Genomic DNA, 142,010 nt, shown 5'->3' with positions numbered 1-142,010 from the left:
TTTTCTTTTTTTCTTTTTTTCTTTTTGATTAACAGAGTCGGACAGCAAAATGCCTCCAAAAATACCTTCATTTACTGTGACCTTTCATCCAAGGCGTTTTCAGTGCCCGTCTTGGTTAATCCAAAATGCTCGCCTCGGAAAAGATTTTACATAGTAGTGGATGCCATGTGCTGCCTCTAAGTCTATCCTAATCTCTAACCGAGTTATGAGGCCCAAACAAAGAAAACCGTTTGTGGATGACTTTGAGGCCCAAACCATCAAACTCCCTAGAAAAGTGTATCATCTATGCCTCCTCCATGATCTCGACACGTGTCACCATCGTGCTTGACCACTCAATCACCAAGTCCTCTAGAGCCTCTATTTTGACTTGGTCAACATGGTCCTCTCCTCTACATGTACTCTTACATGTCGATATCCTCAAGTTTTAGACACCCACATCAGTCCTCTGGCTCCTTGGTCCCTCGATCCAAGTCCTACGTCTGTCGTTCACCGCTCCCAGTCAAAGGACCAAAAGTCAAAGAAAAGCTAAACTAGGTCATTTGAAATGAGCAAAACTTGGTCCCCAATGATATGGGCTACGACTCGACGTAACCAAGCAGAACACACCTAGTCCTCAAGAAGAGATAGAAAGGGCTCAACACCATTAGCTAAGTATCAGAGCAAAGGTTGCTAAACAAAGTTGTCAAAACCAAAGCATCCCTCCAGAAAAGGTACAGGCACAACATAACTAGCAAAACAGCCTCAAATGCAACTTCCCTGAAAAACTATTCTCTCACTTGTCAACGAAGTATTTGCTATTTCTCCCCCTTATTGATACATGCGCACATCAAACACACACCAAAATGCCAAAAACTACTATAACATCCGTGGGATGTAGAATGCTAGAGCTTCAAAAGTAGATCATTCAAAATGAAAGTATGTTCTAATTAACTGATACTAGTATGTGAGTATAGCAATAAATCCATGTGCTAGCAAATGCTCAAACTGATCATATGATACACATGTGAATTGCAAAGCATTTTGAGCATATTTTAGTCTTGAGAAAGTGTTCACCACAAAATTAGCACTTATCATATGCAAGCTTAAGATCAAACAAGTGCTACTAAACCTATGCAGGGTGAACTACCTCAAGCAAGTGTCAATCAACATACCAAATAGTATTTGCATTTATGTCTCCAAGTTTATAGTAAATAGTATTTACATTTATTCTCTGAATAAATTTATTATGACAAAATATTCTATGACTACTCTATTTGTACTTATTTTGTACCATTAATGGTTGATATTTTTTCCTTTTGTCCAGCTCAATTAATTGCGCTTAGTGCTGAGCGCTGACCAGTTGTTGTTGTTGTTGTTGTTGTTGTTGTTGTTGTTGTTGTTGTTGTTGTTGTTGTTGTTGTTGTTTGTCCATGCTAACCATGCATTTAACTTCTCTCGTTACATAAGTCAGCTCGCTTGCAATAGTAGATCCAGCACTTGGATTAGACTAAACTTGAGACTTGAGAGAGATCAGCTGGATTTTTCAGTTCGCGACACTTGGTGTTAGTGTTTGGATCTATGGGCTAAAGTTTAATGCGTCACATTGTACATTCGTATGCTAACTAGGAGGACTAAACATGAGCTAATTAAAAACCTAATTCGCAGGACTAATTAGCAAGATGAATATAATTCTAATTAATCCATTATTATCAAATATTTACTGTAGCACCTCATTGTCAAATCATGAACTAATTAGTTTTAATGAATTCGTCTCGTAAATCGTAATTAAATTAGCCTCAATCTGTGCAATCAGTTATATAATTAGCCTATGTTTAATACTCCTAATTGATATAAGATTAGATGTGACGACAGAGCTAGCCCCGTGGAAACTTGTTCAAGTTTGTGAAAAGTTATGACCAAAGAATTAAGAAACGTACACCCTGTCCTCACTAAAGGTTAACACTAAGCTATTCGGCTAATGGTTTCTGCAGTTCTTGCTGATGTTCACATTGATTTGTTGTGAGAGAAAAACATTATTTCATGACTGAAAAGTAGTACTGATTCTAGCTGACAAGTGATTTATCTATGATTATGTGCAAATGGATACTATGCTGCAGTCGTAGAGGCACAGAGCACACAACAACCACAAGCAGAACACTTGTATAAATAAACACGCACGGTTCCGTCGATCGGTGCACCCGGCCACGACTCGAACCCAGCGCTAGGCGCTAGCCACGAGTGTATATACTATACGTGGGCACGACGATGGCACTCACGGAGACGAAGGAGAGTAACCAGCAGGACCTGCTCCAAGCTCACGACGAGCTCTGGCACCAGTCCCTGAGCTACCTCAAATCGCTCGCTCTCGCCGTGGCCCTGGACCTCCGCATCCCCGACGCGATCCACCGCCACGGCGGCGGCGCCACCCTCCCCCAGATCCTCGCCGAGACGGCCCTCCATCCATGCAAGCTTCGCGCCCTACGCCGCCTCATGCGCGTGCTCACCGTCTCGGGCACCTTCAGCGTCGCCGTCGCCGACGCCGCGCCGGACGACGACGACGAAGCTGCCGCAGTCGTCGTCTACAGGCTGACGGCAGCCTCCCGGTTCCTCGTCGTCGGCGACGACGAGGTGAGCTCGGCAACACTGGCTCCGTTTATGAGCGTGGTGCTCCACCCCATCAGCGTCTCCCCGCACGCCATGGGCATCTGCGCGTGGTTCCGGCAGGAGCACCACGAGCCGTCGGCGTTTGGCCTGGCGTTCAGCCAAGTCCCAAGGATCTGGGAACATGCTGACGACGCCAACGCCATACTGAACAAAGGGCTCGCTGCACAGAGCCGCTTCCTGATGCCAGTCGTGCTCAGGGAGTGCGGCGAGGTGTTTCGTGGGATCGACTCGTTGGTCGACGTTGGCGGTGGCCATGGCGGCGCCGCCACCGCCATCGCCGCTGCCTTCCCGCATCTCAAGTGCAGCGTGCTTGACCTCCCGCACGTCGCCGCCGGTGCTCCATCCGATACCAACGTGCACTTCATCGCTGGCGATATGTTTCAGAGTATTCCTGACTGCTGTTTTCCTCAAGGTATGTACATCTGATCCACAGTGACGGAGCTAGAAATTATACATAGGGAGGCGGTCGAAGAGTTTCCACTCATAGAATAATTCAGTGGCGAAGCCAGAAGATGTTAGGAGCCCGGACAATTCTCATTAAGTAAAAATATTTAATTATAAAATTACAGAATTCTATATAAATATAAAGAAAATTCCTTTTACATCTTGGCGAGGAGCCCGGCCGGCCGCCCGGGGTGGCCGGGCGGTGGCTCCGCCAGTGGAATAATTGAGTGTAGCTTATTTACTTGGATCTTTACACCGAGGATAGGCTCTTATTTTTCTGAATTTATCCACTATTTGACGGTTTTAACTTTGCATGCTGATTTTCCCATGGTAGACGACCATATCTGTCAACAATGAAGCCAGGAGTTATTCATAATAAAGAGCTCATCCGAAGATAAAATGCAAATCTATGTGATTTTATTATCCAGAAGTCATCAAACAATATATAATAAACGTTTTTATTATATATTTCTAATATAGATTATTGAATTATATTACATTATTAAAAATGTTTGTTATGATGTTAGCAGGGGCCATGGCCCGTGCCAGCCCCGTGGCTTCGCTAATGCTGACCTGTTAGTTCGTTATTGCTCACTTCATTCTTCACGGTATTTGTGGTTTGATGAGAGATTAATATCAAAGTCAAACTTGAAAATTTTGGTCATTGATCTCTTTTTTCTTATGATGTGATGATTACCTCTATGGATGTGCCAGACAACTTTACATGACTGGGGTGACGATGAGTGTGTCAAGATATTGAAGAACTGCATGCAAGCAATATCTCCATGGGATGCAGGAGGGAAGGTAATAATCATAGACATGGTAGTTGGACATGATGAGAAGTCAAACATAAAGCATCTAGAGACACAAGTTATGTTTGATCTGTTTATCATGATGGTCAATGGGGTTGAGCGTGATGAGCAAGAGTGGAAAAAGATTTTCATGGAAGCTGGATTCAAAGACTATAAAATTCTACCCGTTGTTGGCACCCTATCAGTCATCGAGGTCTATCCATGAATATTTGGTGTGAACTGGCTTCCATCAACTAAGACCGTGAAGCTACTAATATGGACTCTACCATGGGCCTTTATTATTATGATCCAATGTGGACTATACTACGAGGCAGGAGCCATTACTTTGAGTTTGTAATAAGCCGAGTAACTTGTTTTGTTACTGTGGCACAATGGTCCTAATTACATGTGATATGAAAATATATAAGATATATGCTATGTATATGCAGACACTGTTTTAAGTATGAACCAGGACTTATAAACATATACAATTTGGATGTTTATTTAACAAGATACGACCTCAGTTCAAAATTATAGGGTGTCTTTTATAGGGCTTCTCAACATACTTTTTGGCTTTCTAAAAATCCAAAACCCGAGCACCTACTGGATCAACCTTTTCTTTTATCAAAAACAACTTTCGCATAGTTTCACTCTTCACATCAGCCGCGAGAGGTGCTTTGACCATCTGTAAGACTGTGACTTTGTATGAAACCTACCTGCCACTTGTTACATTACATACCAGATTGTTTTTTTACTCCCAATCCTCCTTCCCCACTATGAGAATAGGCGAGTGGATGCTCTATCCGCTTGAAAAAAAAAGTCATGCTCCTGTGCGACGGTAGCGGTGCGGCTCCTAGCCAGCTGAAAGAGCATCTAGGCCCTTAAGAGATTTCGGTGATTAATGACATTGTTGGTTACTATGACTAACGTGTGTTTTGCAGAGGCAAAGTCATAGGTAAGGTCATGGTAAATAAGTACTCGATGGACAGGGACGTACATGCCAACTTAATAGTGGAAATCGTTTCGGTTTTCAAAGGATGGATGGACATCGTCGAGACTAGACTAGGTCTAAGTGCCATATGGTGAAGAAGGGCACTTAGAGTAGTTTAGGACTTTGTTCTCTTTTGACCGTACTATTAAGAGGGGCTTTGATCTAGTAGCTTGACTTAGGCAAGGCTTTAGGTTTAGGTGTGGTGCACACTTGGTAAACCTAGCACTAGGCAGCTCAGAGATAGTCCTTAGATCGAGAGGAACAAACTTCGTGTTGGAGCGTTCACGTTTCGACGAAGTTTGGGTGCCCAAAGGGGCACCGGACGCTGCACCGGACGCTCTGTGAGTGCGTCCGGTGAGGTCCTTAGTCGTTGGAACAGGTTGGTGCTTAGGGTTAGGCACCGGACGCTGGCACCGGACGCACCGGGCAGCGTCCGGTCCCTTACCCAGGGAGCTTGTAAAGTTCCCCAGAGCACCGGACGCTAGCACCGGACGCACAGGGTAGCGTCCGGTCCCATGCGCAGGGAGCATGTAAGTTTTCCCTTAGCACCGGACGCTGCACCGGACGCTGAGAGTTAGCGTCCGGTGACCTGTCAGAGCGAAGTACAGTTAGCCGTTATGCAGCACCGGACGCTCGGTGCAGTGCGTCCGGTGCAACATAATGTGCGTCCGGTGACCCCGTTTTCAGTGGAAAACGGTTGGCCGACCTTTGGACTTCGTGGATAGTATTTATACTTCTCCACCTCGTCCATGAGAGGTCTCTTGCCCATTTGAACATCAGAGAAACTTGTTGTGGAGCAAGAGAGTTGCAAGAGCCTAGAGAGGATTGAGATTGGAGTGATTTCTTGTGAGAATCCTTCTCTAGTGAGTTCCAAGAGTCAAGTGTGCATCCACCACTCTCTAGTGCCTTGTTTGGGTCAAGTGAGAGTTCTTTGCTTGTTACTCTTGGTGATCGCCATCACCTAGACGGTTCGGTGGTGATTGGAGACACGAAGATCACCCGAAGTTCGTGTGGGTGGCTCGTGTCAAGCTTGTGAGCGGTTTTGGGCGATTCACCGCGACGGAGTGTCGAAGAATCAGCCCGTAAAGAGCACTTGGTCCTTGCGCGGACCAAGGGGGAGCAAGACCCTTGCGCGGGTGCTCCAACGAGGACTAGTGGAGAGTGGCGACTCTCCGATACCTCGGCAAAACATCGCCGAGCATTTTCTTCCACTACTCCTTTACTTTCTAGCATTTACTTTGTGCTTTTACATTCTTAGAACTGCCATGCTAGAATAGGATTGGAACTAGGTTGCAAAACTTTTTATTCGGTAGCTCTCTAAGTCTCACTAGGCACAAGGGGTTGAATTGGAGCTCATAGGTTGCTTAAATTTTTAGAGAAGCCCAATTCACCCCCCCTCTTGGGCATCTTGATCCTTTCAATTGGTATCAGAGCCTAGTGCTCATTATTTAGGCTTCACCGCCTAGAGAAAGATGTCTAACGGGGATGGACCGCCACCCATGTTTGATGGGGATGACTTCCCGTATTGGAAAATACGGATGGAGTCATACCTAGAGGCATGCGATACAAAGTGCCTAAAAGCCGCGACCGAAGGGTTTGCCCCTCCGGAAAGAGCCACCGCTCTTACTCCACAAGAGCAAGAAAATGAGAAGTGGAATGCAAAGGCCAAAAACCACATCTTTAGAGGTCTTTGCAAAGAGGTGTTCAACCGTGTTCGGAGTCACAAAACCGCCAATGAACTTTGGAAGGAACTTTGTGCGCTCCATGAGGGAACTAAGAGTGAACGCGAGGAACGGTATCACCTAGTGATGAACAAGCTCAATACTTTTGAAATGCTCCCTAAAGAAAATGCTAATGAAATGTATTCTCGCTTGAATGTCATTGTAGAGGAGCTAAATGGACTCGGGCTTACACAAATGAGTACGGCGGATGTAGCAAGGAAGATACTATGTGTGCTTCCCATTGAGAAATATGGGCACATAGTAACCGTGCTTCATCAAGGCGATCTTTCCACCGCTACACCAACCACCATATTGGGAAAGATCAATGCTCATGAGATGTACATGCACATGAATCCTCAAGATGGCTCCTCATCGGCCAAGAAAGAAAAGAAGGACTTGGCTCTCAAAGCTTCTCACAAGAGCAAAGCCAAGAAGAGTGAAGTTGAGTCATCAACTTCAAGTGATGATGATGCATCTATTGCCCTCATGGTGAGAAGGACCACAAAAATGTTGAAGAAGCTCAACAAGAATGGAGTTAACTTTGACTCCAAGAAGAAGAAGTTCTTCACAAGTAGCAAGAGGAAGCCCATCTCCGAGATGGATTGCTACAATTGTGGTGAGCTTGGTCATCTTGCTCATCAATGTCCAAAGCCCAAGAAAGACAAGTACAAGAAGAAGAACAAAGAGCAAGATGACTCAAGTGATGACGAGAAAAATGACAAGAAGCAATACAAGAAGAAAGGTGGCAAGAAGAAGGAGCACTACAAGAAAAAGAATGGCAAGGCTTATATTGTTGGTGATTGGCTCACCGACATTGAAAGCTCAAGTGGTGATTCATCCGGCAATGAAAGTGATGATGAGAAGGTTGCCGCCATTGCCATTGATGCTCCATCACCATCATCTTCACCACCATCTACATCCTCTACACATCTATGCCTTATGGCTAAGGGTGACCGGAAGGTACAAAGTGAGGATGAAAGTAGTGAGAGTGATAGTGAATATGAATCACCTTCTTATGATGAACTTGTAAAATTGCTTAACAAATACACAAAAGTCATAAGAAAGACTAGATGTGAAAATGAAAAGCTTGAACTTGAAAATGAGACACTTCTAGCAAAGCTTAACCCTAGTGATGAGCTTAGAGAACAAAATGAGATCATGACCACTAAGCTCAAGGAGCTCAAACTCTCTCTAAAAGAGCTCAAAGAAAAACATGATAAACTTGAGAGTGTTCATGATGAGCTTATCACTAGATATAGAGCAATGAAAGAAGAACTAACAACTTTAAAAGCAAACTATGACAACCTAGAGATTGCTTATGAACTTGCAATTGATGAAACACATGTTGCTACTAACAATGTTGCTAAGCTTGATGTAGCCACATCTTGTGATGACTTACTTGTGGAGAGCACAAGCAAATGTGTTGATTGCAAGGGCAAGAAAGTGGTAGTGGCCGAGAACTATGAGGACACTATCAAGCTCAAGGATGAAATTGTCATGCTCAAGAAAGAGTTGCAAGATCAAGCCAAGCACAAGACAATTGTGATTGAGTCACTTGATCAAGACAAGAAGCTTGCATATGAGAACAAGTTACTCAAGGAAGAAAATCAATATCTTAAGCTTGGTTTGATGTATGACAAGCAAGAAGAAGATGAGACATTCATTTTGGATGAGTTAGCTAGCAACAATGACCCAATCATCAAGAAGCTAACCCAAGAGAACAACAAGCTCAAGAAAGAGAAGGAACATCTAACCATGGGGTTAGCAAAGTTCACTAAAGGGAAGGACCTTCAAAGTGAGCTTTTCATGAACACCGTCATGAAGATGGACAAAAGTGGGATTGGCTATAAGGCTCATCAAACAAAGCTCATCAAATCTCTAGCCACTCATGATCAAGCAAGCAAGCCAAAACCAAAGAGATGTTTTGAGTGTGGTCAAGAAGGACACTTTGCTCATGAGTGCAAGGCACCACTACCACCACCCTTGCCCAAGCATGCAAGACCATTTGCCTTCAATGCTCACTACATTGTAAGGAAAGACAAGAGTGGCAAGGTCAAGGTTAGCTTCATGGGGCCACCAAACAAGCAAAGGCCAAAGAAGATTTGGGTACCAAAGCAACTAGTTGAGAAGGTCAAGGGCCCTAAGCAAATGTGGGTCCCTAAATCTCAAGCTTGATCTCTTGTGTGTAGGTGAACTACAAGACCGGTGGATCACATTGGGTAATTGATAGTGGTTGCACTCAACATATGACCGGAGATCCCCGGATGTTCACCTCCCTTGATGAAGATGTTGACAACCAAGAGAAGATCACATTTGGTGACAATTCAAAAGGGAAAGTCAAGGGTCTAGGAAAAGTTGCTATATCAAATGACAACTCCATCACCAATGTGCTCTATGTGCAATCTTTGAGTTTCAACTTGCTCTCGGTTGGACAACTTTGTGATCTTGGATTTGAATGCCTATTCAAGAAGAAGGAAGTAATTGTGACCAAGGAAGATGACAATGAAGTGATATTCAAAGGCTTCCGACACAACAACTTATATGTAGTTGATTTCTCATCAAATGAAGTTGATGTCAAAACTTGCTTATTCACCAAAACTTCGCTTGGGTGGTTGTGGCATAGAAGGTTAGCACATGTTGGAATGGGCACACTCAAGAAGTTGATGAAGAAAGAATTGATTAGAGGCTTGAAGGATGTGACATTTGAGAAGGACAAGCTTTGTAGTGCATGTCAAGCGGGCAAACAAGTTGCAAATACTCATCCAACCAAAGCCTATCTCTCTACTTCAAGAGTGCTTGAGCTACTTCACATGGATTTGTTCGGACCAACCACATATGCTAGTCTTGGAGGCAACAAATATTGCTTGGTCATAGTTGATGATTACTCACGGTACACTTGGACATTCTTCTTGCAAGACAAGGCCGAAGTTGCATCAATATTCAAGAAATTTGCAAAGAATGCCCAAAATCAATTTGATGTAAAGATCAAGAAAATTAGAAGTGACAATGGCAAAGAGTTTGACAACACCAACATTGAAGAGTATTGTGATGAAGTGGGAATCAAGCATGAGTTCTCCTCAACATACACACCACAACAAAATGGGGTTGTAGAAAGAAAGAACCGGACATTGATCACCTTGGCAAGAACAATGCTAGATGAGTACAACACTTCGGAGAAGATGTGGGCCGAGGCAATCAACACCGCATGCTATGCATCAAACCGGCTCTTTCCTCACAAGTTCCTAGAGAAGACACCTTATGAGTTGCTAAATGGGAAGAAGCCCGATGTCTCATTCTTTAGAGTGTTTGGATGCAAGTGCTACATATACAAGAAGCGCCAACACTTGGGAAAATTCCAAAGAAGATGTGATATCGGCTACTTGGTTGGCTATTCATCAAAGTCCAAAGCATATAGAGTTTTCAACCATGCCACAAAGATGGTTGAAGAAACATTTGATGTTGAATTTGATGAAACTAATGGCTCCCAAGGAGCAAGTGATAATCTTGGTGATGTAGGTGGTGAACCATTGAGGGATGCCATGAAGAACATGCCGGTGGGAGACATCAAGCCAAAAGAAGATGATGATGATGTACAAATCATTGAGCGACCATCCACCTCACAAGGTCCACAAGATGAAGACAAGGATGTGAGAGATGCTCATGAAGACACCCAAGTCACTCATGAGCAATCGGTGGCACAAGCACAAGATGTTGATGCCCCCCAACCAACTCCTCAAGTGGCACCGAGAAGAACATCACATCTCCTCCAAGATCACTCTCAAGATCTCATCATCGGGAGTCCATCACGTGGTGTAACTGCTCGTTCTAGACATGCTTTATTTATTGAACATCACGCTTTTGTGTCTCTTGAAGATGAACCAAAGACTATAGAGGAAGCTCTTCGTGATGCGGATTGGATCATGGCCATGCAAGAGGAGTTAAATAACTTCACTCGCAACCAAGTATGGACACTTGAAGAGCGACCCAAAGATGCAAGAGTGATTGGAACAAAGTGGGTCTTCCGCAACAAGAAGGATGATCAAGGCAAAGTGGTGCGCAACAAGGCAAGACTTGTGGCAAAAGGCTTTTCACAAGTGGAAGGTCTTGACTTCGGTGAAACCTTTGCACCGGTGGCAAGACTTGAAGCAATCCGTATCCTACTTGCATATGCATCTAGTCATGATATCAAATTATTTCAAATGGATGTGAAAAGTGCTTTTTTAAATGGCTATATTAATGAGCTTGTCTATGTTGAGCAACCCCCCGGTTTTGAAGACCCTAGGTACCCCAAGCATGTCTACCGGTTGTCCAAGGCTCTCTATGGTCTCAAGCAAGCTCCTAGAGCTTGGTATGAGAGACTTAGGGACTTCCTCATTGAGAAGGGCTTCAAGATTGGGAAAGTTGACACAACACTCTTCACCAAGAAAATGAATGGGGAAATCTTCATTTGCCAAGTTTATGTTGATGATATTATTTTTGGCTCTACTAATGAAGATTTTTGCAAGGAATTTGGTGATTTGATGTCCAAGGAGTTTGAGATGTCCATGATTGGCGAGCTATCCTTCTTCCTAGGATTTCAAGTCAAGCAAATGAAGGAAGGGGTCTTTATCTCTCAAGAGAAGTATACTCAAGATCTTCTCAAGAGATTCAAGATGATGGATTGCAAGCCAATCAAGACTCCCATGGCATCAAATGGGCATCTCGACTTGGATGAGGGAGGTAACCCTATTGACAAGACTCTCTATCGTTCCATGATAGGAAGTCTACTCTACCTCACCGCATCTAGGCCCGATATAATGTTTAGTGTGTGTATGTGTGCTAGGTATCAAGCAATGCCTAAGGAATCTCACTTGATTGCGGTCAAGAGAATTCTTAGGTATCTAAAATACACACCTTGCCTAGGCTTGTGGTATCCCAAAGGTGCAAGATTCCAACTTGTAGGCTATTCCGATTCGGATTATGCCGGGTGCCGGATTGATAGAAAAAGCACATCCGGAGGGTGCCATTTCCTAGGTAGATCTCTTGTCTCTTGGATGTCAAAGAAACAAAATAGTGTTGCCTTATCAACGGCCGAGGCGGAATACATAGCCGCCGGTGCTTGTTGTGCACAAATACTCTATATGAAACAAACTTTGCTAGACTATGGAGTAGTGCTAGACAAAGTACCCTTGTTGTGTGACAACGAAAGTGCCGTAAAACTTGCAAACAACCCGGTTCAACACACCCGCACAAAACATATTGACATCCGCCACCACTTTCTTAGGGACCACGTTGCTAAAGGTGACATAACCCTAGAGAATGTGGGAACGGAAAATCAATTAGCGGATATCTTCACAAAACCCCTAGATGAAGCTAGGTTTTGTATGTTGAGAAATGAACTTAATGTGCTTGACATGTCTAACTTTACTAAAAGATAAAAAGTTGTGTGTTGAAACTTGTAAATAATTTTTGCTTTGCATATCATGCATGCTAAAACTAAAAATTCAACTTGCATGTAGGGCTTGTCTAACATGGTTAAGATAACCCCCTTGAGTGTGTGAAAAAGCTTAACCTTGGATCAAACTTGACAAGCATTAGTTTACTTTCAAGAATTGCACTACAACTCATTTCATATGCATTCTTGTTAGTTGATCTTTTCTTTTCGGTTATTTATTGAGCATCCGCTGTGTTCGTCCATAGATAGGGGGAGCATTCCAAGCTCATTATGATTCAAGCCCCTAGCTTTATGGCCATACGATGCTCCTTGGTGATTTTCTCGAACTATTTTCTTAAAAAAATCTACTAAGCCTATGGCTAATTATTTGTGAAGACTTGAGGGTTTGAGAGATGTCACTCATACCAGTTCCATTTGGTGTTTAGTTGTGTGCTTTTGAAGATGGAACTTGGTTGGGTCAAAGTCGGGCGTGGAGCTTAGTTGAAAAAGTGCTCAGAGGAGCACCGGACGATGCACCGGACGCTGCATCTGAGCGTCCGGTGAAGTGCGTCCGGTGCTCACCAGGCGTCACCTGAAGCACCGGACGCTAAAGCCAGCGTCCGGTGCCCATCGTCCGGTGCGATGCCAAAATGCAAACCTCTCTGCGCGTGAGTCCGGTGGTCACCGGACGCGTCCGGTGCAACATAAAGAGCGTCCGGTGACCCCGCGGCGGGCGGATATAACCCGCGCCCAGGGGTTTCTCGCGGGCGGTTCTCTTCCTCTCCGTTCTTTGGCCGCGCCCGCGTCCTCGCCCTGCCCTAGCGCCGCCGCTGCCGTCGATTCCCGGCCCTCCGCGGCGCCCTTGGATTTCCCTCGCGCCAGATCCACTAAGGGAATCCCCCCTTTCCCTCTCCTTGCCAGTGCTCTTCTCTCCTCGAAGAGTTAGGGTTTGGGGTAAGATTTTAGGACCTCGCCCTCAAAGTGTTTGTTTTATCGTATGAATAGATTAGATTGTTGTTTTCAACAGCGATTTGATTTGTTCTATCTCTATAGCACCTTGAGGAGTGGCTTGGAGGTCTCCGGAAGTTTCCGATCGTGTCATCTCTTTCGGAACGCGTCCCGTCTTCGGATCGTAAGCCTTCGAGCCCTAATCTTATCCTTTCTTGGGATCCATAGGTTTATCTCATCTCTAGTGGGTATATTTACTTATATAGACCTTTTCTTGTCAATTCTCTGCAGTACATTATTCTCCATTGCCGGTCAGTTGCTTGTCGGACACTTGAGTTGCTATGGCTCGCACCAAGAACGTCAGTGGACCGACAGCTGGCTCAGGAGGTTCCCCAGGAGGTGATGGTGGAGGTGATCCTCCCCGTCGCTTCTCAGCGGCAGAGAAAGGCAAAGGAAAGAAGCTGGCCACCAAGAAGCGGAAGGCCAGTGATAGAGATGCAGAGGTCGCAGAGGCAGTTGCAGCAGCAGCTGAGGCAGCCGAGAGGGGTGGTCGTTCTGGTTCTCTGAGGATCAGGGATGATCTCACGCCACGTCAGAGGCGTGCAGTGCTTGAGGCAGAGGCTTTCCATGGATCCCCTCCAGGAACCGTGACGATTGGAGGACAGAGGGTTAGACTTGTGGTTAGGGATCCGGCTCAGGAGAGTACGGACACAGAGACAGAGACCCAGGCAGAGGGTCCAGCAGAGGGACAGGAGCAGGAGCTGCCACTGAGGAGGTCGACGCGTGCTCGTACTCAGGCCACTTCCCGGACTGGTACGCAGGGACAGTCTGCCCCCACAGCTCGACCCACTCCGGCTAGAGGCACTCCAGCTTCCCGCCAGAGGCCAGTCAGGGTTCACAGGGATCTCACCCTTGTGTCAGCCAGAGAGATCCAGCAGCTGCGGTTCGTTCCCTTTCCGACTTGGTTTCCAGCTGCCAGGGATCCCAGAGCCGGTGCCCGCTTCTACACCATAGTCCAGGAGGATATTCACGAGGCATTGGTTCGCTCTCAGTCACAGTTTAGAGAGCACAGGGTGATTGACCTGGAGATTCTCGGGAACGTGGTAGGGGCAGATATCCGTCAGTATTTTACTTACCTCCATGGTCTCCCAGCACTGCTAGCGCTTCCAGGTACTTATTGCGAGCAGTGGGTCAGAGAGTTCTATGCGTCAGTGTGGATTTCTCCAGATCACACCTATATCCACTACGCACTGGCCGGGACAGACTACAGAGTGACAGCTCAGAGGGCTAGAGAGGTGCTTGGACTGCAAGCCTCTCCCACCAGGATTCACCAGCTGTGCTACGGGAACGTGGAGCCTCCTCGTCGTCCTCACGGTGGTGAGATACCACCAGTTGACTTCGTGGCTCCATGCTTCCGTGCACCTTTTGGGGAGGGCTCCAGCAGGACAGTGGCAGACTTGACACGCCCAGCTAGGATCCTCGACTTTGTGTTGAGGAAGACTCTTCTTCCCAGGACAGGCTACAGAGACGGTTTCACTCGTATGCAGCAGTGGCTTGTCGCTCATCTGATCTCGCAGACAGAGTTTGACTTGTGGGATCTTATTGTCTCAGAGATAGAGGACACTATTTCAGAGAGCTTCAGGGGCCGGCGTCAGTTGCCCTACGCACATTGGATCACCCTACTTATACTCCGTGGTAGGCCACTGCCCCTGCCAGCTCACTTGCAGAGGGAGTTGACAGAGTCCGACACCGTCTTCCCCCACTACGACCCCCGACAGATGCTGAGAGCGCACCACGACCTCAGAGGTGCTCCTCCTCCTCGTGCTCCACGTAGACCGGTGCCCCCACCTTCTCCTAGGGGCACCCGCAGTACAGCGACAGTTGCGGAGACAGAGGAGCAGCAGGATACAGCTATTGGCGCATTTGCAGATGCAGAGGCAGAGGGCGAGTTTGACTTCGCCTCAGACAGTTCCGATGATGACTATCAGCCGCCAGTACCTGACCTTCCTCCCAGAGCTCATGATCACGAGGCAGGTGGTTCTTCGAGTGCTTCAGACCCTGCCCTGCTTGCTATCTTGGAGGGTATGAGGGCAGATCAGCGCCGTGCAGCTGAGGAGCAGGCGAGGCGCGACAGGGATCAGGCTGCCATTAATGCAGCCATGCAGGCCAGACAGGATGAGCTCCAGCGTCAGCTTCTCACCTTTCAGGAGCAGCAGCTTGCCTTCCAGGCCCAGCAGACAGCGATGATGGCCGCTCTCATGGCCGCCTCCGGGATTCAGCTACCGCAGATACAGCTTCCCGGCACGTCGTCAGTCAGACCCCCTACTCCTGTGCCTCAGACTCAGAGCCCGTCTCAGCAGCCGCTCCAGCTACCCGCTCAGAGTCAGCCGTTCACGACGCCACAGCACCAGGTCTCTCAGGGTGCTATCTCTTCAGGCTTTGAGCAGGTACCGCAGTTTACCCCTCTCCGCTCAGGCTTCACCCCTCAGTCTGCTTCAGCGTCACAGCTTGTGTGGGACTCACAGACAGATCCGCACCTCAGCTTCACCTATAGTGCTCTGACTGGTGACCCTACGCCTCTGCAGGCCCCTGCAGTCTTTACGGCGCCAGTCACCACTACAGAGCTTCTGTCGTCGTCCGTAGCGTCGTCCGAGCAGCTTGCACCGTCTTCTACCGTACCAGCTACGACAGCTACAGCGACCGAGTCCGTGCCAGCTTCGTCAGCCGGACTCGAGTAGCCAGCACAGCCTGTGACAGCGCCAGAGCAGACCCGGACCGCTTCTCCAGCACCTGCAGTTTCAGAGGGTCACTCCACCTCTTCCGCCTCGACGGCCGACAGTTCAGATGATGCAGCTCGTTTCGTGGCCGCGCCGAGGGACTCTACAGCTCCGCCTCCTCCACCTTCTTCTTAGACTTTTGGCGCTTGATGCCAAAGGGGGAGAGAGTGCGTGTATGAGAGAGTTAGGGAGTTAGGGGGAGCTAGCTAGAGAGGGAGGAGCTTATTATTTTGAGACACTTTCTATGTGTGCTACTTCATCATGCATCATGTTTACCTTTATGCATTGCACTTGTGTGAGATACTATGGCTTATGCGACATGATTTGCGCTTAATGTGATATTCTATTGTCATGTCTTTTGGCTCATATTATCTTTGCTTCCGCGTTTCTACTCCGATGTATCTATGAGCCTTATGTTTTTATCCTGTTGTATATCACTCACATATTTGGATGCAGGGTATTTGATTTGGTTGATGTAAGCATGACTTATTTCTTTGTTCTTATTGTATCATGCTTATTAAAACCAAGTCACTTTGAAAACCTCAACTCTTTTCATACTCGAGGTTGTCATCAATCACCAAAAAGGGGGAGATTGAAAGAGCATCTAGGCCCTTAAGAGATTTCGGTGATTAATGACATTGTTGGTTACTATGACTAACGTGTGTTTTGCAGAGGCAAAGTCATAGGTAAGGTCATGGTAAATAAGTACTCGATGGACAGGGACGTACATGCCAACTTAATAGTGGAAATCGTTTCGGTTTTCAAAGGATGGATGGACATCGTCGAGACTAGACTAGGTCTAAGTGCCATATGGTGAAGAAGGGCACTTAGAGTAGTTTAGGACTTTGTTCTCTTTTGACCGTACTATTAAGAGGGGCTTTGATCTAGTAGCTTGACTTAGGCAAGGCTTTAGGTTTAGGTGTGGTGCACACTTGGTAAACCTAGCACTAGGCAGCTCAGAGATAGTCCTTAGATCGAGAGGAACAAACTTTGTGTTGGAGCGTTCACGTTTCGACGAAGTTTGGGTGCCCAAAGGGGCACCGGACGCTGCACCGGACGCTCTGTGAGTGCGTCCGGTGAGGTCCTTAGTCGTTGGAACAGGTTGGTGCTTAGGGTTAGGCACCGGACGCTGGCACCGGACGCACCGGGCAGCGTCCGGTCCCTTACCCAGGGAGCTTGTAAAGTTCCCCAGAGCACCGGACGCTAGCACCGGACGCACAGGGTAGCGTCCGGTCCCATGCGCAGGGAGCATGTAAGTTTTCCCTTAGCACCGGACGCTGCACCGGACGCTGAGAGTTAGCGTCCGGTGACCTGTCAGAGCGAAGTACAGTTAGCCGTTATGCAGCACCGGACGCTCGGTGCAGTGCGTCCGGTGCAACATAATGTGCGTCCGGTGACCCCGTTTTCAGTGGAAAACGGTTGGCCGACCTTTGGACTTCGTGGATAGTATTTATACTTCTCCACCTCGTCCATGAGAGGTCTCTTGCCCATTTGAACATCAGAGAAACTTGTTGTGGAGCAAGAGAGTTGCAAGAGCCTAGAGAGGATTGAGATTGGAGTGATTTCTTGTGAGAATCCTTCTCTAGTGAGTTCCAAGAGTCAAGTGTGCATCCACCACTCTCTAGTGCCTTGTTTGGGTCAAGTGAGAGTTCTTTGCTTGTTACTCTTGGTGATCGCCATCACCTAGACGGTTCGGTGGTGATTGGAGACACGAAGATCACCCGAAGTTCGTGTGGGTGGCTCGTGTCAAGCTTGTGAGCGGTTTTGGGCGATTCACCGCGACGGAGTGTCGAAGAATCAGCCCGTAAAGAGCACTTGGTCCTTGCGCGGACCAAGGGGGAGCAAGACCCTTGCGCGGGTGCTCCAACGAGGACTAGTGGAGAGTGGCGACTCTCCGATACCTCGGCAAAACATCGCCGAGCATTTTCTTCCACTACTCCTTTACTTTCTAGCATTTACTTTGTGCTTTTACATTCTTAGAACTGCCATGCTAGAATAGGATTGGAACTAGGTTGCAAAACTTTTTATTCGGTAGCTCTCTAAGTCTCACTAGGCACAAGGGGTTGAATTGGAGCTCATAGGTTGCTTAAATTTTTAGAGAAGCCCAATTCACCCCCCCTCTTGGGCATCTTGATCCTTTCACCAGCCATCCCTCTACGGTAAGCACCTTTCCCGCTCCACGATTAGCACTCCTTCCTTCACACTCCGCCGCCACCAGCAGGCCAGGTTATCAGTGCCCTCTCCTGTCGATCCGCAGGACTAACTCTACGTTCTCCGCCAACCCTATCAAGCTGAGTAGCCAGAGCCATCTCCTCTGTATTCTGTTGGCAATCGGTTTTTTTCTCAAGGTACACACATTCGACTCGTCAAATCGTCACTGCTCACTTCATTCTTCATGGTATTTGTACAATATTTTGAGATCAATAATGTCAAATTTCAAACTTCAAAATTGGTCATGGATCCTTTTTTCTTGTGATGTGATGATGATTACCTCTATGCATGCTAGACAACTTTACACTATTGAGGATGAGTGTGTCAAGATACCAAAGAACTGCATGCACGCCATATCTAGACGCGATGCAAGAGGAAAGGTAATAATCATGGACATGGTGGTTGGACATGACAAGTCAAACACAAAGCATCTAGAGACACAAGTTAACTTTGATCCATTTATTATATATGATGGTCAATGGGGTTGAGCGCGATGAGCAAGGGTGGTAGAAGATTTTCATGGAAGCTAGATTCAAAGACTACAAAATTCTACTAGTTGTTGACTCCTTATCAGTCATCACGGTCTATCCATGAATATTTTGTGTGAACTGGCTTCCATCAACTAAGACCGTGAAGCTACTGATGTGGACTATACCAGAGGCCTTTATTATTATGATCTGATGTGGACAATACTAGGAGGCAGGAGCCTTTACATTGAGTTTATAATAAGTTGAGTAACTTGTTTTGTTAGTGTGGCACTATGGTCCTAATTACATGTGACATAAAAATATTTAAGATATATGCTATATATATGCAGACGTCGTTTTAAGTATGAACCAAGCTAGCCTTACGAACATATACAATTTGGATATTTCTTTAATAAGATACAACCTCAGTTCCAAATTATAGGGTGTCTTTTATAGGGCTTCTCAACCTATTTTTTTGCTTTCTGAAAAGCCAAAACCCAAGCACCTGCTGGATCAACTTTTTGGTCAAAAACAAGTTTTGCATAGTTCACTCTTCACATCAGCCGAAAGAGGTGCTTCGATCGGCTGTAAAACTGTGACTTTGTATCAAATTACCCACCTACCACTTGTTAGGTTGCATACCAATTTGTTTTTTCTCCCAATTCCCCTTCCCCATCATGACAACAAGTGAGTGGATGCTCTCTACATGCACATGGAAAGAAATAGTCGTTCTCCTATATATGCGTCAGCAGCGGTGCGACTCCTAACCGACCGGCCCTTTCCAGTAAACACCTTTCTCGACTCCGTGTTTAGCGCTCCATCTTCCTTTAGACTACGCCACTACCAGCAAGCCGGGTTGCCAGTGCCCTCTCCTGTCGATATGCAGGACCAACTCCACATGCTCCACCAACCCTAGCAAGCCAAGTACCCGGAGCCATCTCCTTTGTATTTTGCTGGCAACCGGTGTTTTCCTCAATGTACAAACATTCGACTCATCAAATCATCACTACTCACTCCATTGTTCATGGTATTTGCATTGTATTTTGAGATCAATAATGTCAAACTCAAACTTCAAAATTTTGGCCATCGATCCTTTTATTTTCTGGTGATGTGATGATGCCTATACCTCTATGCATACTAGACAATAACTTTACATGGCTATGGTGATGATGAGTGTGTCAAGATATTGAAGAACTGCATACACGCCATATCTAGACGAGATGCAGGAGAGAAGGTAATAATCATGGACAGGGTAGTTGGACATGACAAGTCAAACACAAAGAATCTATAGACACAAGTTATATTTGACTGTTGATTATGATGGTCTATGGGGTTGAGCACGATGAGCAAGAGTGGAAGAAGATTTTGATCGTAAGCCAGATTCAAAGACTACAAAATTCGACCCATTGTTGGCACCCTAAGAGTCATCGAGGGCTATCCATGAATATTTGGTGTGAACAAAGGGCTTCCATCAACTCAAGACCGTGCAGGTGTTAATGTGGACTATATTAGGAGCCTTTATTATTATGATCCGATGTAGACTATACTAGGCCGGAGGTGCCTTTACTTTGAGTTTGTAATAAGCTGACTAACTTGTTTTGTTAGGGTGGCACTATGGTCCTAATTACATGTGATGTGAAAATATATAAGATATGCTAGAACTAGGTCGTACAGACGTACACAATTTGGATGTTTCTTTTATAAGATATGGCTTTCGCTCCAAATGATAGGGCATCTTTTATAGGGCTTCTCGACCTGCTTTTTGGCTTTCTAAAAAGCCAAAACCCAATCAAAGAGCACCTACTCGATCAACCTTTTTTTTCAAAACAACTTTCGCATAGTTCACTCTTCACATCTGCCGAAGAGGTGCTTCGACCGGCTATGAAACTGTCCTTTGTATGAAATTACCCACCTGCTACTAGTTTGTTCTTTCCTCCCGATTCCCCTTCCCCACTGTGAGAATAGGCGAGTGGTTTCTTTATGTGCTTGGAGAAAAAGTCATGCTAGAGTGAGCCGGTGGTGTTGCGGCTCCTAGGCGGCTATCCCTCTCCAGTGAGCACCTTCTTCGGCTCCATGTTTAGTGCTCTGTCTTCCTTCACACTCCGCTGTCTCCTACAGGCCGGGCAGACGGCACACTCTCCTATCGATCTGCAGGTCTCCACGTGCTCTGCCACCACCTGCAAGACGAGTAGCCGGGGCCATCTCCTATGTATTCTGTTGGCAACCACTGTTTTCCTCAAGGTACACACACCCACCCCATTAGACCATCACTGCTCACTCCATTCTTCATGGTATTTATATTGTATTTTGAGATTAATAATGTCAAAGTCAAACTTCAAAATTTTGGCCATCGATCTTTTTTTCTTGTGATGAGATGATGATTACCTCTTCATGCTAGACAACTTTACATATGACTGGATGACGTTGAGTGTGTCATGCAAGCCATCTAGACAGGATGCAGGAGTGAAGATAATAATCATGGACATAGTAGTTGGACATGACAAGTCTATACCTAATAATAAAAAAGCAAAATTTCTGCAACCTAAATTTTTGTCGAGCCAGCCTATCAGCATCCGTATCAGGCACTGATGAGCAACAGATCCGGTTGTTACGTTGGATTAGGGAAGAGGATGATAAAAAGAAGAAATAGAAGATAAGGAAGGGTTCCAGGTGCAAAAGTGTAAGAGGGAAAGAAAAAAATGAAAGGATCTAAATTAAATTTGAGAAACTCAAGGATTTCTGATGTAAAAGTTCAGCCAACGTTGGGTCTCTGGCTCTCTGCTGCTGGGTTGGAATCCGCCTCGTGGGCCTTTTGCGCCGATAGATTGGGCAGAGCCGTGGCTGGGCTTATTTTTTTCATTTTTATTTATTCTGGTAAAACAATAAACTTTTAAATTATGTGGAAAAGTATAGAAATAAAACAAAATAAAAAATAACAAAACTATTTTTAAAACCCCTTTGACTAGGACTACACTATAATAAAAAATAGATGTAGTTATAGATCTATGTTTTCTTTCATCAATTCATAGGGGATGTTTCCTTAGTTTTTTTGCAGTGAAATTTTGTGGCAATGTTCTACTGATGTGTAGAATCTATGGTAAAAAAAATCATGTACAATGGACGCATAGTGACTGAGTTAAAGTTAAATAGAAAAAACAAACCTAATGAAATACTCCCTCCATCCCAAATTGTAAGTCGTTTGACTTTTTTTATCCTAAGTTTGACCACTCATCTTATTCAAAAAAATTGTGCAAATATAGTCAAATTTAAGTCATTTTTGAAGAACTTTTATTAATAAACCAATACATAACAAAAAAGTGATATTTTGTATAAAACTTTGAATAAGACGAGTGGTCAAACTTGATATTAAAAACGTCAAACAACTTACAATTTGGGATGGATTGAGTACAACTTAGCAGCACAAAGCATTCGAGGCCACACCACCACAGGTGACAAGTCTATCTCCCTACAAATAGTGATGCAAGCGGGCTTAATACTCCTATAGACGGCTCGCATGATGCCACATCAACCGCTTATAAAACTTGTGTATCTACATGGCTCGGCCCTACGCTTGGTCTTGCCACCACAGTGCAGAGGCACCTCATTGCATCGGCATGAGGAACAACAATTGATAGGAAGATCATGAGTCCATGGCTTGAAGGCCACAACGGCTAGCTAGGTGATGACATGTTGTTCACAGAGTGTGATGCCCTAAACTCGGCAAATGGGGCTCCAATCTCTGCAATCTCAGTGGTCCTGCTATATGTGAAGCATCTCATTGGGGCCAGCGCCCATGATGAGGCTCTATCTGGGACACTACTTGTCAGTCGTGGATTAGGTGCGGTGCTGGCATTCCGACCATGCCGCACCTTATCCCGCATCATGCATTAAGCAGAAAGAAACAATGTAGTGGCACGGTGGGAGTTCACACTTGACAAGGTATGGACGAAGGATGTTGTGCCCCGCAGCATGCACGAGCTAGAGGTGATAATACCTGTGTTTGAGAGGTCGACGAGGTAGAGGAGACGAACCACAAATGTCATGTGTGTTCACACACTAAACAAAATTTGATCTTTTGACATGAACAATTATTTCTTTTACACCTAAATCTTTAGTAAAAAAATCAGTATGCTTTATATTAACCTCATTGCAACGCAAGGGCAATTTTGCTAGTCAAAGATAAAGCATCTAGAGAAATACTGATCTGTTTCTTATGATGTTGAATGAGGTTGAGCGCGATAAAGAAGATTTTCATCCAAGCAGGATTCAGAGATTGCAAAATTCTACCTAATGTTAGTATGCTATCGGTCATTGAGGTCTATCCATGAATATTTAGTGTGAACCAAGGCTTCCATCAACTCAAGACCGTGAAGGTGCTGATGTGAACTATACCAGGAGCCTTTATTATTATGATCTGATGTGAACTATACTAGGAGTCTTTATTATTATGATCCGATGTGGACTATACCAGAAGCCTTTACTTTGAGTTTGTAATAAGCTGAGTAACTTGTTTTGTTAGTGTGGCACTATGGTCCTAATAACATGTGATGTGAAAATATATAAGATATATACTATGTATATGCGGATGCCATTTTAAGTATGAACCAGACCGTACAGACGTACACAATTTGGATGTTTCTTTAATAATAAGATACGTTCTCCGTTCCAAATTGTAGAGTGTCTTTTATTAGGCTTCTCAACTTGCTTTTTGGCTTTCTAAAAAGCCAAAACCCAACCAAAGAGCACCTACTAGATCATTTTTTTTGTCAAAAACAGCTTTCGCATAGTTCATTTTTCGCATCAGCTGAAGAGGTGCTTCGACTAGTTGTGAAACTGTGACTTTGTAAAACATTGCCCACCTACCACTTGTTATGTTGCATACGAGCTTGTTCTTTCGTCCTCATTCCCCTTCCCCACTGTGAAACAAGTGAACGGATGATCTATGTGCTTGGAAAAAAAAGTCGTGCTCCTATGCCCTCGTGACGTTGCGTCTCCTAGACAGTCGTCCCTCTTCGGTGAGCACCTTCCTCTCAGCTTCGCGTTTAGCACTCCATCTTCCTTCACACTCCGCCGCCCCTGCAGGACGGACAACCGGTGCCCTCTCTTGTCAATTTGCATGTCAAACTCCATGCGCTCTGCCACCCCCTACAAGCCGAGTAGCCGACGCCATCCCCTCTATGTCCCATGCACGCCAAAGGTCGGTGCCCCTCCCGTCTGTCTCCCATGCACACCATATGTGTATGATTCCCATTTGTTGATATGTAGGTCAAGGGCCGACTCCCCTTCATCAATCTGCAAGGGCGCTTGCGAGCTCTCTCGTCGCCCCTTGTTGGTAGCCTGGAGGTCTGCGATGTCGCCCCTCTTGCCGGCGTCCTCTGCATCATCCTTGAGGAAGGAATGTGCAGGAAAAAATCAAAGAAATATTAGTTGGTGGTTGACATGTGGGGATCACGGATACATGTAGAACTCGTTAAAAAATATTTTTCCCAGAAGCCACAACTGTTCAACCAAACGGCTTTCAGTTTCTCACAACCCACAACCCATAATGGTTTTTACAGTTTGAGCTTCTTCAGAAGCCACAACTCAACCATATATACACATAAGATGTTTCGGCTTTTCTAAGTATATTACTTTCACTATGTATTTAGATATAGTGTGTATCTAAGTGCATGGCTTCTAGAAATATACTCAAAGAAATATGAGCTGCAAGAAGAAAACACATTATTCTCCCATCCCCCCTAAGGCTATCTCCAATAGGAGACTCATTTCGGAACCCAAACCTAAAATGGGTCTCCAACACAATACTTATAGCCTCCAACAGAGTACTCATACAGAAGACCCATTTTGGGTATTAGGATAGGCATAACCCAAATTTGGTATCCTCTCTCTTCGAGACCCATTTTGCAGAGAGTGTTGTCTTTTAGGTCTTGTTGTTGGAGAAGACTAAAAATAGGTATGGAACCTTTTATCTGTAGCGCTACCCAAAATATAAATATATAAATGGGTCTTGTATTTTGGGTGACGATTGTTGGAGATAGTCTAAAGAGGGGGGTGACAGTCTTCCCTCCTTGTCCTGCGGGGCCCAGGCTCAGCTCCGATTCCCTTACCTCCTCTTTTTAGATAGTCTTTCCTTCCCAAAAAGAATGTCTATTTAGCTCACACAATCATAAGACCTATGTCTATGAAATGTCTTTTGTGTGCCATTTTTTATACCACCATTTGTTTTTATTTTTGCGTCGTGTCAGCGAGGGAACCTATGGTCACGGCAGCGAAACGCACGTACATGTATAAGGTAATAATGGGGCAAAAACCAAACCGCAGTGTGCAAAATGTATCTTGGTGTTGCTTCCCGTTGCCATATGCTGTTTTCAGCAATAGTGAAACTTTTTTTTTCAGGATGCGCGTTTTTCAACAGCAATAGTGAAACTGATTTGCAGTATCTCATCCCAGGAGCTGATTGTAACTACAGCTTGATGATCCGTTGTGCTCTGCATCTCAGCTTCGGCCTTGTTTACTTCACCCTAAAAACCAAAAAGTTTTCAAAATTTCTCGTCACATCAAATCTTGTGACACATACATGAAACATTAAATATAAACGAAAATAAAAACTAATTACACAGTTTAGCTGTAAATTACGAGACGAATCTTTTGATCCTAGTTAGTCTATGATTAGATAATATTTGTCACAAACAAACGAAAGTGTTACAGTACCAAAAACATTTCACTTTTTAGAACTAAACAAGGCCTTCGTACTACCGATAACAATTGGTGCTGGACTAGATTGAAAAGACATTGCTCGATAAAAGACACCCGCGCCCATCTACCTCAATTCAGAAAAACTTTACACGAGCAACCGCCGTCAGGCTGAGGTGTGTTGCCCGTGCCGTAAACACAAGCAACGCGGAGGTGTGGACAAGCGTGGACAGAATGAACAATCGCTGTCAGGGAGAGGCCAGTCTCCTCTCCTGCCGAGGTGACACATATGGATACACAAACTCAGGCAAGCTTGTTCAGTTAAAAAAAAATTAGATTTCGACACTGTAGTATTTTCATTTATATTTAATAATTATTGTCTAATCATAAACTAACTAAGCTCAAAAATTCATCTCGCAAATTACAGACAAACTATATAATTAGTTATTCTTTTCGTCTATATTTAATGCTCCACGTATATGTTCAAAGATTCGATGTGATGGAGAATCTTGAAAAATTTTGGATAATTTTTGAGAACGAAATAAGGCCTCACAGAAACAAGGGTGAAAAATCCAATCTTGAATTGTGTGTAACAAAGTTGACATATTGCAAATTTTTTTGCAAAATATAAAGACACGGTAGTATTTTCGTTTGTATTTGATAAATATTGTCTAATTATAGACTAACTAGGCTTAAAAGATTCAACTTGCAAATTATTCAAACTGTACGATTAGTTATTTTTTTATTTATATTTAATGTTTTATGTATATGTCGCAAGATTCGATGTGACGCAGAATATTGCAAAATTTTTGGGAAGTACAAAAACTCTGGATCGCTGTAACCATCATCAATTTCACAGAATTTGGCTGCGTGGGTATCCAAGAGATTGGACGGAGCAGCATAGTGTTTGACGCTCTCACTACCCCGTGGATCAGCTTTAATCCGTGGAGCTACGGCAGGAAGGGATGAAAACGGATCGGATGCGGACGGATATTACCGATATCATATTTGTTTTTATATTTTTGGTTGGATTTGAATACGAATAATGTCAACCATGTTGGATAAGATACAGTTGGATGTCGATATCATAAATATACGATTTAAGTAGTCATATATAGATTCAGACAAATCTAAATCCTTCTGAACGAATTCGATCTCGAATACGGTTGGAAAATATCCATATTGTTTTCATCAATAACTGCAAGCCACAAGCAACACCAATGCAGGTCTCCATCTCCATACGCTTAATCCAGTCAATGGATTAAGGATTGCTTCCTGGTCCCGTAAAGGTTCTCACCTGCTAGATTTTCACCAGCGACTTTCTCGTAGACCATGAGCGCCATCTCCTGCTCACGGCAATATATAACTAATCAGTGGCACAGGATGAACATGACCGAGCTTCGACATAATCTCTATTAGGCTATGGATGTGGAAGTCCCGTATGCTGCAGACATGCATAACATCCACCAAGGTTATTGCCGCCCCATCAATCTTGCCATGATAAACTCTACCAAATAAACCATTCCTCTCAGACACATCACGGACTTTCCTGTGATACAATATGCAGACGACACTTTGATTATAATGGAAGCATGCAGTAGGCAAATATGGACTCTAAAGGCTCTTCTACATACTTTTGGGGAATCAACAGGGCTCAGGGGCGTCCCAGGCAAATATAAGGCTTAGTTCAAAACAACAAGCGGAGACCTAGCATCTATTGTCAAAATCTAAAAAAGATAATATCAAATATCAGTATATCACAAAGACAATGTATAAAAGATTAACTAAATAAAACAGGGATTGTGTATGGAATTTATACTAGGCAATGATCTCCATCGGCGTCCTAATCTGAGTCCGGTCTTCTAGGATTGCTACTAGGTCTCGACTCTTGAGCGACGAACAACACCAAGGGCGAGTAACAAGTCCAAGGGATGAAGCCACAAACTCACGAAGACTTTTTTAACTCACGATCATGGACTCAATGTGCTTTCTCTCGAAGGAAAAGTAGCAGGCCACGTTTATTGAGTCTCTATGACTAATTTACTAATTAAAAAACTAAAATTATTATTTATACTTAGAACACTTAGTAAATTTTGAGGCCCATGCCTGGCCCAGTTCGGTCGCACAACACTTAGTAAATTTTGAGGCCCATGAATTTTAGGGCCCTAGTTCGATCGCACAACTTGCACGGGCTCCGAGACGCCCCTGCAGGGCTAAGGGTGAATTATTCAAAATCAATGATAGTGCCTATCAACACAAGTGATTAGAAGATGCAACACTTAGCCAGGACTTTCAACTATGAGGTTGGCAGTTTACCTTTCACTTTTTTGGGCTTGTTACTAAGGCCTTGTTTAGTTCATCCTAAAAACCATATTTTTTCAAAATTCTTCGTCATATCGAATCTTGCAGCACATGCATGGAGCACTAAATATAGTCAAAACAAAAACTAATTACACAGTTTGCCTGTAAAATCGAGAGATGAATCTTTTGAGCCTAGTTAGTCCATGATTGGACAATAATTACCAAATAAAAATGAAAGTGTTACAGTACCCAAAATAAAAAAATTGTGGACTAAACCAAGCCTAAGTCTTACAAAGCCAAGAGTGATTGACCTCTCACCTTTAGTGAATAGATGTGAAAGAAGACTAGCAGCAACATCAATATTTTTGAATCACGCAGGCAAACTTGAAGTAACAAACTCAATTTTTTTCTGCTCTTCCAACTTTTTTGCATGAATACTTTTCTCGTCCATCATCAGACAATGATAGATCAAATTGATAAATTTAGAAAGCAATGTCTTTGGAGAGGGGCTGATGTTAATGTTAAGCAAAGGCCAAAGTTGCTTGGCCTATTGTTTGCAGGGCTAAGGATGAGAGAGGCTTAGGGGTATTGAACTTGAAAACCCAAAATGAAGCACTTTTGATTAAGCACCTAAGCAAGTTTTTTAATGGAGAGGACACTCCATGGGTTTCTCTAATCTGGGAAACTTAGGTTGTGTTTGGTTCCATGCTTAAATCCTAGCCTGGCTAGGATTGGAGCCAGGTTAGTATGGGCCTAGTTTCACCAAGCCAATCTCTAGTTGTTTGGTTGTTTGAATTACTTGAGCCTGGCTATCAAATGAATGTGTTTGGTTGTCTAGTTTGCCTTGCATAGAATCACCTCTTTCTTTTGCTAGTAAGTTCACCTCGTTGACACATTTCCTCAAGCAGGTGGTGAATATGGATGTCGGTACACCAGCACTCCTTTGCTTATCGTGGAGTTTGTCAGGGCAGTGGGTTAATGCCAAGATGCAACATGGCAGCCGTTGTGCGCATAGTCGAGTGCAGGCCGATGATGGAGGGTAGCAATGAGCCTGCTGCCATGGGCGAGCTCTGACGTAATTGGAGATTTCGGCTACCTCGCCATCGACCTTCTCGACCGTGCTGCCAAGATGCTCAACGTCCTCAACGCCACCTCCCTCACGCTCGCCTCGCTCTAGGTCGTGCAACGTGTCACGCTCGCCACTGCGTCCTGCCTCCTTCCCCACCGACGAGTTCAATCGAGAAACAAGTCAAGTCCTGCACGTGCCCGCGTGGACTTGAGTGACACCACCGCTGTGGAGAAGCAAGAGAATGGCTAGATCTGCAGCAAAGGAGAAGGTGCTCTGGTGAGGCCTCCACATCGGCCACGGCTCCGCCTCCGAAAAGGCCTCCGTGATGAGGTGTGCTCTGGGCCATGAGCTTGGGCTCTAGCATGGCCTCCACGACGAGGTGCTCTGGCGCTGCCTCCATGATGAGGTGGCTCACGTGGAGCCATGTGGGACCGGCAGAGCTCACGTGCAAGGGCTACCGTGGGCAGAGAAGGATCGCCGGTGGGGAAGGCGGAAGAGCACCTGCGGGGAGGCGGTGACTGGAACACGAGCAATGGCTAGCTCGGGCCTGGCGCCGATTGAACGACCGATCCTAGCCTGGCTATCTCTATACGAATGGCCACTCTTAGTCAGGCTCCAACCCACTTCAGGCAACCAAACAGAGCAAAATTGGCTCTAGGGATTAGGGAAATTGCTCAAGAAGGACTCTTTTTGGTGGAGGGGTGTTTTAAAATTTTTGGACAAATTCAAAGGGATGGCAAGGGTTGAGGTCAACAGTGGAAAATCTTGCAGGTTGTGGGAGGATCTTTGGGGACTGAACCTGTCATCCACAAATTTCCATAGCTGCATTCATTTGTAAAGAAACATCACATTGCCTTTGCTGAAGGTGAAATTGTAACTCCTTGTCATAGATTGTTCCATCTGCCCCTTTCACAGCAAGCACATATTCAGATGCTACAACTTCAAGCATAGATATGATTTGCCACAAAAGTGGTTTTTTATTTGGAATTCTCATCTTTACTCAGTCAAGAAAGCATACAGACATCTGAGTGGGCACCTAAATTTGCACCCAGCTTACAAATGGTTGTGGAGCAGCTCTTGTCAGAAAAAAAAAACAAAGTATTTTCTTTAGTTGCTCATTGAGGACAGATTACGCACTAGGGAACTTCTGAGAAAGAAAAAACATGCTCCTGCAGGATTATAGTGGCCCTTTGTGCAATGGTACATTAGATGAATCTTCGGCTCATCTTTTCTTGGACCCAGCGCTGGACCTGGATAAACCTGCAGCCGGATTCGAATCTTGATCCTTTTCAGAATTTGCAGAGTTTCAGAAACAGATGCAGGCTCTTTTCTTCATGGAAGTCATCATCTTCATGTGCTAGGCAATCTGGAAGGCTAGAAAAAGATGCACTAGTAAAAATTTCTACTTTTACGACGAATTGATTTTGTCACTAAAGATGACAAATTCATAATAATTTTAGATTTGTCATAGAAGTCGCGTCCTTCTTGCATATCTATGACGAATTTGATAAAATCGTCATAGAAGTGTCTTCATCTATGACAAAAATCAGGTCATCATAGAAGTGTTTTGCCATGTGTGGCAGGGGCTGCCATGCTGGTAGGCGCTTCCGTTGAAGATTCTTTTTATGTGTACATGCTACCTGCTATAGCCTGTTGCATTGGACGGGGATAGTTTGAGTATGTGTCACCTTTTTATTGCACAATGTGGTGGTTCGAGCATGTTTCGGGTCCTTATTAGACCATGTGTTGTTTTTCTGTTGTTCCACAAGTCAGTTTTTGTACTACCACACGTGTCGTGTTGCCACCGGATCACGTGTCACTTCTTCATTGGACCATATGTCATATTTTTATTAGTCCACATGTCCATTTCTTATTTGACCACACATCACTATAGTCCATCCACATGCCGTATTTTTATCTTCACGATTTTCTTGCACATGTTGGATTTTAATAGCCCACGTGTTGTGCCCTAGCCAATTCACGTGTCGTGCACTAGTTCGTCCATGTGTCGCATTTTTATTTAATCGTGTGGTCTGTCCTGGTTCTACCATGTGTAGTACAATCAAATCGTCATAGAAGTAATTTGAGATCGGCACTACTGTACAGACTGTGTACAGACTGACTACATCAGTACTTAGCCTGGCAATCAAATAACAATAACTTACACCGAGTATCACCATATTAAATTGGCATACCACATCAAACCACAAAAATGTTCAAGACCTCAAGCCGCGCAGGAGTACATTGAGTGAGGCCTTGTTTAGTTCCCACAAAAAACCAAAAAATTTCAAGATTCTCCGTCACATCGAATTTTATGGCATATGCATGGAGCATTAAATATAGATAAAAACAAAAACTAATTGCACAGTTTGTCTGTAAATCACGAGACAATCTTTTAAACCTAGTTACTCCATAATTAACAATATTTGTTAAATAAAAACGAAAGTGCTACGGTAGCGAAATTCAAAAAGTTTTCACAACTAAACAAGGCTTGAGTATTACCAGAACCACTGATGTGCGTGCATCGCTGACACGCACGCCAATGCCACCCTCTCTTGCTGTCGCCGCCCATCCCAAGTTCAACGGGTATAGATTTGTTTCCACCTGCAGGGATATATCCAATATATAAACTTGTCCACGCTGACAACATATACTACACCAAGGACATGTCAACACAACCATGTGTCTAGCGCAACGGTGAAGACAGTCTATTCCTTGCTCTGGGTCCCGGGTTTGACTCTGGGATCTCATGGTTTTTTGAGTTTAATGAATTTATTAAACCCCAACAACAACAAGGTCGAATGGTGATGAAAAAGGTGACGTCTGGTCTCACATGTCGGACACATGACACACAAATACCGTTGGATCCCATAGGTCAGATGGTGGAGAAAGGTGCCGTCGGGTCCCACAAGTTGGATGTAGAAGGGTCAGTAAAAGGATTGAGCGGAGACTTTTATGACATACAAGGGTCGGCGAAAGGATCAAGCAGAGACTTTAATGACGAATTGCAAGCGTCACGGATGAGTAACTGCAGGTTCCAACTGGTAAGGGGAACATGGTCTATGTTTTCATTCTCATGTTCCATGTTCTGGGAACGTTTATGTTCCGAGAACATTTATGTTTTGAAAACGTGAATATTCCTGTTCTCATACCCGTTCCAGTTTCGGAAATGGGGACGGGAATGGGAACATGACTGCTATGATGTCGGATGGGGAATGGTCCCATCACTTGGAGAAAGGACCGAGTGAAGACTTCTATGACGAATTGCAAATGTCACGGATGAGTAACTCCAAGCCCTGTAGGGACACATCAGATGGAGAAAGTATTGTCGAGAGATCTATGGCAAAATGACTCGTCACATATCAGTAATTAGTTCAATGACGAAGCCCTGTTTGTTACAGTTCTGAACAAGATGGTCACAGATGAGCAGAAACAGACGCGCGAGTGATCTGTGGTGAAAAATCCTGTGCTGTTCTGTGACGTTTTTTTTTGTGACCATACCCGATTTCGTCATAGATAAGGGGGTCTGAGGATGGTCACGGATGGTCTATGATGAAAGCAAATTTTTCATCATAAAAAACGATTTTCTTAATGATGGATCCGAAATCAACATAGAAGTGGAGATTTCTGCTAGTGATGCCATCTTTCGTCAAATAGCCCCAACTCTGCAAAACCTGAGATTGATTTCAAAGTGGAGCTTCAGCTTTTGCTGCTGAGACCCAAGAATTATTCACCTAGGTTTAACCAATGGATAGCAAATCTTGCATAGCCTGATTTCTCTTAGTGTTGTTTTCAGTTTTCTTTACCTCCTTTGTTTCTTAAACTGCTGTTTAGGCTTTAGTAAGGCTTCTTGTTGTAATTTTTGTATACTTTTTTGAACTTTCTTTTTAATATATTTCAGTAGGTGCTCTAGCCCCTCTCCTTAAAAAAACTATTACAAATAACGAGTGACTTAGGCCTTATTTAGCTACATCCAAAATTTAATTTTTTTCAATATTCCTCATCACATCGAATCTTACGGCACATATGCATAGAGCATTAAATATAGAAAAATAACTAATTGCACAGTTTGATTGTAATTTGTGAGACGAATCTTTTGATCCTAATTAGTCCTATAGTTGGACAATAATTATCAAATACAAACGAAAGTGCTATAGTATCTGAAATCTTTTCACCTAGCGAACTAAACACCTTATCAAAGTTGTTTGCCGCAGCCTCCATCTCTGCAAGACTTAACTACTGGCGGCACAGACGTGATGGCAAAAGCTACATGAACCGAGCTTCCTTGACTTGGTACAGGTGTTTGTATTTCAGAATTAACGGTGTTATGCTTTTAGTGATAGGCGATGTTCCCTTTGACAGCGAGGCATCTGTGGTGACTATGGCCTTGTTTAGTTCCCAAAAAATTTTGCAAAATTTTTCAGATTCTCCGTCACATCGAATCTTTAGACACATGTATGAAGTACTAAATATAGACAAAAATAAAAACTAATTGCACGGTTTGGTCGGAATTGACGAGACAAATCTTTTGAGCCTAGTTAGTCCATGATTGGATAATATTTGTCAAATACAAACAAAAAAGCTACAGTGTCCATTTTGTAAAATATTTTGGAACTAAACAAGGCCTATGTTAATTTCTAGATGTACCATCACAATCTTCTAGAGGTGCTCATAGGGGGTAGGGCTTACGTACGTATATTCACAGGGTGAGTATGCGTGCGTGTTGAATGTTTGTGTCTGTACTTATATAATTTGCAAAAAAAAAACACTACTACAGCCAGGTACTGCAGGGGCGGCTAAATAAGCTCTGTAAGGGCGGCTGGCCCAGCCGCCCTTATGCAAACGCTCTTACAGTGGAATTCACTGTAAGGGCGGTTCAACACCAGCCGCCCTTACAGAGGCCCACTGTAAGGGCGGTTGGAAACAACAGCCGCCCTTACAGTGGCCTACTGTAAGAGCGGTTGGTGCTTCCAGCCGCCCTTATAGTGAGCCTTAGTAAGGGCGGCTTGTGTCTCAGCCGCCTCTATTGTCTGCATTTGCAAGGGCGGCTCTATCTAGAACCGCCCCTACAGTTATTTTTCAAAAAAAAAATAAAAATTACAATAATCGAGTTGACAGCACAGCACAGCACCACATACATATATACATATATAATCAGAGACAGAAAACATCACAGATTCACAACATAAATATCCATACATATACACAGCACCACATTTCAAGTCCAAAATGTTTCCATGTCCAAATCCATCCAAAAGAGTCCGAAATTTTTCAGGTACTAATACAAATCGATCACAGTCCATTCCAACAAGTTCACATGTAATCAACGACCTAGACATAGCCTATCCCACTGACGGAGGTGCTGGTAAAGAGGATTGCTACCTAAGTCGGACTGTGGGTTATGGTAATCACCTTTGTAATAAACAACATGGTCCATTATAAAGTTGCAAAGGTCACCGACAATCTCTAAGAGGTCATCATCCCTGTAGACATCCCTTTTTAGTCCTTTTTCTTCTTTCCACTACAAGATCGTAAAAGACAAGTTTAGGTCTAGTGTAAAGAAGAGATTGCAAAGCTAAGTGAGAAATACTATGTTTTCATACTACAACCCACTAAGAGATTCAAACTTACCAATTCAGGGTGTCTCCTGTAGCCTTTTGTGTTACTGATGAAAGCACATACATAGTATCCACAATGCAGACTCCCTGGCCTTTGCTTGGGAAACTTTGTTTCAATTTGCAAATGGAGATGTGTCAAGTATAAGTACTGAAAAAATTAGTAATTTTATGCCAAACTAAGTCGCACTTACCGAACATAGAGATTTGAAACGCAAGTGGCTCCCCAGACCTGGATCATGCCTTCCTTTGTGATTCTTGACATAGGCCCTGAATGCCCTGTTTGAATGAGAATCGATGTGACTTGTAGTATGCAGAAGTCGATATTAAAGTGAATCATATAAGGTTACTAGGATTACAAATTTGCTTACGTAATGAGAATTGACATGAAGTCTTTATATGTGTGAGGGTCAAAATCTGCAGAATCACAAATCCATGCCATGTTCATCCCGACATCGAGACCTATGACTATCCAGTGATTGCTACAACAATTTTAAATAAATACATAAGTACCTTTGCATCAAAATAAGATAAACCGAACAATCGTTAAGTATACAATTAATCGAACTTACTTGAAGTGGTATGGAATCCATATTGTTTCGAAGTGTTGGAGATTCTTTAAACATACGGCAAGCCATGCCGCAACCTTAAGAGACTCTTCTCTTATTTTGGCCGCACGGATCTTTTCTTTCTCCGCCAACGTCCCTCCAGCAGCTAGCTGTGGCGCATCCAATTCCCATCTCGATGGGTAATTAAAATTTATTTGTGCTATAGGCATAGGGTCTACATACCCGGCTTTCGTTGAGCGTGTAGATTTCATAAAGTTTGCTTGCATTCTAAAAATCATGACGTAAGTTAGTTTTAGCAAAATCCAACTAGGTTACTTTCAAATCATATCAAGAGGAAGAGGACTTACAGGCACCAAGTGCGAATCAGATTCATCGACATTGAACTAAGGTGAAAGCATGATTGGATGTCGCTGAAGTCAAAGGCAATACCCGAAGCAGGGCCTCCAAATGTGCGAGCAGGTATTACTGCTTCCAACACATTCAGTTCTGTACGTGAAACATGCAAGTAGTACCAATCATGGAACCTTCTCATTCCATATGGCATCTTACACAAGACCCGGTTTGGTAGGAAACGTTTGCCTTTTACATATTCTTTCGGGCAATCCTTTGACCACTTGATGGTTTCAACATCTGGATACTTTGTTATCGTTGTGTAGTCTGAGGTGTCAGTGGGCATCCTGTAGGCAAATTTGTTCGGGCCTTGGTTCTCAGGCTTGAACTGGTCATGAGCATACCACTTGTACATACCCGAGACATTCATATCCACAAAAGATTTTGACCCTGTCGACCTTATCATGATGGGGATCTTTTCACGAGCTTCACATACTAGAGGGAGTAGTTCTTCATGTGTCGGCGGTGCTTGTTGAAAAGTCTGTGCCATCTCATCATGGCCTTGCTCGGGGCGAGCTGGAGAATGTTGTGGCTTAGGAGGCACATGTGGTGTCTCGTCATGCTCTGACTCGGCACGAGCTGTAGAAGGTTTTGGGCTATGAGGCACATGTGGTGTCTCGTCACGCTTTGGCTCGGCACGAGCTGTAGAAGGTTGCGGACTCTGAGGCACATGTGGCATCTCATGCTCTGGCTCCGCACGAGCTACAGAAGGTTCACCTATTTGAGGCTCATGTGGCGTCTCATCATGCCCTGGCTCCCCCCTTGCTCACCAGCGGTTGGAGAAGCCGGTACCCTCTCATGCATCAAGTGGTCCTCATGAGACGGTGAATACACCGCTCCATCCTCAAGGTGGACTCTCTCCAGGTGTACATCACTTGGAGTTGGCGAGGAAACATTCAACACAATATCCTTTTTGTACCATAGGATGAACTGTTTCATGAGTAGTCCAAGCTCACGAATCCCCTCGCTAGTTGGGTGTTCAATCTTATGCTTCGCGTACTCGGGATTCACGGTATGCACCTCAACCTTACTATAGTCGGCCGAGACCGGTTTATGGTGCCAGATGTCGCCTGGAATTGGAGGATGTGCCAGACCCGTTGCCACCTCAGCCATCTCCTGTCCCCTACCGATGGGAATCAACAGGATGCAACGAGTTGGCACCCGTATGTGATCGACTGAGGCGGAGGCTGCATTGGAACCTTGGCTGCTTTGAACATTTGGAGGGCTACCAACTAGAACCAAATCCCTAGGCGGCTCCATTTGTGACCGTCGCTCAGTAGACAGTCCTTGCTCCTGTAGTTCCTTGGCAACTAGGGTCTTCACTAGGGTGGCAAGACTCTCCTCCCGGTTTCTACCATGTTTCTTGTACATCTCCACATCCTCTCGAAATCCTTCCTTCCAGGTCTTATGTTTCCCTAACCCCCTGACACGGCCTGGGTGCTCGGGGTTTCCCAAGCCAAGGCTAAGCTCGTCCTTCTCTCTAGAAGGAGTGAATGAGCCCTTCTCGATGTCTTCAGAATATTTCATTATCCTTGACACTGCCTCCTCGGTCTCTGGCTTGGCAAATTTCAGACTGCTGCCTGATTCTTCAAGATTCCTGGCAAAGAGCCAACGCTTGGTGCGTGGCTTCAATTTCATTACTTTTGTATTCCCAGCAGCTACGGCCTCCTCTTCCATCTTTCTAAACATCTCTTCCTTGCCCTCGTAGCCACCGGGGCCTAGACGAGGGTGGTGGATGTTCTTCTTCGCCTGCAAGCTGTTCTTTTCACTTAAGGCCAAAGATTCTGGTGCAGTCTTCTCAGCCACGAGCAACGCCCAGATAGCAGGAGTGATGTGTCCATACTTATGGTACGGAGTTAACCCCTTTTTGATGTACTCGGTGTTCAGCTCATTCCTCCAACGTCGGAAGGATTCTCCCATCATCTTCATAGCACGTCGTCTTACTAGGGGTAGCTTCTCTGCCGGAATCCTAAAATTAAAATTGACCAACAGACGATTTTTCCATAGGTCATCCTTTATGTCCTCTGGATAGTCGTGCCAATTACGGATTGATGGGTTCAACTTGTCTCTGACTAGGGCCCCAATTGCATTGCGGAATTTTGATTGGAACTCCTTTGGCTTAAGGATCTGCCCTTCTTCCCCAACCTCATCAATCACATAAACCATTTTTGCATTTGGATAGTGGTTTGGCTTTCTGACCCCTCCTTTCCTTTTCACTTTGGTAGTCGAGGCCGAGGTTGTGCCTTCAGGTTGCGGAGCAGAGGCCACAATCGTAGTCTCTGTGCCTGTTGCCTCTGCCCTCCTTTCCCTTGCCCCGTCGTGTCCGGCGAAACGTGTCGGACGCCGACGTGGTCTTTTTGGAGGTTTAGGAGGGACCTGTATAAACAACAGGTCAAAGTGTTAGTAGAGGTAACACAGCCATATCGTTACCAAAATTTATGGTTTACTAAGTGACCTTCATATCCCTACCTCCTCGTTTGGGTCAAAGTCCTTGTCCAACTCATCCGTCGTTGGCTTCCGTCTAGGTTCACATGGGTGTGGATCCTCAGGACTTTCATATCCCGAGGTTGAGTCATCGTCCTTGCTAGATCCTTCATCAGTCTCTCCTCTTCCCGCTTCTCCCCCTTGCTCCTCGCCAGACTCCTCCTGAGTAAGCATAAATGCTACACCATTGCCCACTTCTTCATCAAACTGTTCCTGAGAAAACTGATCATGTATTTCTTGCTCTCTAGGGCTAGGGTGCTCTTCATGTTCGTTGGATCGGGCTGCATTGCTTGTTGTCCGTGTCATTTCGTGATTTGTTCTAACAGATGAAAGGAATAAAGTGTGCTTTAGTAGTAGTAGTAGTAGCAGCAGCAGCAGCATTAGTAGTAGTCGTAGCAGCAGCAGTGCTTTAGTAGTAGTAGTAGTAGTAGGTTGAAGAGAGGAGAAGAGAGAGCAGCAGTGCTTTAGTAGTAGTATTAGTAGTAGTAGTAGTAGTAGTAGTAGTAGTAGTAGTAGTAGTAGTAGTAGTAGTAGTAGTAGTAGTAGTAGTAGTAGTAGTAGTAGTAGTAGTAGTAGTAGTAGTAGTAGTAGTAGTAGTAGTAGTAGTAGTAGTACTAGTAGTAGTAGTAGCAGCAGCAGCAGCTAGGACTAGTAGTAGACTAGTGCAGCAGTGTTGGAGAGAGGATGAGAGTAGAAAATAGAAGAGAGACAGAAAGAGCAGAGAGGAAGGAGAGGTGAGGAGAGGGAAAGGTTTTAAAAAGGCCTTAGAAATATGTCTACCATCATTTGATCAAGAACTTGGAGCATCAAGGCATCAAAACAGAGAAGTAGGTTGAAGAGAGGAGAAGAGAGAGCAGCAGTGCTTTAGTAGTAGTAGCAGTGCTTTAGTAGTAGTAGCAGCAGCAGCAGATGAGAGGAGAAGATAGGAGAGAGAACACACAAAGGAGACAAATTAGTTTGGTAGTAGTAGAAGAAGAAGAAGAAACTAATGTGCCCTCAAATTAGCGGGTTGCTGCTTTATAGAGCCATCCGCTGCTCTGTGGTGATCATAGATCATAGACTTATATGACAGTCAGTAATAGGTTAAGAGAAAACCCATTTGCACTACAAGACCGAAAACCTCTGGGGGAGGCTAGTATCCAATGGCACTCCATTCGAGACGAGTTTCCCCCAGAAGCTTTCGGTCTAGGAGAAGCTATGGGTATTTGACTGTCATGTTGTCTCACTACACCTTTTGTATCATCGAGCAAGAAATTTTGAAAAAAAAGTAGTACAAGTAGTAAAGGCCTCAGTACCATGTCAATCATCATTTGATCATGAACTTGGAGCATAAAGGCATCGTAATAGAGAAGATGAGGTCATATAGGGGCCGCTGGTAACGATGCCAAGTTCCTCACAAGTTCCTGATCATCAGCTCATATTATTCCATACAATGAATGGACTTAGACAATCTCATCATCGGCAAAACAAAGGAGAGAAGAAAAATAGAAGAGGAGAGTAGTAGTAGTAGTATAGAGGAGCACAGTTTATAAAACTGTCATAGAGAGGGTAGTAGGAGAGTTGGGCACAACAGCAGTAGTAGTAGGATTACAGTAAGCCCCAATAGTAGGGTAGTACTAGTAGAGTACTAGAGTAGAGCAGCAGCTAGCACTAGTAGTAGACTAGTGCAGTAGTGTTGGAGAGAGGATGAGAGTAGAGAATAGAAGAGAGATAGAAGGAGCAGAGAGGAAGGAGAGGTGAGGAGAGGGAAAGGTTTAAAAAAGGCCTCAGAAACATGTCTAGCATCATTTGATCAAGAACTTGGAGCATCAAGGCATCAAAACAGAGAACAAGGCACTATAGAGGCGGCTAGTAATGATGCCAAGTTACTCATAAGTTTTGGATCATCAGCTCATATTCTAAAATAATGTATTGAATTAGACAATTTCATCATCGGCAAAACAATAGTAGAGGAGAGAGGGTATAGTAGTAGTATAGAGGGGCACGGTTCAAAAAATGTCACCAATTCAAAATTATGCCAGTAAGCCACCACAACAGTAGAGTAGTAGTAGTAGTAGTAGTAGTAGTAGTAGTAGTAGTAGTAGTAGTAGTAGAGAGGAGTGGCATATAAGCAGCCTGCTATACAAACAACAGTAATTATGCCTCAGTATATAAAACTGTCATAGAGAGAGTAGTAGTACAGTTGTAGTACAAAAGCAGTAGTAGTAGGATTACAGTAAGCCACAAATTAAAATGACAGTAAGCCACCAGAACGTAACCAGTAATAGGTAACCAGTGACTAAACTATGTAACTTGTGGGAGAAATAAGAAACAGATTGACTATCAAATGATAAGCTAATGCAAGGCATAGAAGTCAAAGTAAACAGATTGACTATAAAATGATAATGGAACAAACTAGAAGTCAAAGATCATACAAATAGAGTTCAGAGTCAAACATAAAGATAATAGATGATTGAGGGAACATTTCCTGAATCTATAATAATATTCATGTCAAATATGACTCAGGCAAAAGCATCATTAACCAGAAATTAATTTATAAACTAAAAATTAATAGACCTATTTCAAGTCACAAAGCTATTAGCAGCCAAGGCCCTCCTGAGCTTGGTGTAGCAGCAGTAGCAGCCAACGTTACATCTGCATCGCTAATTACACTGACAATAACTGTGTTCATATATGCAGGCAACATAGCTCTAAAAGACAATTACAGTAGTATGATCGACATCGATTATGACATCAGAGCCCCGGATTATAGCTATCTGCTGATAGCAGAAATGAAAGAGACTTCTATTACCAAAAGTTTGATATATTCAGAACGTGCAAAGGTAAAACCATCCAGCTGCTTCAACTACTGCAGCAATGTCTACAAGACTTCAAACACAGAGCTACCAGAATTTCAAACATAGTTACAACCCTCGCAGACACCAGTACAGACAACAAGTATATATACCTTTGTGACTTTGCTAGGCACCTAAAATCTACTGCAGATCATGCATATAGAAACTATGCCATTATAGGCGATCACATACTATTGGTGCAGAGGCAACCTGAGCAGCCTATGAAACTAGATGGTTTCAAAAAATCAAAATCCCACCATTGTACGAGGTATGCCACTATAGTAAAAAGAACAAGCTCCCACTGCTGCCACACGAACTCTGAAAATAATTTGCACCACTTACTCAGAACTAACGTGCACACAAACCACGCAGGTACCAGTTCCGCCATCATATATTACCAGGCTTAAGGTTATCTACGCTGCAGCAACCAAGATGGTACATAAAACAGAGACTACCATTACTACTGCAGAGACATCTACAGGTCAATTCGAAGCCTTTGTGACCATGCAAAACAAGACACATAAATACAATGATGTCCCCTACAAAAATGAAGCCTCAGTGAAAGCAGCAGCTATCTATTACTCACTAAAACAGATGACAAACATTCTTGGATACCAAATTATTGATCTCAACTATCCAATCCTATCACAGCTAGTCACTGCAACAAATGATCTAACCATACACATTGGTCTACTACAGTGATGTGTATCCTATATCACCGCAGACATAGGATTGGATAGCAAAGTGAGCAAACTCACATACCTTTGGAGGAGAAGGAGAGAGTCGCGGACGGGCAGCGCCTAGGGTTCCTAGCAGGCGGAGTGCCCAGGCTCACCGACGGGCGGGCGGCCGCGCGTGGATCTTCGGCCCTCGGCGACGTCTAGGGTTCTGACAGGGCGGAGCGCACGGGCTCGCACATGGACGGAAGCAGGTCGCCGAGCTCGCGGAAGAAGAGATCGTGGACGCGCCGAAGAAGAGCTCGTGGACGACCGAGGTCCTCGGCCAGACTCGCCGAGCTCGTGGAGGCGCGCGTGGGCGGGCGGCCGTGTGCAGATCTGGCTCCCGGCGGCAGCAGAGTGGTGGCGTGGCACGGGCACCAGCGAAGGGGGAGGGGGAGGAGAGCGCGGGGAGGAGAGTGGTGGCGTTGCACGGCACCGGCGAAGGGGGAGGGGGAGGGGGAGGAGAGTGGTGGCGTGGAATCGGGCGGCGGCGGCTAGGGTTCCGATCGGGGGGGAATCGGGCAGCCTGACGGCGTCCAACTGCGAATGAGAACGCCCTGGCTTAGGCGCTGCGAACGGAAGGGGGTTTTATGGAGGGCAGCCCCAGTGTAAGGGCGGTTCAGATGTGAACCGCCCTTATTGTGGTTTTCTTGAAATTTAAAATCATTTTTTTAATTTAGTTAAAGTTCAAAATGTATTTATATAATAATTTTAATTTATTCCATGTATTTTTATATTTAATTTATATATATTATATAATTTCAAACTATTCCAAGTTTTTGTATCTTTAATTTATATACATTATATAATTTCAAACTAAATTGGTTTGGAATTAAAAAATAAATTTGTGTAAACTTAAAAATTCTTTAGTGCCTCACTTGACCTAATATGTAATAATTTTGAATTATTTCATACATTTTTATGATTAGTTTATATATATATATGTGCAAAGTTTATTCATTTTTGTCTACTTTGACCAAGTCAAACATTGGATTTTTGACAAAATACACTTTGACCGGACCCGAGATGGTCTCACATGCAAAAGTCATGAATACAAAGTTTGTTCCCCTTCTCAAGATACACATTTGGTGTAATGGTCAACTTTTCATATGAGATGGTTTGGACCACTCAAATTTTGAAATTTCAAATTTTTACTGCTACACGCACGTTTTCGGGACCCTAAATGGCCCCAACTCCGAAAGTCATGAATAGCAACTTTGTTCCACTCATCAAGATGTACATTTGATATATAGGACATTTTTGCATTTGACAAAGCGTTAAGAAAGTGCAGTTCTAAATCCACAAGTCCCGCATGTAGTTTCATAAAGTCTATGTGTGATTCAAGACTTTGTGACTAGAGTTTACAAACACTTTCTCAAATGCAAAAATGTCCTATGTATGAAATGTGTATCTTGATGAGCTCTAACTACCTTGTATTCAAAAGTTTTTCATTTGAGGTCATTTACTCACTCGTTTGACCAGGTTTGTCCAAGCCACGCCTTGGGTTTTCAAAACATGTGAACTGAGTTTTCTGTAACTTTTCCAAATGCAAAAATGTATTGTGTACCAAAGGTAGACCTTGATGAGATCTAACTATGTTGTATTCAATTTTTTTTCATTTGAGGTCTTTTATTGCCTAGTTTGACCTAGTTTGACCAAGTCAAACATTGTATTTTTGACAAAATACACTTTGACCGGACCCGAGATGGTCTCAGATGCAAAAGTCATGAATACAAAGTTTGTTCCCCTTCTCAAGATACACATTTGGTGTAATGGTCAACTTTTCATATGAGATGGTTTGGACCACTCAAATTTTGAAATTTCAAATTTTTACTGCTACACGCACGTTTTCGGGACCCTAAATGGCCCCAACTCCGAAAGTCATGAATAGCAACTTTGTTCCACTCATCAAGATGTACATTTGATATATAGGACGTTTTTGCATTTGACAAAGCGTTAAGAAAGTGCAGTTCTAAATCCACAAGTCCCGCATGTAGTTTCATAAAGTCTATGTGTGATTCAAGACTTTGTGACTAGAGTTTACAAACACTTTCTCAAATGCAAAAATGTCCTATGTATGAAATGTGTATCTTGATGAGCTCTAACTACCTTGTATTCAAAAGTTTTTCATTTGAGGTCATTTACTCACTCGTTTGACCAGGTTTGTCCAAGCCACGCCTTGGGTTTTCAAAACATGTGAACTGAGTTTTCTGTAACTTTTCCAAATGCAAAAATGTATTGTGTACCAAAGGTAGACCTTGATGAGATCTAACTATGTTGTATTCAATTTTTTTTCATTTGAGGTCTTTTATTGCCTAGTTTGACCTAGTTTGACCAAGTCAAACATTGTATTTTTGACAAAATACACTTTGACCGGACCCGAGATGGTCTCAGATGCAAAAGTCATGAATACAAAGTTTGTTCCCCTTCTCAAGATACACATTTGGTGTAATGGTCAACTTTTCATATGAGATGGTTTGGACCACTCAAATTTTGAAATTTCAAATTTTTACTGCTACACGCACGTTTTCGGGACCCTAAATGGCCCCAACTCCGAAAGTCATGAATAACAACTTTGTTCCACTCATCAAGATGTACATTTGATATATAGGACGTTTTTGCATTTGACAAAGCGTTAAGAAATGTAGTCTCACACACATACATAAATGTAGTCTCACACACATACATAAATGTAGTCTCACATGGATACATAAATAAAGTCTCACACACATACAAATGACTATTTATTAGTATCCGCCGCCGTAACAGTTTTCCACTTCACACCTTTTCGTTCCCATGGCAATACATCTTTGGGTAGGCTTTTTTCCACAACACCGATCTTGTTAATAAAGTCTGTGAATAGCGGCATCTGATCGCACTTATTGTAGGCTTCAACATCATCAACGCCATCAACTCCAATAATGTGCTGTTTTCCAGGGATAACCACATGCTTAGGTTTCTTCTTTGGGGGGACAATGCTGAGCGGGTCGGTCATATAGAAAACCTGTGTAACATGTGAAGCAAGGACCCATGGATCATCCTGGTAGCCTATGCTGTGAAGGTCCACGACCCTCAATCCGATTTCATTGAATTCATGTTGCTTGATCCAGCGACATCGAAATAGGGCCACATTTAGTGCCTCAGTTCCATAGTCAAGTTCCCATATATCTTCAATTATGCCAAAGTAGTCGATCTTTTGTCCCCCTGCGCCGATAGCCACTGCTCGAACACCACTGTTTTGGTTCACACATTTACTATCCTTTGCGTGGGTATAGTATGTGTACCCATTGATCTCATAAGAACTCCAAGATGTCACCTGTCTTGATGGCCCCGCTGCCAACTTACTGATGGTAATAGAATCTATGGTTTCTCCAGGCTGTATGTTTTGGTCCTTCAACCATGAAGTTAGGCGTTGCTTGTGTTGTTTCATGACCCAATCACCTGTACGACCATTTCTCTCTGATTGGATGATCTCCATGTGTTCATCAATATATGGTTCCATCAGTTTTGTGCTCGCCAAGACAGCGTAGTGCGCCCGACTCACTTCAGCGTATTCATTGTCGATGAAGATTTTTCTACCATTTGTGCCCTTCCCGGCCAGCCTACCCTTGTAGTGAGAATCGGGAATACCAATCCCTCTCTGTACTTTTAGGTACTCTTGACAGCACTCGATGACTTCTTCACTACTGTAGCCCTCTATCATAGAGCCCTCTGGGTATGCACGATTATGCACATATCGACTTAGAACCGACATGAACCGCTCATACGACCACATTTCATGCAAGTAGCAAGGGCCCAACGCCTGTATCTGATGAACCATGTGAATCATGAGATGTACCATAGGGTCGAAGAAAGCGGGAGGTAAACACATCTCTAGTTGGTTTTGGGTCTCTACGACAAAATCATGTAGGTCACTCAGCTCTGTCTTGCTAATCTTCTTCTATGAGATCTTCGACCAGAAGTAGCACATGCGGGTGATAGCCATCTTCAAAAACTCTGGCTTGATAGCCCTTATTGCGATTGGTAGGAACACCGTCAGCATCATATGATAATCGTGAGCCTTGCAGTGTGGAAATGATAGGTCCTTCATCGACACTAGCTTCTTCGGGTTTGCCGAAAACCCAGTCGGGACTTTGATCCCCTTCACAGAAGTGCATAAACCTCTCCTCTCTTCTAGGTCCAGGTTGTAGCTAGCCGCGGGTAGGGTGTATTTTCCAGTTTTTGTCTCAAGTACCGGGTGAAGCTCTGGCATCACATGTAGCTGCTCCATGTCTCTCCTTGCTTTGAGACTATCCTTTGACTTCGGTGTGTCCATCAAGGTAGCGATGAGACTCTCAAAGACATTCTTCTGCACATGCATAGCATCAATGGCATGGGGGACCTCCAATTGTTGCCAATATTCAAGATACTGAAAGAAGATTGACTTTTTCTTAAAAGGCACGCCTTCAATAGGAGGTGTGCTTCTATCTCTAGGTGTTCCATCCATTTTCTTCTTTCCATAGATGACACTTATATTTTTCACCATTTGGAACACATATTGTCCATCATGACGTCTCTCCGGAGGTCGATCTTCATCCTCTGGGATGTTGCCAAAATACTTTAAGTACACTTTGCTGCGGTACTTGTGACCTTGCTTTAAAAAGCGACGATTCCTGATGTAAACAGTCTTCTTAGATCCATCTAGGTACACCCATTTAGTATCATCCAGACAGACTAAGCATCCTGTCTTGCCTTTGATTTGTCCAGACAAGGCAAACAATGCAGGGTGGTCGTTGATAGTCACAAATATTATTGCTCTTAATGTGAAGGTCTCCTTTTGGAAAGCATCATACATCAGCTCCCCTGTCCTCCATAGTTTCTCGAATTCTTCCATCACAGGCTCGAGGAACACGTCCATCTCAAAGCCTGGTTGCTGAGGGCCAGAAACAAGAACAGTGAGGAAAAGATACTTTCTCTTCTGACACAACCACGTTGGGATGTTGTACATGGTCAAGATCACTGGCCAAGTGCTATGGTTGCTCGTCCTCTCGTTGAAGGGATTCATTCCATCGGTGCTCAAGGCAAACCGTACATTCCTTGGGTCCGAACTGAACAGTGGGTTGTTATTATCGAAGTCCTGCCACTGACTGCCATCGGCCGGGTGTGCAATCACATCGTCATCGACCTTGCGCTCATCGTCCCACCATGTCATGAGCGCGGCTTCCTTAGGGTTCAGGAAAATACGCCTCAAGCGGTCGGTCACTGGCAGATACCACATTACCAAGGCAGGAATTTTTCTCTTCTTTGCGTCGTTGCCTAATGGGGTGTCCTCTGGAGGTCGAGATTCTTGTACCACCTTTTTGGAACCCTTCTTACTCCTCTTGTTCCCGGTGGAGGCTTCTCCACCACTGTAAAGGTCATTGTCCTTGTACCGACTTGCCCCACAACGAGGACATTTATCCAGACCTTCGAACGTTTCACCACGAAAAAGGATACAATGGTTGGGGCATGCATGGATCTTTTCAACACCCATTGTCAATGGACTTATGACCTTCTTAGCATGGTATGTGTTGGAGGGAACTAAGTTCGGCAGTGGCAGCACAGATGACAGAAGATGCAACAGATCGTCAAAACTGCAGTCTGACCAGCCGTACTTAGCCTTCAGGATGAGTAGCTCAAGCACAAAACGGAGCAGTGTCCAATGTGTTGGACAGCCCTTCTCAACACCATACACAGTCTCCTTTGACGCTGTTTTCACCCGATCTAGATTTTCTAGACCCTTCTTCTGTTGTAGTATTTCTGGTCCAATGGCCCGAAGCATTTCCTCTAAGTTGTCAAAGTTTTCTGCATCCCCCTCACATGCTCCAACATCATTATTGTCAACACCGCCAACATCCCCATCATTATTGTCGACACCACCGACATCATCACCACGTGCTTGTTCATTTGCTGAATCATGTTGCATTTGTGCTTCAAACATGTCTGCGTATTGGGACAACAATTGGCCTTCTTCAGCATCGTCTTCTTGGTCATCATCGTTGCCATCAAGAAACATTACTTCACCATGATGAAGCCATACTGTGTAGTTCGGGACAAATCCTCGCCTAATCAGATGTGATCTGATGATTTCCACATCATAAGTTGCTAAGTGGTTCTTGCAATCTTTACAGGGACAAATAACTGAACAAATATTTCCTGTTGACAATGTCTTTGCATGATTCACTGCGATTGTAATAAATTTGTCCACCTCATCAGCATAGGCTTGTGAGTACCTTGGCAAACCATACATCCAAGTAGCCCTATTCTCCATCTTTACATAAATAAAAAAATTAATTAGTTGAGAATAATTATTAGCAACAATTAATAAGTAACAATTATTATCTACCATTATTAGCAACAATTAGTAGCTATCATTATTAGCAATAATTGTGTTAGAAATGATTATTAGACATAATTAATAGTACCAATTATTATCTACCATTATTAGCAACAATTAATAAGTAACAATTATTATCTACCATTATTAGCAACAATTAATAAGTAACAATTATTATCTACCATTATTAGCAACAAATAATAAGTACCAATTATTATCTACCATTATTAGCAATAATTAATAAGTAACAATTATTATCTACCATTATTAGCAACAATTATTAGCTATCATTATTGGTAATAATTGTGTTAGAAACGATTATTAGACATAATTAATATTACCAAATATTATCTACCATTATTAGCAACAATTAATAAGTAACAATTATTATCTACCATTTTTAGCAACAATTATTATCTATCATTATTAGTAATAATTGTGTTAGAAACGATTATTAGACATAATTAATTTTACCAATTATGATCTACCATTATTAGAAACAATTAATATTAACAACAACTATTAGTTTACCAATAACTATTCATGCCAACCACATTCCAAATTCATGAAACAAAAACAAAAAAAGGAAACCCTAGATCTAGAATGCCTTTTCTCTCCATACATGAAACTACAATTAATCTCCAATAAAATAAAGCTATATCACCTAATTGATGGTGCAAGGTGGTGTCTCTACCTATTCTACACTAATAGCATCATAGATAAGTTCTAATTTGGTCAACACAAAGCTCAAGCTCCATGGAAGAGAGAGAAAACCAAAATGTAAATTGCTCACTAACCAACCAATAAAACATGGATTAGAGGGTGGGAATAGCATTTTCTTACCTTAAACAAGCTCCCCACCAAAGGATTTAAGTTCAAAACCTCCCCCCTTCCTAGAGTGATTTTAGGGAGGTGCCCAAGGCCTCCCAAACCTTTTTTTGCGAGTGGAAGTGAGTGGCTCGGGGAGGAAGAAGAGTGGGCTGGCTACTTATGCTACAGACCTCTGTAGGGGCGGTTGGTGTTACCAGCCGCCCCTACAGTGCCTCCCCCACTGTAAGGGCGGCTGGTAACACCAACCGCCCCTACAGAGAACACTGCAAGGGCGGCTGGCTTTGTGCTTGGCTGCCCACCCATTGTAAGGGCGGTTCAAATGTTAACCGCCCCTACAGTGTGGGGAGGGGCGCTCTCTTAGTAAATTTTTCACGTAGTGAAAAGGAACAGACTGCGCTACTAGCCAGAAGTAAGGCAGCCCAAACAGCTAATACTCTAGTACAGATCCTACCAAAGTAAAAGGAGCAACGACTTGTAGAGACGAAAGTTAGTCGGTGGTTTGCTTTGCTGCATGGCCAGGTTATTACTGATGGATATCATCTTTGATCAGATGGGCCACTTCGGTTGCAACTCCCCTGCTGTTGAAACGTACGTGTTCTCCGATTCCACTCCTTCCAAAAATTCCACCACAGATAAACAAGCAGAGTTCCATCAAAGGAGGTTTTGTGAGGTCTTGCGAATTAGTTTCCCTTCTGCAGTGTTTTCCAGAATATGTAGATTGAGCCATCCACGACGTTGTTTATCTGTGAAAGGTTGAACCAGTTTCTAATCATGTGCCGTTGTTTATCTGTGAGAGGTTGAACCAGTTTCTAATCATGTGCCATACTTCTTTCGTGAAAAGTACAGTCTTTGCACAGATGTAGGGTTCTCAGGGGCATTCCGGCAGAGTTTGCAAATCGGAGCCTGATACCAGTTTCGTTTGCTCAGGTTATTTGCTGTTAGTATCTTCTGGTGTAGTGGTGTCCACGCGAAAAAACGACACTTTCTTTGGGCTTAGGCCTTCCAGATGGGGAAGGTTTTTGTTTTGGTGAAGTTTCTTGTGAATTGTATCTGATAAGCACTCTTAGAGCAACTCCAAGAGAGTTGATAAAAATAGATGGCTAAATTCAAGATTTAGCCAACTTTTAAAATAGAAAATCATGTAAAAAAAACAAAAATCTCCAACAGTCTTTCTAATACGGCAAATCATATGGCTAGTGGGACATGCAAGCTATATTTACCATACTAGAACTAGGGATAGATGACTTGCTATTTTAGCAAACCAAATACAATAGTTGTTGGACTCTCTTTTCTCTTCCAAAATAGCCAAATATAGAATATATAACATGATAGCTCTTCTCTTGGAGTTGCTCTTGGTGGTGTATTCGCCGTTGGCTGTCCATTTCAAAGGGTTTCATCTTCTCATTCAGGATGTAGGGGAGTCTCCTGCAATGCAATTATTTGTACTAGTTTGGTTGCGGCTCCAACAACCGGTTGTTGACAAAACAAACCGACGGACAATGCTATGGTATATTATCATTTACTTCTTACGAGATAATATCTCAAATAAATCTAAATCACTGATTTTTTTGAATTTTGTAGATTTTTAATTTAATTAGTCAATGCAAATAATTCAGTAAAAAGGAAAAAATATTGCTGAATTATCCCCAAATCACGGGGACAGAAACCGTGGATGCTCCTTCCTTTTTCTTAGCCGTGTGTCCTTCCTTTTCCATGGTAAATATATTGATAAATATGTTTTAAGATCTTTTACACTCAAATTTTAAATCTCTACCCACACAATTACTTTAAAAATTTCTATATGAATAATTATATTAAAGTGGTTAAATAGTATACAAAGTCAGGGATAAACAAGTCACGCTAACTAATAAATATCATTATACAAGTGATGCAAATGAACACTTCACATTGACAAACATGCAAATCACGTCCTTATGCCAATTCAGATGTACTAAGGCCTTGTTTGGCTTTCCTTGCTAAATTTTTAGTTAATTAAAACTATTTTTAGTTACTCTTGGGTGACTAGTGACTAAACCATTTTAGCTTCTTTTTGTCAGAGTGTTTGGAAGTTTAGCTAGTAAAGTGACTAAATTTAAGTTGGTTAAAATATAGTAAGAGGAACCAAACATGATCTAAGAGCATCTCCAACAATTTGCCATCCGGCTTTTCTATCATTAATTTTTTTTAGCAAAATAAGAAAAAACTCTCTCCAATAGTTTGACATCTTCCCTTCCCATCTTTGCCAACCTCGCAAAATTTCTCCCGAGCACGCATGCGCGCATGCGGAGTTTCCTGCCTATCTAGTAAGCAGGAAGAAAGACATGGTTCCAGGTGAGAAAAACGCAAGAGAGAAAGATCTGGTGAAAAGGCTTAAATACGTACAAAAATAAATTCAAGGTTCCTAATACAAAACATAAGACCGGGTCATAGGAAAAAAATACTGAGAAAAAAATTTTTAGGATAAAAATATAGAAAACTCTTGGAGATGATTTTTTTCCTTCCTCATACTAATTTAGGAGTTGGCAAAAATATCATATTTTGGGAACAAAATATGAGGATCTCTTAGAGATGCTCTAAGTCTATGCAAAACTACATGGTAATTCAAATATATCAATTTGAAAGTTACTAAATAAAAAAGATTTGTCATATCCACCAAACTAGACATGCATGTCAAATCTAGAAAAAAAATTATACCTAAATCTTTCCAAATTTATCCTACTTTACAAAATAAAAAAATGAAATAAACATATATTTTACCTATTATTATCTCCTCAAATATAATATGTGATCATAACCGTGAGATCAAAATTAAACAATTAAACAGCTTATAGTCATTTGGGATACCGCAGCCCCGATGGATACCAACTAGCTAGGCAGTCCCTTTCCTATATATAGAGTCGACGGGGGGCACGAGGCTACGTACTCCAAGAGCTAGCAGCACAAGGAGCAACACACTGCAAAGCTCCGAGAAAAACGACATGGCGGAGGCGATTGAGGGAGGCGCGAGCGCGACGAAAGGGCCGGTGGTGGTGACGGGGGCGTCGGGCTTCGTCGGCTCCTGGCTCGTCATGAAGCTCCTCCACGCCGGCTACACCGTCCGGGCGACCGTGCGCGATCCCGGTGAGTACGTTTGCATCATTGTATTGTCTCCATCGTCCTGCGTCCATCGACGTCGTCGCTGGTGGAGCTAGCAGCCAAACTTTGGTCTTGTTTGGAGCTAAAATAGTTTAGTTCCATTAGTCATTCAAGAGTAACTAATAGCTAAAATTTAGTAAGAGGAACCAGCGTTTGATTCGCTCCGTGTCGTGTCATGTCCTCCAGCGAACGTCGAGAAGACGAAGCCATTGCTGGACCTTCCCGGAGCAACGGAGCGCCTGTCCTTGTGGAAAGCCGACCTGGCGGTGGAAGGCAGCTTCGACGACGCCATCAGGGGCTGCACCGGCGTCTTCCACGTCGCCACGCCCATGGACTTCGAGTCCAAAGACCCTGAGGTAAACTAAGGCCTTGTTTAGTTCACCCTGAAAACCAAAAAGTTTTCAAGATTCTTCGTCACATCGAATCTTGTGGCACATGCATGAAACATTAAATATAGACGAAAACGAAAACTAATTACATAAAATCACGAGACGAATCTTTTGATCCTAGTTAGTCCATGATTGGATAATATTTGTCACAAACAAACGAAAGTGCTACAGTACCGAAAACTTTTCACTTTTCGGAACTAAACAAGGCCTAAGACCTTGTTTGGTTACTATATATCGATCTTTTTTTTTAAACATCTATCATATCGAATGTTTGGACACATGCATGAAATATTAAATATAGATTGTTTACGAAACTAAAAACATAGATAGAGAATAATTTGCGAGACGAATCTTTTAAACTGAATTACTTTGTGATTGGACACTAATTGTCAAATAAAATAAAAATATTACGATACATGTTAAACTTTAACACCCCATAATAATGTTTGCAGAATGAGGTAATCAAGCCGACTGTCGAAGGGATGATAAGCATCATGCAAGCCTGCAAGGAGGCCGGCACCGTACGTCGCATCGTCTTCACTTCCTCCGCTGGGACTGTCAACGTCGAGGAGCGGCGGAAGCCCGTCTACGACGAGGACAGCTGGACCGACGTCGATTTCTGCCGTCGCGTCAAGATGACCGGATGGGTAACGTATCTACGTAGCGACTTTCTCTGCCCTACGACGGCCATGCATGTCCCGTCGAACACAGTTTTTATGTCCCTAAGGTCACATGTCCTCGTAATATAGACCACAAGATTTACACTAAGATTCATGCCGAGCAGGAGAGATAGTAAAAAATTGTCTCTCTTCTACTGTACACGAATCTATGATCCATGTGAGGATATGTGCCTTTAGGACAAATTTTACTTTGCTATGTCCCACACCATATATGGCGATCTTGCTGACAACACGTTGTCCACCTGGCGAACCCGGCAGATGTACTTCGTGTCTAAAACCCTAGCGGAGAAGGCGGCCATGGCGTACGCGGCGGAGCACGGCGTGGACCTCATCACCGTCATCCCGACGCTCGTGGTCGGCCCTTTCCTCAGCGCCGGCATGCCGCCCAGCCTTGTCACGGCGATGGCGCTCGTCACCGGGAACGAGGCCCACTACTCGATCCTGAAGCAGGTGCAGTTCATCCACCTCGACGACCTCTGCGACGCCCACCTGTTCCTCTTCGAGCACCCGGCCGCCGCCGGGCGCTACGTCTGCTCCGCGGCCGACGCCACCATACACGGCCTCGCCGCCATGCTGAGGGAGAGGTACCCCGAGTACAACATCCCGCGGAGGTTCCCTGGGATCGACGACGACCTCCAGCTCGTGCGCTTCTCGTCCAAGAAGCTCCTAGACCATGGGTTCACTTTCAGGTACACGACGATGGAGAACATGTACGACGCCGCCATCCGGACATGCCGGGAGAAGGGCCTCATCCCCCTCGCCACTGCCGGAGGGGAAGGTGGCTCTGCCTCCGCGGGGGCACCCGGTCCCGGTGGGACAGATGCGGCAATTAGTGCTTAATAACTAGTTGAATTTCCCGCGATGCTGCGGAATTTTTTTAAAAATAAATCATTATATATATACTACATGATATTTAATATATTTTGTGTGTGTATATATATATATATATGAATTTAACTTGCATGTTATTTTGTTGTATTAGATCTGGTAAACAATCATTAAGCTAATAGAAGAAAACAATAGAATATTTGATTATATTATAGAGACATAGGTGATGATCAAACAAATAGCATATATATATAGATGACTTGTATGTTAATAGATTAAATATTTAAAGTATATAGATGACATGGATATTTTTTGTAATTAATATGAGATGGCATAGACTTAGTGGAGAATGATGTGCACACCTTACATGAAGAGATAGAATATTTAGTGGGTCACTTAGTGGGGAATGATGTGGACACTTTGTATGAAGAGAGAATTCATCTAGTGAAATTTAGCTTTATAAGAGTATATGATATAGTGCTACATGCTAGCTAACGCCAAAGCTTTCTTTTAGAAATGCACATGAAAATAATCATATAACGAAATTTTTCCATAGTTTAAGTCTCATACAATTATACATAGCCATGCATGTGGTAGCAGGCCAATATTTACTCACAAATGGATTGCAGAACTGAAACAAATGGAACTTGTAAGAACCAACACGTGCAATTTCTTTTACATACATTTCGAACATATTAGGTTTTTTTTTTGAGTGATCAGTAGGAGACAGAGGCTCCTACTGTGATTAAGATAAACCAAAACAGGGGTGGTACAAAGTTTCCAAGATTACAAAGAATATATTATTTTATTAATGGATGGTTAACATCATCCACAAACTGAAAGCATGTGCTACTGCTACCGTGCAATCCAGTGATCCAATAATATTACTTCTATATCTATAAAGAGATATATGTATTCAAAGATATATGTAACGTATATTCAGAGACATATTTTGCAGTCTTGCTGGAGCTTGGTCTCTTTGTAGTTTGTACTGACCTTCAAATTCTCTTGAGGGTCCAATATAACAACCTGTGTATCGTTGCTTATAGCCTACCAAAGGAAATGACCAAAAAGCATGATTTAGAAAACAATCTTGACGCATATAGTGTGTCATCTTACATGATTTCAATTTACTTTTTGATTTTTTTTAAAAAAAATTCCCTTTAAAAAAATCAAAAAGTAAATTGACACAGGTATGATCTTTCGATAAGCAATTTAATATCATCAGTCGCTAGACGACCAAGCAAAACAGATCATCATCATCACACAAGCAATAACATCACAAAGGACAGTCTGATTAGTGATTTTACCTTAAAGGGGTGGCAGCTCTTCAATTCTTCATACAGGAGGCTACATAGGATTGACTCAATTTGCTGCACGGCAGATAGAGAAGGGCAGCGCTGCATCTTGCCCTCCTGCGCCGTGCCCGCCCAACAAGCGTTGGCTGAGACAAGGGAGAACTGATCGAGGTTCATCTCTAAGAGTTTTAGACACCAAAGTTCTTAGTGATACACAAGATGATTAGCGTAGAAACATTTATTTCGATGTAAAACAATATGTAATCTAGGGAAGGAAAAAACAGGAATTCAAACATCATCAAATTGGCATACACGTACGAAGGTATTAATTGCTTTTTTAAAAGAAATAGGAGGGGCTCTTGCGCCCCTACTGAGATTATTATATTAAAAAAAGATAAAAGGAAAAACAACGGGTCTGCGTTCAGGTTTACAACCAGGGTGCTTAAGAGACAAAAACAGATTGAAACAAAATGAGCTCAATTACACAAGTTGCTCTAGTCATGTGCTAATCAGAGGCAGATACTTTTTTCTTCTTCACGCGAAGAATAACTAAGGCCCTGTTTAGATGGTGGAGGAAAATTTTTTGGGTGTCACATTGGATGTGTCGGAAGGATGTCGGAAGGGTTTTTAGAAACTAATAAAAAAACAAATTACATAGCTCGTCAGGAAACTGCAAGACAAATCTATTAAGTATAATTAATCTATCATTAGCATATGTGGGTTACTGTAGCACTTAAGGCTAATCATGGAGTAATTAGGTTTAAAAAATTCGTCTCGCGATTTTCAACCAAACTGTGTAATTAGTTTATTTTTTATCTATATTTAATGTTCCATGCATTTGTCCAAAGATTCGATGAGATGGATGAAAAAATTTTTGGAGAGTAACTAAACAGGGCCTAAGCTTAAGGTAACCATCCTCAGTTTCACAGAATTCGGTTGCGTGGGTATCCAATAAAACATTCCTCATCCAGTATTTGATTGACGTCCTCACTGTCCCGTGGGTCAGCTTCAATCCGTGAAGGTACTGCAGGCCACGACCAACACCAATGCATAGGTCTCCATACGTTGAATCCACTTAGGCCTCATTAGTTTGTCTCATATTAAAAACATGCATGTTTCTATTCCTGACCGGATCAAGTGATTCCTACTGGTTCACTCAAACCTGATCCGTCTCCATTTTTGATATAGGGTCCTCATTCTAGACATAGGATGGTTCGTTTCCATTCTAGTCTAAGAAGAGAGAAAAAAAGGCCTGAATTGATTACTTTTCATTTCAAACCATATCTAACCGAAAGGTCATTTCTAGTCTCATCTTACTTTGCATCGAGCAAATTGATCTAGGTGGAATAGGTCATATTCCGGATCGTTCCAAGCCAAAACAAATGAGGCCTTAATTAAGGGATTGCTTCCTGGTCCCGTAAGGTGCTCACCTAGATCGATTCATATGGTTTTCTCATTTTCAAATTTAACACCTAAAAATTTATTATAACTTATAATCCCAAACCACAATAAAAGAAGTGATATTTTATATAAATTTTTAAATTAGACGAGTGGTCAAACTTGGTTTAAAAAAAGTCAAACGTCTTATAGTTTGGAAAAAAATTGAGTGGTATTCTAGCATCTATCATCTCAAAGTTTTAAATTCCCTGCATCTCAGAGTTGCTTTAGAATATACTTGCAACTTCTAAAACATTTCTGAAGCACAAGGTGGGCTGCCAGCTGCCGATCGCTATCGCAACATTAGAATCTAGTGTTATGGATGACATTACGATATCCAATGCTAAATTCAATGAAATTTGCTACAGGGCGATCAAATACCTTTTTTTTGCTAAAATATGATGAAATACATTACATTTACACAAACTCTTGGTATTCATGGACAAAAGTAGCTAAAAAAAACAAATATGAAAGTTACACAAAGTACAGACAGACATCACACGCCTGGAAAAGTAGTTAACAATCACACGACATGCATCAGGCATCACTGTATATATATCACTCATGTTACTCCGGCACGCCGGAGCCAAGCGGCATGAACTCCGCCACCTTCTTCGCCGCCGGGCGGGCGGCGAGGCCCTCCCACCATGCGTCGACATGAGGGAGTGCCTTGACCAGCGTGGCGTACTCGGTGGCCATGAAGTAGTGCATGATGGTGAAGTGGCTGAGGTCGGCGAGGCTGAGGACATCGCCGGCGAGGTACTTGCTCTGGCTCAGCCGCGCCTCGTACACCTCCAGCACCTTCTTGAGCTTCTCCACGTTCTCGTCAATGGCGGCCTGGTTGCGCTCGCGGCCTTGTAGGACGGGCGCGACGATGCACTCGACGGCGATGGCGCCCGCCGGTGGTTGTAGCTGGTGCGCCTCCACCTCCACCCACATGTCCACCATTGCTGACTGCTCTAGACTGCTGGCACCAAGGAGTTCTGGCTTGTACTTCCGGAGCACATGCCTCGCGATTGCCCGGGATTCTGAATAAGGAAATTAAATGTGTATAGATTGGGGAAAAAGTATGTGTTGTTGTGGTGGAAGTTCTTTTATTTTGAATTAGAAAAAAGATGCTGCTTTGGAGTTTTATGCATGGATGCACCCACGCTATTTCTCATCCAGAATGAATTGCAGTTTGCAACACATAAAAGGGTCATGGGTGTGATGTTGGTATTAAAAAGAACATTTATTTATGATTATAACTGTCAGTTAAATCCTTTTTACCCTAGCAGCGGAACAAATCAAAACATGCCCCTATAAATAAACAAAAATAAAAATGAGACTCGTTGATGGAAGCGAGGACAGGAGATGAAGTGAAATAATTAATTAATTATTGGTTGGTTAGCGATCGTACCAAAGAGGGTGAGTTGTCCGTCCTCAAGCACCGGCACCTCCCCCAAACGGCTGCAATAATCAGAACAGAGGAGAGACAGTCAGTAATAATCCAGACACAGGGGCACACCGGGCGGCCGGAATTGCATGGAATCGAATCGAAGGTCGTAGCAGTACAGTACGTACGTTCCTGGCGAGGTGGTCTGGGTGGCGGTGGTCGGCGGTGGCGCGGCTCATGGGGACGAGCTCGTAGTCGACGCCGGCCTCCTCCAGGCACAGCAGCACCCGCGACACGAACGGCGAGATCGCCCACCCGTACACCTTCACCGCCATGTCTATGCTCTCGTGAGATTTGGGACTTGGAATCGTGGGAATTGGGGGAATCCGGCCGTGACGAACTGTGTTTGGAGTCAACAACCGATGGCGTCCTTGCCGCCTCCGCCGCTCGCTCTCTCTATTTGTATGTACGCGAGGCCTGCAGCCGCGGGTATCTAGGCCTTGTTTAGTTCCGAAAAGTGAAAAGTTTTCGATAATGTAGCATTTTCGTTTGTTTGTGACAAATATTATCTAATCATGGACTAACTAGGATCAAAAGATTCGTCTCGTGATTTACAGCTAAACTGTGAAATTAGTTTTTGTTTTTATCTATATTTAATGTTTCATGCATGTGTCACAAGATTCGATGTAACGGGAAATCTTGAAAACTTTTTGGTTTTCAGGTCAACTAAACAAGGCCTAGAAATCAATCAGAGAAGACCAGCAGGGACGAGACCAGTATTCGGTCAACGTGAGTGGCCGGCCTGTGACGTCTTTGCTTGCGTATGTGGACTCTGCAGACCATGTCAACCTTGCTTCAAGCGTGACATCGTTGCTTTCGTACGCACATCTTGGTTCTTGGATCAGGAATGCTAAAAAACACCCATGTGTATTTAAGCGTTTAAACACATAAATTTTTCAGTGTCTATAACTTTAAGACTTTAAGTCACACACCTCATTTCTCCCTCACTCTCTTCTTTTTCCTCCCCTCCTTTCCTCCCGACGCCCGCCCTACCCTGACGCGCACCTCCACTGCCATGCCCGCGCACTGCCGCCGCGGCGCCCGTGCACCGGTGCACCCATGCACTGCCGCGCCCACGCCTCCCTCCCCGACGTGCCTCCCTCAACGCGGTCCACGACGACGTCCGCGACTGCGCCCTCGCACCGGCCGTGGCAGCGGCGGCAGACCGCCGGGTAGGCCTCTCCTCCTTCTGATCTATGATTTTGTGATTGTGCTTTTTGCTTAGAAAAAAAATTGTGATTTGTCTTTTCATAGAAAAAAATATTTCTTGTGACATGTGATTATGCTTTTATAGAAAAAATTATGATTTGTTCTTCCATAGAAAAAAAATGTTTCTTATAATATGTAATATGTGATCTGTGGTTAGAGAAGAAAAAGGTTGGAGGCTGTTTCTTAATCCTATGGCTAAAAAAATTCATGTGTGTTAAATGCTAAAAAGCACATGGATGCTTTTGGGTTGGAGGAGACCTATTTTTCGTCCCACGCCACAATTAGGCTTTTTTGGTATAGCTGAACTTTACTAGTAAAGCTATTTTTTTATAAAATAGTGTTGATGCAAAGCTGATCTGCAAACACAAAGGGCTAATACCCGATTCAAACGTTAAGGCGTGCCAGCCGATTTGACCTTACTATCGGCAAAGGTGATAACTCGAATACTTTAGTCCTGACAACAGCGATGCGTCCGGATGTCACGGCTAAGAGGTACTCACGCGGAACTCGAGAACACGCCGAGCTTAAGTCGACGAATTCCTAAGAACTCGTAATAAAAGGAAAAAGTATGACGAAGCCGTCGAAAAATAGATGCTGGAATATGAGTAAAAACGTGTGTTTGATTGATTGATAGATCGCTCATTACAAGGCCCTAGGGTCTATATTTATACCCTGCTCAAAGAGCTACAACCAGACACGATTAGAATTCGAATTCCAAATTACACGGAATCCGTATACAAAACGATGTAAATAATTAAGGAAATAACAAAACCATCCTTCGTGACAAACCGAAACTCCTCCACACAACGACCGGCAGCTTCCGGACTCCCTCTTCGCATCATCGGCAGACCCTTTGCCATAGTCATCGGCAGACTTTCTTATCTAGCCATTGGCACAATATCACTGCCTGTAGACTTAGTCACGTTCAACTTCTCCCTCATCGGCAACCATCCTCATCGGCAACTTACCTTGTAAACATCGTACTGCCACCTTACCTTGCCATCCTAGACACGTGCCCAAAAACGGTGTCAACACATGCCCCCCAGTTTCGGAGTATAAAACTATTAATGCTCCGAAACTCTCTGCAGTAATGATCCCTTTTTTCCCGCAATTAATGTTCCTAATCTGGTAACCGACAACCTCAATCTGAACAACTCTGATCCTATTCCTGCGCAGATCCCTCGAAATCCCCAACTTCTTAAACGGGCATTTCTTCTCAGCCGTATATCGGCAATAATACCGTTACAAAGGTCTGCCGATGTTCTGACCAGGATATTCGCACAAACGGTTACTTCCCTTCCATCCGCCCATCGGCAATATGACCGTTATAGAATGCTGCCGATGGACCGACCAGGAGATCTCGCACAGTAAAATATCTTCAGATAATGACCGCTTCCTGTCAAATCACCTGCACAATCCCTGGATTACCGTGCGAACAGTTACCATATCCACCTGAGTACCCTTGGATTTCGCGGATGCGGCAAAGAGATAAGTCGGATTTGCCCTTGCCCATTTCGTCCTATAAATAGTTCCTTCTCGGGTACTCCTTCCCCATCACACCATTCTACTACCCAACTTTACTTTTCCAGCGGCGGCGCCATCAAAAACTCCCAAAGTCTCCGACAAGTACTCCTCTTCATCAACTCCGGCGCCCTCAAACGCTTCCTTCGCAGCAAGATGGCTGTCGGCTTCATCGTCCCTGAGGTCAAATCTCCACCCTGTCTCCTGTATTTTTCTTCATATCTCTGTTCACTCGCAATTCATTTTACTGAATATCTTCCTTTTCTTTGTATTTCATTCTATTCTCAAAAATCACTAGGAATTGTCCAATAAAATTGTCATTCCCACTGATCAACCACACCTCCATTGTCTCGGCCCTCTAGGAGATCCAGATCCAACCGACCTTATTAATGCAGAAACCAACAGGATTCCCTTCAGAACTGAAAATTTTTCTTTAGATCTGTGGAAAGATACCTTCCGCTCTTGGCCTAGCCATACCGTAGGGTGGAAAGACTGGTTCTTGAGGGTCAGCAATTCTTATGAAGTCCAATGGGGCGAAAGGAAGCTAGCCCAATGCATTAGGTTGTCCATTGCCGATATGCATAGGAACGAGTCACTGCTGATAGCTGCATCTTACTTTTGGTCAGACACCCTCAATGCTTTTGCCTTTGGCCACGGCCCTGCTTCTCCTTCCCTTGCCGATGTAGCCATGCTCACTGGTCTAGATATATCTTCTGCCGATAGCACCCACTTTTTTGATACTGCCCCCAGTGCCAAAGTGGAGACTCGCGCTATCGGCGGTTGGTCAGGGTACATTCAGAAGTACCGTGGGAAAGGATCTGTCACCATAAAGGAACAAACCACCTTTCTGAACATGTGGCTGGACAAGTTTGTATTCTGTGGTCGATCGGCAGGACCGACTTCTGTCTATCTATCGGCAGCAGAGAGACTGGCTAACGGTGGCCAATTTCCTCTCGGCCGATACTTGCTTGGCGCTGTTTACCACCTTCTCCATCAGGTAGCCCAGAAACTCCTGCTTGGCCAGTCCATCGGCAACTTGGGAGGCCCTTGGTGGTTTATTAATATGTGGCTCAATCTGCACCTGCATAAGCGCCTTGATTTCAACTTGTTCACACAGCACTTCCCAAGAGATATAGCCGAAAACCATGTGTTAGGTGAAGAGGAATCGGCAACGCGTGCCCCCTTGAACTTTGGCGAAGCTGTCATAGTTCTACCTGGTTCAGGGAGTAATTCGGATCAAATCGGCCGATTCTTCCAGACTCTGTATGAGGGTTTAGCCAGAGACGAACGACCATGGTTGGCTTATGATGACCCAGATAGCATGCTCCCTCTGACCTTCAATCCATTTGATGAAGCTCTCGACAGGGACAATGAGGCGATGATGGCAATTGTGACTCCCAGAATCATTCCAGTGAATTTCTTTGGCAGCACAAAAACCTCTCCTCAAACTTATGAATTTTACAATCCATCGGCATTAGCTCGCCAGTTAGCTTTCGGCCAGTTGCCGATTGCACTTCCTTATACCGATGTAATAAAACCCAGAGAAACCATCAACAACCTTCTTGAGTGGATTCGAGTGGCCCAACTACCACCAAATGCCGATACAGATGTAGATCTGTCAGAATGGGTTCCGGCTGCTTTTATCACTCAGGCATACAAGTTATGGTGGACAGAGTGGAAAGAGCACCTATTCTGCAGATCGGCCCTTTCATACCGCGGCATGATCGACTCCGAATACGAAGTTCCCGATGACACTGTAAGTAACTCAAACCGATGTTTCATTTTCTCAATACTATTTCCATCGATAGCTTACCCTTGTACTCCTTTTGCAGGTTGACAACATCCCCCCATCGGTTAGCAGGAGCGGCAAGCCGATCGACTTGTTTCCATCAGGCCCGATTTCCTCCATCGGTCACAATGCTCCCACTCTGGCTTCCATCGTGCATCGGGGTGTGCGCCTCAGGAAAGTCACCACCAGGAGAACCCAGACATCACCAACGGTAGCTGCTCCCACTTTGGCGCGGGCTTTCAAGGCAATTTGTCAAATCTTTCTCTTTTACGCTGACTATCTTTATACCGGCTTTATTTATACTTATAAACCCTTGTTCGTTATTGCAGCAAACCAGTGCATCGGCAAAGATCACACGTCAAAGTGCCGATGCCCCCCAATCCAGCCAGCCAAAGAGGAAGGGTGTCAAGAGCACCAGGGCCGAAACGAAACGCCAAAAAGTGGCAACTCCCCCTCCTCCTCCGGTATCCCCAATCCCAGTGGAGTCTTCTCCTTCTTCTCCAGAAGTCCAGACACAGCAAGCACCATCTCCCCAACCAATGCAGGAAGCACCACAGATGGAAGAACCCCAGCAGGAAGAGCCTCAAACAGAAGGTACATCGGCTGATGTGGGTGAACATACGACTGGTCCAGTGGGTCTAATTATATCATCGGCGGTCCTCCCGATTCAGACAACCGTTGTTCCTCTTTCAGGTAACATACTTTAACAATACCGTTGCCGATGAACTTATTCTCATTTATTCTCATAACCCTTTCTTGTCTTCTTTCAGTCGATGTCGTCCCATCGGCAACCTTATCCGATCAACCTGTAGTTCCATCGGCATCTTTGGCCGATCAGCCTGCAGCTCCGTCAGCACCTCCCAGTCCACGGCAAGAGATCGCCTTGAAGCAAGTAAGTCACTATTTACCGCCAGCATTATTTGCCGATTCTCTGAATATGAGCTAACCTTGCTTTCTCTCCCAGGAACAAGACTCTCCCGATAGCCTGTTTTCCTTCGCCATCGATCTCTCTGAAGAAGAAGGCGAAGAAGCAAGCTCTTCTCAGACAGTTAGCATTACATCGGCAGAGATCAGGGCCAGGCTGGAAGAATTGTCAGCTCTCCTCCACCAGGACACAGCGCGATTGGTTGATGACTCCGACCCTGCCAAGACCCTGTTCAGAACTTTCAGAGGTCAACTCCCAGCCGACGTCGAAGAAATCCTGTTCCAAGCCGCTCATTTGGAGAGTCGCCAGTTGCAGTACCAAAGAGCTTCTCGGCGTCTTGCCGATAGAGCCGCTCAGACTCAACTCTCCGATGAAATGAAGAAAGAGAAACTCCTGACCGATGAGAAGCACAAGAATATCGGTATCCTGAGATCTTCAGGAGATGCGTTGAAGCAGAAGATATCCGATCTATCGGCAAGAAGAGAATCCCTGTTGGCGGAACTCAAGGAAGTGGAGAACGCCTTATCCCAAGCCCAACAGGAAGAGAGCCAACTGCCAGAGACCATCAAGCTTCTTGAGCACGAGCGAAACGTTCATGGTCGCAAGGCACTTCAACTGAAGAAGAAACTGAAGCCGATAGAGGGTTCTGCCGTTGGTGACATTAAGGAGATAGAAGCAGCCAACCAAATCCGGCTACGTGCTATATCGGCAATCCAGGCGCTGCTTAACACATAAAGTTTTCATCGGCATCATATCTGTGCTTCCCTGCTTCCTCAGCTTTTAGTCTAGCCGATAGGACTGTTATCGGCATCTTTTGAAACACTGAGCCCCCAAACATTTGAATTCAGCCGATAGGAGTGTTATCGGCACTTAAACTTTTATGCATCGACCCATATGCTGGGGTAGTACTTCTTTAAATATTAGCCATTTAATGCTCTAGGAAATTCAACTCCTTCGAGAGTTTCTAGAATGTAGGCATTACCAGGAGCCGATCGACTTATCCGATAAGGACCTTCCCAATTAGGAGACCACTTTCCAAACTTCGCACTTTTAGTCCCGACTGGCAAAATTAATTTCCACACCAAATCCCCATCGAAAAACTCCTTAGCCTTCACTTTCTTATCATACCATCTAGCAACTCTCTTCTTATTTTCTTCTATACTCATTAAAGCTTTTAACCGATGCCCTGCTAGATCATCCAACTCATCGGTCATCAAAGTAGCATAATCATCGGCGGTTAACTGGTCTTGAAAAGATAATCGCCTAGATCCGGCCTTAATCTCCCAAGGCAACACTGCATCATGTCCATACACCAATTGATAGGGTGACACCTTGGTTCATCCATGACAAGCCATCCGATAAGACCACAGTGCTTCACTTAACACTGTATGCCACCGCTTAGGATTTTCTTCAATCTTTCGTTTAATAAGCTTGATAATCCCTTTGTTAGATGCTTCGGCCTGCCCATTGGCTTGAGCATAATAAGGAGAAGAATTCAACACTTTAATCCTCATACCGATTGCGAATTCGTCAAACTCCCCCGATGTGAACATAGTGCCCTGATCGGTAGTAATTGTCTGAGGAATCCCAAATCGGTAAATAATGTGTTCCTTCACAAAATCAATCATATTGGCCGAGGTGACCTTCTTCAAAGGAATAGCTTCAACCCATTTAGTGAAATAATCAGTGGCAACCAAAATAAACTTATGCCCCTTACTAGATGGTGGATAAATCTGGCCGATCAGATCGATAGCCCATCTCCGAAACGGCCAAGGCTTGATAATAGGATTCATAGCCGATGCGGGTGCTCTTTGAATGTTACCAAACTTTTGACAACCTTGACATCCCTTGAAATACTTAAAGCAATCCTCAAGTATAGTCGGCCAAAAATATCCATTCCTTCTAATCATCCATTTCATCTTGAAAGCTGACTGATGTGCTCCACATACCCCTTCATGGATCTCTCCCATTAAACTCCTAGCTTCATCATCACCAAAACATCGGAGAAGAATTCCATCAATAGTTCGATAATACAATTCATTTTCGAGGAGCACATATTTGGTTGCTTGAAATCGAACTCGTCTTTCAACTTTCTTGGATGGATCCTTTAGATAATCAATAATTTCCTTCCTCCAATCATCGGCACCGATTGCCGATATTGCATTAATCATAGGCTGATATCCCGAGGCATGCTGAGCTAACCGATTGGCCTCTTCATTATGCAATCGAGGAATATGCTCTAATCGGAAATCTTTGAATTCTTTCAACAGTTGCATGCTTTTCTCGAAATGAGTTATGAGAACTTCACTTTGGCATTCATAGCTCCCGGCCAATTGATTTATAACCAACATAGAATCCCCAAAAATTTCAACAGCATCAGCACGAATTTCTCTTAACAACTCCAATCCTTTGATCAGAGCTTGATACTCAGCCTGATTATTTGTCGATGTAGCAACAATCGGCAAGGAAAATTCATACTTCCTCCCCTTAGGGGAAACTAATACAATGCCGATTCCTGCCCCCCGGTCACATGTAGATCCATCAAAGAAAAGTGTCCAGGGCACAATTTCCAAGGCCTCCACTACACCGCAATGCTGAGTCACAAAGTCGGCCATAACCTGTCCTTTAACTGCCATAGCCGATTCGTAACGCAGATCGAACTCTGACAGTGCTAAAATCCATTTACCGATCCTGCCACTCATAATCGGCATCGATAGCATGTATCGGACCACATCATCTTTGCAAACAACAGTGCATTCGGCCGATAGTAAATAGTGCCTCAATTTAATACACGAAAAATATAAGCATAAGCATAATTTCTCAATGGCCGAATACCTGGTCTCAGCATCAATTAATCTCCTGCTTAAGTAATAAATTGCACGCTCTTTCCCTTCAAATTCTTGAATCAAAGCCGAACCGATAACCGTCCCATCGGTAGACCAATACAATCTGAAGGGCTTTCCCTGCTGAGGTGGAACTAGAACTGGAGGATTTACTAAATAATTCTTGATTTCATCCAGAGCCAACTGCTGTTCTTTTCCCCAAATAAATTCTTGATCGGCTTTCAATTTAAGAAGAGGACTGAAAGCACGAATCTTAACAGACAGATTGGATATAAATCTCCTGATAAAATTTACCTTGCCGATCAAGGACTGGAGCTCAGTCTTGTTGGTGGGGGCCACTATCTTATTGATGGCATCAATAGATCTTCGACTAATTTCAATCCCCCTTTGATGTACCATGAAACCAAGAAACTGCCCTGCCGATACACCAAATGCACACTTGTTGGGATTCATCTTCAATCCATGCTTCCTTGTGCACTCTAACACTTTTCGTAAATCGGCAAGATGCTTTGAGAAATCTCCAGACTTGACCACCACATCATCAATATAAATCTCCACCAGCTTGCCGATGAACTCATGGAATATAAAATTCATGGCCCTTTGATAAGTAGCACCAGCATTTTTTAACCCGAAGGTCATGACTATCCATTCAAATAACCCAACATGACCAGGACACCTAAATGCGGTTTTTGGAATATCTTCTTCTGCCATGAATATTTGATTGTATCCTGCATTGTCGTCCATAAAGCTGATGACCCGATGACCAGCCGCAGCATCAACCAACAGATCGGCAATAGGCATTGGGTATCCATCCATCGGTGTAGCTTTATTGAGATTCCTGAAATCAATGCACACCCGAAGCTTCCCGTTTTTCTTGTAAACCGGAACAACATTGGAAATCCATTCGGCATACCGACACTGCCGAATAAACTTAGCCTCAATGAGTTTGGTGATTTCGGCCTTAATATCAGGTAGAATGTTAGGATTACATCGTCGAGCCGGTTGCTGATGTGGCCGAAATCCAGACTTGATGGGTAACCGATGTTCAACAATTGATCGGTCTAAACCAGGCATCTTGGTGTAATCCCAAGCAAAGCAATCTTTATATTCCTTTAACAAATCAGTTAATTGTTGCTTACAGTCAGGATCTAATTTAGCACTAATAAAAGTAGGTCTAGGCTTATCACCACTACCTATATCTACTTCTACCAAATCATCGGCCGATGTGAACCCCTGGCCCAATTTTCCATCATCGGCGAATCTATCCATTAAAAACCGTCGTCAGAACCGACTGCTTGGATCGGTGGAATCTCGTAATCGGCAACTTTGAGAAAATCTTTCTCCCAAACTTCCCCTGAAATGCACCTAGTCCTTTCATAGGTATCCGCCTCTGCCGATGCAATAACATAAGAAGAATCTCCTGGGACAATCTCAATCTTGTCACCTACCCACTGGACCAAGCATTGGTGCATTGTAGATGGGATGCAACAATTGGCATGAATCCAATCTCTTCCCAACAATAAATTGTAAGCACCCTTTCCGCTGATCACGAAGAAAGTTGTCGGCAAGGTTTTGCTGCCGATGGTCAACTCCACACATATCGCCCCCTTGACTGGAGACACGTTTCCTTCAAAATCCTTGAGCATCATATCGGTCTTGGTCAAATCCTGATCTCCTTTCCCAAGCTTCCGATACACTGCGTGCGGCATAATATTAATAGCAGCCCCACCATCAACTAGGATTTTGGTCATTGGCTGCCCATCAACCCTTCCTTTGACGAACAGAGCTTTGAGATGCTGTCTCTCGTTATCGGCAGGTTTCTCAAAGATAGCCGTCATCGGATCCAGAGCCAGCTGAGCTATCTGATCAGAAAATTCCAACTCATCATTACTGGATGGTGCAAGAAACTCCATCGGCAACATAAAGACCATGTTGACTCCTGCCGATGGACCTTCCCTCTTAGTTTCTGATGACTGCTGACTTCCAGAGTTCTCGCCCTTGCTTAGCTCCTCTTGCCTTTCACGCTGCAATCTCCTTTTCTGTGTCTTGGTTAATCCTTCAGGACACCATGGAGGAAGTAGCTTTTGCCTTGCTGCCGGGCGTCGGTTCTCCCTTGACTCCCTACGATGCGTGTTAGCATCTCTGCAAAATATGAACTCATCGGGAACCCGTGCATTAGCCATCTCCTCGAGCTCTTCCTGGTTCCTGGGAAAATACTGGACACGGTCACCAAGCCTATCGTGAACGCTAAGCCTGCCCCCCAGTCGATCATGAACTGACGCCCTTCCTCTGATTGGCCCATTAAATCGCCGATCATCATCATAATAACGCCGATCAGTTCTATCGTACCGATCATAACCGTTGCACTCAGGGCAGTCTCTGACAGTAGGAAGCTTGATATTTTCCTCCCAACAATGGATGAAGAACGGACAATTCCAATGATCTCTGTGCCGATTCCACTCCTGTCGGCGTCTTTCTTCTTCCCGTCGATAATCTTCCTGCTGGCGCCGATACCGATCTTCCTGTTGTTGCCAATTTTCTCGAGGCCTTCTATGAGTTATGATGATACCAGACCGAGGAGGCCTTCCTGAGCTAGTTCCTTCCTGGACCAAGCCCTTACTTCTTGCATCGGCAGTAGTAACTTGATGCTGAGGATCTACCGATGCACTCTTCTCAGCTGTCTCCGAGGTTAAGACCTTAGCCTTCCCCTTAGCATCCAACATGTTTGTCGGGAAAGGATGTTGGTCTATCTTCATCGGCTTCTGGGCCTTGGAACTGTCAAACTTGATTCTCCCAGACTCTATAGCCGATTGCAGCTGCTGTCTGAATACTTTGCACTCGTTGGTGTCATGGGAAGTTGCATTATGCCACTTGCAATATTTCATCCTCTTCAACTCTTCTGCCGATGGAATCACATGATTAGGTGACAGTTTGATCTGACCTTCCTGAAGTAGAAAGTCAAATATCCTATCAGCCTTAGCGGTGTCAAAAGCAAACTTCTCTGGTTCCTTCTGCCCAAAAGGACAAGACATCGGCTTCTTGTTTTTTACCCACTCTGCCAAGCCGATTACTGGTTCTTCATCAGAATCTGAGCTTGTTGCTTCATCGACAAATGACACTTTCTTATTCCATGCTCTTTTGGGCTCGAAAGGCTTGATGTCTTGATCAGAAATCCTCTGCACCAAATGACTTAAACTTTCGAACTCCTGAGAGGCATACTTATCCCTGATATGTGGCAACAAACCCTGGAAAGCCAAATCGGCTAGCTGCCGATCATCCAGAACCAAGCTATAGCATTTATTTTTGACTTCTCGTATCCTCTGCACAAAACCCTCAACCGACTCATCATTACGTTGTCTCAACTTGACCAAGTCGGTGATCTTCTTCTCGTGAACCCCTGAAAAGAAGTATTTGTGGAATTGTTTCTCCAGATCGGCCCAAGTAATTACTGAGTTGGGAGGTAATGATATGAACCAAGTAAAGGCCGATCCAGACAATGACGAAGAAAATAGACGAACCCTCAATTCGTCCCTGTTACCAGCCTCTCCACATTGAATGATGAACCTGTTGACATGCTCCATGGTTGACGTGTCGTCCTGCCCGGAAAACTTGGTAAAATCCGGTACCTTATACCGATGTGGAAGCGGGATCAAATCATATGCGGGAGGATACGGTGTCCGATAAGAGTACGTGTTGACTTTGGGTTTTATCCCAAATTGTTCCCTCATTACTTCAGCAATCTTATCGGCCCAATACGCGTCGGCATCCTGCCGATGAGGCGGCTGCGGATCTGGCACTTGGTGGCGAACCTCCACGTGTCTGTTCGGGACGTGATCTGCACGGAACACTGGGTTGATTATTTGACCACCAATCTGCGAACCACCGAACTGCTGCCCCCCGAGTTGTTGTCCCCCGAGTTGTTGTCCGAAATTCATTGGCTGGTTGGGAATCCCCTGACCTTGGAACCCGGGATAGACCTGTCCTTGCTGGAACCCTATAGTCTGATAACTCTGCTGGGGCGACTGTGGAGAGACTTGCTGTCCAAGCCATCCATTATTGGCGTTCATCGGCATAGGTGCTGCCGATGATTGGTAATTGGGTACCATCATTGAATTGACATACCCCGACTGTGCCATAGACCTCTGTTGCATCAGCATTGAATCTGCCAATGCATTAGGCATTTGGAACATTGAATCTTGAGGATTTCCAGTGTGAGGCCTTGCAGTAGTAGTTGTGGTATACCGAGGACTCTGGTTCACCGGCGCATTGGGAGGTGCCGATGTCATAGGAGTCTTGCCCCTCATGTCAGTTATTTGTGATGTTCCCGGTGTCAATTCTGGAGGCATACCATAACCCCACCAGTTAGGAGGAAGAGTCAACCCTGACATTGCCGATGCCAACATGTCTGTTGTCAGTTTATTCTGCCCACTTGAAGTTTGTGGGTTGGTCGTCATCGGCACAGATAGTGCACCAGTAGCTCCCGATGTACTTGGAGGGACGGCAGATTGTGTACTTGCAGCCGTCAAAGCAGCCGATGGAGCCGTGACCTCTGGTGCTGTTGGCTGATGATGAGAGGGGCCCACATAATCTGGTGGGATTTGTCCTTCCTTGAAAGTTCTTGCCACGGCATTGAAAACCGTATTAGACAGTATGCCGGCTTGGTTGATCAAAGCTCGGTTGATAGCACTGTCAACCATATCTTGAAGCTTGCCAGGATTGGCTTCGAAGGTGACCTGCCGTGGTGCCGGCAGTGCATCTTTCTGAATCACCTCGCCGCTCCTGCTTATGCTGAAAGACCTCAGGCATTGCAGCTTGAACTCTTCCATGGCTTGGGCAATAGCCTGCTTCTGCTCGTCCTTGAGATTGGCCTCCGTCACGGGGATGACGTTTTCCTGATCGAGGTCAGAGATCGACATGTTGATCTTGATCTTGAATTAGAGTCCCACTGGGCGTGCCAAAAGATGTGTTGATGCAAAGCTGATCTGCAAACACAAAGGGCTAATACCCGATTCAAACGTTAAGGCGTGCCAGCCGATTTGACCTTACTATCGGCAAAGGTGATAACTCGAATACTTTAGTCCTGACAACAGCGATGCGCCCGGATGTCACGGCTAAGAGGTACTCACGCGGAACTCGAGAACACGCCGAGCTTAAGTCGACGAATTCCTAAGAACTCGTAATAAAAGGAAAAAGTATGACGAAGTCGTCGAAAAATAGATGCTGGAATATGAGTAAAAACGTGTGTTTGATTGATTGATAGATCGCTCATTACAAGGCCCTAGGGTCTATATTTATACCCTGCTCAAAGAGCTACAACCAGACACGATTAGAATTCGAATTCCAAATTACACGGAATCCGTATACAAAACGATGTAAATAATTAAGGAAATAACAAAACCATCCTTCGTGACAAACCGAAACTCCTCCACACAACGACCGGCAGCTTCCGGACTCTCTCTTCGCATCATCGGCAGACCCTTTGCCATAGTCATCGGCAGACTTTCTTATCTAGCCATTGGCACAATATCACTGCCTGTAGACTTAGTCACGTTCAACTTCTCCCTCATCGGCAACCATCCTCATCGGCAACTTACCTTGTAAACATCGTACTGCCACCTTACCTTGCCATCCTAGACACGTGCCCAAAAACGGTGTCAACAAATAGCTTTATGAGCAACTTTCTAAATGAAGCTAAGCTATTTTAAATTTTTTTTGGTAAAATAGATTCACCAACTACTTGTATAGATGAGAGAGAGAGAGAATGAGGGAGATAGCTACAATAATCCAGCTTCATCTCAACTCGTGTCTTTGTGAGAGGATAAGGAAAACAGCTTCACCCATAAAGCTATTTTAAAAATAAGTGTCTGACAAAAAAAATAGCTCACAACAGCCCATGAAGCTGTTGTGAGCTGTATCAAATAGGGCCTTAATTAGCACGTCATGATTAGGAAATAGATAAGATGCTCAACTTTGTGCTGATATTATTTAGTACTCCCTCCATTCCGAATTACAAGACATTTCAAGAATTTTAGAGAGTCAAAGCATCTCAAATTTGACTAAAATTATAGAGAGAATTATAAAGATTTATGATATCAAATAGATATACTATAAAAATATAATTAATAAAGAATCTAATGATACTTAGTTGGTATAATAAATATTGTTATCTTGTAGCATAATTTTTTTTAGAAAAAATTGAGATGTTTTGTTTTTTTGAAGTTCTTAAAATGTCTTACAACTTAGGATTTAGGATGAAGGGAGTAGTATACTATTTGCTAACAAAATACTTAGTTGTTTTCATAAAAAAACAAAATACTTAGTTGGCTATATCTAGTAGTAGTTTTATACCCACATTCTCTAATATCTCATTCATATAATAGTATTTAGCTCCATTATATTCTAAATTATAAGCCACCTGTCTAGCTATGGATGAGCACATCTGCGGCTCCCCTCCCTGACTGCTTGTGGTCTGGACATTGACGAGCTGCTCCGACGCTGGCCAGCAAACGGCGACGAATTTGTCTGCCGAGCCACCAAGAAATTGACGTGCATTTATGCAGTGGTGCAAACCCCTCCAGTTTTATATAAAAAAAATAATGTGCAAGAGACAAAATCCAATCCAATCACGAAAAATATAAACATGGGATTTAGGGGAAGCAAGCCCCATTGATTTTAGGCCTTGTTTAGTTCTAAAAAAATTTAAAAAAACGATATTGTAGCACTTTTATTTTTATTTGACAAATATTATGCAATCACGAAGTAACTAGGTTTAAAATATTAGTTCTTATTTCCATCTATATTTAATGCTCCATACATGTGCCGCAAGATTCGATGTGAACGAAAATCTTGAAAATTTTTGGTTTTTTGGGAGAACTAAACAAGGCCTTAATAGAGGATTTGGGATGGGGGCTTTGCTGTACGAGATGGATTGAGCGGCGGTGGGTGGCTGTGGTGAGGATGAATAGGGACAACCAATGCAACGGGAGGACCAGAGCGGGTCGGTAGTTGGGAAAGTTGGATAGAGAAATCGGTCCAACAAATGATGCTCACATTGGGTGCCTTTACTTAGAGGTCGAACCATCCTAAAAAAAAAATCGATTTTAGAAGGCCCATTGTCACGATTCGGTTCGATTCCAAAGGTGCCTTTATTTAGAGGTTGTCATGAAAACGACCTCTGAAGCGGTCATCTGTCTAATTCGATGACGACATTCGTTACACAACGACGATATGAAATCCAATGAAAAACATGTTTCCTAAACTGTGATGAAATACATTGAATTTCCAACAAACAGCTGTGTTATTCTATGGCGGAATCAAGCAGCGAAATACACCAACTACAGAGACATACACCACGTACGTACACATGAGATAAAAGTACGTAATTAACCACAGCTAGCACACACACACACATCACAGTACTGTTCATCATCTCACTCCTGTAATTTCTTGGGTGACCCGGGCACGTCGACGGGCATGAACTCGGCCACCTTCTTCGCCGCCGGGCGCGCGGCGAGGCTCTCCCACCAGGCGTTGACGTGCGGCAATGCCTGGACCACCGCGGCGTACTCGGTGGCCATGACGTAGTGCATGACGGTGAAGTGGCTGAGGTCGGCGAGGCTGAGGAAGTCGCCGGCGAGGTACTTGCTCTCGCTCAGCCGCGCCTCGTACACCTCCAGCACCTTCTTCAGCTTCTCGACGTTCTCGTCGACGGCCGCCTGGTTGCGCTCGCGGCCGAGGTACGGCGCGAAGATGCACTCTACCAAAATGGCGATCGCCAACGGGCTCAGCTGGTGAGCTTCCACCTCAAGCCACATGTCCACCGTGGCCGCCTGCTCCAGGCTGCCGGTGCCTAGCAGCTCTGGCTTGTGCTTGCGGAGAACGTGCCTCGCGATCGCTCGGGATTCTGAAAAAGTATACACTTAGGTCTACGATCTAAAAAGTTTTTAAATTTTAACATTGTATTACTTTCGTTTTTATTTATCAAATATTGTTCAATCATAAAGTAATTAGACTTAAAAGATCCGTCCCGCGATTTACAGATAAACTATACAATTAGTTTTTGTTTTCATCTATATTCAATGCTTCATGCATGTGCCGCAAGATTCGATGTAACGAGAAATTTTAAAAATATTTTTAGTTTTTGGGGTCAACTAAACAAGGCCTTAGAACTCGTACAATCAAAGCAAGATACTACCCCTCCATTCTCGATTGTAATACACTTTGAATTTCATCTAGTCCTATATATATGTTCAAAAATAAGTGTATTATTAAAATATTATTATTGAAAAAAATGATAAAACTAATATGACCATGAAGGTGTTGGCATAATTTTTATAAACCAAGTTAAAGTTGAAAGGTTGACCTATTAGGATAAATTGTGAATTACTCTATCTGTCTAAAAATATAAATCTTACGACTTAAAGATTTAAATAATCTTAACAAAGAGTTAAATAATCTTAAGTTTAACTAAATGTATATATAAAATAATATTTATTATGTATAATAAATAGATTAATTATGAAAAATAATCATAATAAATCTATTTAAAAAGATTTCCTTTTTTGTTTGACCGAGAGGGAATATAATTTTGATAGAATAATTAAGGAGTAGAGATATGATATGACACGCCCGATGGACGATTGATGAACTTACCGAAGATGGTGAGGTCGTCGCCGTCCTGGAGCACCGGCACCTTCCCGAAAGGCTGCAGCAGCAAAAAAATCACAGGAGCGCGCGGCGTGTCAGTCGCCGTCGTTGGCGAAGCGAGGGATGGCCGACGAGCACCGGCGGCTAAACACGTACATGACTCGAGAGCGAGGGAGTGAGGTGAGGTCTACGTACGTTCCTGGCGAGGTGCTCCGGGCGGAGGTGGTCGCCGGCCTGGAGGCTCATGGGGACGAGCTCGTAGTCGACGCCGGCCTCCTCGAGGGCCAGCAGCGCCCGCGACACGAACGGCGAGATAGCCCACCCGTACACCTTCACCGCCGGCGTAGCCATGGGTTATTGGCTTCCTAGCTAGCTCGATCGATCAGAGAGTGTGATTCCCTGTGTACTCTACGCGCGAGAGACGATCGACCCGACGACGACGATGCAGGATCGAGAAGATCTCTGCAGCAAGAAAATGGATGGATGTGCAGCTTCTGCTGCCTGCCTGCCTGCCTGCTGCAGGCAGCCGCCTGCTACTTGTACAGGAGCCTTCTGGGGAGAGGAGAGGACAGGAGAGATCTGAGATGACGTTGGGGTTGGGGGAGGATCGAGGAAGAAGAAGAAGGAAGTTTTTGGAAAGGTCGTCGATTGGAGGGTGAACGCGTGACGTCGTCGCTTACGTACGCAGAGCAAGTCGCAGACAGAGGTGCGAGCCCGTCACTGACCAAAAATGATTTCTCACATCAGTCAGCAGAGACACTTTTTCCTGGAAATTCTCGTCTTCGTTCCTATCAGCTGCCTTTACTTCACCTCAAAACCAAAAACTTTTAAAGATTGTCTGTCACATCGAATTAAATCTTAAGGCACATATCTAAAGCATTAGATATATACGAAAATAAAAACTAATTACACAGTTTACCTGTAAATCACGGGATGAATTTTTTAAGCATAGTTAATCTATGATTAGATAATATTTATCAAATAAAAACAAAAATATTACAGTACCGAAATCGAAAATCTTTTCGGAACTAAACAACGCCTAGCTAGAAAACTACATCTGCAACTGATTTATGTTAGCGCTAAACGGTAGGTAAAATTGAACAACGGGCCGGCCCGACCTGGCATGGCATGGGCCCGTGCTACGTACAGCCTGATAGGGCACGGGCCCATATGACCCGCGTGTCATTGGGTCGTGCTTTCATAGCCTACCGTGTCTGCCTGACAGTCCAGACATGGCACGTCGTGGGCTGATTTTCGAGCCAAGCCGACCTAAAGAGCACGAGACCTAATAGTCCATCGGACCGACTCATGTCCCGCTATACGAAAAATGCCAGATTTAATATATAAAATTTAATAAAGCATAAATAAATGACATTCAAGTCACAGACTTTGATACTTCATAATTCATATAACACAATATACTTCACAGATCATATTTCACCATGCTTGCTGTTTAGATGCGAAATTTTTTTGGATTTCGTTACTGTAGCACTTTTCTTTGTTTGTGACAAATATTGTCCAATTATAGACTAACTAGAGTCAAAAGATTCGTCTCGCGATTTACAGGCAAACTGTGCAATTATTTTTTGTTTTCGTCTATATTTAATGTTTCATGCATGTGCCGCAAGATTCGATGTGATGGAGAATCTTGAAAACTTTTTGGTTTTTGGGGTGAACTAAACAAGGCTTAGATCCGAAAAGTTTTTGGATTTTGACACTGTAGCACTTTTATTTTTATTTGACAAACATTTTCCAATCACGAAGTAACTAGGCTTAAAAGATCCGTCTCGCGATTTATAAATAAACTGTACAATTAGTTTTTTGTTTTTATCTATATTTAATGCTCAATGCATGTGCCGCAAGATTCGATATGACTAGAAATCTTAAAAAAAATTCTCGCTTGCTAAGAGAGAGAGGCGAGGAGAGAGATGAGAGATGCTTGGCGGAGAAGAAGCTGGTGCCACATCGAACTGGGATTAGTATTTGGTCAACGGGGGTAAACGTGTGACGTCGCTGCTTGCGTACGCAGGCTAGTGGACTAGTGCACTTGAGCAGCGCAGCAGCTAGCATTTTAGGCCTTGTTTACTTCCTAGAAAATTTTGCAAAATTTTTCACGTTCCCCGTCACATCGAATCTTTAGACGCATGTATCGAGTATTAAATATAGACGAAAATAAAAACTAATTGCATAGTTTGGTCGAAATTGACGAGACGAATCTTTTGAGCCTAGTTAGTCCATGATTGGACAATATTTGTCAAATACAAACGAAAATGCTACAGTGTCCATTTCCTAAAAATTTTCGGAACTAAACAAGGCCTTAATTTTAGCAAGCGGTTTGGTCAATAAGGCCATGTTTAGTTACCAAAATTTTTTGGATTAGCACTTTCATTTGTATTTGATAATTATTGTCCAACTATACACTAACTAGACTCAAAAGATTCATCTCGTAATTATAGACAAACTATATAATTAGTTTTTATTTTCGTCTATATTTAGTGCTCCATGCATGTGCTATAAGATTTGATATGACGGAGAATCTTGAAAAGTTTTTGAATTTTAGGGTGAACTAAACAAAAACAAGGCCTTAGTTACTAAAAGTTTTCTTTAGACGTGTACATGGTGTTAGATAATAGGATATCCTCTGGAGATACGTATGGTTATGATAGTTGTATATGTATTCCATGTATAGGACGTGATCTGTTAGATTGAGTTGTATCCTGAGTTGTATCCTGTATGGAAATCTTTGTATATTGGCTATGTATAAATATATGACGAGGGGAGCCCTTGAGGCTCACCCCAATTCAACCTTATATTCTTATATGGTATCAGAGCTTCTACTCTTCCTCCCAGAATTAGATCCAATCCACGACTTCCATGGCGTCTGCGTCGTCCACCAGCGCGCCACTTGCCTTTGGCCTCCTCCCGGTCGTCTCAGAGAAGCTCACCCGGGGCAACTTCAACATGTGGCATGCCACCGTCATGTCGGCCCTGAAGGGCGCTCGCCTCTTCGGATACATCCAGAGCACGGCGGTGCCGCCGGCGGCCTTCATTGAACCAGCGACTACTGCTGATGGCAAGCAGGCCGAACCGACGCCCAACCCAGCGTTTGAGAAGTGGGTGGCTGAGGATCAAATTGTCCTTAGCTACCTTTTCTCCTCGTTGTCCAAAGAGATCTTCGGTCAAGTCGCGACGTCGACCACTGCGGCACAGTTGTGGTCCGCCATCCAAGATCTTCATGCCTCCCAATCTAGGGCGCGGGTGATCTCAACCCGCATGGCACTGGCCTCGGCGTCCAAGGGGACATCGTCTGTGGCCGAATTCTTCGTGAAGATGAAAGGTCTTGCCGATGATATGGCATCAGCTGGGCGCAAGCTGGGCGATGAAGAGCTCGTCTCTTTCATACTCATCGGCCTTGGAGAGGACTTCGAGTCCATTGTGTCTGCCATCGCTTCGCGTGTTGAGCCAATCTCGCTCAACGAACTCTATGTGTAGCTTGTTGCTTTTGAGCAATGGAAGGAGATTACCAGTGGAGGATCCCAGTCCTCTGCCTATGTTGCCACCAAGGGTGGCCGTACTGGGTACACCTCCAACAATAACCAGCCCCGCGGTCGTGGTGATGGAGGTCGCGGGGGCTTTCGTCGTGGAGGCGGCGGCCGCGGCAATGGTGGCCGTGGCAATGGCGGCGGTGGCCGCAACTTCATGCAAGGTGTCATTTGCCAGCTCTGTGGCAAGGAGGGACACACGGTGGTGCGCTGCTTCAAGCGTTTTGATGCCACCTTCACTGGTACACCACAAAAGAGCGCATCCTCTGCAAGCACATCGTCGTCCTATGGAGTGGACACCAACTGGTATGTTGATTCTGGTGCCACAGATCACATAACTGGTGAACTGGAGAAGCTCTCCTTCCACGACAAGTATCGTGGCGGGGAACAGGTGCTCACAGCCAATGGTGCAGGTATGGAAATTAATCATGTTGGTCATAGCATTTTGCAATCCCCAGTTCGTGATATTCATCTGCATAACGTCCTTCATGTTCCTAGTGCAAATAAAAGCCTTGTTTCAGCTAATCGTCTTGTTAAAGATAACAATGCATTCCTTGAACTTCATCCACATCATTTTTCTCTCAAGGAACAGGTGACGAGGAAGACACTCCTCGAAGGGCGATGTGAAAGGGGACTTTATCCCTTGAAGTCTCATCTGCACAGTCAGTATCCACCAAATAAACAAGTTTTCGGTGTCGTCAAGCCATCTACCTCCTTATGGCATAGTCGTTTAGGTCATGCCTCATCGCCTGTGGTTCAGAAGATTCTTAGTCGTCATAAGCTTTCTGTTTCTAGTGATCAGTCAAACAGTGGTGTGATTTGTGATGCTTGTCAGATGGGCAAGAGCCATCAATTACCTTATCCTAAGTCGATTAGTGTTTCATCAAAACCGTTTGAGCTTGTGTTCTCAGATGTTTGGGGACCGGCACCATCATCAGTGGGTCGTCATTCCTATTATGTCAGTTTTATCGATGATTTCAGTAAATTCACGTGGATCTATTTGTTGCGTCATAAATCTGAAGTTTTTCAGTGCTTCCGTGATTTTCAAAATATGGTTGAGCGACAATTTAGCCTTAAGATTCTTGCAATTCAATCTGATTGGGGGGGGTTGAATATCAGTCCCTCAACTCCTTTTTTCAGCGCCTAGGCATAGCTCACCATGTATCTTGCCCTCATGCACATCAACAAAATGGATCTGCCGAGAGAAAACATCGCCATATTGTAGAAGTTGGTCTTTCTCTCCTTGCACATGCGTCTATGCCACTCAAATATTGGGATGAAGCATTTTTTACTGCTGTCTTTATTATAAATCGTCTTCCGTCTAAGGTCATTAATTATGATACTCCACATGATCGTCTTCTTGGCTCTCCTCCAGATTATTCATTCTTTCGCACCTTTGGATGTGCAGTATGACCTAACTTGAGGCCATACAATACTAAGAAGATGGCATTCCGATCCAAAAGATGTGTTTTTCTTGGGTATAGCAATTTGCATAAAGGTTTCAAATGTCTTGAACCTTCCACTGGTCGCATATATATTTCTCGTGATGTGGTTTTTGATGAGACAGTTTATCCTTTTTCTCAGCTTCATCCCAATGCCGGAGCTCGTCTTCGGGCTGCTCTTGATCTTCTTCCCGATATCCTTAAAAATCCATCACAGGACTTTGGGAGCGCAATTTTGCATGATCATTACATGACTAATTCTAATCCTGCTAATACCGTGGCTAGCTCCTCTACTGCTGTGGATGGTACAGGTACAGAATTGGAGCAACTTCCTGAAGAAATGACGGATTCTGGGGGTCATTTTATGTACCCCACGGAGGCACATCACGACAACACGGGCACAAGATCCGAAGCCGATCTTCCTCATAATGACAACACTAGCGCACCGGCTTCGAGATCCGCAGCTGTCGGATCGTCTTCGGGATCCGCAGCTGCCGAGGATTCGGCGCCGCTCGGTTCCGGCGTGCCAGGCTCTGGATCTTCTGCATCAGCGCCCGGGTACACAACTGCTGGGGAGACGTCCCTGGCCACACCAGATCCCAGCGCTGCACCGCTGTCTTCTGAAGCCGATTCACTCCCGCCACCTGCTACTGATTTGTCTCAGCCGCCACCTGAGAATCTGGCCCCAGGATCTTCCACGGCACATGCTCTTGTGTCCTCTCCTGCAATGCCCGTGCAGTCACCATCACCGCCACCCAATCCACCGCATCGGTATGGTACTCGTCTTCAACATGGGATTGTTAAGCCCAAGCAGCGTCACGATGGTACTGTCCGTTGGGCTATGCTCAGTTCGGTTGAGCCAGCGGAACCACAATCCACACGTGAAGCTTTCCGTGATGCCCGATGGGTTTCTGCTATGGACACGGAGTATGCTGCCCTGTTGAATAATGGGACTTGGCGCTTGGTTCCAGCACCCAAAGGTAAAAATATCATTGGCTGCAAATGGGTCTATAAAGTTAAGCGCAAAGCTGATGGCACTATTGATCGATATAAGGCTCGTCTTGTTGCAAAAGGATACAGGCAGCGTTATGGTATTGACTATGAAGATACCTTCAGTCCTGTTGTTAAGGCTGCTACTATTCGTCTTATATTGTCTGTTGCAGTCTCTAGAGGTTGGTCTTTGCGACAGCTTGATGTTCAGAATGCCTTCCTTCATGGTGTTCTTGAAGAAGATGTTCATATGAGGCAACCTCCAGGATATGAAGATTCACAGCATCCTACCTATGTTTGCAAGTTGGATAAGGCACTCTATGGTCTTAAGCAAGCACCTCGTGCTTGGTATGCACAGCTTTGCAGCAAGTTGATTCGGCTTGGTTTTACTCCATCACGAGGTGATACTTCTCTATTTTATTATCAGAAAGGTCAAGTTCAGATGTTTGTTTTGGTTTATGTGGATGACATCATTGTTGCGAGTTCTTCTCCTGCTGCTACAAGAGCATTGCTTCTTGATCTTGAAAAAGATTTTGCCTTGAAAGATCTTGGTGATCTTCATTATTTTCTTGGCATTGAAGTCAAGAGGGGTGATGATGGGCTGGTGTTGTCACAACATCGTTATGCTGCTGATGTGGTTAAACGTGCTAATATGGGTAATTGTCGACCAGTTGATACACCCATCTCTTCTTCTGAAAAGCTTAGCATTACTGATGGCACTAGTCTTGATGAAGAAGATTCTACACGGTATAGGAGTATTGTTGGGGCCCTTCAGTATCTCACTCTCACTCGGCCTGACTTGTCTTTTGCTGTTAACAAGGTTTGCCAGTTTCTCCACGCTCCGACTACTACACACTGGACAGCTGTCAAACGCATACTTTGATATGTTAAAGGCACTCTGACTATGGGTCTCAAGATTAGAAAATCGTCCTCTACACTTGTCAGCTGATGCAGATTGGGCCGGATCTGGTGGTTTTGCCGTATTTTTTGGTCCTAATCTCATATCATGGAGTGCTAGGAAGCAACCGTCCGTGTCACGCTCCAGCACGGAGGCCGAATATAAAGCTCTTGCTAATGCTACGGCAGAGATGATGTGGATTCAGCGGCTTCTGACTGAGCTTGGTATTTCTCATGTTCCTGTTGCTCGGTTGTGGTGTGACAACATTGGTGCTACATACTTGTCGGCTAATCCAGTATTTCATGCCAGAACGAAACATATTGAGATTGACTTTCATTTTGTGCGTGAAAGGGTGGCACAGAAGCTATTAGATATAAGGTTTATTGCTACTGGTGATCAGTTAGCTGATGGCTTCACCAAACCTATCACGGCGTCCAAGTTGAATCAGTTTAGAGCCAATCTCAACCTTGTCAGTGGCTGAGATTGAAGGAGGGTGTTAGATAATAGGATATCCTCTAGAGATACGTATGGTTATGATAGTTGTATATGTATTCCATGTATAGGACGTGATCTGTTAGATTGAGTTGTATCCTGAGTTGTATCATGTATGTAAATCTTTGTACATTGGCTATGTATAAATATATGACGAGGGGAGCCCTTGAGGCTCACCCCAATTCAACCTTATATTCTTATACATGGAGTACTAAATATAGATAAGAAATAACTAATTGCATAATTTATATATAATTTGCGAAACGAATCTTTTTGAGCATAATTAGTCCATCATTGGATACTACTTGTCAAATAAAACGAAAATACGACAATAGCCAAATCTAAAAAAATTTACGAACTAAATAAGGTTTGAAGTCTTGTTTTGATGCGCATATATTCATCTCAATCTATGAGGACTATGTTAAAGTGTATTAAAGTAAAATTAAACTTAAATAAAAAAATTTCACAGGCCACAAATCAGAGACACTTTCCTGGAAATTCCCACCGTATCTAACTCCCAAGAGGGACGGAGAATTGGATATATCATCATCATAGGAACATCCGAAAACCAGCAACACTGCAACTCGTATCTTTTAGCAGACATGCTTCGAATAACGATAGTGTCAAGGCCAGCCGCCCTAGCACACATTGTTAAATTTGATGAAACCAATAATATGAAGTGTAAACCAACGAAAGAACAACTGCCCCCAAGGTATCTTTTTTTAGGAACAAAACAAATTCTGAACTAGTCGGCTCCTACCTCTATCTCACGGCTTCCACCAGTGACAGAGCCCAAAATGCAAATCTTCTTTGTTTAGAGTAACTCTAAGAGCTTGGTTATTTTAGAATTTACATAGCAAAAGGTAGACTCCAACAGATGTGCTATCTGGTTTGTAAAATAGAAAGTTGGCTATCTTTTAATTTTCGGTAGCCATATATAGCCAACCACTGACACTGGATTTTGTAAAATAGCAAAGCTATTGTTGATATCTTCTTTTTTAACAAGTTTTTTATTTTACAAAATAGCTAAACAATGGAATTTGGCTACTAATTTTAGCCAAGCTCTTGGAGTTGTTCTTAGAGGAGACATCAATGCAAATTTATCAAAACTTATTCAAATTTAAAGTTTGGATAAATTAAACTCTTTAACCTTCAAGTTACATGTCAGTTCGGTTTTGAACCTTGGACAATGAAAACAGGTAATAGACAACCTCTAAATATTAAAATGGGACAATTTAATTTTGGTCAACTACTTGGTTTCCTATATTCTAAAAAATTAATAAAAACTGATTTGATCTCTAGAAATTTATAATTAATTTATTTTAGTTAAAAAATAATAAAACTGATTTGTCAACTACTTGCAATATGTTTTTTCACAACTTGCAGATATAATGGAAGGTGTATATATCACGGCACACATAAAAAACATGATATCCAGAAAAAAAATAGTAGAAAATACAGAAATATCATAAAAAACATGGAAGAAATAATTGACGAGAATAACCCATAAATGTTGATCACAAGCATCCATTATACAATCAATACTTGATGATCAATCTTCCAAGCCTCTTACAAGTACCACAGCACTTAATTAATATTAAAAGGTTCATAAGTACACTATATTACATAACAACAAGGGTACATCATAACATCCCTCAGCCACCATTCCTCTTAATTCAACACAAGGAGAAATTCTTTCCTCAAGCTCGTAGGCCCTTCCATAAGCGCTTGCAATAATATAAACGTACATTAAGGATCAGCTAACCATAAGACTACAAAGGCCATATGATATGAAAGCCAAATGGGGTCCCAAGACATACATCCAAATGGCCAAATGGGCTGTAAGAAATCTAGTCTAGAACTGTTTAATTTCTTAGTTATTATTATTGACAAGTTGCAACAAACTAATATAAAGGCCTGTTTAAATCCCAAAACTTTTGGGCCTTGTTTAGTTCTAAAAAAATTTTGCAAAATTTTTCAGATTCCCCGTCACATCGAATCTTTAGACACATGCATGAAGTATTAATTATAGACAAAAATAAAAACTAATTGCACAGTTTGGTCGAAATTGACGAGACGAATCTTTTGAGCTTAGTTAGTCCATGATTGGACAATATTTGTCAAATACAAACGAAAAAGCTACAGTGTCGATTTTGCAAAATATTTTGGAACTAAACAAGGCCTTGGCTGTAAACTTTACATTTAAATAGGTGTTTAGATGCTTCCCAAATTTTTTGGTCAACAAGACACATGACACGTGTCCCTAAGCAAGTTTACAAAGTTTTGGGGCTCCAAGGTCCCAAATTCTAAATCTTTACGGCCAAGTTTTACAAGCCCCTGTTTAGATCCATTCTTTCAAAAAGTGTTCATTTCTCTAAAAAGTTTTGGCTGTTTTGGTGCATGTAAACAGGCCCTAAGAAGTTGATTTCTTCGTTGAAAACCGTTGGCTGCCGCCTAGGCAGCATCGAAAACCGCTACCTTTAGCAGCTCCTTAAGGAGCCGCCCGGCAATCTCTCCCGGTCCCGGCGGCCGGCCGGCGGCATAGCAGTAGCTCCCACTCCCGTGTCAACAACAAGTAACAAGAAGGATGGCGCAGAGCGCGCTGCGAGGCCCCTCCGACTACTCCAGCGAGCCCCCACGCCACCCCTCCCTCCGCATCAACGCCAAGGTCCGGTACAAACAATCGCCGATCGCCCCCGTTTTTCATCGATCGCGATGCAATGGCCGGAACCCACGAGTTCAGACCTCACCTCACCTCACGCAGGAGCCATTCAACGCGGAGCCGGCGCGGCGGGACCTGGCGGCGTCGTACATCACCCCCGTTGACCTCTTCTTCAAGCGCAACCACGGCCCCATCCCCATCCTCGATGACATTGACAGGTTTCGCTCGCTGCATGATAGCTCGAGCTGGTCGATAGTGGTTACTGCTTGCTGCTGCTCGTCGTCGTGCTTCGACTGTTGGCTGTGTGTTGCCTTACTGTTTGCTTGCGTGGATTTACACATTACAGCTACTACGTCACCATCGGTGGCCTCGTAGGCGAGCCGAGGCGCCTCTCTCTGGATGACATAAGGTCTGTGCTGTGGGATGTGGGGGGATTGGGAATCCTTCAACCATGCATGCATGGATGCAGTGCTGTTTTGGGTTGCCGGCCACCTGTTTGATGGTATGCCGTGGCTGACAAGTTCTGTCTGAATGTTTGATTTTTTACTTTCGTTTCTTTGCAGGAAGCTGCCGAAGTACAATGTTACCGCCACCCTGCAGGTGCTCTTCTGAATTGTTGGTCCAATGATGTTACTGTGAATTGACAGCCAAATTGCGTTGGTATGACGCGATTTTGGGTAGTTTAGTGTGCAGGGAACAGGAGGACGGAGATGAGCAGGAGCAGGAAGGTGAGGGGCGTTGGATGGGATGTTTGTGCTCTTGGGAATGGTTAGTGCGCCTCATCGTTGTTCACTCTCCAACTCTAAGCGGTGGCAAGAATCAAACTTCCATCAGTGTATTCACGAATTTTGCACTTGCTTTCTCTTATTAATTAATTGTTGCTGTTATTCAACATATGTTTGATTTCAGCAACTTGGGGAGGAGCTAAATTGTCAGATGTCCTTCAGCTCGTTTGTGTGCCATATCATACTGAAATCACTATGGCTGGTGGAAAGCATGTTGAGTTCATTAGTGTTGATCAGTGCCCGGTGAGTTCTCTGAATCTATACTGGTTGTTCTCAACAGATCGAGTATGGCAGCCTTATCATATATTTTATTATATTTATATAAATAAAAACCATTTTTGCAACAAGATCAGGAGGAAAAAGGTGGCCCATACAGAGCATCAATTCCATTGGGCCAGGCAACCAATCCTGCAGCAGACGTATTGCTTGCTTATGAAATGAATGGCGAGGTAATATGCTTTAACTTACATTTCTTCGCTATGAGAGTCATGTCTGGGTCTATTCATTTGGCTATCTGAGAATTATTATGGATTCTATGCTGACAGTCTTCACACATGGTACTCTTTGCTATTCCATTTACATGTGCATCTCATTCATATCCCAAATATATTCTGTTCCCAAGGTACTCAAGCGTGATCATGGATACCCTCTCCGTGCCATTGTTCCAGGTGTCATTGGTGCTCGTTCTGTCAAATGGTTAGATAAGATTGACATAATTGAGGAAGAGTCTAAAGTTCAGTATGCTTTCTTCATTTCTCCTTGTAGTTGCCTTTCCTGCTTTGCTAGAGATGAACGTAACTTATCCATCATGATCCAGGGTTTCTTCATGCAAAAAGATTATAAGATGTTCCCTCCATCAGTTGATTGGGATAATATCGTGTGGTCAACGAGGAAGCCCCAAATGGACTACCCAGTTCAGGTGTCTTATTCCTTAACATTTTTGTCTTCCTTCGTTTCGAAATACATTGCCAGCACTGAATGTCTGATCTACTGAGAAAATGGGGTATATATAATATTGTGCCCATATATTGTTTTAGTAGAACCTCAGACTGGAATGATTGGGCATGTGACATGTCCAAGTTCCTCTCTAATGAACAAACTTTAGGAACTGCTGTTGCCATATTAAGTAAGGAACACATATTACTGTTACAAATACACACTGAACTGCCACAAAAGGTCTCATTATTATTTCAAATTTTGTGGTCAGATCTTCCTTTCTGTAACATTTATTTTCACTTACAGTCACTGAGTAGCTTGCCATATTTGTTGTAGACAATTTTTTCTACTCATTTTCTGAAACCACTATGATATTTCAGTCTGCTGTATGTTCTTTGGAAGATAAGAGTGCTGTCAAACCTGGACAGGTTACATGGACTTCTTAACTCAGCCTTTGCTTACTCAATGAGTTCCAGTTACCTTTGTGATCTAACACTCGTTATAATTCATCATTACTTTCTTCATCAGGTTACTGTTGCTGGATATGCCCTGTCAGGAGGTGGCAGGGGCATTGAGAGGGTTGACATTTCCCCTGATGGTGGCAAGAGTTGGATCGAGGCACACCGGTACCAAAAGCATGATGTCCCATATGTGACTAGTGACATAAGCTGTGATAAGTGGGCATGGGTGCTCTTCAAGGCCGTTGTCAATGTCAAAGGCGACACTGTGATTGTTTCAAAAGCGGTACCCTTCTTTATTCCTTTCTGGTTTCTCCTATTTTTCATGTTGCTGGTCTTTCCAGTTTAATTTTTACAACATAAGGCCTCTGAATTTCTCATGATAAGCAGTGTTCTGAATCCTGTCATTATTTTCATCTTCCACAAACCCTGTAGGTTGATTCCAGTGCAAATGTGCAACCTGAGAGCGTGGAATCAATCTGGAACCTGAGAGGAATTCTGAACACATGCTGGCATCGTGTCCACCTTTTGGCTACACCTAATCTTAGAAGCTTCATGTGATGATCCCACCCGTCCACACATTTTCATCAGCTTATTACACTGCAATTACCAACACAACTTGGCATTGTCATTTTGGTTATGCTCTGCACCAGAGTGAAGAGAGGCAAGAGGTGTCAATAATTACGTATCTGTGAAAATTTCAGGGTAATTTGGTTGGATGTAAAATAAATCCATTCTGGAGTCTTATCACTTGCTAGGGAGGAGTTCTATGACTGGAGTTGGGCTTGGGCCTGGGCTAGAGGCATTTTATTCCTCCTCACCCTTATATATGCCATATAAACAGTAGAGTTCCATGTTAGTCGGGTCAATCTTCCTTATATATAATCAAGGCATTATCTGTTTTGTATTCTTTTAGGGGTCGTGTAGTGTTTTTAGGGGCTCTTGTCCCTTTCCTTAGTGCGCGCCCGTGTATCAAGCATCCTAAGATAGGATATGTTTTTTTTTAGAAAAAAAAACTGGAGGGGTGTTAGACCCTACAAGAATTTATTTAAAGTAATAAAGAACAAGTTGAGTACACCGATCAAGAGACGAAAAAAGAAAGGAAAAAATGAGCACAAACAAAAAAATTACAACAGATTTTGGATCCATGAATCAAAGGTGAATGAAAATTGTCTTAACCCTTACCCCTTAGAGAACAGAAAACTATTAGGGTAACCTGTTACCGAGCAAACTGATGTTGACCCAAGGATCACCTGTCGGTAGATTTCATTCACGTGTTTAGGATTAGCACCATCATATATATCGTTATTATTTTGGAAAATGGCAGATGATTATGGATAGTGACATATCAAACAAAGGTTACCAAGCATAGAAGGGGGAAAAAGCATAAGTCATAGGAATCTCATAAACACAACTGAGATGTTTGAACATTACGAACTTTTTTTAATGGCAGAAAAATACAACTTTTTCTAATGCCTGGATTCTCAAAGGCAGGGAAAAAAATTATACACGACGCTACTACAGCGAAGAATTTCATAGGCAGAAAAGGTGGTATGCTCATGCCTCATGATCTCCTATTTTGTGGAAAGACATTGATCTAGCTGCTTTTCGCTCTTTCCACTTATTTTTGCAAATTGCTTATGGTTTTTTATCCCAATTTTTTATTACAAAATCACATGTTGTTACTATGGCCGTATGGACGTGCAGAAAACCACTTTCATAAAAAATTTTACTATGGACGTTTGGACTTGCAGGAAACCACTTCCATAAAAAAAATCTGTGCGTTGCCGCACAGGCTAACTGATTCCATATCCTAACAATTACCTTATACTCACACCATCCTTAATCTAGCGCATGCTAGTATTCAAAATTTATCCTCAAATATAAGGCATTCTAGAAGACAGAAACCAATTTTGCATTAACACTTGTCATTTATCAACCAATCACCACTAATCGTGTTGACGACAGTGTCTTAATAGGAAATAAAGTGAGCGAGTCCATCTTCAAAATATTAGAACTAAAACCTTCATGCATTGTGTCCCCTAATAAATCAGCACAATTACAAGAGAGAAACAGAAAGAATGGAAGGACATTCCAGATGGACTAAACTTTTTCAGCACCAGAGGTAAAGATTGAGCAATGGAAGGAAAACAAAAAAGGCACACATCAGTAGTGAGTGGAAATGAGGGACTATAGCTGCAAATTAAAACAGAAAATATGAAGAAAAACTATAAGAGAACCTAGTCTGCTACTATTCAGAAAATACAAGGATTGTGTACAGCGTAGAATTATATATACATAGTTTCAGTATCCTATTTAATTACTGAATTGGAGAAAAATAATTCAGAGAAACTGAAAATTCTCAGTTTCTCAAGAAAATACATTAATCTGGCTGCTTATCAATTCCAATTGTCAAGCAGGGTGTCACCCTTTTCTCCTTCTTTCCAATACCCCTAATCAAATATGACAGTACTTTGCAAAGCGGCTATAATTAGAAATACTATAAGAGAGCCCTAGTCTTGCAACTATATTCAGAAAATAGAAGGATTGTGTAGAATGCAGATTGTAGAATTATACATACATAGTATTCCTTCTAATTGGTAAATGGTGAACTAGAATCCAGAGACGCCTGAATTCTCAAAGGCAGAAAAAAATTATGCGGGACACCAATTCCAATTGTCGAGCAGGAGGGCTGTTCCCTTTTACCCTTCTTTTGAAAAATTCTTGTGTATACTTTTCCAACTTTTTTATAATATAAAAATCACCTGTTGTTATTAAGGGTCGAATAATGTGCGTTGCAGCATAGGCTAGCTGGTGTCTTATCCTAACAATTATGCTTCAAATCTATATCTATATATCCTATAAAGGATGCCTTCCAAACCATTTCAAAAGATGACATAGATTGAGCAATGGAAGGAAAACAAATATGAAGAACCATGGTAAAGGTAACATAATTTAACTGCTGATACTTTGTACATGAAAAAAAAAACTCTGAACTTGGCCGTAAAAAACAGCAGTCGACAAAACAGCAAATGTCTTCCTAATCATTTCCAAAAACCAATGTTTCATGACATTCGTCTGAAAAGAGGGACTCCCACGATCTAGGCGATGTACTACAAGCAGAAGTAAACCTAAGCTACAGTTGTCACTAACTGGCAAGAATTATGAATTTATGAGGCCCAATAATGAGATAACTTCCAAACACCCAGATCTTGCGATAACACACTAACATTCTCGAACCACACACAGCAGAAAGGATCGACAAGGAAATGTGTAAAATTAAAATCCAGCAATCCACGACCTAGGGCACAAAATGAGGGGCGCTTCATCCTTCCTGATGGTCACACTCTGCCAAGTCCGACCAAGCCTGGGCCATCTTCTTTGTAGTGAACTGATGTTGCAGCCCCCCGCGCAGCTTCTGGAGGGACCTGAGAACAGCCTTCAATAACCAGGGTCTCCAGCTTCCGTGCACGTGCTACCTCAGTCACTCCAGCATCAGAGAAACGATGACAATGCCGCAGTGTGAGGTTAATCAAACATGGGCAATGTGCGAGGAGGCGCATCCCAGCATTAGTTACATTTATACAATGCATAAGTTCAAGTGATTCTAGGAATTGTGCAGATGAGATGGCCTTCATCCCCTCGTCATCAAAGATGTGAGCACCACTTAGCACGAGATTACGAATCGGACAAGACTGAATAAGCATGACAAGGCCCTCCTGTGTGAACCCTATTTCTGGCCACCTTTCATCACATCCACAAAGTATGAGTTCAAAAGACTGAAGCTTACGGCACCTGAGGGCTAGAGCCTTAAGGGTATCATCAGTCAATGATGTCCTGAAAATATAACCTTCAGTGTGCTGAGGTATCAACCGAAGTGAGATGCTTGTAAGGTTGGTGCAGTTGTTGGAGAGCGTAACCATGTCATTGTCCTGTAAACCATGAACATAATAAAGGCACAAGTTCTTTAATGCCTTGCACTTCCTCAGGAGACAACGGAGTCCTATTTCCTTCTCAGTTAAGACTCTTGCTAATGTCAAATCCTCCAAACTCTCACAGCTGAAATCATATCTATACTGACAGTGCTCCACACATGAAGGATCACAAGGATCAGATACACAGAGGCAACCTTTGATCTGAAACTCAAACTTCTGAAGCTTCATCCATCCTGCACCGAACTTTAGAAGGTCAAACTGGCTGATCTTCTCACAGCGATTCAATACAAGTTCTTTCAATGATCCAAACCTGCCAAGGTACTCCAGCCACATTGCGCCACCTACTTTGTTGCAGCCAATAAGGTGGAGACAAGATAGATTCTTACAGCCAACAGCCACTTGGAGAAGCCCAGACGAAGTTATTGCTGGTAATGTGTTCAACCTCAGAGACATCATCTTCTTGAAGCACGCTAAAAGGCGAAGGCCTGAGTCATCAACATTCGTGCAGAAGCTTAAGGTGAGATCAGTCAATGAGGCACAGCAAGATGAAAACACCTGGAGGCCATGTTTGTCCAACTGCATCCCATGGTTGGAAGTCCAACCAGAGTAATTGAATTCCACTTTGCACAAATTGGGGTACCGGGAGCACAGACGAATCAAGGCCACTGTCACAGGGAAAACGCCACAGCCAATGCAAATAGAATTCCTCAGCTCTCCCTCAATGGCATATAGTCGCTTTGACACAAGAGAAAGAGACTTAAGATCATTTGGACAGGTAAGCCGCTTGACAATCTCTGCATGCATCGCCTCTGGGAGATCATCCATCGAGCAATGGCGAGTTTGGCAATCTCAAGGCGTGTTAGGTATTCAGAGTGTGAGACTGGAATAAAGGAGATGGAGTTCAGTATGAAGCATTGAAGATAATCAGATCAAGGTACTGAAATTAATCAAGAAGCAAAAATGCATATTATGATGTTTTGAAGCAAAGTGTAAACATGTTAAAAGCTCCTCTGTCCATCCTAACATAGGGGCTACTAATTAAGTTAACTCAGCAACATCACATCGATATTAATTGGAAATTGTTGAACGGTATTGAATCATATTCAGCTTCTTTTTCACCAGGATAATGATCAGATCATGCAAGTGGACAAAATGGATGAATTTTTCTTTAGATAACATATATATGAAGCAATACAGATCAGATAAGAACTAAACAGATCATATAGAAGAGTGCATAATGATCAGATATGAAGCTAAGACGATCACACAGAAGAACTTTTGTGTCAAATTCTCCTACATCTCCTAGAAGCCACAAAGAAGATTAAATTAGGCAGCGCGCTATCTATCTATTTAGTGGAATTATGATAAAAAAAATGCATGGGTGCATCTGTTTGGGTGAACAAAGAGGCACCCATTTTCTGTCTTTCTAAAGGGCTACCTCATGAAAAAGATGAATCTTGGCATAACTCGTTAACATTATCCAGCCATAAATCGCAGAGCAAACATCAACGGGGCCAGAAACGCATCAAACTAAGATCCTAGTATGTACGTTCCGCTCAAACATTTGAAACAAAGAACTACTAGAAATTACTGGATAACTAAACGAACAAGCAACGTGTAGCAGCCAGCCAGCAAGCCAGCCATCTACTCAACCGGCACCATTTGGTACTAACCGCGTACCGAATCGCATCAAAATCTGGCCCGGAAAGCTCACACGAAATCCAAACCTATCTATGAGTGCTGCCAAGCGACTCCTGTACGAGCATGGAGAAGAAGATTTCACAACGCCAGGGCACTAGTCTATCGCTGAGATCATCAGAGCAGAGCATAGAGAGGAGGAAATAATCCATGGCCATACCTGAAATCGGGAAGAGATGCCGCTAGGGTTCTTCTTGGGGCGGAGCCGGTAGTGCCGCTAGGCAGGCGGCGGCGCCATGAGCAGCTGAGAGAGCACTACCGGACCGGGAGAAGAAGAGCACCACAAACCCATCCGGCCTTGGCTCGTGAGTTCAGCCAGAATGCGCTTTGGGCCGACGTGGGCCTGTCGTTTGTTTTGTGACGCGGCCCAGGAGAAAATTAGCAGACGAATCAACCACAGCAAGCTGCGTCTGCGTGAATTTCTTGCATGGCCCTGAAGTTTTATTCCCTTCTCTGCTTTTTTTTTGTTAGTTTTGAACTTATCTATTTTTTTTGCGAGGAAATCAAACTTTGGCTTCTTATTTGGTCCTACCGTTAGATTTGATCACTAACAGTGTTAAGTGAGACACAAATGAACACTTTTACCCCTATGTGAGACAGGCAAGAGTGCAGAGTTTAGTTTTCATATATTTCTTTTTGAGGATTATTTAGAGTATTTTCGCATGGTTAGAGTATTTTCGCAAACTATGATAATGTAGTATAAATAATCCTCAGAATGAAATACATTAGATGTAAACTTTGTACTCTTGTCTATCTCACCCAAGGGGAAAACCGTCAATGCACACCTCACTTAACACTATTAGTGACCAATACTAGCGAAAAGGACCAAACAAGGAATCAAAGTTGGATTTCATGCCAAATCGATATGTTCCATGCTAAAAGTGGCAAGGAAGGAAAGAGGAACTTTGTTAAAGTCTAAGAAAGTAATTCTCCCAGTGGTATTTGGCTGGAACTGGTCCATTTAACCCCTCTTTAACTGTTGTGTGTATCTCCCTCACCTTGCTTAGGGGGTGTTTGGTTGAGGTTATTAAAGTTTACTAGAAAATATGTCCGTGTGTTGCAACGGGAGAAAAATATCAAATAGATGTTACATAATATAAAATTTAAAGTCTATAATTTATTTTATTGATAACCATGACACCTATGGTATGATATAGTTAATATTTACAATAATATATAGGTCGAAGATATATTTATTTAATAATAAAAATAGAAATTAATCAAACCTTATCTTACTATAATATTACCTCTTAACATACCTTAAAACATGAGAAATTTATTGCTAGCTTTATTTTTTTTATTTAGATTAGGATTTCTATGCAATATGATATATTAGTTAAATGTATGTAGATTATGAACACATAGGCTTATGAAGTGTTTATATGACATAATAATACATCAAGCATAAATTTAGGTAAATTAGTAAATCAGTGAGATATGTAGGAATGGTGCTAAAATTTTTACCACAAATCAAGCATCACATTAAATAGGCTACCATAAATTTTTTATAATAATCGAAGCAGATAACTACAATTTCAATTTTACACTGAAAAGCATAGACAAGCATCTCCAGCAAAAAATATACTAAAAATATGATATTTTTTGTTTACTGCATGGATCTATATATGTGAATCTGAACAAAATTTGTTCTGTAATTTTTAGATTTTTCTATAAATTACTACGCATTTATCAATTTACAACCGATCAATTTTACACTAAAAAGCATAAGCAAGCATCTCCAGTAAAAAAATGTACTAAAATTTATAATATTTTTTATTTACGGCATGGATCTACGTATGTAGAGCTGAACAAAATTTATTTTATATTTTTAGATTTTTCTATGAATTACTATGTATTTATCAATTTTCAACCATAAAGAATAAAAGAAAAGTAAACTAATAGAGCAAAGTGCGGCTAGTCTCCTGTACTTTCCTAACGCTATGCATTTTCACTGGGCAAATGCCAAAAAAATCGATAGTCTCTCTCACAGTAGTGTTCATCCTAGACCTATTGTGTATATGTAGACTAGCATATGCCCGTACGTTGCTACGGGAGTAAAATTTCAATACACGATAATATAAAAAACTATGCCAAATCAAAATATATATACTAACATACTATTCTGATCCACTTGCAAATAAAAAAGCACAATTTTTTTTAAAAAAAATCATCAATTCGTCATATGTATTATCAATATATACTTTTTTCTTGGCCGCCGCCTGCCTTGGCCCACCCCGGTGACTCACTGCGTCTCGCCAACGCCCGCCGCGTTGGAGACGTCGTGCTCAAGTTTGGCTCGGGCACCCACTCGCTCACCGTCACGCTGCTACAGGCAGACGCTACCATCTTCTCGCGATGCCGGTGCCGCGGTAGCGCCTCCTGAAGGTCGGGCACGATGGGGTTGGGGGTCGGGGGGGTTATCTTGCGTGTGAGATGTGAGCGCGTGGGGCCCACCTGTTGGCGCAGTTCGCTGGAGCGGGAGGGGCACGCAGAAGCTTGGAGGCACGTTGAAGTGGTGTTGGCGTCTCCTGTTTGATCTTTTTAGGAGTGAGATTGAACTATTGATCAATATATAATGAACTATACAATCCCCGTTTACTACCACTCTATGAATTTCGGTTTACATATGGTCAATCTTCTAGGATGAAGACTTTATATATGCTTCAAAATTCTTTTTTGCGAATTTCACAAATACTAACGCAGATGCTCAACACACACTCAGAATATATGTATGTAAACTCTATCTTCATGAACACCTTAAAAATGGCACATCTCGGGATAACGATCAGATACAAGAGATTCCATACATCCAAGTTTTTTTCCAGGGAATCCAAAGTTTATTATATTTCTGGGTGGCATAGTCTGGTGCCCAGGCCCCGTCTCATCAGGAAACATCAGCCCTGGCAAATCGGGCTGACAAGTTTGTATTCGTCCCAGCCCGGCCCATCGAGCCAGCCGCCATCCACTGCTCCTCTTCATCGCAAACCCTAATAAACCCGCCGCCGCCTCCTCGCTCGTCCTCCCTCTCCTCCCAAATCACGCCACCACCAAGCATCCGACCGGTTCCCCATGGCCTTCCACCTCGACTTCTGCTACCTGGATGAGGGTCTCGGCGGTGAGCGCGGCAAGCGCAAGCGCAAGCGCCGTGAGGAGGCCGATGCGGCGGCCGCGGACTCCATGGACCTCGACGCCGACGCGCCCCGGCCGTCTAAGGTCCGCGCCATGCCTTCCCTCTCCGACCCCTCGAAGCCGGCCTCCTTCGACCAGCCCACCTATGACGGCGTCATCGCGGGGCGCGTGTCAGGGTTGGGGGTGGGGGGTGTCTTGCATGTGAGATGTGAGTGCGTGGGGCCCACCTGTCGGCGCAGTTCGCTGGAGAGGGAGGGGCACGCGGAAGGAGGCACGTTAAAGAGGTTTTTTTTGCTAGGGTGGTCCAGCTACGGTTGTTCTAGGTCGGCCTTCTTTAACACTCGTTAGAAGCGTGTTGTCTCTATGTTTAAACTCTTCTTCGTAATACTATTATACACAAATCTTTTGTGTTTTCGAGAAAAAAAGTTTGTTCTATGTATGCATACATACTTAACATAGATATCACTTTAGATGGTCTAGTATGAGCATATACTTCGTCTACATACATTTCATACGGTCATATACATGCTTTGTGCAATAAGGTGAGAGTAAAAATCTGCAGTACAACTGCTAATTTATCAGAACCATAGTTAATCCTAGTGCCATCAACAAGTCAGATACATCTACCTCTGGCTCCTCCAACACAGATTATAGTAATTGTGATGCATCGAATTGAATAAAAAATTAAGTGAACCTCAAATAAGAAAACAGATGACATTATTCTAAATTATCCTCAAATAAGACAATGCTTCAGCTTAGAAGATATACAGAAACCAAAGAATTAGTTAGTGCATGGAGAGGAACCATATTTGCAAGGTTGATCTCTGGCGGGCTTGTGTTGTCAATAAGTTACAGTGTCATGATTAGCACAAAACTACTCTGTGGCAGTGCCAACATCATCTCTTCCATGTACTCCACCACTTGTATTTGTCATGATCACCGTCAGCTTCAAGCTGACAATGGTGACAGGCCTCCTGAAATGCCTCACACTGCCACCATCAGAAATATTTTTTGTGCCAGCTGATCTCTATAGTGATCTCAAGCAGGAGATGTGCCGGCTGACTTGGATTACAAATACACACGTAAAAAGATCGAGATCACAATACCATATTGAACTATCAACTGGACTATGAATACACGTGGGAAAGAACAAGATCAAAGTAGGATATTGAATTATCAAACTACTACACTAATACAATAGATCATATGTAGACTTGAAATATATGATTACTCATAGGTCCGTGATTGTGCCTTGTTACAAGCAAAACAAAACCAGATGGTAAATAAAATATGTACTGGAATTTTATACATAGTAGTGCTTGTGTTTGTATAGCTTGTAGGCACACTATACAAGAAGCTGCTAAAACAGAGGGTTGTAAAACTGTTCATATTTCATTAAATGGTCTGAACATGTTCTCAAGTGTAGGGATCTCCAGAGCAAGATTTTTTTTTTCTATTGACCTTTGAACTCTAGTTTGAAACTACCAATAGATTTTTTGCAGGGCCTATATTGACAAATAAGAAGAATAAAACTACGTAAATGTAAATCACATATTAAGAGCTAAGCATCATGAATCTAGGAGTTTATTAGGAGCTAAGCATCATGAATTCTGACGGATCAATATGGATAACTAATGTTTTTATTAGAAATGAATAGTTGACTGATTTGATTTGAGGAGAAAGTACAGATAAGGGATTTATGGTGACCTCTGTGCACTAATGTTTTATGCCTCTCTTGAATGAAGGTAGCATTCACATTCCTGGGATTTCATACGAGAGAGTTTGCATACAAATTTGGAAATAGAATAGAACAGTAATTGTTTTAATTTAGTGCAAGTTATTAGTTAGGTAAGGTGCTAAACATGTCTAGGAGAACAAAAACTTTATGCAGCCAAATAATAGGATGCCTACTTTCAGGGTTGTGTTTGTTATGCACCATCATACTGCTATCTGGCAAAGCAAAGGTAATTTGTAGACAACATTTTCTAGCATCATCAGCTATCAGGCAAAGAAAAGGTAATTTGAACTACTAGACCAAAAAATGACTAAATTGAATTTCTCTAGGATGTAATCCCCAACACTGAAATTAGTTCAGTGAGGTAGAGATAAGTGGATTTTTCCTAGCTAGAAACTCAAATTGGTTTACAGTTCTGAATTAAGCAAATTAATTCAAATCTACACATCAGGAAACAAGGGGAAGAGATATCATACGATTTGGTGGCATGGTGTTGCTTGAATTGCTTCAGTCGCTGACGTGTGTGACGGTGTCTCGGCTCAGGGCAGAGGTGAGGCACAGAGGCTTTATGAAGGTGGGGGCGGCTGCTGCTACTGGTCAGTGAGAACCAGGAGCCGGGAGCTTGGGAAAGTCGTCTCACTTACAGTTAGCAGAAATTCGGAATCCGGGGAAAATAATTGAAGAGAACATGGTACACTGCAAGTTAACCAGATTGAGATCAGATATCAGATAACCTAATACTATGAAAACAGCAAATTGAGCAAATTGAGATGACAGCTCTGTAAAATTGAGAATTGAGATATCAGATACTGCTAGTGTAAGAGTGGGTGTAGTTACGATGGACTCACCATGCTACATATATGTTATCATTTTCCTCTTAATGAAAATTTTTATGCGAACAATATTGATCTGGCATTGAACCAACAACTAATAGAAATATACCCTCTCATCCAACACTTACAGAAATAGCTTGCAAAAAAATATACACCTGCACAAGCCTATTTTTGAAGAGTCTATGTTCTGCCACTCATTTTGTAATTGTGAGCAGATATGATCCGTTCGTAGCAACTCCCAGACAGAACTCCCTTCGTACAGTACGATGCCGTGTGCAAAACTGCAAACCGGGCGAGGCCACTTTTGCAGAAAAACATCCATGCTGGAGAGTGGAGACTCTCATCGGGAATAATCCACGCTCAAAGGAAGTCGGTCGTTCCCGAGGCTTCCGAGAAAATAACACGCGCCCCTCGCAGTCGCACGCAAAGACGATGTGCTCGCTACCCTCCCCCAACTCGCAAGTCGGCAAGTCGCCTGCCCCGCCCCCCGCTTGGTTAGCAAGGAAGCAGGATATTTGGTGCGCGCGGGCGGCGTGAGCCTGCAGAGAGCCAGCAAAAAGCCAGCAGCAGCGAGGCGACGTCGGCATCGGCACCGGCAGGGGAGAGCCCGAGCAGCGGAGCACACCTGCCCTCTCCACCTGGAACCCCGCGCGTGCTCCGCCGACCGCGGCCGGTGCGGCCACGACTCGGCACGCGCTAGCTAGCTGTTGCCCTTCCCCAGGGGGCCCACCACTACCATCCCCGCTGCCCGGCCTCACGTGGTGATGATGATTCCTAGGGAGCCGCGGCGGCCGGAGCACCCTTCCTCCTCCTATCGCAGCGTCTGCGTCCAGGTAAGTTGTTGCCTCACAAATCTGGAGCTGACTGTTGAGTTCTCGCCCGTCACATTGTACTGATTAGTTCTCAGATTTTTTGAATTTATCCCCTTTCAGGCAAGCAAATCAAGCGGGCTCAGGGCGAGATCTGTGTGGGTGGGTGGATAGCCAAAGCGGAGCCTCACCTCGCCGTCTGTCTTCTTGCGGTTGCAGTAGCCAGCCTCCATGGCGTGGGCAGGGAGCAGCAGCGTCGACGGGCCTTCTCCTTCTCGACACGGGCGAGGGTAGGGAGTGAGGAGGCGGTGGCGTAGATGAGCGCAGGTGAGGATGGCTTGGTAGATGCGGAGAGACGAGTGGACGGGAGGAATAGTAGGCGGTGGCGTGGGCGACCGCGGCGCTGAGGGAAAGTGAGGAGGGAGGAGGAAGTGGTGCTGAGGCGATTGAAGGCGCACGCCTGGGGAAGCGGGCGTCTGGCTCCACCACGCAGGGAAAGTTTGGGAGCGAGCGGTCCCGCGAGGAGGCCGATGCGGCGGCCACGGACTCCATGGACCTCGACGCCGACGCGCCCCGGCCGTCTAAGGTCCGCGCCATGCCTTCCCTCTCCGACCCCTCGAAGCCGGCCTCCTTCGGCCAGCCCACCTACGACGGCGTCATCGCGGGGCGCGTGTCAGGGTTGAGGGTCGGGGGTGTCTTGCGTGTGAGATGTGAGCGCGTGGGGCTCACCTGTCGGCGCAGTTCGCTGGAGCGGGAGGGGCACGCGGAAGGAGGCACGTTCAAGCGGTGTTGACGTCCCTGTATCGGCTTTTTAGGAGTAGAGATAGAGATATATCTAACAGGCTGACATGTTTATCTTGTGCTTCCTGTGCTTCAGCTGCGCCGCGCCATCACTGGCGGCACCGCCCTTGACCACGGCCAGCTTGTCCTCCCTCCCCGTCGCCGCCGCCTTTTGCCTTTGACTTTGATGACTCCGGAGCAGCCTCTTTGTCCTTGGTGCTGCAGACGGGCTTTGCGGTGAGCGCGAATGGGAACCTGCTCTTGCCGGCGCTGCGGCTGCGGCCAAGCCGCTCGATCTCCTCTCTCATGGCGGAGCACTCCTTCTCCAGCTCGGACACACGCTGCTTCATGCTGTCCATGCCTTCGCGCAGCGTCTGGTTCTCCCTAGCGGCCAGGGGCCAGCCGCCGCCGCGGCGGTACTCGCCCGAGACAGGCAGGCCGCCAAGCTGCCGTGATGGACCGACACCACCACCGCCATCGAGGGGCTCTGAGATCATGAGGCATTCAGCGATGGAGCTCCGAAGCTGGAGCTGCTCGAAGAAGAGGACCTGCACTATGATATTGTTGTTTGTTTTTATTTGATATATACATAAAATTTTGCATTGGGAACTCTCTAAAACTATTTTATTTTGTTTTTCTCTTCACACGGAACCGAGGCGGACAGAGGGGGAGGCACAAGATTTCTGTGGCAGCCTGAAATTTTTGTAATTAAGTAGTAGGGAAAGAATAGCTACGGTAGTATTTTCGTTTTATTTGATAATTAGTGTTCAATCATGGACTAATTAGGCTTAAAAGATTTGTCTCATAAATTACTTTCTAGCCATATTTTTAGTTTCATAAATACTATTCTAAATTATAAGCCATTTCAAGAATCTTGGAGAGTCAAAGCCTTTTTCAAGTTTTACCAAAATTATAGAGAAAAATATTACGATTTGTAATATACTATGAAAATATAATTAAGGATGAGTATAATGATATTTAGTTGATATCATAATAATTATTATTTTATCATATAAATTTGGTCAAATTTAGGATAATTTGACTCTTTAAGATTCTTAGAATGACTTATAATTTGGGATGGAGAAAGTAGTCTACATTTAATACGTTATGCATGTGTCGAAACATTTGATGTGACGGACGGTAAACTTTACCGCGCGAGCCAAATAGGCCCTTAGAAAAAAATTAGAAAACCAGACTTTTAGACTCTTGAAACCATCCAATTTACCTTTGTGAATTTTGAAACTGGTTTTGGCTAACTTGGTGTCATGTCAATAGTCCTACATGGCATCACGACAGGTCACGATAGAGGTAAATCAGGCTTTCGTGATAGTTCAAGGATTTGTTTTGGTCTGTATTTCATATTTCAAACAGTTTCAAAGTTTAGGAGATAATGTAAGATTCAAATAATTCTAAGTAAGGAACAAAAAGATAGAGCATGGTTGTAGGAAAATTTTGAATACAGTTTCATATTTTTCTAAGTTAGAGTAAATTTATAAATCTTAATATTAAATCAATTTTTAGTATATTTTAATGAATAATTATTTTAGGAAAAAAAATTGGATACTTTTTGAAGAATTTATTCTAAAAATTTCATATAAAATCTGGTTGGCTTGGGAATCTAATTCACCCCTCTTTGGTGGTGTGTTTGGTTTGAGTTTTAGACCTGGCCTAGCTAGGCAGCTAAACTAGGGCAACACAAGCCTGGCTCTCCTAATGCAAGGGACTGTTGTTTGGTTTACTCGTTTTAGCTAAGGCCTTGTTTAGATCTAAAATTTTTTTGGATTTTGACACTGTAGCACTTTCGTTTTTATTTGACAAACATTATCCAATCATGGAGCAACTAGGCTTAAAAGATTCGTCTCGTGATTTATAGGTAAACTGTACAATTAGTTATCTTTTTTATTTATATTTAATGTTCCATGCATATGCCGCAAGATTCTATGTGATGGAGAATCTTGTAAAGTTTTGGGTTTTTAGGTGTATTTAAACAAGGCCTAAGTCTAGCTTGAATAGAGTCACCACATCCATATTTAGGTAAGCTTACCTCGTTGAGTCATTTGGTTGAACGGTTGGTGAGCATCCTCCACCATGGTCATGCCTCCTATCGCGACATCCTCTACCTCCAATCCAGACTCCATGTCGTGTTCCTCGACGGAGGCACCAATGGAGGGGCCATGCCGGACTATGATCGCAACACAAGGAAGAAGATAGGGAGCTCGATTCAAAGTATCTACAGCAAGGTCTAGCCATGGCGGACTCCAAAGAATGTGCACAGTCATGGCTGAGGCTACGTTGCACCGATACGGGATACGGATACGGCGATACCGATACGGCGATACGTTGATACAGCATTTTTAGAAAACAAGGATACGCCGATACGGCAAGTATATAAATATAAAAAAAAACAGAATATAGACATGGCTAGTACCATGAAGCATTTAAGATACTTGGTTTCACACTAGCAGAAAACTAAATATTGTTTTTAATATCCTTACAGCAGAATAATAAATATTAGGATACTATAAGTTTTAGGCTAAGTCTGCTACTACATCTATTGTGTACGTGTGGTGGCTAGTAAGGTTTTAGTGCTGTGTAAATGGGCCACAAAAATGGAGTGCTAACTTGATGGACTTCAATTTGAGAGGTTATGGGCTGGGAAGTATCGGGAAGGTATCGGTCTAGTATTGGCGAAGTATCGGATTTATTTTATTTATTTGTATTTCTCTATTTCCCCGATACTTCTCCGATACCGTATCGGTGGCGTATCGGCGTATCGCCGTATCGGATACGTATCGCGATACCGGTACGGCGATTCAGAGAAGTATCGGGGTAACATAGGGCTGAGGTCGTGTAGGGGCTTCGCTAAACGAGCTGCCCAGGCAGTAGCCACGCGAGCCGACGGCTGTGAGACCACCTCGTGCCACGCGATCCTTGTTGGGCAACTCCACTTCAATGACCATGAAAAAGGTGGATGAGTGGTGGCGTGTGAGCATAGAGGACTTGAAGAAGCAATGGCGCGCGAGCATGTATCTTTGGGATCATCTAGGCGTAGATTAGTGGGTACTTCATTTCCATTTGGGATAAACAACGTAGATCGACTTAGGACGACATAGATCCATAGAGGGTGAGAGAAGAGATGAATGGAAAATACATACCATCGGGCGTAAGAGTGGAGGAGATCGTGACCATGGCGTCCCGTGGTAGTGAAGTCCGGGAGCCGCGGTGGTGGCGTGAGCTTCCCGTCGCTGGCAGTGCTGCCCTTTGGATCGGATTACGGTTTTTGGGTGGGGCTATGACGGCTACAGTGAACCACACCTTTGTGCCCCAGCACCCCCACCCCCTTTTATATGGCAACAAGGGCCCACCAACCAGAGTCGGTTGGACACCCCCGATCAGGGTGTGATCACAGATCTGGCCAGTGGAGATCAACCTAACAAGGGACACAAATGCAGTGGCGTGCGAGCGTGGAGGGAGTGAAGGAGCGATGGGCGGTGAGACGAGTGCTCTCCCATGCTAGCCAAGCCTAGCTAGTTTGAAACGCTCGTCATCCTTGTTTTCTCTAGCCAAGCCCCAAGCGAATCCATGGCCGTGGTTAATCTAGCTAATGCCCAAAACCAGGGAACCAAATATCCTTTCCTAGAGAAGTCAGCGGTGTAATTTTTTTTAAAAAAAACTCAAATTTTAAAAAATTCAATAAAAATCACACTAACTTAGGAGGGTCTGGCCCTTGGCCCGTGTCCCTCCCCCTACTGGCTTCCACCAATCAATTCAACAATCTATTCATATTCCGTTAAATATAATTAATAATTGTATAGGAGTAGGAAACTCCGGTTCATTGTAAATATGGGATAGTATCCCGTGATTGTAGAATAGGTGGTTGGTTACCTTAACAACCCCGTCTTGTAAACTTGTATACCTATATAATGAAATCCAGGGACCTAGGAGCGGTCACCTGTTTTCCATAACGTTTTATATCAACAATCTATTATCGTGGGAATTAAGGTAGAGTCGTAGATAGTCTTTCCAATATGACTCCCGAATGAAAGACGACAATACTTTGCAAATTGGCTTGATAAAACAAAAAAAAACTATAAGAGAGCCCTAGTCTGCTACTATTCAGAAAATACAAGATTGTGTACAGCGTAGAATTATATATACATAGTTTCAGTATCCTATTTAATTACTGAATTGGAGAAAAATAATTCAGAGAAACTGATAATTCTCAGTTTCTCAAAAAATACATTAATCTGGCTGCTTACCAATTCCAATTGTCAAGCAGGGTGTCACCCTTTTCTCCTTCTTTCCAATACCCCTAATCAAATATGACAGTACTTTGCAAAGCGGCTATGATTAGAAATACTATAAGATAGCCCTAGTCTTGCAACTATATTCAGAAAATAGAAGGACTGTGTAGAATGCATAGTATTCCTTCTAATTGGTCAATGGCGAACTAGAATCCAGAGACGCCTGAATTATCAAAGGCAGAAAAAAATTATGCGAGACACCAATTCCAATTGTCGAGCAGGAGGGCTGTTCCCTTTTACCCTTCTTTTGAAAAATTCTTGTGTATATTTTCCAACTTTTTTATAATATAAAACTCACCTGTTGTTATTAAGGGTCGAATATCTGTGCGTTGCAGCATAGGCTAGCTGGTGTCTTATCCTAACAATTACGCTTCAAATATCTATAAAAGTTATGGCTAAAAATAATGTTCACTGATTTATTATAAAAGAAAAATATTGTTGGCTCATAGAAAAAATACAGCTCATAAGACAAGCGAACGGAGCCAACACCCAGCGAGAAAACAGCAAATATGCCTTCCAAACCATTTCAAAAGATGACATAGATTGAGCAATGGAAGGAAAACAAATATGAAGAAAATTGAAACAGAAGATATGAAGAACCATGGTAAAGATAACATAATTTAACTGCTGATACTTTGTACATGAAAAATAACTCTAAACTTGGTCGTAAAAGACAGCAGTCGACAAAACAGCAAATATGTCTTCCAGATCATTTTCAAAAACCAATGTTTCATGACATTCGTCTGAAAAGAGGGACTCCCACGATCTAGGCGATGTACTACAAGCAGAAGTAAACATAAGCTACAGTTGTCACTAAGTGGCAAGTATTATGAATTTATGAGGCCCAATAATGAGATAACTTCCAAACACCCAGATCTTGCGATTACACACTAACATTCTCGAACCACACACAGCAGAAAGGATCGACAAGGAAATGTGTAAAATTAAAATCCAGAAATCAACGGCAAGCAATCCTCGACCTAGGGCACAAAATGAGGGGCGCTTCATCCTTCCTGATGGTCACACTCTGCCAAGTCCGACCAAGCCTGGGTAATCTTCATTGTAGTGAACTGATGTTGCAGCCCCCTGCACAGCTTCTGGAGAGACCCGAGAACAGCCTTCAATAACCAGGGTCTCCAGCTTCCGTGCACGTGCTACCTCAGTCACTCCAGCATCAGAGAAACGATCACACTGCCGCAATGTGAGGTTAATCAGACATGGGCAATGCCCGAGGAGGCGCATCCCAGCATTAGTTACATTTATACAATCCATAAGTTCGAGTGATTCTAGGAATTGTGCAGATGAGACGGCCTTCATCCCCTCGTCATCAAAGATGTGAGCACCACTTAGCACAAGATTACGAATCGGACAAGACTGAATAAGCAAGACAAGGCCCTCCTGTGTGAATCCTATTTCTGGCCAGCATTCATCACATCCCCAAAATATGAGTTCAAAAGACTGAAGCTTACGGCACCTGAGGGCAAGAGCCTTAAGGCTGTCATCAGTCAATGATGTCCTGAAAACATGACCTTCATTGAACTGAGGTGTTAACCGAAGTGAGATGCTTGTAAGATTGCTGCAATTGTTGGAGAGCACAACTATGTCAGTGTCCTGTACACCAAGAACATAATAAAGGCACAACTTCTTTAATGCCTTGCACTTCCTCAGGAGACAACGAAGTCCTATTTCCTTCTCAGTTGAGACTCGCGCCAATGTCAAATCCACCAAACTCTCACAGATGAAATCATATCTATACTGACAGTGCTCCACACATGAAGGATCACGAGGATCAAATAGACTGGGGCAACTTTCGATCTCAAACTCAAACTTCTGGAGCTTCATCCATCCTGGACCGAACTTTAGTAGGTCAAACTGGCTGATATTCTCACAGCAATTCACTATAAGTTCTTTCAATGATCTAAACCTGCCAAGGTACTCCAGCCACATTGTGCCACCTACTCTGTTGCAGCCAATAAGGTGGAGAGAAGATAGATTCTTACAGCCAACAGCCACTTGGAGAAGACCAGACGAAGTTATTGCTGGTAATGTGTTCAACCTCAGAGACATCAGCTTCTTGAAGCACGCTAAAAGGCAAAGGCCTGAGTCATCAACATTCGTGCAGAAGCTTAAGGTGAGATCAGTCAATGAGGCGCAGCAAGATGAAAACACCCGGAGGCCATGTTTGTCCAACTGCATCCCATGGTTGGAAGTCCAACCAGAGTAATTGAATTCCACTTTGCACAAATTGGGGTACCGGGAGCACAGACGAATCAAGGCCACTGTCACAGGGAAAACGCCACAGCCAATGTACATCGAATTCCTCAGCTCTCCCTCAACGGCATATAGTCGCTTTGACACGAGAGAAAGAGATTTAAGATCACTTGGACTGGTAAGCCGCTTGACAATCTCTGCAAGCAGAACCTCTGGGAGATCATCCATTGAGCAATGCAGCTTGGCCAGTTTGGCAATCTCAAGGTGTTTTAGGTATTCAGAATGTGAGACTGAAATAAAGGAGATGGAGTTTAGTATGAAGGATTGAAGATAATCAAATCATGGCAATGAAATTAATCAAAGAAGTGAAAATGCATATGAAAATGTTTTGAAGCTATTAATAACATATTAAAAGCTCTTCTATCCATCCTAACATAGAGGCTACTACTGTCCATCCTAACATAGAGGCTACTACTGCCCATCCTAACATAGAGGCTACTAATTGAGTTAACTCAGCAACATCACATAGATATTAATTAGGAATAGATTATCGGTGCCGAATCATTTTCCAAATTCAACTTCATTTTTACCAGGATACTGATCAGATCATGCAAGTGGACAAGTGGTACTCCATATATTGAATTGCGAAACACATTGTGTGCACACAAATAGATGAACTTTTCTTTAGATAACATATATATGAAGCAATATAGATCAGATAAGAACTAAGCAGATCATATAGAGGAGCACATAATGATCAGATATGAAGCTAAGAAGGTCACACAGAAGAACTTTTGTGCCAAATTCTCCTACATCTCCTAGAAGCCATGAAGAAGAATAAATTAGGCAGCACACTAAAAGGTTCATATGCCTACCTGGCTACCTCGTCATGAATGAAAAAGATGAACTTGGGCATAGCCTGTTAACCTATTTATCGAGCCATAAATCGCAGAGCAAACATCAAGGAAGCGAGAAACACACCAAACTACACAAGACCCTAGTATGCACATTCCGCTCAAAAAGTTAAAACAAAGGAACTAGAAATTTTAGATAACAGACCACTTAGTCCAGCTTTTATTAAAAGCCGATATATGGCAGTTCAGAACTGGGGATACCAGCTGTTTACAGAATATGAGTTGAAAACAGTCACACCGATCTCGACCAACTCCAAAGACCACTAACAGCCATAAGCCCATAACATTCCTGGAAGAAATGACAGCGAACCACCACCTGTCCCTCCCTCTAAAACAGCACAAGCACCAAAGCAAGTTTAGACAAGAAAACAAATCATTGCCAGCAACTTCTCTGCCGTCCAAAAGGAACTACCGAACTAGAAATTGAATGGCTAACTAGACGAACAGGCAAGTCATCTCCATATTTGGGAAACGCCTACCCAATCGCATCAAAATCTGTCCCCGGAAACCTCAAACGGAATCTAACAAATCTATGAGGGCTGCCAAGCGACTCCTGTACGATCAGCCACAGACGAATCGAGCCTACTCCATCCATTACACCGCACAGCCCGGGGCCGGGGTTATATACTACAGTATAATACTAATTAACAAAAACAAGGGATTTCACAACGCCAGGGCACTAGTCCATTCCGAGATCATCAGAGCAAGGAGATGAGGAAGAATCCAGCGCCATACCACAAGTAAGAAGAGATCCCGCTAGGTCTCCTTTGGGGCGGGCGGAGACGGTTGTGCCGCTACGAAGCAGGCAGCGGCGGCGGCGGCGGCTGCGGCTGCGCCATGAGCAGGACGGACCGCGAGAAGAAGAAGAAGAAGAGCACAACAAAAACCCTCTCGCCTCGCGTCCCCGAATGGTGGGCTTAATTAGGCTTGTTTTGGGCCGACATGGGCCTGTCCGTTCGCTCTGTTTTTTTTTTTTTTTTGAAACTCCCCGAGCCAAAATTAGCAGGGAACGAAGGGGAATTAAGAACTGCGTGGCGTGTGTGTGATTGGCGCCACGCGGCTTATCTTGGGAAATCCCGGCGGCCAATCACAGCCGCACATTTGCTTGCCCCGCCCCTCCATCATCGCCATTCGCCAGCCAGTCAGTCCCTACTGTACCATCACTCCCTCAGCTAGCTCTCCGATCCGTCCACCACCACCAGCAGCGAGTACGGACAAGACCAATAATGGCGCTGCGCATACCCACCATCTCCTCGTCCCACGGGCTGGCCTCCTCGCCGGCGCCGACGTGCCGGCCGGCTGTCTTCTTGGCGGTTGGCAGCAGCAGCAGCTGGGCGGCGGGAGCCCAGCAGAAGAGGAGCCTGCTGCTGGCGACGACGACGACGACGGCCTCCGAGACGAGGGGAGCTGGAGTCCTCGCGCCGGTGAGGTCGAGCGGGATCGAGACGTCGACCTCGGTGGGAGCTGAGGCCGTCACCGGGCAGGTCACGGAGGTCAACAAGGACACCTTCTGGCCCATCGTCGAGGCCGCCGGCGACAAGGTCGTCGTCCTCGACATGTACACCGAATGGTGCGTACTGGATAATATTTTATTTTATACTACTACAAGATTATATGACACTGTAAATTGTAGAATCTGAGACTGTAAATTAAGTGCAAATTGTAGAATCTGAGACGACAGTAGTGTTCGATCATTTGCAGGTGCGGGCCTTGCAAAGTGATGGCTCCCAAGTTCCAGGAGATGTCTGAGAAGAACCTGGATGTTGTCTTCCTCAAGCTCGACTGCAACCAGGACAACAAGGTGATCATCAGTTAGCTAATATACCTACCTATGATATGATTACTTAGCTTGGACCCTTTGACATCTATGATGATCTATATCTATATCGATCTCTTCTCGTCTGTGTCTGTATTTTTCGTTCGTCAGTCATCGATCACGTACTGCTAGCTGTGGAATATGTATGGCATGAATAAATACTGAAAAGAAACCCCTGCTGGGGCGCTGTATTTGTGTGCCACTTGCTTTGTTGTTGGTTGCAGCCGCTTGCAAAGGAGCTGGGAATAAAGGTTGTGCCAACGTTCAAGATCCTCAAGGGTGGGAAGGTCGTCAAGGAGGTGACCGGCGCCAAGATCGAGGAGCTAGCGCATGCCATCGACACACTCAAGTCAGGCTGATCTCACAAGAACAAAGCAAAATGGCCTCAGCTAGCTAGCTCATCAAAGCAAGATCGATCCATCCATACATGTGGGCGAATGAACTAGCTAGCTAGCGCGTACTTGATGTGGTACTAGTGTAGTGTAGCCACCACACACGTACTGCACATCCCTTTTGTGGGAGTAGATACATGCATGCAGAAACACATCAAGCTATTCTAGTTCTTCTGCTTATGATTTATCGATCGCGATCGGTCATCAGGACCGGCAAATACACAATTATTCATTGTTATATTGGATGGAGTGCTATGCTAGCTCGTTGTAAATAACCATCATCAGGTTATCATCTTCTCTCTCTTGTCTAGCTGCTTCAGAGAGTTCAGAGCATTTGGCTTTCTGATCCTTGGAGGAAAGTTGGTGTGTGTGTGTGTGTGGTGCATCTGATTATTGATTATCGATACGTTGTTCCTCTGTTATGCGATGTCAGGTTCTAATGGAATCTAGAAATCATTTATCCTGAAAATGCGTATGACGCGACTCTTGGGAACTGCAAGTATGCATACTGTGCATATAATATGATTTCATTCATCCAAGAACAAGTGTAGTAACTTGTAGTCAGATTCCCTTCTACATTACGGCATGCCATCCATTACGGTTGGTGCAGCAGTGATAATCCCCCAAAACTTAAATTCAGACAGCCTTTTCATATTACCAACATTTGGTTTCCCTTCTACATGGCAAACCCTCATAATGCACTGGAGCTTGGCCTCAGATTCCATTATCAAAATCACAAAAACAAGTTATTCCAGAGGCATATTCCTGCACCGATCTCGAAAAATCACTATCATCCCACGATGCTCCACGCAGCAAAAGCACTGTAGAGGTTTTGAACTTTTTGATGCTCCACGTAGGAAAACACGTACGTAGCGTGCAGGAAGGAGCACCAAAGCTTTTAATAAAAGAACCAATACACCACCGCACCAAGGCAACATAGGTCCTTTTTTTTTTGCTTTACAAGCTGTCAGTGCACAAGCATCGCCTTCGTCCTATCAGGTGGGTCTCAGAAAATATTGACATCACAAAAAAAAAGCTAATAAATTTGGGATTCGGCAACCACTTTGGGGCATCAGTGGTTGCATCGACCGTGGAGAAAACAGGCCTCCTGATTAAAAAAAAAGGTGGACTCCTGTTGGAGTTTAGAGCCTATTCACTTATCTGAAAAGCCATGTAAAATACTATTCATTGATTTTTTTTTTCTGAGAGAAAAATACTATTGAATGCTTAGCAGATTCGGCAAATAAAATTTAAACCAAAAGACTAGCATGATATATGAGAGTTGCCTACACCTACTCATCATCAACTTTCAATGTGGGCTAAACCTAACAAATGCAAAAAAAAACAAGCATCAAGTATTGCAATGGCAAACCTCGATACTTAGAGAATAGGCTACAAGCTTGTGAATATTCTTTAACTAATATTCTAGGAATATTCGTTGAGGCGTCGATGAAAAAAAAAACAACTTTGTGGCTATTCTAAGAGTCTTTCTGTTCAGATGTGAAAAGTTATTGCGAGCTTTGAGATGTGAAAAATCTACTATTAAGTTATGTGTTGTAAAAAGGTTATAAGTTGTTTGGTTAAAACAACTACAAAACTTACCCCCTCCATTTGTCTCACTTGAAACAAGCATATCTTTATTTGCACCTATTTGGAAAAAAAAAGAAAGTTGGAAGTCAAAACAAGGGCCCAAGTAAAAGCAACTGCTTCCAAAAAGATAGTTTATGGTTTTAACCGTTTGGTTAGCATTCTACTTTTTTGCAGCACCACAGCTAAACCAATCACGACCTAACACCATTATATTCTTCCAAATATACAATATTTCAATTAATCTAGTACAAAATCTAAATGGAAACACTTGTTGAAAGAATTTTTTTGTGTTTTTTTAGACAAAAGAAGGTTTACTTAAAATAAAGTTACGTTCACGTAACATGGCGATATAAAAAGAAATAAGAAAATAAAGAGAGAATAATGAGATTGGTAATGCTCTTTGGATCATGGAATCTTAGACTCTCCTCTCTCGCCTCCATCTCATTATTTCGCTTAATTACAATCAGTTATTATACTTGTTGTAATGCATCGAGGCCCTTATTTTTGGGACTTAGTGATTGATGAGCACGTAGGTAACTTTGTTTTGCAGTGATAACGGTAAAGAGTTAGGCCTTGTTTAGTTCATCCCAAAATTCAAAAACTTTTCAAGATTCCTGTCACATCAAATCTTGTGGCACATGCATGAAGCACTAAATATAGACGAAAATAAAAATTAATTGCAGAATTTGTCTGTAATTTACTAGACGAATCTTTTGGGCCTAGTAAATCTATAGTTGGACAATAATTATCAAATATAAATAAAAGTACTACAATATCAAAATCTAAAAAAAAATTCACATCTAAACAAGGCCTTAGTCACATCGAGATCACTTGGCATTGCAAGGTTTTGTGAAGGCTAAATACATCATAGTGTTTCTTAAGTGCAATTAGGTGATGAGCGCTTTGATGCACACATGACTTGTAGCAAAATTGATGAAGAACGACCGTTATGATATATCATCGATCTTAAAGAAATTGAATTGGACAAGGTCAAACTTCAAATGGAGCTTGAATTCAAGTTTTAAGCTCATAGGATCAGTTGATGAAAGGCACCTCCGGAGACGCTATTCTATACTCTAAAATCATGGATCTGATTCTTAACCGAAAGAAACATGGATTTAGTAGGAAATTGTAAAAAGACCGTTCTCGTGTGTTCTCTGAAAAATTATTATTTTTTTAGAATTATACATTACAACATAGACACTTATAACATATGCACACCCACTCTTATAAATACACATATGTAAACTTTATCTTTATAAGTACACCGAGTCGGTAGATCACGAGATTAATCTCGTGCAAAGCACAGAAAGAAAAAAAAAAGGAAAAGGATCATGGCCCATCAGACATATCGTCCATTCGTCCGGGCCGAGCTTTACCTTGTTACCCGCCGGTCCAGCCCAATAATCGAGAAGCCCACGAAACCACCACAATACAGGGCGATCTGGGCCGTCGGTCCGTCAGATCACGAGCCATCCATTCCACCACCGCCGAGAGGGGACGGGGGAGAAATGAGCGCGGCGGCGGGCGGGCTGCGGCGGCTGCTGGCGGCGGCGGCGACGGCGGGGGCAGCGGAGGTGCGTGCGTCCATCTTCGGCCACGCGCTGAACCCGACGGGGAAGCGCGCGGCGACGAAGCTCCTCCGGAAGAAGATGGTCGGCGACCAGGTGGCGCAGTGGTACCCCTACGACATCAAGCGCGACGACCCGCTCGTCATGGCGCGCGAGGAGAAGGAGTAAGTACTCACGTCCTCCTCCTCCTCCTCCTCCTCCTCCTCCTCCTCCTCCCTTCTCCTTGGCCCCCGCTGTGGGGGCCTGTAGTGATTCGTTGCTTTGCTACGCGATCCCTGTGCCGTGGGTTGCTCGTGCTCGATGCGTGTTCGTTGATATGCCTCCGAACCAGTGTGTCATCTCTTTGACGCCTGAGGATGCATTTGTTGGCTTGAACTACCAACGCAAATTGATAGGCTTACAGACTTATGTACTAAAAGTTAGTTCTTGGTTGCTGCAACCAGGATGCCATAGTGCCATTCCGGCATGATGTTTCTAGGCATGGGAATACCCTTCGATGGATATTTTCAGTGGAGGTCTAGAGCAATTAGTATCTCTAGCACCTCTGGTGGCTGTCCAGTTCATTTTCATCAATCTTTGGTGGTTGTTGATGTTCAGCTGACATGATGTTGTGTTATTGTGAAGCAGATGAACGCCCTCAATAGCATGGCTGTTCATATTAAATTCTGATAGTAAACAGGTTAGGGTGAATTTTGTTGTACTTTAGGGAGCTAGTGATGCTGGATGATAAGTTGGCAGCAGCAAGCTGGGAAGCAGCTTCTGCTGATTGTGTTGTGGCACAAATGCATTTGTTTTTGTCAGAGTGTTTGTCGGGAAATTATCAAGTAAAGTACAGAACTATGTCACTACTTTGGCTTCTCCAAGTAACTGGTGCTCTGATATCTGGATTTTGTGTCATCATAGGATATGTTGGCTTATTTTTGTCCCAAGAATGCATCTATTGTTTGATAAGGGTCCTCTCACCCAATTTAATGTGTGTTGAGAAATGCAAGATATATACTACAGATGACATGTCAGAATACCTGTAATGAGATGATTGTAATACAGTAAATCTGATGATTCAATCTTCGACCATGTTGAACTTAGTCCTCTTTCATTTTATTGCAAGGTTCATGCACATGGGCATATTTCCACATAGTATCTAGGAATGGAAAACTGGTTGGTACATTTTTACCAATTTAGGAAACCACATTGCACAGACCCATCTATATATCTTTTTGTAATTTTTCTGTGGTAATGCTGACAGTTGAAGACTGCTTATCACCCTTGTAAGACAGTAAAGGTCTTGCAGGTTCCACTGGCATAGGAGTTCAATACTGCTTATCAAACCTTAGTTCTAACGCGAGGACTAAAATGGAGTTTGTGATGTTTTGTTTATGTATAGTTACATGTCTAGTAGACTTTTAGTGTTCAGCCTTGGAAGATGGTAAAAATATTGCAGATTTGACAATGAGATGCAAAAAATGGAGCATGCTAGCTGAAAAATACTAAGAAAAGCATATACTAGATACTAGTGTTTCCCATTCTGAACTGCAGCATTGAACATAGCCTGTTGTTTTTTGTTCTTTCTGCACCCACATTATCACAAGTCAAGAAACATAGACAAAATGCATAAGTTACAGAGTACTCTGTGTTTTTTTTATAGTACTTTCTCATTGCTATGAGCATTTATCTTACTGGGACATGTCTACTTTCCACAGGCGTTTGGCTAAGCTGGAAATGCTGAAGCGCCGTGGCAAGGGCCCGCCAAAGAAGGGACAGGGAAGGCGTGCTGTCAAGCGAAGCAAATAGTCGTGCTACCAATGCTCAGCTCTGTTTCTGGCGTTTGCCTTGTTTGAATGCTGTAACGTAATGATTTGTTGGGTGACGATAAATGAAGAAACCCACGTTTGCTCGATCAAGTTTTTTAGCTTACAACTGTTTTTGCAATGGAACCGTCTTCCATGTTGGAAGAATGATGTGCTTTCCAATAGAGTTTATGATCTTGACACCTGAGTGGCAGTTAGCCAGTTACAGTGTTTTAGTAAAAATTTTCAGGATGAATTGCAGCTTGTTGACTTGACCTTATCAGCTGAATCCATTTAGCAGTATTTTTCTATAAGAACAAATCAGCAAACAATACTTTCTGCTGGCTTATTAACCAAACAAATCAGCAGTTGTCTTTCCATCAAGATTAGGATAACAAAAAAAAAAGATATCCAAATTTGAATTAAAGATGATCAAAAGACTAATCTTGGCAGTCCAAGCACAGTATTGTACAACATGGATGACACGAATCAACCGAAGTCAAATTGGAGCAAGCATGTCAAACACCGTCGGAGCATGCATTATCGTGGCGTGGCGTCTAGAACTCGCTGCGCGCTGCGTCGATGCAACTGCCGCCATCGAACACGCCGGGGGCGGCGCCATTGCCACCGCCACCCCGGTCGCGCCTGTGACGCACCGGGAAGCTGAGCTCGCACGCGAAGTCGCTCTCCGCGCCGTCCTGCGCGGCGCGCACGGCGACCTTGACGCTGACCCACCCGTCGGCGCGCTCCCGAGCGAGCGCCGCGGCCACGGCGCGCGCGCGGGGGCCGGGCGGCACGCGCTGCACGCCGGCCCACGCCACCGGCAGCGCGTCGCCTCCACCGCTGCGCTGCGTGAACCCCGGCAGCGCCGCGGCGGCGCCGAGCTCCTGCCCTGCGTAGAACGGCGCGGCCCTGACCCCCGTGTACCGGCGCGCGTGCAGGCTCGGCGGGCCGTCGAACCGCAGCACGGCGGAGAGGTTGTACGCGACGGCCGAGGCCGCGGCGTCGAAGGCCAGGGCGCGGAGCTCGCCGGACGCGACGTAGGGGACGACGTGGTGCGGACGGAGGAGCAGCCGCGGGATGAGGGACGGCACGAGGACGAGCACCGCCAGGAACACGACCAGAGGCGCCAGGCAGGCCGCGGCCGCGGCTGCCACTGCTGCCGCGCACTGCCGTCGCCGCTGGCTCGCCGCCGCCGACGGCGTCTCGGTGGACATGGTGGCTTGCAGGATGGGGGAGTGCAGCTGCAGCCTGCAGGATCGTCAGTGTGTGATACAAGGCTCCTCCGATCATTGCTACGCTTAATAACCCTGGAAGCTGCTTTGGTACGCTTTTTGCTCCTAAAAAGAATAGAGCACCACCATTGTTGCAAAAAGGAAAAAGGAAATCAAGCAATGCATAATATATTTTTTTTGTTGAAGTAGAGTTACCTGATGGAGAGCAAAGCATCACGATGGCTCCATGATTAACCCCTTTTGCTTTCACAGATAAATTAGCATGTAGCAGAATGCAGAAAATAGATAACTCAAAAGAAAGGATTACCGGATATATGTATATATATTTTATCAAAGTTCAATATGTTACAAAGCAAAGGGACATTAACAACACGAAAAGAATATCAGGAGGGCTCTAGGGCCTCTGACGGCACAAAATCGGCAATAGAGCCTCGCTCCATGTTTATGCATTTGCTAAATTTGTTTCCTAAGCTTCAGATCCAGTTGGACTCCCGTGGTTGCTTAAATCATCATCCAGAGCTTGAGCTTTCCTCGTCGCATCCCACAGATGAGACTCGATTCCCAGCTTCTTCAGCTCGTGGAGTCCTCTCTCAACTTTTTACATGTTTGCAAAGAAAAAAAAAGGACAATCAATAATGGTCTCATTGACCTCAAATTTGAATTTCAGCTTGCCGAGTCCTCTATGGTTTTAATACATGATTGTGGGAAAACCAATCATAATGAATTCATCGTGACTTCAAAATTTTGAATTTAGCAAGGCATCGGGTGGAGAGAACATGCATTAAACTAAAATAGTAGATCCAACTGAGCACTCAAAAAGAGAAAGATCATGGTATTATTCAGGTTTCACTATTGAAATGATTGAATATAATCTACCTTCTATTACGTCACTCGTAGTAACTGGGTGATTGATTTGTTCTATCCAAAACTGTAGCCGCTCATCAGCTATATCTTCTTCTATGTTGTGATTTTTGGCCCTCCTCCAGAAATAGGTCAACCATGCCTGTAGTGTATCTTGGAAGTCAAAATAAGAGGACACTGAATAAAAAGCTTACCAGATAACGAAAAGCAAAGCCATGAAGTGTTTTCACATAATATTTATTTTACATTTCTCTTTACTAACTTAATCAAGTTTTTTAAGCACATAATGGACACTAACATGAAATTAAAAGTTTTTTGTGATTATATATTAACTTCCAATGATGCTGTAATTTTATTAGAGTCAAATGCACTAACAATCCTTAAACTTGTACCATGGTGTCATTCATCTCCCTAAACTCTTAATATTGCAGATCAGAGTCTGTGCCACTCAAGGTCCAAACCCCACTATATCAGCATGTGATTAGAGAGACATCTCTCTTGTACAAGGAGAGAGACATCTCTCTTAGCAAAGAGTACCACATAAACAAACACATGCTGATTTGGACCTAGAGTGACAATGTATCTAAGAGTTTAGTGATCTAGACGACACCATAGAACAAGTTTATGGTTTGTTAGTGTATTTCATTCTATATTATTTAACAATGAAACAAAAAAGAATATTAATGGTGGCCAGTGTGAAGTAAATTTTGAGTAACATAACATAGTCTGTTACCTGCTTGAAGCGTACATCCTCTCGCTCATCCGCACTTAACTCTAGGACAAGGAAATATGTCAGACACACAATTAGGAAAGTGAATTGATATGGTGTTCTTCAAAGGTCATGGATACAAAAGTACTGACAGAACAGCCAACCTAATGACTCAGAAGGGCTCCTACCCTCAGAAGCTTGGCCTGTAATGGAAGCTCAATCCATATCAAAAGGTAAAAACTATTCATCCAGTAACATTACTCCATACGATAACACTTTTTACAAGTGAATTATGCATTATTTCTCAGAAGCGGCTCAACATTGTGCAAGTTAAGCTACATGCCACAAATGCAAATATTATCATCTCATTGAGTCTCAGAAATTAAGCTTCTCGTTATAGTGAACAAAAGAAACCAAGATCATTACTTCTGTGGGTTTATCTTCGTTAACGAAAAGGACCAATTATGGCTATCTATTGGTGGTCCAGGGAAATATTGTACATAAAATATTAGTAAGATGAAAGAATAAGAACTGAGTACATTTTGCAAAAGCCACCTGAGAGAGGTTTGATATGTCGATTTTCGGCCAAAGTAAGCATGATTGCATCCTCTACCTTCAAAGGAAATATGAATTTATTATTACTAAACTATGAACAAAAGCAGAAGTATAGTAATGTCATTTTCTGAGAATATGCAAAAGCTAACTAAATCTCATATATGTTGCATTTTCTATATACTTTACAGAGATGGACCAGTCACTCTAGTAGCAGTAGGATTCTGAATTTGGATAATCCACTTTTCCATATCACCTGATGTGGCACAACAAAATCCAAAATATTCTGAACAATTTAACTAGAATGGAACTGTATGAGAGGTGGCAGGCAATAGGTTTCACATTCTAGGAAATCATGTACAGAAATTAATACACGCAAAACGAAATTTATACAGTGAGAATCATGTCTCTGTTAAATTGATCATGCTGACGTGCAGACATGCAGTTGAAACTTTGAGGTAGCATATAGGTCCATACACACAATTCAAGTTTGAGAAAAACCTTGAGTGAAGCCAATTCACGTAATCCTTTCTCAACTGAAAGCATGGTCTCAACATTGCCATCACTAGATATGTCATTTACATCAGACATTTTGCTTCTGCTCTCCATGTCAGCATTATCTGTCACCACATGAACTATGAGAAAAGAACAGGGCTATGTGACTGAGGTCGTGCATGAAATCTGATACACTTAGTCATCCTTTCATCTTCTGAGACTATTCTAAAAGCAGTAAAACTACTAACATCAGCCGTTCAGATGAGACTTTTTTAGTACACATAGCAAAAAGGCTCCTTTACACTGCACGGTACAAACATAAAGTGCAAATAAATCCTATTTTGCAGCCAGAAGATGAGAATAGAGTCTCAAATCTGAGCAACTCAATTGACGTTGTTTCCAAATTTCTAGCATGTAGAAATTGACCATGTTGTTTCATTTAGTCACAATCAAATCACTCTATAAAAAAAGAATACTACTGAAGGTTTTTCAATTATTACTTGTCAAATTGTGTCATGACGTGTGGGGAATCTGGGTCTCATCTCCATGTTTAGACAATAGAGATAATGAAGTACTTGCATAGTAAGTGGAACATATTCTTCTCATATCAACAGCTTCATAGAAGTAAAATATCAAAACAAGAAGAATTAAAGATAGCTTTTGATCACCTGATAAAGTTCCATCTCTTGCCTTTTGCCCAATTGATAGGACTGCTTCAAGTGCACGCGGTGCAAATGAGGACCAGTATTCTTTTTTGTCTTCAGCAATATCAGAATGTATCCCTAAGGAGGGAAACTCACCATTAGCCAAAACCAGACACTATATAACAATTTATATATTAAAAAAATTGTCTGCTTGCTCATTGATGAGACACATTTTTTTCATGGAACATATAAAATTGGAAATTGACATTGATCTTCTTTTTAGGGGAAATATTGAGTGAATTTATTATGAAAAAGAACAAGAGAGATTACAAGTTCAAACTTTATGAGTGACCAGACAGCACTAGTGTTTAAATGGAAATTAAGTGAAACAGTAGCAAAAAATGTGTGGTGTGAACACGAAAGGACAAACAGGGTTAGATAATTATGCATCCTAGTCCATGGTCCTAAGGTTGAGCTAGCAGTTACAAATTACAATGGCTGCTAGTTGCTGTTTCAATATGTTAATTCAAGAACACACAATATTTGAAACATTATTTTGGCAACTGGGAATACTCCCTCATCGTAAAGGAGTATAAACAGTGCAAAAGTGATCTTGGTACCAAGTTTAGAACATAATGTCCAGTAGCGGGCCAGCCAACACCTCTTTAGCACCACCTCCTCCTGATTAAGGAATTTAATGAACAATTACATTGATAAGCCACAGACAAAAGTGCTCATATTGTGATTATGTAACCAACGTACACACCAGCTCTTCCTGTGACAGGATCATTCTGTTGGCTGTGGCCTGAAGAGATCTCAGTTCTGATCTAGCACTTTTCATCCTCCGAGGTACAGACGTAACATTGCTAGTAACCTATCACAAATTGTAAATAAAGTTTTGCAAAAGATGACTCTGGAAAATTCGTTCAGCAATGGATAACCAGATTGAAGGAAAAGTCCAATACACCTTTGCTTCTGACTTAAGGGTTGCAATCTCATTACAGCTTGCACTGCTGGACCTTCGCGAAGCAATTCGCATAGCAATCTAAGAGCAAAATAGGCATCAAGCTCGAACAAAACTAGTATGCAAAAATTGATCACAAATAAGTGAATAACTATAGTGCACACTGTAATAATCAAAAGTGACTCAAACAAAAGCAAACCTCTCTCTCTAGTGTTCCCTCAAAACTTTTAGCAGGAGAAGCTTTCTATGGAAACATACCTTTCTTTGTTCTAGTGCTGCGTCTTTCCTGAGAGCCAAATTGAAAATATGGTTTAAAATACAAAGCAGGCAACAGCAATAAGTAGCATATTTTTAGTAACTGACATACCTGCTAATCAAAATTGGCTCTGTTTCTACTGCGTCGCCAATATCAGAATCCTGAAGTTCAGAAATAAATATAGTAAATGCAAAACATGATAATTTTCGCATAAATCCAAACAAAATCATACTAGCATACATCCAGTCATTAAGTTAAAAACTAAAAAATAGGACAGTATGATTCAATCAAGTAATATCAGAAGCAAAGATTTAGTCAGCATTTTATCACAGAAAAGACCTCTCTCTCCATGTGCATGGATTTGGCATCTCCGTCATCAGACCTTTCTTCTGCAAGCTGAAGCTGGGAAGAAGCAGGTAAGATAAAAACAAGGTTGATTGCTTCCAATATGTTAAACTATGAAAGAAAATAGAATCATGTATCTCACTTTGTCATACATGCTTTCACTTTCCACTTGAAGTGTGTTAATCTGCAAAGCATGGACATAAGAAATGAAGAACCACAGTGGCAGTGCAGATTAAGAGAAAAAAAAAACTAATTAGGTAAATGACTGACAGATGTGTTGACAGTATCCATAACATTGGTTAGACAAGAATTGTAGCATGGAGGAGAGATGACTCATATTGAAGGTTAACCCCGCAAGCAGTAAATAGAATGTTACAGAGATCGTAGCACTAATAATTTAAGATTCTGTATAAAACTTGAATTCATGAAAGAAATTACCTCATCATTAGGAGAAGGTGATGTACGGCGACCTCTCAATGAGCTTCCAAGATCAACTGATCTCCTAAGAATGATGTAGCCTATATTACTTACCAAGTGATCATTGAGAACCAAGAATGCAAAGACAGCATGTATCAAAAGGTTCTTTTAAATAAAAAAAACAAATACTTACATAACTAACACTGACAGATCATAGATAGAATAATTCTGAAAGGAACGCCAAAAAAGTAACCATGACTAAATTTTCTAAAAAACGTTTTTAGTCAAGTGCAATTCAATCGATGAGTGTTATTGAAAAGGTTTGTACAAGTCTTCTTAGATTCCTTTCATTATTAGAGAGAAAAAAAAGTTGCAAACGTTTGATTGCTAATCATTCCAGACAAATGCTGTCTCAGAAAACCCCAGTTTTGGACTTTATGCTATCCAATAATAACATATCCTATTTACAATTGCTCAAATGATTAGTTCATATTAAACGTGTTGGTGCATTTGAATCCACTTCATTGCCTTATGGACCTTTTGGTAAGTTTCAGAAGCAAGCAACGCCATATCAGCAGAATCATGATTTGTGACTTCTGTCGCAATGCTCATGGTAATAAGGCACCAACATCTCAAATTCAGCATCAAGTTACTCCACTATTAAAGTTGCATTGTCACTAATAACTTGAAGAATTAACACAGTTCTATTGCTTTGATATTTATTTAGCACAGTTCCTGCGTCTGGGAAACTTCAACACGATGAATAGATAGTGTGTTATGTATGGCAGGACCTAAAGCAGGCACAACAAGAAGCCTATCACGGCCTGAAATATCGGCTTCAGTTATCTTCAGTACTTTAGGTGATTAGATTGCTTTGAATTTGGATTAGGCAATCCAGGTATATAGGTTTATTAGTTTAGCAAAACTAATAGGTGTTTCGGAAGGAGAACAGTTGATGTTATATAAACCAAAGTGATGTGTTCCTAGTCCTCAAAGCCAGCAATGAGAAAAAAAAATCCTCCTATCTTCCTGTCTACCTCTCTCCCGAGTCCACCACAGCTCCAGTGAGGTGACGGTGAACAGACTCAGCTGACTGTGGGTCGCCACTATCAACTCTGCAGTCTTTTTGATCCACAACCACCATGCCACAACATCGTGCTTGGAAGATAAGTCATAGCCTCAAAGCAAACTAGCAACCAAAAAGCACGGGAAAACTAATCATCTGCCTCCAGCAGAGACATGGAATCAAGATATCATAGCATGACAGACTAAATCGAGACAGCAGAACTTTTGGATAATTGGAAAAACTCCAGACAGGCCCACAATGAAGATGCTCGCAAAATGTATTAACGTATTGCACCACGAAATCTGTCTTGTGTCATTCATGGGGGGGCACAATAACTAATACTTGAGAGCAGGACAGTCCTTACCTCTGTTCCCTTCGGTTCGGCATGGGCGACTCTGAACCAGCACCGGCCCCCGCACCAGCCCCCGCACCGCTGGTCGCCGGCCGCTTGATCGACGGGATCATGGGGACCGACTTCCCAGCCGTGTAGCGGTTGGTCAGCGACGGCGGCCGGCCCACCTGCGTCTGATCCGCAAGGTAACGGCCTATCTAAAATGCACAGAATTGCACGCCACCACTTAGCGGATCGCACACACAGGTCGTATTGAGAATCGAGAAGCATCGCAGAGTATGCACTACAAAATCACATGCAAGAGCCAAATGCCACCGCATGGACACGATGGTTACCGAGGGGGAAGGGGATCGGGTGGAGGTGCGGCGCGGGGTGTTGGAGAGCTCGATGGGGGGACCAGAAAGCTCGTAGCCGTCGTCGTCGTCGTCGCTCCCGCTGCCGCCGTCCCCGCCGGCGCCGCCCATGACCCGCGCGAGGCGCTGCGCGGCGGCGCGCGCGTTCTGCGCGCGGGCACCGGCGCCGGCGCCGGTGCCGACCCCCGCGCGGCGGCCCGCGGTGGAGGCCGTCCCGGCGCCGCCAAGGGACCCGGCCCGCGCGTGGCGGTGGACTGGGGACAGCTCCTTCGGGGATCCACCGGGCGACGTCTGCGCGCTGCCGCCGCCGGCCTGGTGGTGATGCGACGCGGTCTGCGCGTACAGGCCCCGCCGCGACGCGTACCCCAGCCCGCCGCCGCCCGGGCTCGCCGGCCGCGACAAGCGATCCATGGGGGTGGGAGGTGATTCGTCGGTGGATGGATTCGGTGGGGGAGGACGGAGGAAGGGGAGAGATGAGCGGGCGCGCGGTTCGCTGGTTCGTCCGCTCCGAAGGCGGGGGAGGGGCGAGAGGCGAGGCGGGGGGTGTAACGGTCTCGTCTCTCGAGACTCGAAATGGTTGCGGTCAGGGGGACCGAGGATCTTCTGCGGCGTCTGTGCGCCTGCGGCCACTTTCCGGGTGCATTTCCAACCTTTTCCTCTCTTTTTTTTTTTGAGGAAAGCTATTTGGCGCACTTTATTAATCTCCAAACAAAATTACATCATTTATCAAATCTTCTAGAATAAAGCTAGAGGGTTCATCGACCCAATTACATGATAATTTCGATGCCATTGCTTCTCTAGGTTTTTTACCTTCTCTCTCTCTCGCGCTCGTTTGGGAATACACTTTCCTGGTTTGAGTAGAGGGGGAGTCTATAGTGTTTTTATGTAATCTTGCGTAATATATGTTCATAAGTGGATTGGTAGAATAATGTCTTGGTAAGACATGAGTCATTGGTCCGATAAAATACTTTTATATTGAATTTATTCATTTCTTCTTTTTTTTTTTTTGAAAACGTCTCCAATTTTTTTTGCAGTTTTATGACATAGTTTAGTGCGAGATTCTCATATTTTTTGTTTGAACACTAAACGAAGCATAGAGTTATTGCAAAAAGAAAAGAAAAAGAAATGGACTCTTTTCTCATGTTATAGCAATCAAATCAATACATATACCGAACTAATTAGATGCCGCTTGTAGATGTTTTTGACTTTTTAATATTTAGACATAGTATATATCTAAATGCATAATAAAAGCTAAGTATCTAGAAAAGTCAAAACCTTTATACTTTCGAATGGATAGGGTAACATTTTTGTATCTCTGCCTTAGTAGAATTTAGTAAGAAGAAACTCGATCACGGATGAAAATCGTGGCGACCTGAGGCATGGACTATCGCAAGCAGATGGCGCAAATACTTTGTCTAAGGCTCTGTTTTGGATCAAGAAGATACTCCTTGGATCCAAACAAGTCTAGCTAATAGTTTGGCCCTGTTCGGATGAAAGTGTTTTTAAAGTATTGGAGAAATACCATGCTTTTACAAAATACTTTGTTTTTTTGAAAGGTAACAGGTGTTTGGATGCAACAAATCTTGTAATCTCTAAAACCATAGTTTTGTCACAATTGTAGTCTTTTTGAAGTTTTATAAACTCCACTCATGACCTGTTTTTTCTAATCACGGTTTTATCTCTTTGGCTTATAAAACCACTGTTTTGTGATATTACAGTTTTTCAAAAACCACATCATCCAAACAGGCCCTTAGCTAATTATTAGTTGAATACCAAACTAAAAACTATTTCACTAGTTGAACAAAGCTAGCTAATAGCACCTAATATTAGTTGTGGCATATTAGCTAGCTAACTATTAGCCGCTAATGGATCCAAATAGGACCCAAGTAAAATCAGTCTAACTTTTATTAAGTCTATAAGAAATATATTAATAGATGTTTATATATTTTTTTTTATAACTTTAGTCAAAACTAAATAAGTTTAATTTAGGACAAAGCTAAAAACAACTTACCATCAAACTCAAGGATTTTGCTCCGAGGAAGAGGCAGGAGGTTAGCCTCTTTCATCTTAAAACCAGGGGAATGTACAGGGAAAATCACTGAGTTTTTGACAATCTTGTTTTTCCACATTTAACAGTCTTGGGGTAAATGTATATATCCACCGTGACAAAAACTAAGACCAGACTCAACATCGTTTGAGACATGATAACTTCAGTTCACGAAAAAGAGAGACTGTTTGTACCAGCCCACAATTATACTATTATATAAAAAAAACATGCCAATATGCTAGCATGTGATTCTTCTTCTTGAACATTGAAATTTACAGATGAATTGTGGTAATCTACAGTTGGGAGTGCCTCCCAGAAATTTACAGCAGCTTGTGTAGCTCTACAGAAACTATCTGCACAAGATACTACAACAATTTACACCAATGGATTCTGAGAACAAAATAGGAGTATGAGTGGTATCTGTCTGAAGATCTACAGAAAATTGTCTACATCTCTCTTGCCTTATTTCAACTATGCTCAGCCTCTGTCACAGTGCCCAGGTGAGGTTCAGGGACGCTCCGCTCCACCGGCGAACCAGGCACAAAGGGAACGAAACCTCTCCCCCCAAACATTGGGCGCATGAACCGATCATCAAACTTGCGCCAAAGGCGATGGACAGAGCGAGTTGGCGCAGTGAGAATAAACTGGAGGTTGTACTGAGGGGAGTTGATCTGTCCTACGTCAAAGTCAGACCCCACCATGCTAGTAAGAAGTGGGTCCAGAATAGACTGGCTGGAGAGCAGAGATGACGTGTTCAAGCCAGTCCTTGGTGGGATCAGGAGACTAAGCAGTGGCTTGGTCAGCAGACCGAAAACCTGAATTCAATGATGGCATACAAATTAGCAAAACTAGGAGGATTCCCCGGGCGTATGCCGCGGGTATGAAGAAGTAATATAAGTAGGTTAGAGTGTTAATCACTAAGAATCGAGAGATGTATATATATGGTGTTCATAATGCAGCAATATATGTTGATAAATGATGTGGTTTGCTAATGTGAATAGCTTGAATGAAGACATAATGGTATGTGTTAGTGGATGCTGATGTGAACACTTTGCATGAGAGATAGTTGAATGTGCTATGTGCTAGTGAGATATTCTAGTGGATGCTGATGTGGACACTTTGCATGATAAGAGAGATAGCTAGTGGGGTTTATCTTTATAAGAGATATAGATGGTAGTACTTTCATTTTTGTCAAAGGTAAAAAAGCAAACTAGTTGATTCATGTGTATGGACCTTTAATTCTATTTGCATATTCACATACAGCATGAAGAAACAAATATGAAAAACATCACATGTGTAATGTGTTATTATTATACCCATGGTTTCAATGTCATGTTTTGTGCTGGACTGTGTAACATATGCATATATATGAAGAACAGCTGTCCAAGTTAATAATAAGATATAGCAGGCTTACCATTGTGCTGAATAGAACAACAATAACTGTGCTAGTGATCATGATAGCATTAACTCGGACTTCAGTATGACCAGATGATGTAAACTGCAAAAGTTTACATGGACTAGTATAAATAAGAGCGTATAAATGCTCAAGCAAAGATATGTAAAAATCTGGTAGTAGGTTCAAAGCAGATGAGAATTCGCTACAAACATCACCTTGTTATAGGCAAGTGCAATTGACACTGCTCCTCTCATGAGACCAGCCCACCATATGATTACCTAAAGGAAAATAAATACCAGCATCGTTAGCTCTTTCAGGTTTCCAGAGGGGCACAATGGCAGAAGAATGAGAAAAAGATTAGTACTAACTTGTTGCTTGAAGGAGATCTTTGGACGGGCCTCCTTTTTACTTAGGTTGGATAGGAACGACAAAGGGAATACAAAGGCCGCTCTTCCAACCATAACCAAGCCCAATATAATTGCACTTAAAGCAATCGGTTTCTTAGGACTGCATCATAGGACAAAAAGTATATATTAATTTAGGAGAGGGTGGGGCGTCCTTTTAGAAAGTAAGGACAAAAGATGTCCACTGGGAGCTGATGTTGTGGGTCACTCATTGGTGCTCACTTGCCGAACAGTTAATAGAAACCTGAAGGATCTGGTATTCTGGTTCACTGAAGAATCTCTAAATAAAAAAGAAAGAATACAGGTTCCTCTTGCCAACAACAGAACCAGTATAACAAGAACATTTTAGTTCAGGACTGACATAACATCAGCCTAACTGGATGCAGAGTCAATAGCTGATACATGTAGTTTGTTCAAGATAACTGATGACACAGCAGAAATTTTCTTACTAGTATGTTATCTATGTTGGTATATCTAGGTCTTAAAATATCAATCATTCCAACAGCGAAAGGTACCTGCTACTAGCTAACTTCCACTTCTCAATGTCCAATGCATCCATCCCAACATAGAGGAAGAGGAAAATTTCTGCAATGAATGATAAAGTTGCAAAAGTATGTCTGCAGCATGGAAAGGGAAAATCAGCAATTAGTATACATAATGTTAGAACTATAATTTTTTGCTAGAAAAGCTGAATCCAGAAAAGACATACTTAGTGGTAACCCTAGAACTTTCTGTCACATTATGCCAAGTGTAATGTGACATTACTATTCCACAGAAGAAGACAGTAAGAATGCCACTCAGGTCCAACAGCTGAAAAATGGAAGAAAGTATCAGAAACAAATCTTGGTATCATGTTGTTTGCAAAAGGCTAAGAAACTGAGATCAGTGCACGCTGCAGAAAAATAAGAACAAAGGTAGCAAATCAAGAGAAATTAGTAACTAAAGGTTAAAATTTTAATATAGTATCAATATCATATGATATTAATAATAGCCCCCCCCCCCCCCCCCCCCCCCACAAAAAAACATTTTTTCAATTAAGACTTGCTTATTTCTATTACGCTTGGAACTTCTTATATTCATGCACTTACCATTGACAGCATGTACGAAAGGTATGCCATGAGTATCATGATAGAAACTTCTCTATCAGTTGAATGTCTGCACATCACCACAAGCGTGAAACAGTAATTTTCAGATGTCTGTTGTTTTGTCGTGTAAAGTAACAATAAGCTACCCCCACAGAGCCAGAGAGTTGTGTACAGACCTGGCAAAACAGAGCTTCTTGATAATGTACGCACTAAGCAACCCAGTCTGTGCCATGAAACAATATTATCAGTCAGTCGAAAGAGCCATGCTCAAATCATCAGAGTAGATTTCTGATTATTTTGGCAGTAGGAAAGTATTCATAAGACAACTCACAACAGTGGCAGTAGGTGATTACTTACAGCTACTCCAAGTATGGTGCTGGTGAAGAACAGGTAGAGAAATTTTCCGACGAAATTCAACAGAACAATAGCATCAAAATTAGCAATATCAAGGTTTTCAATTGCATTGAAGAGCACAACAGATGTGGCATCATTAACAACGCCTTCACCAAAAACTAGACTATAGAGTAGGGGTGTTTCATCCTGGTTAAGCACCTGCAAGTAATGAATTTCCAATTAAATTGGCTTCCTATCTCATTTTATAAGATAAAGATGGCAGATTGTTCAACAAGAAACCTGTAAGGTGCAAACAGAATCTGTCGCAGAGAAAATAGCACCAATTGCTGCAAACATGGGTAAACAAAAAAATACAAGTATTAGCAAATTGACAATGCCATCCATGGTCTAATCAGATTATCAGAGAATGGAAAGGGTCTAGTATATATCCAACCAAGATAGTCCCCAAGCTCGAGTGGACCAACGTCAAGTTTCTTGAACAATCCCATAGCACCTGATGTGTCCATTAGGCAAAAAAGACTTAGAAGCCTGAGCAAGACAAGTTTGACAACTACAAAGGTTTGAACATGTCATATTTGAATATAACTTCCTGTACAAAGATGACCTCCACAGATTTCAAGAACAACTAACTATCAGCGACAAATTATTTGGTGCCCAACTATCAAGAAGCATACTTAATTTAGCATTTATCTAAATTATCTGATTTTATGTTTTCAAATGTATATGCAAGGGCACATTTTGAACTAAAGGAACTGACTTCTTTTCAGTGTCCACTGTTAGCATGCCCTAGTTAGTATGGATTACAAATAATGACCATATACACTATACTACTTACTAGACCTCCCAGGCCTCAGGACAATTCTGTTGGTTTGGAAGGAAAGTCCAACCCTGAAGACACCAGCTCCTACCCTATAGGACATATCCATTTAACACTCCATTTCTTAATTCAAATTCTCAAAGCTATTTGTTTCAAGTTTCAACCTAGTGCATAGCTTACTGAAGTACTACTCCACATGGTACACCATAAAACCAACAATCTATTATTACAACTGACTAGGGATAATGAAGTTGGCTCGCACTGCAAGTGTTTATATAGCACCTAATCCTGCCATAATAGCTACATATAGGAGTGATGAGTGTTCGTTGCTAATCAATGAATTTATTTGCTCTGTTAGTCTACAGATAGCTTTATTATTCTAGTAGTACAGATACCACTGATAGTGAAGCAATGACTGAAGAAAAAAAAAATCCATCTAAACCACTTACCAAGATGCGATTGTTATATATTGTTTTTCAGACATATAACTGAAGAAAAAATTGCTGTGGCAATGGCAAGTGGAGCATAGGCCCAGATGCGATTGTTATATATTGTTTTTCAGACATATAACTGACCCTAGTACCATGATCATGATTTTTATATGCGAAATACTAACAGTAATATATTTTTCCCTCAAAAATATTGTGTGACTAGAAACAATATGAGCGTACAAGTGAAAGTGAAACCAAAGTAAGACCATGCAAACTGCACAAGTGGTTTAGCAACTTACCAAGAGAGATTATTACAAAGGAAATCAGAGTTCCAACAGCACCAAACAAAATAATTGTTATAAAGTTGCGGAAGAATTGCTTTTTCTTTACTTGAAACCTGATAATGTGGAGAAACATTTACAAAGGTATACTTCATTACTTGAATGAAATGTAACTTTGGAGTTTAGACAAACAGTGCAAAATGTTTTACCGGGTTCTGGAGATAGTCTAGCACAGTTCTGTTAGCCTAAACTACTGAAATAGCTTGCCAAATTCAGAAAAAAAAAGATTAAACAAAATGGTGCTTACTCAAAATTTGAATCATTTAGTTATAATAAGGGTCCCTATAAGTCCCTGATACAACCCTAGAGAATCTAAAGGCAACTTTGTACTTCAGGGAAGCAGTTTTTTAGGACTTTTGGAGAAAATGGGTTTATAGTGAAGATAGTGAGTTTCAGGGTTTCACCATAGTGTAATTACAACATACAGAGGAAAGAGATTAGGTCCCAAGCTTACTACATTGGTTGTGCATTGCTCATTTATGGATTAACCTCTTACATTACATATTTACATTGCTTGAACAATAAGATCAAACTAAGACAGCATTTGCCACCTAGGAAGAAAAGCTCGGCTCCAAAAGCAAATCTAAGACAAAAAAAAAAGACCACGATGGTACTAAGCAGACTCACACTCACCCGGCATTGAAGATTATCGGCGGAAGCAAGTATATGAAAAACAGGTCCTCGCTGAACACAAGAATGCGTGAGTTTGTCCCATTAGTGACCAGCAGGATCACGCCTCCGGTGATGAGACCCTGCATACAGCAAACAAGGCACACACACACACTCAAACCAGTGGCCACAGAAGCAAAGCCACAAACACCCGGGCTGTGAGAGATCAGAGACTCCGGCCCACCATGACAAGCGCGGTGATGGACTCGTTCACCCATCGGTTCCCTTCCAGCAAGTGGCCGATGACAATGCAGCTGCAGAGCAGCGCGATGAAGATGTTGATGGAGACGATGGCGTCGTAGTCCGAGACCGAGAGAGCGCCGGATTTGAGAAGAGCTCCCAAACCCAGCCCCATGTCGCCGCCACGCCAGGAGATCCACCACAGCTCAAACTCAAAGCAACCTGTGGAAACTTGCAGCAGGAAACATTAGACATGGAGGTCAGAATGTCAGATGGCCACTCACAGTCACAGGGCGTAAAGATGGCCACACCACATACACACACTCTGCAAGTTGCAAGGGACGAACTCAATTATTGCTTGAACAGTGCAGTTTTAGTTAATTAAACCAGCAGAACACTTGGATTTTTTCCCCCTAATCACCAAGCAAGAAACAAGCTGAAAGAAAAAAAAACTAGGAAAGGAGAAAAGATTCAAGGTAAGCAGCATCGCAGGTACCAGTAAAGCAACCCGAGTAAGGCCTTTAGTCGGATTCACATCAATCCACACGTGTTGAGGTAGATTGGAGTAGAACTTGAACTAAATTCCACTCCAACCCACACCAACACACATGGATTGATTGAAGTGAATACGACAACATCCGCCTAAGTGAAGTCACGCTTTAGCGGAAAGCAGCTGCAGAATCCAAGCAAGAAAAGAACATGTACGGCTGTGCCAAGTCAAGAAGAGCTTTACCTCGCCGCTGCTGCAGACTCTTCAGGCGGCGGCGGCGGCGGCGGGTCGGTCCGGGGATCTGAACCGCGGGGGAGAAGATCTGGACGCCGGCTTCGCGTGGGTTCGGTGGGAGGAGGAGAAGTGGTGGAGTCCCGCGCTGGCCATGAGAGGCTGAAAGCGAGCGAGGCGGAGGGGGAATTAAACAAACGAAAGAAAGAAAAGCCCACGCAGGCCGGGCGGTCAAAACGCCACTCTCCGCCGCGGGACGGCGCGAGGAACGCAAGCCGTGGGGAGGCACGTGTCCATGACGTGTAGGACCGGACTGTCTGGGCCCCGCGTGACGGTGAGAGTCGTCGGCGTGAGGTGGGTGCACGGGAACGGGAGGGATCTCGCGAGGGTGCGATGCCGACGTGGCTGGATGCGTGGGAGACCAGCTTTGGGTGGTGGACGACGTGGGCGCGCGTCTTTTTGGTGGGGACCACAGTGACAGTGACAGTGACAGTGCCAGCACGGCAACGGATAAAGGAGGCGCTGCTGTGCAGTGCTGGCTTGGACAAGAAGAACAACCTGAGGAATGTGCGGCAGTTTGGACGATGTTTGAGCATTAAGGGCATGTTTTTACATTCCAAAACTTTTGGCTGTAAACTTTACATTCAAGTAGGTGTTTAGATGCTTTCTAAATTTTTTAGTCTGCAAGACACATGACACGGATCCCCAAGCAAGTTTACACAGTTTTAGGGCTCCAAGATCCTAAATTCCAAATCTTTACAGCCAAGTTTACAAGTCCCTGTTTAGATCCATTCTTCTAAAAAGTACTCATTTCTCCAAAAGTTTTGGCGGTTTGGCTGCTTCTAAACAGACCCTAAATTGTGTGTTGATGAATTTTCTTTTCGTGAAAAATGAGTCTAAGGTTTTGCATCATATTAGGCCAATGTCAGTGCGAAGTTTCATCGTGTTGTTTTCCAAAACTGTTATGTCATATAAAATAAAATAAAATTTGAATGAAACATCCTCTTTTAATAGAGAGTTTTATTTCATAGTTTTATAGACATTTAATTCCAAGACTTATAGAGAGTTGGTAATCATATCAAGAGAGTTTCATCTAGATGAAACTTATTTCTTCTCTCTTTTTAAATACACTGCCATGTGGTCAAAAAAAGCCTATGTGGCAACATATTTAATGCAAATAAAACTCACATAAATTTTTTATTGAGACTGGTCTTAAAAGTGTAACCAGAATGGTTGGATACCAACTTCCCGATACGATATTTTATTCGATGTAGGGATATAAGTGTTCCGGCTCTGATCCCAAAAGGAGGGGAGAAACCAACATCCATCTATTGTCTCTAGACGTTACGTTTCATGGGTAAGGGGTTTTAGAGCCTAAAATATTCTTTTATTTAATATAAAAATTTGTGTCTAAGGTTTTGCGTCATAGTACATGCAATCTTTTTATAATTTATGCATAATACTTTCGTTAATTTTGAATATATGCCTTGTCTTAAGTCAACCTTTTTAGCAAGGCCTTGTTTAGATACACCCAAAAACCCAAAACTTTACAATATTTCTCGTCACATCGAATCTTGCGGCACATGCATGAAGTATTAAATATAGATAAAAAGAATAACTAATTGCACAGTTTACCTGTAAATCACGAGACGAATCTTTTAAGCCCAGTTACTCCATAATTAGACAATTGAAAGCCCAAGTTTGGTTTTGGTAATTAATGACACCAAGTTGCTAATGCTATGTGTTTAAGTGATTTGAGTTAGGCATAGCAACACATGTGATGAAGGTGCATGGTGGCATGGAAAGGTGGCCACATGATCACAAAGGGATGAAGCATGAAGTGGAGATCATGGTGGTAGACGTGGAGCAAAGTTATCAAGGCAAAGGTATAAACATAGGGTGTTACTTTTGCCGGTCTAAGATGAGTAGAGAAGTGATTGACCGGGTTTAGGATAGATAGCCGACTATCAAGAGGGGAAATCACGGTCATCTCTCGAATCAAGTGCTACTAGGTCCATATCTTGAGCATATGCATTAGGATCTAGGTCCATATCTTGAAAATGTTTGTGAAAAGCTAACACACATGCACTTTGGTGGTGGACACTTGTTGGTGTTAGCATATTTACAAAGGAGGTGGTTTTCCTAGGGTTGTGAGGAGTGTGGGTTCCTCTCTCCCTCCCGCCGAGCTTGCGAGGCGGGATTCGGCGCTTTTAAGAAAAATAAATGTATATTTTCTATTGTGCCGGTGGGAAATTTGTAGAAGTCGCGGGAGTGTTTTCTCTCTGAGAAACACTCACCGGACGCTCTACGCGGAGGCACCGGACGCTGGCCTCAGCGTCCGGTGTGTTGTCGGGTGTTGCAGAGAGCACCGAACGCACCAGAGAGAGTCCAGTGCTCAGCGTCCGGTGTGCAGGCGTTTTGCAACCCTCTCTGCGCATGGGTCCGGTGAGCACCGGACGCTACCGGTGCTTAGCGTCCGGTGACCCGTAGATTTGCGGAACTCTCTGCGCATGAGTCTGGTGTGCACCGGACGCGTCCGGTGTGGACTTGCAGAGCGTCCGATGATCCACAGGTGACCGTTAGGATCTGACACGCGAGACTCAGTACGGACACGTGGCCAACCTCAGTGCACCGGACGCAGGGGGTCGAGCGTCCGATGCTCACTTAGTAGCGTCCGGTGCCCCCGATTTCAGCCCAGTGAAAGTGGCCAACGGCTAGTTTCTTTGAGGGGCTTATAAATTGAGGGTGGCCGGCTTTGGGAGGCAATCCCTTGCACATTTTGAATACTTGAGGCATACATTGAGCTAGAGAATACTCCCTCCACTCATCTCCTTGCTTGATTGCTCATTCTAGTGAGATTGAGTGAGATTCAAGTGCATTGCTTTGAGAGTTGCATTTAGTGGCACTTGATTCTTGAGTTTGCTGCGGATTTCTTGTTACTCTTGGGTGTTTCCCGACGCCCTAGACGGCTTGGAGCAGCGGTGGTGTTGAGCTCGTGATTGGAGATTGTTTCGAGCCTCACCAAGTGACTTGTGAGGGGTTCTTGAGCCTTCCCCACGGGAGATCGCAATTGGCTACTCTAGTGGATTGCTCGTGGCTTGGAGGATCCCCATCTTGTGAGTGGATGTGCGGCACCCGCTGAGGGTTTGGATTTAGATTGCCAATTAGCTCGTGATCCATCAAGTGGGTGTATCGCCACAACGAGGAGTAGCTTGCCGGGAAGCAAGTGAACCTCGGTAAAAAATCTTGTGCCATCTCTTGCCGAGGTTTCTCTTGTGTTTGTGCACGTGATTGATCGGATATATTTCTACTCTACAACATCGGTATAACAATCACTCCCCTCTCCTTTACCTTTGTGTATACCTTGCTAGTTGTGTAGCTTGTTTAGCTTAGCTTTCTTGTTTAGGTGTGTAGCAAGCTTCTAGTTGTGCTTTCTTGTTGTAACTAGTGTTTAGCTTTTTTGCTAGACTTGTGTAGGTGGCTTGCATAGCTTAGTTGTGCTAGTGCTAGAATAGCTTCGCCTTTTGTTTTACTAATCAACTTGTCTAGTTGAAGTATTGTAGAATTTTTAAATAGGCTATTCACCCCCCCTCTAGCCATTTGGACCTTTCAACAATGTTTGTCAAATAAAAACGAAAATGCTACAGTGTCAAAATCCAAAAACTTTTTGCATCTAAACAAGATTTCTAAATTTTATTTTACGCACAAAATTGACATTGTTAGATTTATAATGAAAACAACGTTTACGATGTATAATTATTTTTCTTAAAAAATACAGTTTCTAAAGGATTTTTTTTATTTTTAACCCCTTTTATATTTACTTCTAACATGTTTTTTTAATCTAATACTTTTGACCGCGCCTCTTTGCTGGCGCGACAAACGCCATGCATGGTGGCACGGCAAGGGGCAAGAGGCATGGGGCCAGGGTGGCAGCTGCCCGACCTGTTGATCGCTGACGTGGTGTGTGCTGCTGCGCCACTACAACCGGGCAAAAGCATTTCCGTCAACGGACCATTCCTATAATTAAACTAATTTTTCGAAGAACCGAAACCAATTAACACTAACCCCTAAAACTAGGTTTCCATAAGCTAATGACATACTCCCTCCGTCCACAATTAACTTCACATCTGAGGTTCAAAAAAAAATCTCCAAATAAAAGGTCTTGATGGCATCCGAAGCTACCAGGACTGCCGGTGGCTGCAACCTGTACTACGTGCAAATAAAAAAATTGCAAACTTGCCGGAGTGTTCCTGAGCGGAGGCAAAAAAAAAGAAAGGAAACGATAAAATCCCATCTGTACGGTGCCAGTGATGTCAGCCCTACTTTTTAGGGGTAAAATTGTAATTTCACATGTACAGTATCTTTCACATTTGAATCTTATATGTGAAGTTAATTGTGGACGGAGGGAGTAATACAAAACGATGGATAGATGTTACCTTTGTTTGGTTGTTTTTCCACACTTAGGCATCTTCCAAAACGAAAATTAACAAACGGAGGGGGAGACAATTGACTGAACACAGGGAGGATGGGAGAGGGCGATGAGGGAGGGAGAGAGGGAAGGAGGGAGAGAGGGGGTGGCGACGAGCAGCTGTAGGAACTAGCTACTGGATAGGGGTGGGGTTGGCCAGGTAGGGGCAGCGGGTGACGGGGGTGCCTTGGGGTGGCACAACAACCCCGACCACATCACCTAAGCCTAGTCAACTGCGCTGCCACGCTAGCACTTTGACCATGCTGCCATGCATGGCGTGGCAGCATGCATCAGCCGCGTCATTTTTTGGGAAATCGACACTGTAGCATTTTCGTTTGTATTTGATAAATATTGTCTAATCATGGACTAACTAGGCTCAAAAGATTCGTCTCGTCAATTCCGACCAAACTGTGCAATTAGTTTTTATTTTCGTCTATATTTAATACTCCATGCATGCGTCTAAAGATTCGATGTGACAGGGAATCTGAAATATTTTGCAAAATTTTTTAGGAACTAAACAAGGCCTTAGGCACGGTCAAAAGGGTTAATTTTGAAAAAAAATAGTGTTAGATTTAAAAATAGTACTAAAAAGGTTAAAAATAAAAAATAATCCCCTAAAGCAAATCGTTTTAAGGTTGCCTTGTTTAAATTAAAAATTAATTCATATTAGTTGAATTTGAAAATAGAAAAGTGATTTAAGTAGACTCATCTCAAAATATAGTTTCAAAGTCGTTCTTAAAGACCGTATCAATATCTAAAACGACTTGATTTATTAGGAAACTAGAGGAAGTACATTTTAGGAAATTTACTCCTTAGGTGATTAATTACTTGCTTATCCATCCATCACCAAATGTGAGGTTAATTGTAGGATATGAAGACCTTAGAGCTTATTTGGCATGGCTCTTCCTTAAATGCTCATCCAAATAGGCCAGAACACTTAAGGAGGATTGACTTTTTTTCACTTTTGGCTCCTCATCTAAAGATGGCTCTAACTCCTCTGCTGTGTTCACCAAAAAACAACTTCTCATCAGAAAATGAAGTCAAAAAAAACTTCTCATCAAAAACAATGTTTTGTACAACTCCTTCATAGAAGTTGCTACTAGAGCCATGCTAAGCATGCCCCTTGCCTGAGACTATTGAACTTTGTGGGTTGCTGAAAAGCTTATTACCGAACTGGAGGTAGTAGCAGACTTTGGAAGATGGCGAGGTGGTAGGGGGCGGCATCGACCTTGCAGTGATGGAGGATAACCGTGAGTGCGGCAAGCTCCAATGGAGTGGAGGGCGGAGGCCATGTGCTGCTGGAGCTAGGCGGGAGAGGATGGTGATGTTTTTTCTTTTTTGAAATTCATTTAATCTTATGGAAAACTTATAAATTACGTGTGCAATAAATTTTCTACCAGATCACCTCTCTATCCTATATTTTTATAAAGCAAAATCCAACTAATTAATTTTCTGAATCCTCGGCTCTCCACGACATAAATTCCTCTTGGCCCATGTATCCAACCTCCACACCTTGTATATATAACCCAACTAGGTAGCGTGCTCGTGCGTTGCTACGAGACAACTAAACTTCTATTTTAAAGACATATGGACCGCACGATAAGATAATAATACTGTAAATTTAAACATCAATATTAAAGTGACATTTAATTCGAAAAAGCAAAGTTCATGACATGGTTGATTGTACCAAATATTATGTAAAAAAAGGTTGTTTTCACACCTAAATACATACGAAAGCAGAAGTAACAATACAACACACTGAAATAACGGTAGTCAACCCGTCTTCTTACAGTTCATGAGAAGTTACATTATTTACAAGGAAATATTTGAGTTAGGATTGAATGGCATATATATGGTTAATGGCCTCAACGACATCATGTTGATCCTTGTCGATTATGGAATGCACACCCCAAAAATCACATCTTGCTGCATTGATCTCAATTAGATTAGCGAAGGCACTTGAAATAATACCGTGCACCAAGACACATAGTTCAATTAAACTAATCATACAATGATATTTTTCTACAAACACTTAAACAAACAACTTATGAATCATATGCTGACTATTTCAGAAAAGAGACACAACAATAAAATAATTAGTAAGAACATTTCGTGTTGTTGCACGCACATGTGGGAACTTCTGTTCATTATAAATTTGTAATAGTGAGTCGATAAAGTATTTATGTTGAAGTCTAAAAGGGGAGGCACCAAGGCAAGTCATTGGGAAGTAGTCAAACAGATATGACACATATATGCTCAGTGTTAATCAAATGCTAAGTACCAGCAAAAACAAAGCAAGTACTTTGGGGAAATAGTTGCATAGAGCAAGTGTTCACTTCCTGCAGGTTTAACTACCTTATATGTTCTAATGACGTGCTATAAGCTTAGCGGTAGACCACAGTTCTCATGGTCTACACTGGTATTCAATGCACTCCATCGGTTTCTCCTATGGAAGCAACAAAGAAAAAAAAGTGAGCCAAACTGTATACTAGCGTCCATGAAAGCTGCAAGCAACATAAAGGAAAACAATATGTCAATGACTAATCGAGATTGATCCTTTGCTATTTAAGTAGAATAGAATAGTTACTGGCTCAAAAAAAAAAGAAGAATAGAATAGTTACCAGGAAAAGGGTGAAAGCAGCGAAAAGCCCCTCCTGAAGGGGAGCTCCATGGCCTCCGTATTCCTCCTCGTCAATCTTCAACAGGTATGTGTGGTACCAATAGATAATGCCAATCGAGATGGTCAAAAATCTGTAAAGATGCCGCATTATGTGTCATATATAATACAACCATAGTAAAAGCTCATTCGCTGAGGCCAAATAAAGATCAAAGCCAAAAGTCGTTGTAGTTTTAGCAACGGATAACGACATTCAGTTCATGGCAACAAAGTTGTTTTGCCTGGCAAGCAGCATGTTGTTTGCTCGAGATGTCGTTTGCTCAGCAGGTAATTATAGAGTCGAGATGGCAGACTAGAGGAAGATGAATAGTCATTTCTAAAACTTAATTATGCCAGCTAACTGTCGCGGGTTCGTAACCACGGCAAGCATTATGTTGTTCGTCGGAAGTCGATGCATGGCTCTCAGGTGACTCAAACACTCAAAACACTCAGGGACACAAGTGATTTCATCTTGATTCGGGCTTCTGAGCCCTACGTCCACCAATATGGTGTTCTTCGTATTAGGAATGCTCAATCGGGGAGTTCTTACAATTGAGGAATTAAGGGAAAGGATGGTAGGGGAATGATGCGGTGCCATTTTAATCATCCTTGGTGGGTTCTAGTCGGATGGTTTGGTCACCTGCTAAGATTCAGTGCTTTGATCTAATCCCTTCTATATACCAAGGAGGGGACACGGGTACAACTCAAGGATTTTGCCTAGGGGTCATCACCTTGGTGCTTCTAGTTTCTTCTCCCACATAGTATTGTCAGGTATTTCATTTGTCTTGGCTCAAGATGTCAGTCGTCTTGAGTTAAGGCGGGGATGACTGCTAGCTCAAGATGACTGAACGACTGCTAGGACAAAGGCTGGGTGCGGGCTCCCTATGGGTCAGGAATCTCCACGCCTGGGCTGAGCCCTTGAGCTCTGAGTGATGGCGGCTCTTATCTTCTCGGGCCTCTTCGATGTTGGGCTTCCTTCGGGCTACCGAGACATCCCTTGGTTGCGAGAGGGTGCATGCGAGCGCATCCGATGGGTGTAGCCTTGATGCCCTGGTTGACTTGGAGAGTCAGCAAGGGGGTTGGTCGGAATGTCATACCCAGGGACTTAACCTACCCTGGGTTTAAGCCCTCAACAAGAGCCTCGAGCCCTTCATGGCCACCTGGGTCGTTCTCAAGGTGGCAATGAGGGGATTTCCCCGGATCTCACCTTTGCGGACCCGTAAGGAGGGTTGAGTCTAGTTGGTCCTTGATCAAACATCCTTCTAAGGATGTGTGGGCACCCCAATGTCTTTTAGGTTGAGTGGCGCCTTTGGTGAGCTTCGGAATCATTGAGCCTGAGCGAGGGCCCGACTAATCCTTCGAGAGGATTGTCAGCTCCCAGGTTTGAGGTAGGTGGTGGGCCTATCGCATGCCGTGGAAACCTTTTCAAGAAAAGAATTGTAGCAACCCAAGCCTGTGAAGTTTGCCAAGGGTTCTAATTAATTATCTCGCAGATTATAATTATTCTCTAGCTGTGTTTTTAGTTTTATAAATAGTCTATATTTAATACTTCATGCATGTGTCCAAACATTCGATGATAGGAAGTAAAGTTTAATAGGGGGAATCAAACATGCATGGCCTAAGCTAGAGCTCACACAACTCTGTTTCTTGTGACTCAGCTCGTTACATTGCACCAGCCAACAGCCGTTTTAGTATGGGTCATGGATCACAAACATACACAAATTTGTGCCATTTAGTTTAGTTTGGAATTGTCCCCCGGCCCCTTGATTTGATCTGTCCCCACGCTCCGCCACTGTCTGTGTCTGCAGCAGGACGCTCCGGTGATTCTTGCCGGCCTCTCTTTCTTGGATGCGTCGTCTGTTTCTCATGTGCGCCTGTATCATGGAATAACTTGCCAGTCATGTGTGCCGAAGATACTGGTCCGCAAACTTCAGTGCTGTCCTCGGAACGCCCGCGATACAGGTCTGAAAGCCGCCTGATCTTAGGGCACTCTTGCTCCTCTGAAGTTTCATCTTGTTCCATTTTTGCCTGTAACATTCAAAACGACAAATCCTTTTTAAGTACCCCTCTCCGTCTCCGACGATGCCAAAAAAGTGAGTGCCTGAGAGAAAAGAATGCAGATCGATGCATTTCGTATGCACAAATGTGCTGATTAGCTAGGATGCAAATAGACAACATGGCTTTCCCACATGTACAAGAAGGTTCATATACCATCATCAACATCGCATGTCCTTCGACAAATCCTATTAGCTACGTTGTCAAGCCTTACGTAAATCTTAACATAATGCGCACAAGTGGACAGTCGTCAACCCCAGATGCTGAATTACTGATCAAAACACTGACATTTTTAGTTAAGAAATAGGGTTGGGGGAGAGGATGGGGGCAACTTTGTACCTCATCACGCGTGATTTTCATTTCATCGGCTGCTGCACCTTTTACCAGTGGAGATGCACCAGATGTCAAACGAGATGTTGTTTGCTTCTCTGTGGTCTTATCAACAGGCAACCGAGGCTCTTTTTTCACCGCATGCACAGTAAATCCAGGAGGAACTTCCATTTTAACAGAGCTTGGAACATTTAGAGAGAACCTAATGAGAGGCTTTGTTTCAGTGCCATGGATAGAAACGCCAGCTTCTGGTCCAGCAGGGGAAATTGCAGGGAGCTGGCGGTGAACTTCAGTAAAGCCAGGAGGAATATCAATAGGAAATCCAGGAGGACAGTCCAAAACTAGACTGGCAAAAGCATCGGCATAAGACACTGGAGTATCTTTGATCTGAAGCTGACGGTGAGCTTTTGTGAAGCCAGGAGGCACATCTAGAGAAAACCCAGGGGGTACGTCCAGCATAAGCTCTGAGCTAGCTGAAGATCTGTCAACAGGTTGACATGCAGAATCTGTAAAAATGGAAAGTAAGAAGCTTAATAAGAAACTGAGGATTGATCAAAACAAAACTTAGAGCAATCAGTTGAATAGTGTAACCTTCTAAACTAAAATTGTGCTTGTTTGCAGAGTCATGACTGCAGCATCTGTTAAGAAATGAAGAAGCAGGAGCTGTGCAACTGGATGCAGGGTTTGAATCAGGAGTTCTGAGCACTGCCACGCAGTCATTGTCCCTATCAGTCTCCTTGCCTCCTGATAAATCCAATGCCTCTGCAATCCCCTCATAACTGTCCCTCACTATACCGCTGTCTTTTGCGACATGCATTGGATTGTCTTTTTCTTCACCTTCTCGTGCATCCGATGTCACACCAATATCAGATATGGCATTCTCTCTCTCCTTGCCTTTTATTGCATCCAACTTCATGCCTATCTCAGATCTGTCAGAAGAAATTTCATTTGGTGGACTGGAATTGCTGTTCACATTTTGTATATGATTGTTGGGTTTACGCCACTTCTTCCTCAGATGTTTCCCGAAGACACCCCAAAAATACAATTCACCGTTCTTCCCTATTATGATAATAATTGTTTAGAAGTCAGATGACAAATTTATACCTGCACACTAGTTTGCCAAAGATATAATAAAAACTCTTTAATATTTTAAACAGGTCCATGCAAACTCCATGTGCTGTGCAAGTCAAGCGATAGAAACAAAATCCACCAAGTATTAGAAAAAAAAAATAGAAAGAAAGAAAGAAAGCTTGGGAAAAGACAATAACAGATTTGCAAAAGCACTCATTCTTGGTACAACAGTAAAAAGATGAGTAATGGAAACAGAGGCTTGCAAGAACATGCAGACATTCTCTTCAAAAAAGAACATGCATACATACTCTGATAGTCTGGTGCAAGCAACTTGGATGAAAATATCGCCAATTCAGCATCACCAATGCTGGTCAACAAGCCAATATGTGAAGAAACTTTGTCAACAAGATGATTAAAACTCCTGTGTGGCCTGTAATAAATGATTGTTAAGCTAATCAGAGAGAAGATACATGCATGACATGTGTGCAGGTCCAGAGAGACTCCTAAATACCAAGGGTTTTGATTTTTTAAATACATAGACACTTGCATGATTTTTAAGACCAGAGTATACGTTTTACCATTTATTATAGATGTGATCAGAAGCCTTAAGAAACTTAATCACTGAC

The 142,010-nt window shown here is 43.2% G+C and overlaps 12 protein-coding genes, 1 long non-coding RNA gene and 2 pseudogenes across 18 annotated transcripts in view; 5 read left to right on the top strand and 10 right to left on the bottom strand.

Annotated features, from left to right (window-relative positions):
• Positions 2,177–4,342, top strand: LOC8075975 (annotated as a pseudogene).
• On the bottom strand, positions 33,702–34,141 carry LOC110430045. Its single transcript, XR_002447240.1, has 2 exons — positions 34,101–34,141; positions 33,702–33,990 (listed from the first exon to the last, which is right to left on the bottom strand). It is a non-coding gene; the product is annotated as an uncharacterized LOC110430045 (long non-coding RNA).
• Positions 34,204–35,799, bottom strand: LOC8075974. The gene is made up of 4 exons (XM_021447273.1): positions 35,001–35,799; positions 34,657–34,920; positions 34,456–34,566; positions 34,204–34,363 (listed from the first exon to the last, which is right to left on the bottom strand). The coding sequence occupies exons 1-4, from the start codon at positions 35,720–35,722 to the stop codon at positions 34,264–34,266; spliced, it is 1,197 nt and encodes a 398-aa protein (XP_021302948.1). The 5' UTR covers positions 35,723–35,799; the 3' UTR covers positions 34,204–34,263.
• LOC8075973 lies at positions 35,761–47,241 on the bottom strand. The gene is made up of 2 exons (XM_002439236.2): positions 47,006–47,241; positions 35,761–36,827 (listed from the first exon to the last, which is right to left on the bottom strand). Exons 1-2 carry the CDS (start codon positions 47,112–47,114, stop codon positions 35,761–35,763), a joined length of 1,176 nt encoding a protein of 391 aa, XP_002439281.2. The 5' UTR covers positions 47,115–47,241.
• Positions 51,229–53,408, top strand: LOC8075972 (dihydroflavonol 4-reductase). The gene is made up of 4 exons (XM_002440548.2): positions 51,229–51,386; positions 51,588–51,757; positions 52,243–52,437; positions 52,729–53,408. The coding sequence occupies exons 1-4, from the start codon at positions 51,245–51,247 to the stop codon at positions 53,308–53,310; spliced, it is 1,089 nt and encodes a 362-aa protein (XP_002440593.1). The 5' UTR covers positions 51,229–51,244; the 3' UTR covers positions 53,311–53,408.
• On the bottom strand, positions 56,387–57,863 carry LOC8075971 (annotated as a pseudogene).
• Positions 72,984–75,097, bottom strand: LOC8069493 (glutathione S-transferase 4). The gene is made up of 3 exons (XM_002439233.2): positions 74,597–75,097; positions 74,408–74,459; positions 72,984–73,658 (listed from the first exon to the last, which is right to left on the bottom strand). Exons 1-3 carry the CDS (start codon positions 74,750–74,752, stop codon positions 73,186–73,188), a joined length of 681 nt encoding a protein of 226 aa, XP_002439278.1. The 5' UTR covers positions 74,753–75,097; the 3' UTR covers positions 72,984–73,185.
• Positions 84,288–87,515, top strand: LOC8075970 (sulfite oxidase). The gene is made up of 12 exons (XM_002440547.2): positions 84,288–84,433; positions 84,530–84,645; positions 84,774–84,836; positions 84,991–85,027; positions 85,114–85,195; positions 85,337–85,455; positions 85,566–85,661; positions 85,835–85,945; positions 86,030–86,131; positions 86,529–86,576; positions 86,677–86,892; positions 87,042–87,515. The coding sequence occupies exons 1-12, from the start codon at positions 84,353–84,355 to the stop codon at positions 87,165–87,167; spliced, it is 1,197 nt and encodes a 398-aa protein (XP_002440592.1). The 5' UTR covers positions 84,288–84,352; the 3' UTR covers positions 87,168–87,515.
• LOC8069492 (F-box/LRR-repeat protein 14) lies at positions 89,624–92,543 on the bottom strand. Its single transcript, XM_002439232.2, has 2 exons — positions 92,400–92,543; positions 89,624–91,421 (listed from the first exon to the last, which is right to left on the bottom strand). The coding sequence occupies exon 2, from the start codon at positions 91,364–91,366 to the stop codon at positions 89,948–89,950; it is 1,419 nt and encodes a 472-aa protein (XP_002439277.1). The 5' UTR covers positions 91,367–91,421; positions 92,400–92,543; the 3' UTR covers positions 89,624–89,947.
• LOC8069491 (F-box/LRR-repeat protein 14) lies at positions 104,510–107,884 on the bottom strand. Its single transcript, XM_002439230.2, has 2 exons — positions 107,690–107,884; positions 104,510–106,330 (listed from the first exon to the last, which is right to left on the bottom strand). The coding sequence occupies exon 2, from the start codon at positions 106,266–106,268 to the stop codon at positions 104,850–104,852; it is 1,419 nt and encodes a 472-aa protein (XP_002439275.1). The 5' UTR covers positions 106,269–106,330; positions 107,690–107,884; the 3' UTR covers positions 104,510–104,849.
• LOC110430507 (thioredoxin F, chloroplastic-like) lies at positions 108,011–109,495 on the top strand. Its single transcript, XM_021448232.1, has 3 exons — positions 108,011–108,524; positions 108,656–108,755; positions 108,995–109,495. The coding sequence occupies exons 1-3, from the start codon at positions 108,181–108,183 to the stop codon at positions 109,127–109,129; spliced, it is 579 nt and encodes a 192-aa protein (XP_021303907.1). The 5' UTR covers positions 108,011–108,180; the 3' UTR covers positions 109,130–109,495.
• Positions 112,072–114,366, top strand: LOC8075967. Its single transcript, XM_002440545.2, has 2 exons — positions 112,072–112,487; positions 114,024–114,366. Exons 1-2 carry the CDS (start codon positions 112,087–112,089, stop codon positions 114,112–114,114), a joined length of 492 nt encoding a protein of 163 aa, XP_002440590.2. The 5' UTR covers positions 112,072–112,086; the 3' UTR covers positions 114,115–114,366.
• On the bottom strand, positions 115,649–122,474 carry LOC8075965 (coiled-coil domain-containing protein SCD2). 4 transcript variants are annotated; one of them, XM_021446765.1, is made up of 17 exons: positions 122,342–122,474; positions 122,019–122,203; positions 120,610–120,673; positions 120,314–120,355; positions 120,166–120,228; positions 119,938–119,987; positions 119,829–119,856; positions 119,574–119,651; positions 119,373–119,480; positions 119,227–119,287; positions 118,631–118,744; positions 117,969–118,087; positions 117,471–117,528; positions 117,080–117,118; positions 116,940–116,980; positions 116,222–116,348; positions 115,649–115,939 (listed from the first exon to the last, which is right to left on the bottom strand). In XM_021446765.1, the coding sequence occupies exons 1-17, from the start codon at positions 122,468–122,470 to the stop codon at positions 115,812–115,814; spliced, it is 1,434 nt and encodes a 477-aa protein (XP_021302440.1). In that variant the 5' UTR covers positions 122,471–122,474; the 3' UTR covers positions 115,649–115,811. The 4 variants fall into 4 exon arrangements, 3 of the variants coding, with proteins under 3 accessions (XP_021302440.1, XP_021302441.1, XP_002439273.2); XM_021446766.1 differs by having other exon boundaries at positions 120,166–120,222; XM_002439228.2 differs by lacking the exon at positions 115,649–115,939 and having other exon boundaries at positions 116,940–116,978.
• On the bottom strand, positions 124,574–130,984 carry LOC110430281 (sodium/hydrogen exchanger 2-like). 2 transcript variants are annotated; one of them, XM_021447680.1, is made up of 15 exons: positions 130,817–130,984; positions 130,088–130,314; positions 129,868–129,986; positions 129,193–129,290; positions 128,079–128,138; positions 127,925–127,971; positions 127,649–127,843; positions 127,468–127,514; positions 127,295–127,361; positions 126,916–127,016; positions 126,722–126,823; positions 126,171–126,309; positions 126,018–126,080; positions 125,821–125,904; positions 124,574–125,221 (listed from the first exon to the last, which is right to left on the bottom strand). In XM_021447680.1, the coding sequence occupies exons 2-15, from the start codon at positions 130,256–130,258 to the stop codon at positions 124,874–124,876; spliced, it is 1,641 nt and encodes a 546-aa protein (XP_021303355.1). In that variant the 5' UTR covers positions 130,259–130,314; positions 130,817–130,984; the 3' UTR covers positions 124,574–124,873. The 2 variants fall into 2 exon arrangements, with proteins under 2 accessions (XP_021303355.1, XP_021303354.1); XM_021447679.1 differs by having other exon boundaries at positions 130,088–130,305.
• The window catches only part of LOC8069490, a 6,768-nt gene continuing 4,243 nt past the window's right edge, over positions 139,486–142,010 (bottom strand). For both annotated transcript variants that reach the window (XM_002439227.2, XM_021446883.1), the window contains exons 6-9: positions 141,693–141,814; positions 140,905–141,372; positions 140,323–140,819; positions 139,486–139,956 (exon numbers count right to left, since the gene is read on the bottom strand). In XM_002439227.2, coding sequence (XP_002439272.2) covers positions 139,666–139,956; positions 140,323–140,819; positions 140,905–141,372; positions 141,693–141,814 — 1,378 coding nt within the window. In that variant the 3' untranslated portion in view covers positions 139,486–139,665. The remainder of the gene's footprint in view (positions 139,957–140,322; positions 140,820–140,904; positions 141,373–141,692; positions 141,815–142,010) is intronic.

Source organism: Sorghum bicolor, chromosome 9 (assembly GCF_000003195.3).
Source record: "Sorghum bicolor cultivar BTx623 chromosome 9, Sorghum_bicolor_NCBIv3, whole genome shotgun sequence".
NCBI classification, from domain to species: Eukaryota; Viridiplantae; Streptophyta; class Magnoliopsida; order Poales; family Poaceae; genus Sorghum; species Sorghum bicolor.
This window is presented reverse-complemented; position numbering and strand designations above follow the sequence as displayed.

Coding starts and splice junctions, on each gene's coding strand:
- LOC8075974 (XM_021447273.1), bottom strand. CDS start 35,722: ATGCCACATGTGCCTCAGAGTCCGCAACCTTCTACAGCTCGTGCCGAG. Junction 34,567..34,656: donor TGGATTCCATACCACTTCAA/GTAAGTTCGATT, acceptor AAATTGTTGTAG/CAATCACTGGATAGTCATAG. Junction 34,364..34,455: donor TTCATGTCAATTCTCATTAC/GTAAGCAAATTT, acceptor TCATTCAAACAG/GGCATTCAGGGCCTATGTCA.
- LOC8075967 (XM_002440545.2), top strand. CDS start 112,087: ATGGCCCATCAGACATATCGTCCATTCGTCCGGGCCGAGCTTTACCTT. Junction 112,488..114,023: donor ATGGCGCGCGAGGAGAAGGA/GTAAGTACTCAC, acceptor TACTTTCCACAG/GCGTTTGGCTAAGCTGGAAA.
- LOC8075972 (XM_002440548.2), top strand. CDS start 51,245: ATGGCGGAGGCGATTGAGGGAGGCGCGAGCGCGACGAAAGGGCCGGTG. Junction 51,758..52,242: donor TCGAGTCCAAAGACCCTGAG/GTAAACTAAGGC, acceptor TAATGTTTGCAG/AATGAGGTAATCAAGCCGAC. Junction 52,438..52,728: donor GCGTCAAGATGACCGGATGG/GTAACGTATCTA, acceptor CGAACCCGGCAG/ATGTACTTCGTGTCTAAAAC.
- LOC110430281 (XM_021447680.1), bottom strand. CDS start 130,258: ATGGGGCTGGGTTTGGGAGCTCTTCTCAAATCCGGCGCTCTCTCGGTC. Junction 129,291..129,867: donor CCGATAATCTTCAATGCCGG/GTGAGTGTGAGT, acceptor CCACATTATCAG/GTTTCAAGTAAAGAAAAAGC. Junction 126,824..126,915: donor AGTTCTAGGGTTACCACTAA/GTATGTCTTTTC, acceptor TCCATGCTGCAG/ACATACTTTTGCAACTTTAT.
- LOC8075973 (XM_002439236.2), bottom strand. CDS start 47,114: ATGTTTCTTGATGGCAACGATGATGACCAAGAAGACGATGCTGAAGAA. Junction 36,828..47,005: donor AATGCAACATGATTCAGCAA/ATGAACAAGCAC, acceptor AGACTGCACCAG/AATCTTTGGCCTTAAGTGAA.
- LOC8069491 (XM_002439230.2), bottom strand. CDS start 106,268: ATGGATGATCTCCCAGAGGTTCTGCTTGCAGAGATTGTCAAGCGGCTT.
- LOC110430507 (XM_021448232.1), top strand. CDS start 108,181: ATGGCGCTGCGCATACCCACCATCTCCTCGTCCCACGGGCTGGCCTCC. Junction 108,525..108,655: donor CTCGACATGTACACCGAATG/GTGCGTACTGGA, acceptor GATCATTTGCAG/GTGCGGGCCTTGCAAAGTGA. Junction 108,756..108,994: donor ACTGCAACCAGGACAACAAG/GTGATCATCAGT, acceptor TGTTGGTTGCAG/CCGCTTGCAAAGGAGCTGGG.
- LOC8069492 (XM_002439232.2), bottom strand. CDS start 91,366: ATGGATGATCTCCCAGAGGCGATGCATGCAGAGATTGTCAAGCGGCTT.
- LOC8075970 (XM_002440547.2), top strand. CDS start 84,353: ATGGCGCAGAGCGCGCTGCGAGGCCCCTCCGACTACTCCAGCGAGCCC. Junction 85,946..86,029: donor TAATTGAGGAAGAGTCTAAA/GTTCAGTATGCT, acceptor ATCATGATCCAG/GGTTTCTTCATGCAAAAAGA. Junction 86,132..86,528: donor AAATGGACTACCCAGTTCAG/GTGTCTTATTCC, acceptor ATGATATTTCAG/TCTGCTGTATGTTCTTTGGA.
- LOC8069493 (XM_002439233.2), bottom strand. CDS start 74,752: ATGGCTACGCCGGCGGTGAAGGTGTACGGGTGGGCTATCTCGCCGTTC. Junction 74,460..74,596: donor CGGAGCACCTCGCCAGGAAC/GTACGTAGACCT, acceptor TTGCTGCTGCAG/CCTTTCGGGAAGGTGCCGGT. Junction 73,659..74,407: donor CGACGACCTCACCATCTTCG/GTAAGTTCATCA, acceptor ATACTTTTTCAG/AATCCCGAGCGATCGCGAGG.
- LOC8075965 (XM_021446765.1), bottom strand. CDS start 122,470: ATGGGCGGCGCCGGCGGGGACGGCGGCAGCGGGAGCGACGACGACGAC. Junction 118,088..118,630: donor AAGAGATGGAACTTTATCAG/GTGATCAAAAGC, acceptor ATGTGGTGACAG/ATAATGCTGACATGGAGAGC. Junction 115,940..116,221: donor TACGAGTGACGTAATAGAAG/GTAGATTATATT, acceptor ACATGTAAAAAG/TTGAGAGAGGACTCCACGAG.